The 123,892-nt window shown below is 40.2% G+C and overlaps 5 protein-coding genes across 6 annotated transcripts; 2 read left to right on the forward strand and 3 right to left on the reverse strand.

The window, feature by feature from the left end:
* Positions 1-13,791: 13,791 nt before the first annotated feature.
* zgc:63863 (uncharacterized protein LOC393372 homolog) lies at positions 13,792-27,476 on the reverse strand. Its single transcript, XM_065470747.1, has 11 exons — positions 27,455-27,476; positions 27,280-27,365; positions 26,429-26,483; positions 24,379-24,509; positions 24,174-24,254; positions 23,617-23,803; positions 23,433-23,534; positions 20,792-20,933; positions 19,843-20,027; positions 18,905-19,014; positions 13,792-17,115 (listed from the first exon to the last, which is right to left on the reverse strand). The coding sequence occupies exons 2-11, from the start codon at positions 27,347-27,349 to the stop codon at positions 16,949-16,951; spliced, it is 1,230 nt and encodes a 409-aa protein (XP_065326819.1). The 5' UTR covers positions 27,350-27,365; positions 27,455-27,476; the 3' UTR covers positions 13,792-16,948.
* A 2,523-nt stretch (positions 27,477-29,999) lies between these two features.
* On the forward strand, positions 30,000-46,078 carry dgat1a (diacylglycerol O-acyltransferase 1a). Its single transcript, XM_065470749.1, has 17 exons — positions 30,000-30,436; positions 32,165-32,252; positions 38,849-38,889; positions 39,159-39,244; positions 39,762-39,814; positions 40,196-40,301; positions 40,595-40,723; positions 41,063-41,137; positions 41,401-41,504; positions 41,839-41,877; positions 42,340-42,381; positions 42,517-42,561; positions 42,850-42,962; positions 43,210-43,275; positions 43,450-43,537; positions 43,718-43,780; positions 43,860-46,078. Exons 1-17 carry the CDS (start codon positions 30,171-30,173, stop codon positions 44,004-44,006), a joined length of 1,551 nt encoding a protein of 516 aa, XP_065326821.1. The 5' UTR covers positions 30,000-30,170; the 3' UTR covers positions 44,007-46,078.
* An 863-nt stretch (positions 46,079-46,941) lies between these two features.
* cfap20 (cilia and flagella associated protein 20) lies at positions 46,942-50,604 on the reverse strand. Its single transcript, XM_065471999.1, has 6 exons — positions 50,295-50,604; positions 49,130-49,209; positions 48,649-48,760; positions 48,366-48,554; positions 48,143-48,256; positions 46,942-48,020 (listed from the first exon to the last, which is right to left on the reverse strand). The coding sequence occupies exons 1-6, from the start codon at positions 50,376-50,378 to the stop codon at positions 48,015-48,017; spliced, it is 585 nt and encodes a 194-aa protein (XP_065328071.1). The 5' UTR covers positions 50,379-50,604; the 3' UTR covers positions 46,942-48,014.
* A 7,250-nt stretch (positions 50,605-57,854) lies between these two features.
* On the forward strand, positions 57,855-60,757 carry LOC135932689 (G-protein coupled receptor 20). Its single transcript, XM_065470274.1, has 4 exons — positions 57,855-58,001; positions 58,298-58,554; positions 59,578-59,710; positions 60,107-60,757. Exons 1-4 carry the CDS (start codon positions 57,855-57,857, stop codon positions 60,755-60,757), a joined length of 1,188 nt encoding a protein of 395 aa, XP_065326346.1.
* A 4,566-nt stretch (positions 60,758-65,323) lies between these two features.
* Positions 65,324-117,958, reverse strand: LOC135932962 (solute carrier family 45 member 4). 2 transcript variants are annotated; one of them, XM_065470750.1, is made up of 16 exons: positions 117,809-117,958; positions 116,575-116,656; positions 95,950-97,284; positions 75,097-75,285; positions 73,688-73,867; positions 73,395-73,585; positions 73,128-73,308; positions 72,281-72,742; positions 71,748-72,019; positions 71,493-71,654; positions 71,099-71,198; positions 70,908-70,988; positions 70,681-70,811; positions 70,437-70,505; positions 70,197-70,351; positions 65,324-68,704 (listed from the first exon to the last, which is right to left on the reverse strand). In XM_065470750.1, exons 3-16 carry the CDS (start codon positions 96,266-96,268, stop codon positions 68,524-68,526), a joined length of 2,673 nt encoding a protein of 890 aa, XP_065326822.1. In that variant the 5' UTR covers positions 96,269-97,284; positions 116,575-116,656; positions 117,809-117,958; the 3' UTR covers positions 65,324-68,523. The 2 variants fall into 2 exon arrangements, with proteins under 2 accessions (XP_065326822.1, XP_065326823.1); XM_065470751.1 differs by lacking the exons at positions 116,575-116,656; positions 117,809-117,958 and adding an exon at positions 102,399-102,525.
* Positions 117,959-123,892: the final 5,934 nt, after the last annotated feature.

Consider the following 123,892-nt stretch of genomic DNA (forward strand, 5'->3'; position numbering starts at 1 on the left):
CTCGCTCACACACATACACACATAACCCTACAACAGCAACTTTTCTTTTCCCACAGGAGGAATATTTAGTATCTTTCCTCTCGGTGACCAGCCCACTGCTTGTAAAAGCACCAGTCTTTGATAGATCTTATCTCAGCCCCTTCCTGTCTCGAGGTGGTGTAATGTCTTTATATCATCCGCCATTTTCTGTCTGTTTTGTTGACAGAACTGACACCAAAAACTGGAGCTTCAAATCTGCCCTTGCAGCAGTGTTTATTTGGCTTGCCCTGTTGTAGTTAAGAAGAGAGGATGAGGTTCAAAGAACCCTGGTGTCATGCAGCTACATGGCTAGTGTAGGACAGTTACTGAACCAAGAGATTAGATTTAGGACCAGGCATCGCTGCTGTCTTGGAAAACACATTATTTACTCCTGGTCGAGCTGAATGTAGTTTATAAAGTACTGCTTCGAGTAAAGTGGTGAAACTGGAAGCACTGAAGCATCCAAAGGCTTTTCTGGGCCACCTGTAACAGACTACAACCTTCTGCTTGGTGACCATGCAGTGAATAATCTTGCTTCCTGTTGATTTGTCTTTTCACCAGCCACTTTATTAGATACATCTTGCTAGTACAAGGTGGCCCCACCTTTTGCCAGCGGAACTGTCTTAATTATTCATGACATAGATTCAGCAGTTAGTGGGGTTAGGTTAATTGGTAACTCTAAATTGCCCATAGGTGTGAGTGACTGTTTGAATGGTTGTCTGTCTCTATGTGTTGGCCCTGCGACAGACTGCTGACCTGTCCAGGGTGTACCGTGCCTCTCGCCCTACGACAGCTGGGATAGGCTCCAGCCCCCCGTGACCCGAAGAAGGATAAGTGGAAGAGAAGAGATGGAATGAATGGATTCAGCAACATGCTGAAACATTATTGTCCATATTACCATAACGTGATAGCATCACACAGTTGTAGCAGATTTGTCAGCTCCACATCCAGGATGGAAATTTCCCATTCCACCACATCCCAAAGGTGCTCTATTGGATTGAGATCTGGTGACTGTGGAGGCCATTTGAATAGAGTGAACTTACTGTAATGAAAAAAAACATGTCCCAAAGACAAAAACACGTTTGAGAAGATTTAGCCTTGCGATATGATACATTTTTCTGCATGAAGCAGCCAGCAGAAGATGGGTACATTGTGGTTATAAAGCGATGGGGATGGTCAACAACAAAACTCATATAGGCTGTGGAGTTTAAATTAGTTAAAAGTCAGGTCCAATAAAAATATACATCAGAGGCCTTGAATTATTGATACCAGATGGAATGGAGTCGTGCTTTCATATTGTCCATGCCAAATTCCAACCCGACATTTCAAACGTGGCAGCAGAAATTGAGGCTCTTAAGACCAGGCAATGTCTTTCCAGTCTTCTGTTGTACAATTTTTGGTGAAATTCTTAACAAATTAGAGTGGCACCTGGTGTTTTCTGCTGCTGTAGGACATCTGTCTAACGATTCAACCTGTTGTGGATTCAGAGATGCTTTTCTGTATACCTTGTTGGAACAAGTGGTTATTAGAGTTACTGCTACTTTCCTATCAGCTCAAAGCAGTCTGGCCATTCTCCTCTGACATCTGGCATCAACAAGGCGTTTCCACCAAGAAAACTGCAAGTCACTGGATATTTTCTCTGTTTTGGACCATTCATCACGGCATCTTGTCCACGTCAACATACCAAAATGCACAGATTTTACATGTGACTGGAAGAATGGATAATTGTGTTAGCGTGCATTTGAAAGAGGTATATCTAATAAAATGCCCAGTGAGTTCAAATTTCATGGTGGCGCTTAGTCTTTAAAAACTTCACCTTGGTTTATTCATAGCTATAATAATTTTGGCCTCTGACCTTGACCTTGTGGTCAAGATCACTGAGATTCAAACTTGTCTGAGAATTTTACTCGCTGCATTTATGGGATGAATTTGAAAATCCTGTGTTGCCTCGCTCATGAATTATAATGTTCACAAGATCTTCAAAAAACTTGACCTCTGACCTTGAGGTTGAGGTCACTGGGATTCATATTCACCCAAGATTTTTAGTAGATGCACCCATGTTATGAATTTAAAAATCCTACGTCACCTTGTTCTCGAGTTATCATATTCGCAGACTTGGGTTTCCGTGCCGCCTGACTGGCCACCCACCTGCCCGCCTACCTGGCGGGGTGACAACAATATCTCATCAGCCTTTTACAGCTGAGAGGTAGAAACTAACATAATGATTTGGATGCAGTGTTTATTGTGCCTTAGGAGGTACATTGCAGTAGGCAGTACTTCCAAAAAATAACAGTGGAAAATCATATGTTCGTTCACAACACTATGTCATCTTAACACTGGCATGAATCTGATAAAGGGCTCAGTATACCCCATGTGGTTTGACATTACACATATCCATGTGTACTGTGCTGTAGGGAAGTTTGAAAGGGTCGATTTGGAGGCGCATAGCATTATTTTCTTGAGGCACCTGAATAGAAACTACTGTGAAGAGCTGGAAAAAACAAGGTAAATGCAACAGGATGGATGTAATTAAAGCGCAACTAAAACTTCTGTAGTGCTTCACTTTACACTCGATGTCACACACACGCACAAACACACACTGTGGCAGTTGCATTAGAATGAATGAGAATCTCCAAACCAATCACTTTGTAGCTTTATGGATCATCTGTCAGCCGAGCCATTAGACTGCCAACTTCTTGACATTTACCAACAAATTCATATTTCTCACACACACCCACACTTGCATGCACATACACACAGGAAAAGACGCACACTCAGTCACACAGTCGGTCCTCACTACAGTAGAAGTACACCCACTAACACCCGCACCAGCACACACTGAACGCTTGTTGACATTTGCCAGCTCTACACATTTTTTTTTCTGCCAGGCATTTTTAAATGAAGGACATGAGATAGATCCCTGTAACTTAAGACAGATTGATCCGTTCCCGCCATAAAACTTGTTTCACTGCCTCTGAAGATGCGCTTCTCTGCGGCAGGCACACTCTTGACACAGACAGATCCAATTCGAGCGTAAAATTTACTTGCTGTCTGTTGTTAGCCCCTTCTCTGCACTGTGTGAGTGTGTGTAAATTAGATTATGTGTGGTTGATATAATGGATGGGGACCGAGCACACTCAGGCCACTGAGAGCTAGTTTGAAAGATTAACAAGACATCACGACTTAGTTATGACACATCTTAAATTAGTCAGCGGAGAAAAGGGAAGAAACTTTTAACCAAATGCCAAACTGTGAAATCAGTTATCAAAGAGCAGCTGCTGTGAAACCCCATCAAACCAGCTGGAAAACAACTTTTACACACTAATTATTTTGAACCCTCGGGATGGGCACTGACAAGAACCTTGTATTTTTCACACTATTGGGAAAGCAGCACAGATATGGACTACAACCAGACTTGCCGTTAGAAGATAAGGCTGGAAATATTTTATCATTTCTGTAGTTGTCAGCAAATAAGATAAAAATAAAAATAAAAACAATTGCTAAATTGCTTGTGCTGAAAATTATTATATGCATATACAAAAATTCCATAATCCACCTAAGGGCCACGGTTGGCCAAAAACAAAAGTGAGCCACACTGTTCTACTGGCAGACCCGTTTTTTCATTACCAGGAACACACTATAGTTTATGCAGTCAATACATTATTTGCTATTTTCATAAATAGTGGGTCATATTTTCTAATGTAAATGTATTTCTGTTTGTGTGATTTTGGCTTAAACGCTACATTTCCCAGCTTTGGGGAAATTATTAAGTCTTTATCCCAAATCCAGAGACTGTCCAGGTGATTTTATCCAATTTTATCCTGTTGGAAATATACTGCTGCGTGTCCTCAGATGAACTAAAATGAGTCTGAAACTGATAATATACTTTCTCAGTACAGCAAAGATACAGCTACCATATTGTGACAGCTATTTCTTTTCCAAAATGCCAAATGGTTTCACTCCAGTTTCTTCCAACAATCCAAATATTTGTTGGTTAGGTAAAGTACTGCGGATATACTTTTATTTTCAAAGCAGTGTAATTGAAAAACACAACTTAAATGGCTCAGTCACACTAATAAATATAGGACGGCAACCTCCTTACAACTTGGAAAATTGGTTAGTGGTTACCGGGTGACTACATTAACCTTTTTTCACACAGAGGTTGAGTGTTCAACACCTAAACTCTGTGTGACCAATTTTGATCTCAAGGTGATTGCACAGGTCACCTGTTGGGAGCCAGTCTGCCTCCAAATAGTTGTGGTCTGATTCAAAGTGACTGCATGCACTCAGACAGATTGCCCGCTAATAAATGCAGATCGATTACCAACATGTTGCGATCAGTCTGCAGCAATGACTGCAAGTCATCTGGTTTTTTCAGAAGGGTACTCAACTCAGCAGGTTCCCAACTCATATCCTGATTGTATTAATTTATAAAAGTAAGGTTGCTGAGTGCCCGTGTTATTTTGTTGTTAAATCATGATCCAGACTCAACTGAACTGTTAACACTGAAGGAATTTTTAGAATTTTTGTTCCAAGTTCATAAGGCTCTACAGTACTTAATGTGATTTTTGATTTAATGAGAATTTCTGTGCATGTAGAGGGCAACAAATTTGCAAGTAATAGTCAGCAGAATTATCCAAAAGTTTCAATTTTCAACATTATGGCATAATATATATAAAATCTTTCCCTGGAGAGCTTATACTGTTTCACCCTTTGCTATGAACGGTGTGTACAGCCGTCAAATTGGAAATTTTCAAAATCTATAAAAACTGCACAAAACAAAACCCCATTACCATCATTACTGTCAAAACTTTCCAGCTTAATGAGCATGTAAATGCCAACAAACCCAGAGAGAGAAACTATCTGAGCCTGCTCAGAGAGCCACAACACTCAGTGGGATACTTCCTTATTCCTCTGGTGCCCATGGTAACAGAAGTGAGGTCAGCAGAGGTTGGGACCAATGGGAAGAAGGGACCAAGACGATGAGAGGTCATGTGTGAGCGGCACAAGGGGTCAGTCCTGAGTGTCCACACATGAGCAGATATAGACACACCAAATGCACATACAGAGTAATGAGTGTTATGTATGGACAGAGCTGTATGGACCAGGTCTGGTTTAGGCTAATGAGGCTCAGGGGTTATCATAAATGCACAGTAATATCACTCTTTGTGCTAGGATGAAAGCAATATAACACCAGCAAGTTTCACACTGGAATTTACTTTTCTAGTTTATTTATTTATTATTTTTTGTTCTACTGGACTGGCTAGATATCATTTTTATTTAGTTTTTTTGTTATGAAAAAATGTTAATTTAAGTACTTTTAAACTCAGTTTTTTTGTCAAATTGTATGTATGTTTGGTGCTTAACTTAAATTTTCCAACTCACATTAAACAGATGCACCATATGCACCATATGCTTCTAATGCGAGCATGATGAATCCTCATCACTTTGTGGTGCCTGACCCTCACCAATAAGACAACAGACTGAACTGCCATGAAATTTAATACCAACAATCATTAAATAAAGTTTTTAATTATTTTGACGATGGTGCTCTAAAATTGTGAGAATGTTAGACTTGGTGCACATCTAATCACAAACAAACTCAGTATGGCTCCCTGTATTTTATTAGCACAGTATTAGCAGATACACTATACTGCCAAAAATATTCACTCATCTACCCTCACACATGTGAACTCGAGTGCCATCCCATCCTTAATCCACAGGGATTTTTGGTCCCCACTTTGCAGCTACATTAGCTTCACTGTGTTTATGGGAATTTTTGACCATTCTTCTAGAAGTGTATTTGTGAGGTCAGACACTGATGTTGGACAAGGAGACCTGGCTCGTAGCCTTTCCTCTAATTCAACATAAAGGTGTTCTGTGAGGTAGAGGTCAAAACTGTGTGCAGGCCAGTAGATTTTTCCACACAAAACTCGCTCATCAGAGTTAGGACCCTGAAGTTATTCAAAATGTCTTGGTATGCTGAAGCATTAAGAGTTCCTTTGCCCATGCTATAATCCCCCCCCCCATCAATTTGATTCAATAAAAGGACTAGATGTTACAATCCCTGATAATGCATTGCTTCAAATGGAGAAAGTCTTGAAGGATGGCTGTTAGGAGGAAAGGCAGCCCGGAAACTTCACCAGCGGGACACATCGTAGTGTGCCTCACCTTCACAGGGTGTTTCGGTCTTTTATCCCAAGCTAATCTGCCTTTTTTTTTTTTTAACCTTCCTTGGTTAGGTTTAGGGATTAGAGATGTGATCTAGATTATCATTTTTACTCACAATGTGTCCCATATTAAAATTTGGGACACATCGTGAGTAGTGGACCTTGGATTCATCGGGTGCTTCAACCATTATCACTAGACACCCTCATCCAAGGAGGCCCTGCCAGGGTTGATCAGGCCCCGGAGTGTGTCACTGGTTTATGTTAAATTCTTATTTCTCTTCTATTTTCTTCTGTTTAGTTTTCTACAATTTATTTTCTTATATCAGTTCACTACAACTGAGAAGTAATATTTACCTCTTTAATATTCATGGACACTTGGAACAATTCTTGGATAGGTGTTTGATTTTATACATCTGTGGGCATTGAATTCAGGTGTTTGGAACACCTGAATTCAATGATTTGTATGGGTGAGTGAATATTTTTAGCAATGGTGTACCAAAGTACCTTCTTAGTGTTAAATTATGATCTGGAAATGTTTTTGCAGAAAATCATAAAGTCACACAGAATCTCACATTTTTGTGTTCATCAGCAGCTCTGTGGTGTAGTGGTTAATAGATTTACCCCAGTTGGAGACTGGAAGGAAGCACAGAATTAGCTTTAGAGGTTGCAAGCTAGCATATTCTTAGTGCCGATCCCAAGCCTGGGAAGGTTGTGTCAGGAAGGATATGTGATGTAAAGTTGGTACCAAATCAAGATGTGAGTGAGAATTCTTTCTACAGGGGCTCCTGATTTATCCAGCACACACACTGAGTCCAGCTCAGTGTGCGTGTCAAAACTGTAAACTTCCTGAGATGCTGGGTTGACAAGAAACAGGTGGACGGACACATGAAAGCATCTGGCCACAGCTGTGGAGACAAGATGCACTAGAAGAAAGTAGAATTTATTTCAAAATATGATATATAAAGGCTACACGATGTGATATACTTTCTCTCACAGTCGCTAATGTTTGCTTCAAGGTCAATGCAGTTTGAAATATTCACACACTGTTTCTTGTAGGGCCACACATCAACTACCAGTGGAGCTTTACACCATCTGTGTAGACACACACATATCTACTGTACAAGGTTGGAGCTGTAAAGTCACATCAGCATGCAGGGACATGCTGCACGTGTGTTGCCTGTAAAGCACTTTGGGACATGTTCTCTGATCCATGACAGGGTGAAGAGCTGAGAGGGAGAAAAGGGAAGAGAGAGAGCAAGAAAAACAGCTGCAGACAAAGAGATTTTGTATGTGTGAGCCAGACGGAGCCACAACGTGGTGGGGGAAAAAAACAACTTCATATGCTTTGGAGATTTCAAATAGCTCTAAATGGTATGTGATCTGGTCAAAGTGCGTCAGTGTAGTGCCACACTTAGGTTACGTTGGAGTAATGACTGCACAATAACCTGCAAAACTGAAGCTTTTATAATAGATGAACAATAGCTGTCATAAGGTCATCAGTTTGTTATAAAGTTAAAGCTTTGTAAAAAAAAACAAAAAAAAAAACAACTGTAAGCAATATTTTCTTATTAATAATGGTTCCAAGGGCTACTCTAGTGCCAAATTCCCACAGTCATAATGCAAAATTACTGGCCAATTAAAAACTACTGCAGGCGGAAGACTGTTCCCTCTCGAGGCGGATAACTTGCTTCATTAAAACATCACAATCAAGGACTCGTGCTTCGGAAATGAGGTCAAATTTCAATGATCTTTCAAGTCGGTTAAATAAAAAATAGCAATTTAAAATCAGCAACATCACATAATATGATGTCATCAGCTGTGAATCTAGCATTGAATCTAAATGGTAAATCAATATTGTAAAAGCCAGCCCTGTTTGATGAGTCAAAAAGGAGTTTAACTATTGAAAGCAAACTGTAGAAGATGTTTTGCATTAAAAGACAAAACATAGAGATAATTGCTGTTGGTCACTCTCACAACTCATCAGAATAGTATTCGGACACAGCAGGCAGCTGTTTTGAGGACTTGCTGTACACTAGTGCAAAGCATCATGCTGCAGGAAGATAAAACTAACAAGTGTCCACTTAATAAAACAAGACTTAAAGACCTGACAGGTATTTCTCTTAGAAGCTGGTGGAGGCTAAATGATAACTAAAAGGAGAGTAAACATTTGCCAGAAAACTACAACTCTTAATGAAATATTAATGTTGTTCCATATGCACTGGATTCGTGGGAAAACACTTGCTAGCACAATTAGTATAAATGCTTCAAGAAAATAGGCAGGATTTTACAGTGGCTCCTAAAAAGGAAAAATAAATTAACCTTTAATGTCATCAAAGAATGTTATGCAAATTGTAAATAATTGGTCTAAATGTAAACAGTCTAGTGTAAAATGGGCAACAACGGTCTACAAAGAATTCACCAAATCCATCTGCAATAGTAGCTAGCACCAGACCATCCACCATGGGGCCTTTCTTGGGTCCAGTGTTCACAGCTGGTGCTGTTTGCTTCCATGTTTCTGAACTATTTTTTTAAGCCATTAAGTGGCAAATGGATAGAAGACTTTTTTCATATCATATACATATGAATCCCTGAATCTCTTGGGCATGCAGTTGCCTTCAGTTTCTTAAACTGGGTCCACGCAGGGGGTGATTCACAATGATGTGGTGACCAGAGACTATAGAAATTCAGTGATATTTGGTGACGTCAAATGATCACAGGTGAAAAAAAAAACACTGCAACACAGAGTGAGCAGGTCCCAAGATAAACTGTGACGCAAGCAGTTGGTGTGAGAGCACAGGAATAACATTAGTTTACACTCTTTACAAACACGACTGCTCTCTGCCTTCCCAGACAAACCACATCTTCAAGTTTGTGGATGACACCACAGTGCTTGACCTCATCTCCACCAAGAGACGAGTCTGCTTATGGGAAAGAAGTGGATACATTGGCAGTCTGGCACTCTGACCACAACCTCTGTCTGAACATCAGCAGAACAAAAGAAAGAATTGTAGATTTCCAGAGGTCAGGTCGCCTACATTAGCAGCAAGGATGTAGAGCATGTCACCTGTTTCAAGTTCTTCAGGCTGTCCTCAAACTCTAACATAGCCTTGGACATTGGAAAAACCCAACAATATCTGTTTTACCTCAGGAAACCAATGAGAGAAAAGACTGTTGGTCAATTTCTGCAATGGAGAGTGTGCTGACATACTGTGTGGCTTCCCGGTCCTCCAGCTGAACAAAGGCAGAACAGGAAACCATCCAGAGGATCATTAAAACTGCTGGAAAGACCACTGGGACAGAACTGCCAGACATTACAATCATCTTCACCTCCTGCTGACTCTTCTCACCCTGCCCATCACCTGTTCCAACTACTTTCATCAGGCAAAAGGTTCAGGTCCATTAAAGCGAGGACTTTTAAAAGTTTTTACCCACAAGCAATCAGACTTTGTAGTAGCTGCTCGCCGCAACTCCCCCCGTATTACATTATATAACCTGAACTACTAGATCTTTTATTCACTGTTTGAACTGTGTTATTTATTAGATTTTTGTGGGGGGTTTTAATTCCTATGGAGATGGTATGTTGTCTCATTTTTCATGTGCCAATAACAATAAAACTAATTTAACTGACATATGACAAGGTCATAAATACATTAAAGTGTTGCCCGGGCAACCGGAGTCTGAAAGAGATTGGTTGCCAATCAACTGTAAAGCGATATCCACGTCCATCGCTCCCCACATCCGATTTCAAAACACCAAATTAGCAATGGCCTAAATGCTCAGCTGGATACTTCAAGCCTGGACTTCACTGTCCAGAAATGCTGGGTGGCGCTACTGTGAATATCACACTTTTACAGTCTATAATAATGTGTTAGCAAGATTAGAGACAAATTACCAACCTGTAGTGTTTTGAACTTGGTGTCTTACTGAGATATTAGTAGATCTTGTCTACCGGCCTTAGCAGAGAGAGTCACCCTTTGTGAGCGCCCATCGAGCTTTTGACTTTCAAAAAAGCCAGAATTTTGGCATCAATGCTAACTGCAAACTGCTAACTAGAATAATATGACTGACTAAAAATTAAATGTCTTCAGTCTGTCACAAATTAACCTCCCCATTTAAGTTCCCTCTGGGTAAAGACCAGAGACTTTACTGTGATACATTTCATTTAATCTGGGCTTATCTTTAAATACTGTGATCATCACAAATGCCACTTTTCTCAAGATAATACTCACTGATTTTTATGCCTTTTTTTTTAACTTAAAAAAAAAATAGACACTCAATTAAAGATTTGGCACGGTTCCAGGGTTACAAACCACAGCGACTTGATTAAAGTGTTGGTAAAACAGGCAACACTGAGCCTTTTTTTTAAATGTTTGTTTGTTTGCAAAACTAAATCCACTGAATGAATTAAAATAAAACTCGTTTTGTCATGGCTCAGTGAAAGTGGAGGTGCTGCTGCTCCTGTTATCGCCGGCGCTAAAGCCATGTGAGTGCAAATGTGTGTGTGTGTCACCAGGGAGAGGAAAAAGGAAAAAGAAAAATCAGACAAACCCCTGGAGCAGCTGTTGTCCCCAATGTGCACAATGTTTAGCACACATGCACACGCAGATACCTAGCATTTTATTTTGCTTGCACTGACACTGTCCTTACTAACCTCACAGTTCTCAAACAGAAACACATGCACACATACTGTTGCTTGGTCTTTATTTACCAATAAGATCAGATGTGAAAAGTTTCAGTGGTCCTGAGGGTGGCTGGCTATCAGCTGACACGGTGCTTCATGGAAAAATTTCTGTCTGTGTGGGCTTAGAGGTCTTGGTCATCATTTAGTGTTGAAATTAGGGCTGTAACACCTCCAGATTGCTTCGTGAATAAACTCAAACCATCCCTCTCCACATCTGCTCTCAGCCCTAATCAGATCCGCACTCACCTCCTTTCACCTCATTAGAAATCTTCAAGGGACTCCCTTTAAATACATATTTCCATGGACCTCCGCTACCTCTCTCTGTTACCTCAAACACGTCCGCCAGATGTCTTTTTCTGCAGTTTTAAATCGCTCTCTCTCCACCATCGTCTCATCCCTTGCTCCCTTTTAACCCGTGCCTTTCTGCCTCACCTCATGTTTCTGATTTTGGCCCCTACTCTTAATCCCTGGCTGTTTCCCTAGGGGGGTCAGACAGACAGATGCACAGCGTTGTCTTTTACACACACAGACTCATTTTTGACCTCATTTCTCCAAAGAGGGCAGTTTAACAGTTGCTACGAACAGACAACAGCTGTACAGTGCAAACAGAGAAAAGCAGAATAAAAGCAAGACAAGAAAATTAAGCAGCTGATTTCTCAGAAGTTATTGCCATGCATTAAAGCTGAAATCTGTTTTCATTCTTCCTATCATGGAAAACCAGGATTAAAAGCAGCCACAATCATCACATTTGGCAGGCTGTGACAAGGGAATACAAGTTATTTTTGCTCCAGGGAATGTCCAGTTGTCAACATACATTCCAGCTAGTCATCATATTTTCTATGATTATAATACAGATACAACTGGCTGCTTTGATTGACAGCTGTGGCCACACAGGCAGCTGTGCAGACAGCCAGGAGCTGTCTGCTAGACCTCACCTCCACTAATTTGAGCCACAGAACTGGACATCTGTATCATTTTTGTGCTGTTTGTGCCTTATGGTGAATTTCTAATGCACCTATCTGAGATATGATATAGTGAGCTGTGAAAACTGTGCTCCAGTTTTGGGAAATTAAATTCTAGTATTAGTCTTTTACTAGACAGCAATTAGCAGGCCTTATATTTGTGTGCTGCAATGACACAGGCTATGGCTGTAGCTTGCAAATTAAGCTTGCAGTCTCTAGCTGATATCTTAGCACTCCACCCTTCAACCCACATATTTATTTCACTTATCCAATTCAAGGTTTTCACTGCGATTGACCAGGATGAACAAGATTAGAAATGATCCGCTGTAGTGAGGCCTAAAAAGGAGAAGAATCATCATACAATTCAGGGATGCTGCTGGCTTAAAGCCTTTCCTAGCTGTCACAGGGCGAGAAGGTTGGTACACCCTGGACAAGTTGCCATCTATTGCAGAGCTAACATGGATATAGACAATCATCAACACTCTCATTGACCTACGGCCAATTTAGAATCACCAGTTAACCTAATGTGCATGTCTTTGGACTGTGGGAGGAATCCAGAGGACCCAGAGAGAACCTGCAGAATCTCAGGAAGAACAGAAGATGAACCACACAGAGAGGCTCCAGCCAGCCAGCACAACCCAGGACCTTCTCGCTGTGAAGCAATGGCGCCAACTCCACCCTCTGGTCAAAATACCATAACGTCTGGTTCTTTAAAAACATAATGGCAACACTACAAACCAGTGGGTAAATAATGTGTGTTTAAAAACAAATCATGCAATTACAGATTTGCGGAGAAATTGACACAACTGAGTACACTTAGCACATCAATTAAAAATACTAGTACAAAAATCTGAGATACAGTTTCCCCTCCCTGCAAATGTGCAAATAACACTACTCCAACAATATGTTCACAGAAATTCAGAAAGTAATTGAACTTCTTTATTTCGTTCATAACAATGTCACAATCTTAGGCAATGACCATCAGCTTTTCAGAAAGATAGTAACAATAGCAACAAAGTCCTCCTCGTTGTCTGTAAAGTCTGACAAAAGCCCGACAGAAGTTTTTTGTCACTTTCTTCCAGAGCACGAATAAACTTTCACTTTGGTGCTCTAAATATTTTATCTTTGTCATTTATTCACTGCTCTGCTCTATTTATATGTGAACCACAGATCAGTACAAAGTAAAAGTATTGTTCAAAGATAGTTTGTAACAATCATCAGAAATGTGCATTAAAATGCTCATGAACTCTATGTGTTAACATACAGCTAAAGCAGCTTTTTCAGGAAATTTGCAGACCTCGGAGAGAGAAGCGAACAGTCATAAAGTCACTGGAAGCTTAAAGGTTTTTTTTATAACAAGACACTTAATTCATAATCTGGCATGAAAAAGAGTTTCTTTAATTTTTCTGTTATTTTTCTGTTTGCCGAGGTGTTTGTTCTGCATTGATTTTCACTTGTTTTCATAATCAACATAGAAACTAATCATATCTGGCCAGATTGGTTCTTGAAATGAACCTTCAGAGGGATTTTGTTTAGCTACTACTAGGTGGAGTGAAAAACGGCTTCAAAATGCATGCAGGTCTCAGTTGTGATCTCAAGGGAAATGCAAGAAAAACAAGACACTGCAACTGAAAAGCAATAAAATAAAAGGCAAATAAATAAATAAATAAATTGTGAACTGTTCAAGAAAGCTGATCAATAAAGTAAGTGTATGCACTACATGAAATGAATTTACTGTGAGGGTTCTATTTTCTGTTTGCTTCTCTTGAAATAAAAGTATTTAATGGTGTTTATTTATGAATTTAAATGAGCCTGAAACCTCCTTCGTCTTTCTTTTGACTGATCTCACTCAGACCCAGAAACAGGCTTCAATCATTTTTTAAGGCATGTGCCAGACTGAGACTGGGCAGGTGTGTTGGTGTGGGCGTTTTTGAAGTTTAACGTGATTGCAAGGGGGGGGGGGGGGGGGGTTGGGGGAGGCAAGGAGAAAGTATCTTAGCACGCCAAAAGCCAGGGGCAAGAATTAAATCCTCATTAGGATCTGGCAGCACTACCACTCACCTTGTGTGTTCATGTGTGTATGTGTGTTTACATGGCACAAAATAGAACCACACAGTAACGTCAAACACAATCGTCAAAGTGTTTTTCTATGCATATTAAAATCAAGCAGTGCTTTATGAATAAGCAAAAACAAAAAAATATTTTCTGAATACAGCTGATTTATATAAGTCAAGTATGTGTCAAAGCATCACAGACACACAGTTACACACAACCACTTTAAAAGTACAGCCAGTGGTAACAGACATTACTGCATTTAGGTCAAGAGTAAATGTTCCTTTTGTATATTTTACTCTGAAAAGTTTAAAGTTACACTATATGGACTAAAGTATTGAACCACACGTCTAAATTTTTTAATTCAAGAAGTTTTCAGTCACATTGTGTATAACAGCGAGCACCTAGCCATCCAGACTGCCTTTGCAAACATTTGTGAAAAAATGTGCTGTTCAACAAAAGCTCACTGAATTAGATGGAGGCCTGCAATATTTCTCGATTTCCTGGCATGGTTCAGGCTTTACAGGGTTAACATCGGCAGAAAAACTGTGCACCGGGAGCTTCACCTCATGGGTTTTTAAGGATGAGCAGCTCCTGTGGGTGTAAAGTATAGCTGGCAGTCTACTTAAGTCCATATGGTGTATTTCTCTATGTGAACACTGAGAGCACTCTCATTTCTGTCCAAGCACAGTGACTTCCTATGGTGTCTCGGTGAATGCTTCTAACCTTCAATGAATTACAACTTGTAGAAACGAATTAAGCAAACAACATGTTTTGTGTGAATTCCAGAGGTGCAGGTGGGCAGATTTCAGATGGAGCCAGAAATCGATCTCGTTTCCAGTCTTCATGCTAAGCTGCCTACAGTTAGTGCAAAGAAGTATCTTCATCAAACTCTCAGCAAGGAAGCAAAATGTCAGTTCATTCCTTTCACTCCTAAACTGACTCATGATAACTGACACAAAGCAGCTTTTAAATCTAAATCACTATCACCTGCACAGATATAAACCCAAACTGCTGTAAACCACAAACCCTTATTAACCATTTAAGCCATTCCTCTTATTTGGTTATATTAAACACATATTCATACAACCCAGTCATTACTTAATATCATATCTAAATAAATAGCCAATCAGATTGTTGCTCGTAAAATAAACAATTTGACTGTTAATGAGGCACAGAGAGAAAGAAAACATTAATAGATAAAAACACAGACGACTCAAACATTTTTAAAAGAAACAAAACTGGCCTGCAACTGAAGCTAACATTTCCCATTTCTCGCTTTTTGCACAAGTGCACATTTAATGCATTTATACTGGACAATCAAATTGTTCAAATAGCTCAGGCTATTTGAACAACCAGCACAGGATTACCGACTGACTTGCAGACCCAGTCGACAGTTTGCGGGGTATTTTCTCTGATTTATTCTTATATATAATGATTAACTTATTTTCACTGTGATGAATGCTTGGGACTCAGAAGCTCTAATTTACTACAGTGAAACTGTAGACACGTGCACGGCTGACTTCACACGCAGAAGAAATCAACAGGGCAGACTGCACGGCGAGCTGTGCAAACATGTGATACATTCATATCTGATGACAGAGGAAGCAGCGGAGATAGGCTGGGTGGTTGGGGAGTGTTGTGACTTCAGCGAAGCTGAGTTAACCGAAGCTTCAGTACATGCTTGTAAAAGCTGATTAATTATTCATGATGTAAGTCTAACAGAGAGCATGCATCGCTGTTTGGAAGGAAACCCCTCACACACCCACGCGTGTACCTCAGGTGGAAGCGGCCTCTATTATTAATATTCGCTTTTCAGGTTATGAAACTCTGTGATTAGCTTTGGCATTAACAGCATCTAAGTATGTGTGATGCTATTCAGCGAGATGCAACGACTTCCACTAACACAAACAAATATATTTAAGTAAAAATCTTTGAGTTACAGAAATTGTTCAAATTGTCCACTGATTAAAGCTATACAGTCATTTTTAAGCTGCAGAAAGCTAAAGATGAAGATGATGTACTTTTGCTCTAGTGATGGCTGTTCGGGGTGGATGTCAGCACAAACCTGCTAAATATTTTAGGAATGTAAAAGTACTGGTTTCTTCCCCATATTCACTCAGCGCGGTGGGCAGCAAGCAGCAGCAAAACTGCAACTGAAAACATAAAAAACTGTTCCAATACCTCCTGCTAAATGATTCTCCAAAAAGTATCACTGCTTGCATAGAGCGACCCTTGTTACTGAGTGCAACGTTCATATTTTGATAGCGCAAAAGCTCATTTGGTGTGTCACGCTCTACTGTAAATTTAACTGGCTGCCACCTGGAGTAAAGCAATTAATACAAGGCTCACAGGCAAAATCTCCACCTCCATCGCTCCATCTTTCTCTTTCACTTCCCTTCTTTGCTAGTAACTAGAAGCTTTTAGCAGAAAACGCCGCTCTTTAATAATTTGTACTCATGTGTCACTGTGCTGGCTTTGGGCACTTTTGGCTCTCAGATATTGCTGCTGATCTAAAAAGCAAACGAAACACTTTAACAGAAATACACAAACCGGGCAGAACAAAATAAAAACAAGATATCAGCAAAATAATCAGCTGACAAGAAATAGATAGCAACAGCCTGAAACAGCAAAAATGTGTTAGTGTTTCACGTGCACGGACGGATCCTTATGTAAAGGGTGACAGGGGGACATGCATAGTCCCCTCCTATATAGGAGCAAGTCACCCAGACTGTAAAAGCCACAAAATGACAACTAACCCTTTTGCTTTGCACCCCTTTGTGACCTTCATCTCTTTGTCACCGGTTTGGCTTTCTACTTCAGTTATCCTGCTCACACACACACACACGTGTACAAGAATCCTGAGGCTGAATTATAGAAAACACACAGCATGCTTGTTCAACGTGGTTTAGTGGCAACAACCTGTTTGGCACCAATATTGTTCCTCCTCATTTTCTTCACCATCTCAAGATAAGCTTCAAGTTTTTAAAAATGTGCACCTATACTGCATGTGTCAGTGTTCTTGCTGAATAGTCTGTATTCCCACCACCACCACCACCGCCACGTCAGAACAGTTGAAGTAATGCCTCAGGTCCCCAGTCCATGGCGGTCTGAGCCACAGCGAACACGGCTGCCCCGAGTGTCGCGGACAGCCCCCACACAGCCATCTTCACCATCCTGTTTCCCCTCCTCCACAGCTGGCCTCGGTCCCCGGGCAACGCAGCTTCCAGGCCTGCGTGTCAGGAGGTTGCGAGTACAGAATAAGGAGAAGCACAAAAAGACACAGGGGTCAAAAAGATTCATAATAGTGATGGCTGAAGCAAATGAGGATTATGGTGGATTTCATAAAGGGTCAGAAAAGCCAGAAGCAGAAATAAAAACACTCCGAGCTGAGACAAGAAGGAAGCGGAATATCACACTCCGTCAAGTTTAAATAGATCTTCATGACCACTGCTAAACAAGACAAGGTGCTCACTTTAATACTATAGTTACACTAGCTTATCTTCATTACAAGTAGGGACACCTAGCCCAAGTCTAAATGTAGCAATGTAACAATGATGACTTTCCAAAAACTGCAATATTTAGGTTTTGTAAAATTTAGAAAGGAGCTGGTTCAGTCTTATGATTATTTTGGATGCTGTAGTTTGACATTTTTTACTACTATTTTAAAAATTAGGTTCACCCTTCAGCACTAACAAACAGACTACATCTTCTAAAAATGTCCATGGAGTTAAATCAACACAAATCAAAAAACACTTTAAGCGAAAATTGAATATTTTAAGCTTCGTGGAGGTTTCCTGCCAGGCTGCATTAAGAGCGCATTATTTAACATTTAAACACAGACCTCGTGTGTGGAATTTTAAACTTCTCGGTTTTGTTTCATTTTATAAAACTGTTGGGTGGTGGTAATGTCACACGTATTTAACAGGTCGTAGATCTCTCTTTAAATTGGCATGTATATAACAACCGCTGTGGGAATTCAATGTTCTGAGCGGCAAATTTAATCTAACAAAGGTAAAACAGCTTTTCTATAAATTTGCAGTGCATCCAACCACAGCTAGAGGTGGCTGTATTAAAGAGTGATTAAACACCGACATGAAGTCAGTTTTTATTGCCACCTCTGGGAGAAAGTTTCAAGTGTTTTGCATCTATAGTTACACAGCACAATCCTAAAACACTGCACCAAAATGGAAAGCCAGTGTTAATGACTTCTGACTTTTTTTTTGCCTTTTCCATCACTCCCAGTGTGTCTATCCACCATTTTTGTTGAATCCTTTGTGGCTGCAATTTGAATCAATTAAAAACGCCAAATGATCAATGAAATTAGCTAAAATTGGACTTGAGTTACAATAGTGTTGTAAAACCACTGCTTACAAGGTGAAGGACGATTTTTCATAGTTAATGAGAGGCAGAGAAGAAGAAGGTTCTATAGATCGGCCCTCTGTGTGTCCGTTATGCATTTCATCTCACTTGTAATTGAATTTTGATGAAACTATGGGGAATTGTGTAAATAAGCTTTAATATTACTCTGCTTAGTCTGAGGGGAATGCTACAACATGTTTGTGATTGCGTGTTCATCTTATACAAGCTGCTAAAAACCTACGGGAATAATGCATCTTTTTGTTCTGTTCTGACATATTCAAATTTGCACTTGATTGGTCTGATGGGGGTGCTACAGTATTTGTTTACTTGTTATTGATTGGCCCAAAGGGGGGGTGCAGAGATTGTGGGCGATGACATATTTGCTGTTGCCTTGTTTTGAAGAATTGTGTTTACACGAGGTGGAAAAAACAAATGTAACAAACTGAGGATCCAACATCCAACAAATTTTCTTCATACAGTTCAACAGTTGATATTATTATTATTATTATTATTATTATTATTATTATCATTATTATTATTATTATCATTATGCCAACTTCAAAGAATTTACTTTTACCATAACCATCTACATGTCTGTACTCTGTATGTGTGAAGACCTCCTTCAGAGTCAGTAATAAGATTACAGAGGCTATTTTTACCGTGTCTGGAGGTGGTGGAGCCCTGGGCCTTTGTGAGACGCTGGAGAACAGAGTCCGGCCTCTGGTGGAGGGTGGAGAGCTGAAATGCCTGGAAGGTGCTGATGGACCGGCTAAAGAAAGCAGAGGAAGAGAGGGAAAGTAGAGGGAGATTTAGTCAGTGATGGAGAACAGAGGCAGGTCTAAGGTGAAGCATGGATAACTGGAATGATGTGAAAAGATGGACTGATGAATAAAGTGATGGATAAAGACAGGCGAGGAAGTGAGTGGTAGACAATTTCAGAGAACTGCTAACTCAATATCTCATGTGTATAGGAAGCTCAGAGGGTAATGTATGGTGAGACATCAGTATCTTTCAGTGTGTCAGTCAAGGCCTTGTGTCACTTCATGCCCTAAACAATGACTGTATGAGCCACACTGAAGGACACTGACAGGCAGAAAGCGACTGATGGCTGAGGATACACAGTGAAAAGGAGACTGTTATCATGCCTCTAAGGCTACCCCCTAAAAAGTTTAAAAATGTGAAAAATGGTCACACAGAACCTCTCACTCACACACACACACTAAATGTCCTGTGTGTGTTAGCAGCACCACCGAGCCAGTCACGATGTGCTTATTGAGCATCAACTCTCAGTTGTTGAAGGAATGACATTACATGCTTTTTCTGCATTTATTAAATATTCAATTAAATTCTATTTTATTTACAAAGCACCAAATCACAACAACAGTTACTTCAAGGGGCTTTACCATATTGTAAGGTAGAGACTCTAAAATAATACAGAGTTTAGATGACCCCCTATGAACAAGCACTTGGCGACAGTGGGAAGGAAAAACTCCCTTTACACAGGAAGAAACCTCCTGCAGAACCTGGCTTAGGGAGGAGTGGATTGAGGGGATAGTAATGCCCAATTAACAACTTTATTAAACTGGCGTGCCCTCACCTCTTGCGAGACTGCAGTGCTGCCCGCTTGGCCAGTAATGATGGAGGGTACTTCTCGAACAGGTCCTGTGCCTGGCCAATCAGAAGCTCGTATGGGAGATCCTGGGGGATACAAGAGAGGAGGTGGTGGACCATGGCCATGTCACACTCTGTCTGCTTCACCTCCTTTTCTCTGTGCAACACAATCTGAGGAGAAGAGGAGCAAAGCACCAGTTAAAACTTTTAACCCTAAAGCAGATCACTCTGGGTAACACTTGAATACTAGACTGCATATATAGTACATTAGCTTGCGTTGTTTGTGAGGCGCAGTAAGTGCACTGCAGACAGATAAGCAGATGAAGAGTTAAAGCCCCATGCTGTGCGCTGTACTCAGCCTGGGAGGAAACATGAACTACATTCTGCTTTGTTGTTTCACACACTTCAAACAGAGCTCTCCCTCTGCCCAGCCCCTCTAAACACACTCACACATACACACACACATAAAAACATCCTCAAGTGCAAACAAGAAGCCACTAATCAAAATGCACAGACTCTACAGTTAAATAACACAAAGGAACAAAAGGACTCATGTACACTCTCGACATAACATACTTCAGCAGACAGAAACAATCCAGCTGGAAGTAACACGCATGTATGGCATGCAGCAGTTATTGTGGAGGAGCAGATGAAAAAAGTCTAAATGTTTTCCCTTTGTAATCTGTTTCCGTGTCCTTCCTACTAAAGCTCTCACATCAGTCAGCTCTCTCTGCTCATTCTTTTTCCCTTTCCTCTTTAATCCCTCCCTCTGTACCCCTCTTTCTCATCTGCTCATTAGGAAGTATCTAATTAACTAGTCTGATGACTTCACAGTACTCTGCCTCACTCTGTGTGTGTGTGTGTGTGTGTATGGCAACATGTATTCACATGTTCTGGATTACTGACAAAACAACCTCATTGGCTCTCGCCCATACCGTAGCAGCGAGGTAGATGGGCATCAGGGGATGTGAGGCCAGGAAGAAGTCGTACAGTCTCAGGGTATGCTTGAACTCTGAGAGAACATGGCCGTACCATGTGATGAGCCAGGAAAGCGCAAAGATGGTTCCAACCTCCGCTCTAAAAACAAAATGTTACCTTATTTTAACATTTCATTTGATTGTTTTTTGTAACCCTGTTTATACATATATCTACGTTCATATTCGCCCTGTTTGATCCTTTCGGAACTATTTTTTATTTATTTATTCTCGGACTTCTCTAGACTGGTTTTGTATCATTCACATTTCAAAATAATCCCCATTTATTTACACTGGGTCTTAGTGCAGCAGATGGGTGGGGCTGCTGTGCTCACACCCATAGCCTGTGCCTAGGATGACCACATTAAAGATATTTTAATACAAATCCAAGAACAGAAACATTTCTGAAACCATAACAGTATATACTGTACAGTGTTGCCTCTGTACACCACCACAGCAGATTTTGATTAAAATAGCTAATATGTGATTAATGTTCACACGTTTAGCTTTAATTCAAGAAGTCTTACAGAAAAGTATTTAATCAACTATTTAGACATTGCAGGCATTTTTAGATAGTCCATCATTTTCAGAGGCTCAAACGCAACCTGAGAAACTAACATTTTACAAACGGGGACTGAAAGAACATCATCAAATATCCCTGTACTGTTAGACCTTGATTTTATTCCACTTTCTCTGTCTTGAGAAACTCTTCAGTTGCTTTTGCAGTTTCCTTTGGACTCTGAAGTAGCATCCATATTTGGCTGAATCTGAGCAGATAATATAGTTCTGTACACTTCAGAATTTATCCTGCTACTTCTATCAGCAGTCACATCATCAATAAACACTAGTGACCTGGTTCCACTGGCATTCATACATGCCAATGTCATAACATTGCCTCCACATGTTTGACAGATGATGAGGTCTGCTTTGGATCACGGGTTGTTTCTTTCCTCCTCCATACTCTTCTATTCCATAATTCTGATATGAGTTCATCTTGGTTTCCTTTTTTCCAGAGCTCTTTTAGATGTTTTCTGGCAAAGTCTAATCTGGCCTTTCTGTTCTTAAGTGTAAGCAGTGGTTTGGACGTTTCGTTGACAATGACACACCTACCTCCTGGAGAATGTTCTTGACTTGGTTAGATATTGTGAAGGGTATTTTTTGTTTTTGTTTTTTTAAACCAAGAAGAGAATTTGTAATCATCAAGTGTCTTATCTGGTCTTCCGGGCCTTTTGGTGTTGCTAACTTGGACTATGTTTTCCTTCTTTTTAAAGATGGACCAGATTGTTTTCTTGGCCACTTCTTAAGTTTTGGAAGTCAATGATGTTCTATTATCACCCAAATTTCTATGAAATAACAAGACACATTTGAACTTTTCATTGTTTGGGAAGCCAACCCCACCCCCCAAAAGAAATTCATTTGACCACAATAAAGGTCAGACTTGTGTGTCTGACTCATGCCTTTAAGTCACATTTTAAACATATGGTCAAGTATGAAAAGTGAGAACGTACAATCACTCTTTCTTAATATATGGCTGCCTGTTTTAAGTGATCCAATGACACAGGACATGTGGATCAAAACCAGAAAAAAAGAAAACCTCTGGACCTGAGTTGGTCAAAAGCTATTTTTTCCCCCGCTCATTGCCTTTAATACATATGTCATAATCCTGAAATCCTGAACACTTGAGATATAAAATACAGAACTGAAAGAAAAGTATGTTTTCTTCAACCTCACATATATCCTGCTACTGTGCCTCAAGTAAAATAACAAATTAGAAGTTTCCGATCAATACTGGACAGGAGAACTGAGCGACAAAGAAGAATGCGTGCTAAATAAAGGGACTGACAAATGGAAAGAAGCAGGGACTGATAGATAGAGGAAAGGAGCAAAGGGCAAAGATCATGTGCGATGGGTTGGGTAGGGATTGAAAATGAAGCAGGAGAGAAAGAAAAATAAAGGTGAGCAAAAGAACAAGTACAGAATAAAAGAGGCAGAGATAAGAAGACAGACAAGGAGAAGAGGAAGCGCACAGCAGAAAGGGTGACTGAAACTTTGAAGTAGGGTGTTGTTTATCCTGCTGTCTTTCTCCAAGTGCAATGTCTTGTTTTTTGTGCTTTTTCTGTTTATGTCAGCATGTATGCGAGTAGGCAGGTAGTTTGCAAATATGGAAGTTGCCAGTACAGTATCAATTATGAACAGGCAACAAGACAGCAAAAAAAAAAACTGCAGACATGCACGCATCAAAAATACTTTAAAGGGTGATTCATTGATTTGCAAACATTCCTATCCGCAGTCCTACACACATTATCTGCAGCAGCTGGCTATTTCTTGACATCCTTTGTTGTGTGTTTTAACAAACTGCAATTTGTTCATATATCATTTTTAGGTGAATTCACTAGTGTCTCGCAAATAAAGTTAAATGCGGTGTACACCTTGGCAGGACAGACAGGCTGTTCTACCATTTGATACCTGAACTCCAACTGCTGATGCACTTTCAGTAATATTTTAATTCAATTGCAAATACACTTAGCCGTTTCTCTCCCTGTAAGCATTACAAGTAAAAACCAACACTGTGGTGCCCTCTAGTGGTCACTACTTTTTGTACCTGATCATGAAGTCATGCAGTTCCAAATCAACCTGCTCCAAAATAGGCATCAGATAGTTTAAAATGTGTTTGGTGCTGTCCATGGTAGGATCCATGAAGTCCCTGCACAGAGAGAAGACTTGCAGAAGTTGGAAAAACATTTTAACTATACATATGAGAATCAGCAGGAAATAAAATATCCAACCTGAGGTGATAATTAGACAGTGTGTCCAACAAGGCGATGGCCATTCGTTCCCCAACTACCAGCAGCAGAGTGACGGCCACATCATGGTAGCCTTGGTAGTAGTGCAGCTGAGTGTTACGCTTCAAAACCTCCAGTATGATGTCGATGAGCTGCTCCTGAAGCACTGCTCTCTCTGTGGCTGGCATACCTGCAGAAGAGCAAATGAGCAGTGCATTTATATAATCCAAAAAGTGATGCTAGAAAGGGTTTATTATTGGATTATTAGAGTTCAGAATACAGAATCCAGTGTTTTCTATGGGCCTCATTCTGCTATGTTGCAAGATTTTAAAGGCAAACGTGCTTGCTGACTCTGTAAACAAGAGTAGTGCTGTTAAATTTAAAATACAACAACACTCTCAGCTATAAATTGTGGGAACTCCTCCTGTGAAGATTAAACTTGGTTTATAAATTACTCACAAGATAACTCCATGTTGCTTTAAGGCCAGGGTTACAGTTTGACAAATGGCACATTGAGCTATGCTGCTATCTTTAGAGATAACACACACACACACACCTACCTTTCGGAAAACGCTTCATCGACCTCCTGACATCAAGGACTACTTGGTTGTAGTCTTTGTGGTCCTCCCTCACATCTCGACCTACAACAAAAGAAATGTTTCCCTTATTGTTGCTAGCATTGTTTGCACTAGGAGCACTTAATTTATTACTTATTTATGCAGTTCATCAAACACTAACCACGCATTAAATTAAGTGTATACTAACCAGGTTTATGTGGTAGATCATAGACGTTTATGTTCAGTAGTTTGGGCCATACTTTTCTCCTTAGCTCATCAGTGAGCAGTCCTCCTTTACTGACTGCCGCTCTCCTCAAGGTCTCAATGTCCACTGGATCACTGTTCATTTAAAAGCCAAAATTAGACAATTTTATATTACTTAAAGTCTGCTCATAGTATCTAAAATTTGTACCTTTGTACCAGTTAGAAACTCCTACCTCTGATTTAAATAAACTAAGAAAACAGCTAATGCATTTTTTGTAGAATTAAAAATTTAAAAATTACTATGTTCAACAGGTTTATATGTTAATTTAATTTAAATTACTTTCAGAGGCTAAAATTTAATTGGAGTCATTATAAGTAGTTTAATAAAAATAATTTTAAAAATTACTGCCTGAAGTCTAGAACACATGTGCATGACCAAATATGACTTGGTCATTGAAGAGAATTCCCCCAAAATAATAATAATTCTCTCTTGAGCTGCTTTTGCAGTATCCTTTTGGAATTTCCATCGCTGTCCAATCAGTTTTGCAGAATTTGGCTGAATCTGAGTAGAATGAACCCTGCTGCTTCAATCAAGAGTCTCATCACTATAGACTAGTGCCCCGCTTTCACTGGCAGCCATACATGCCCATACCATAACACTGTAAACACTGTGTTTGACAGATAATGTGATATCCTTTGGATCATGAGTGGTTTTCTACTTCTCCATACTTAACTCCCCATCATTCTGGCACTAGTTAATCTTATTTTCATCTTTTTACAGAACTGTTGCCACTCTTTTAGATGTTCTCTAGCAAAGTCTAATATAATTCTTGAATGAACCAATAGTTTGGACCTTATTGTAAACCCTCTGCATTTCCATTCATGAAGGTGTCTTTTGATTGAAGACCTTAAGAATGAAACACCTACTTCACAAAGAGAGTGTTCTTGATTTGGCAAGATCTTGTTTTGGCATCATCTTGCCAAGTGAATTCACTGGCTAGTGATGAACCAGATGATTTTGATCACTCCTAAAGTTTCTGTGTTCGCTCTCTGATAGGTTTATTTGGGGATTATTCAGACTAATGATGGCCTCTGTCACTTTCATCAACATCAATTTTGGACATCAAAATTAAATTCAGATGAACAGCTCCTGACTGAACACCTCGAATGAACTCCAGATATTTTATCTGTGTAATTTGTCATGAATTAATGAGGGAACAGGCTTTGCCTGGCCATGAAAGTGCTAATCAGTCAATTGTCCAATTACTTCTGAGCTGCTGAAAATGAGGGACTAGCTATAAAAACTGCTATAATTTTCAAACAGTTAATGCAATATCTTTGTGAAACCCCTTGAATTACAGCTTAAAGGCAGCACTTCAATCACATCTTGATTGTTTTATTTCAGTTTTAAATTTGAAATTCACTGGGGTGATGTACAGAGGCATCATTAGAAAAAAAATGTATCACTACCCAAAAACGTGTGGACTTAACTGTATAACACATTTTAGGACACAGTTTAAAGGTATTTTTTAAAACACTTTTTAAACTGTTCTTGAGAAATTAGTCTGGCTGCTTCTGCCTCCTCTTTATAGTAAAGTCCTTATGATTACATAATATTCCTGAACACACCAGAGTAATCACCACATGTGCAATCATGTTAGTATAAAAGTTATTGTCTGTTGATAAATTAGTGCCATCTAATTGTGAAATAGTGTATTGGATAAGCAGGTAGAGGGGATTTCTCCAGTGGAAATATGCCTTATGCCCTGGAGTTGTAGAACTATCTGAGGTATTTATTACCATAGAAAATATTGAAAAAAAAGATCCACTTTTTAGGCTTCTAAAATGATGAAGAAGATTGTCAGGATTTTCGTGTTCGCTGAAGCAACTATTTTCCTGTTTTATTTCACTCCTAGAACATAATACACAAATCTGAATGTCCCATGACTGGCAGCACATAGCTCAAGAGTGTAAAATTGCTCTTCATCTGCTTAAATTTGCATGTCCAGTTTTTGTGGAGTAAGCACACTCAAGAGACACACTGTGATATTAACCTGATCAAAGCCTGATGGATCTCAGCCAGCTTCTGCTTCCTCCCACAACCTGGCTCTGTAACAAACAGGCAGAGATGGAGGTGTAAGGAAACAAAGTAGAAGCGAGTGGTATGGATGAAACAGAGAGTTGTGCGAGAGCATCCACACAGAAAGAAGAAAGTTAGGGGGGAAGAAAAATGGATAAGGACAGAGACTTGAGGATCACGTTTAAAATCACACTATTATGGCTTTGAAGGTAAACCCACAGATTTATACTTATTTTACTAACCTGCACAGACAAAGCAGGTGTTCCTTCATTCATTTCATACTAAAAGACATTCCCTTTTTTAAAAGTCGTTTACGCAAGCAAAGCCATTAGGATCAATGATCATAAAGTTATGTAAATGCTATGCTTTAGATTGCAGCCAGTGTGAGTTAAACACAAAACAAGTGACAGCTTTGCTGGATCGCTGACCAAAAGCACCTTTTCCGTCTCCTCCCTGCCAGACTGTCAGCTGTAAATTTCCAAGCAGTCCAGTCTGCCTGACAGGCTGCCACGCAAGCAGCCTTTGGGGACATTCAGCCAAAGTTTGCTCTTACTTTGCTCTTGTAAACAAAGCAGCACAAAGCATAGACGCTGGAAGGAGGGCTTCAAGAACAGGGTTTAGTTACTGTCACTTGACTGCAGTAATAGCATTAGATTAAATTAGATTTAGCTACATAGTCTAGTCTGGTTTTGCTTGCCTGCACGTACAGATGTTATCGAAGCAGTCATCGTAATAAAACGGCATAACTTTAAAATAAGACGTCTTAAGCGACTGAATGCAGTATCTCTTCTTCAAAAACAAAGTCTGTTAGCTGTCATCGCGTACCTCTTGTGAAAGATCCATTCCCATTCACCACAACTCCGACGTTCTGTTTCTTCCTCTTGAGTCTTTTCATTCCCTCTAAAAGCAGACTACGGAATCTCCGAGTTTACACCGTGACATAGGTGACTTAAAGAATTAAAAATATGTACGTAAACAGGTGAAAAAACACTGAAAATACCTGTCCCAACGACGAAGCTTCCCTCAACAGCTGTCGCTACTCAACTCAACCGAGCCGGAGCGTTCTCCGCTACAATGCAATTGGTCAGAAATACCACGTGACGAAAAGGACGTATACTATTGGTTTTCCTTTGACTCGCACTGCAACCTGACTTGATTACAGATTTGTAGTCCATACATGTGAGCGACACAGGCAATATTGTTTTACTTTGTTTAATAAATGTGTGAGACAGAAATGTTCTTATGCAGTAACTTTTTTCTAAGGAAAAAAGTGAGTATTTGTATCATAATTGCAAATAAGTAAGAAAAAACGAACAGGACACTGTGATTGCTTTATTTTATTTTATTTTTATTTAATTATATTGACTTAGAAAATGTCTAAATATTAAAGCTGAGTAATGACAAGAAATAATATTGACATCGAACACTGGAAGCATAAGCCCTATAGACTGGAATACACTGGGAATCATAAAATATTGAATAAATGTAAATTTAAATTAAGCATCATAAAATACTAAATTTGAGTCCATAAGTTAAAGCTCCTTGAAGTATTTTGGGTTGTGGCCTCCGTCATGGTCATAGTGGCTCTTTTTTGGACAAAGAGATTAATTTCCATCTTTGACATCACCTCTCAGGTGCCTTGAAAAATCCAACCACCAAATCACCAAATCAGCAGATTTCACATACACAACCCACTGGCTGAATATATCTTCATTAATGGGAGAGGTTCCAGGGAAACGGCATGGAGTTAAAGTAATAAGGACTCCACATTTGTACCATATAAACCCACACCACCAATTTGACTTTAAAAAGTATTTATGCATTTAAAGTATTCATTTTATTACCAGAGTGTCTGAGAAAGAGGTAATAAAGAAATTATAACAATAGGTCACCTAAAGGCAAAAATGTTTTTATAATAGTTTCTGAAGTTCTATGAAAAAGTGAGTGCACCCCATGATTCAGTAGCTTATAGAACTGCCTTTGGCAGATACACTGAAGTAATTGTTTTCTGTTCGATTTCATCAGTGTCTCACATTGTTGTGGAGAAATTGTAGCTCACTCATATTTACAGTATTGCTTCAGTTCATTAAGGTTTGGAGGAATATGCTGATGCACAGCTCTCTTAAGGTCCTGTCATAGAATTTTAATCAGGTTGAGGTCTGGACTTTGACTTGATTGCAAGACCTTTGGGGTTTTTGTTTTTTGTTTTTTTCAGCCATTCTGATATAGATTTGTTCCTGTGCTTGGGATCCTTTTTTCCGTTGCATGACCCAGTTTGGCTACTGAATGGATCCCCTAACATGAAATACTTTGTTATAATGACTGCAATGTGCCCAGGTCCTGCACCTGCAAACTAAGCCCAAATCATCATGCCTCCACCACCATGCTTGACAATTCGTATGATGGGTTTATGCTGATATAGTGTGATTAGGACTCACTAGCACGGGAATTATACTTCTGCATGAGATCTGCGTCATAACTTACACCATAACCGGAACCCCATTTCAACCCTATGCCACAACCGGACATGCACCTCCAGAGAATACACCTCTGGTTGACGCATACATACAACAAAGACTCAAATTGCTTGGAAGGTTGGGATAAAGGGAGTTTCTGGTTACTTTGTAAGTTAGGATGTGGATTTCCGGCAGAAGTCTAAATCAAGCTTAAAGGTGCACTATCCATAATGGAAAACATCACCATTTTGGTGTAGTTTCTCCAGTGGACGTGGAGATGGTTGCATTGCTTTAACACAATCCTGAATACTCCAGACCAGCAAACTGCCAAAACTCTGTGCTTACACTTACCGATGATCAACTAATTAAGTGCATTTGATTGCCATCACCTGGCTGCTCCTTACTCTGTTAATTAACATGAAAGAACTAAAGGCGCGTCTAGTTTTTCACAGCACTGTATGCTGCCACAAGTACAGATACGGTAATTCTTTATACATCCGGCAATAGCTCATATTTCTGGAAGAGAATAAAAAATTGTTTATTTTAGCCCTAAACTATCCCTACAGTTTACACTTAGTTATATCAAGTAACTTTAATGCATCTGGTATTTGCTATAGTGTTTTTATCATTTTATTTTGCCTAATTATATTAGGACTTAGTATTTTTATTAGTGTGTTTATTTAGATTACATATTATCTCATTTTTAATCCTTTGTCCTATTGCATTGTATCACTGTACCATTCTCCCTATTGAAGCTATTTTGTTATATGTTGTTGTTGTGTTTAACTTAATTTTAAATTGCCTTTACAAAGGAATATCCCGACATTTGGGCGTTAGTGCAATCATACATCCTCATATCTTTGTGGGCTGTAGATACTCAGTATTGATAAAATAATATTTTCAGGTTTATTTAAGACTTTCGGTTCCTTTTATGGCCAATTGATTTAAAACTTGTCATCTAAGCAGTAATAAGTTTCAGTTTTGGGGGAACAGAGGCTTATGCCGGAAGTTGATCGGCTCGTCAGCTCGAACGGGGGATGTCAGCTGAAAATACAGAACTGGCAACCCGTCTGACAAATGCACCTTGAGCCGTCGTAATGAACCGCCCCTCTCATTACCAGCGCTCACACTGCTGGAGGAAGAGCGTCCCGCTGCTGTTTGTTCAGCTCCTGTTGTAAAGTTACTGAGGGACAAACGAGCGGCGGGCAGTTTGACCAACAATGTCGAGCAGGTAGAAACTGCGTGACTGAAGCCGCTGAAATGAGCGAAACAGCCGAGACGAGAGGGCCCGTAACCCGCCGGAGAAGGACAACCATCACCAGCACCAAGCAAACCAAGAGGCAAGACGCAGGGGAGAAACCTCCACCGTTTTCCGCTAAAGAGAAAGCCGCAGACAAGGTCCAGAAGCATGCGAGCAACAACGGCAATGTGGAGAAAGAAATGGGGAAGTCAGCGCAGCAGCAGCAGCTCACAAACAGTCCGAAGAAACAGAGGAGTGCGGTAGAAGATATCAACGACAGGCTCAGGTAACCTTTGACGTTAACGTTCCAGCATTACGTACAGACGTTAACGGTAAATTGTTAGCAGAGGGGTACATTTCATACTCCTCCCCCCCTTTTCATTCATGTGTAATTTAGCCAGAGTCGTTATTCTTCCTCCATTGTTTCCTGTAGCTTAATTGTCGTTTCATGACAGGTTAGCGGGTGCTTATTTCTTACGAAGCTGTTCTTGAGCTAGTGGGCATTTAAAAAAAAAAAAAAAAAGACTCAGTTGCAGAAATCCAAAAGTTGCACTTAATCTTAACATTTCCATAAGCTTTAAATGCCTCCTTTTGAGTTGCCTTCGTTCATCCCCCCCGTTTTTTCTGCATTTTCTACATTTCTTTAATAGCCTTGCATGAATGCAATCTGTGAGAGTCTGGCACAGGTCTGCGGAGCTTTTTTTATTTCCAGCTTTATAAACAAACTGACATAACTTTAATTGCTTGCATTTTTTATTAGCTGGAGTTTGCTCTTTTGCCAGGCCAATAATAAATAATTCAAGAAAATAGTCAGCAGATAGATGGAGAGTTTGTCTAGATTTCTCTAATTTTGATGCAATATAAAAATGAATAGTAGTAACAGACTTCTTTGGCAGGACACTCACTCACTTGTTGAACAGAGGTTAGGGTAGCTTTGAGTTTGTATACAGGGTGTGTCAGGAGAACAGGTAGGGTATGACGGACCTTGCTGCAAACAATAGCCCATGCTTCACCCTATGGGCACCACACCAGCTTCTCAGATCTGCCTACCTATTTAAAGCATGCATTTCTTTAGGTTGAAGCCATGCCTTCTTGATTACCCCATGGAATTTCCACATCCTTGTAATTGGTGTGAAGGCCAGGGTCCTAATACGACACTTTAATACCCAGTAAAAGGAAGGTGATTTTAATTTGTGATTCATTTTTATTTTAATTGGATCCCAGCCAGCTGGCGTAGGCAAGTGATGTGTTCTTGTGACACATGCTTTGGCAATAGCATGTCTACTGTTTGCATGCATTTCTGCACGTTTCTCATGCTGAGTGAGTGTCCTGGCACTATGTTAAAACCCACTTTGGTTTTTCCTCCTTTATTTTTCCATCCTCTTGCCCTCTCTACAGTTTTCCTAACTCGCTGTTATTGCTCCATCTCCTCACCTCTTAATCATTTTCCTCTGACCAGTCTTCTCCTCCTCTGTCCTCGTTCACCCTTTATCACATATGGCTGTGTAAAAGTTCCTTTATGGTTTCTTGATGAACAGCCTCAGTTTTCTAAAGCATAGATTGGGGGCAGTGCTATGTAAACCCTTTAACTGCAGTGTGTGATTCATCCACGTAAAAGCTGGTATAGAAATTAAAAAATTTCCCTCTGATCCTAACTTGAAGTTGAGATTAACTTTAATGTCAGATTATACCACATTGTTATTAAGTGTATTACCACCAGGAAAGTGGTAATCGGTCCATCAAGAAAAATAAGCTAAGTAAGGGAAGTTCAGCATAGCTGGTCCTCAACATGAAGCCACACGTGTGTCATTTTTGAAGGATTTCTCAATGTGTTAATCATGATTGACTCACTCTGAGTTATCGGTGCTTTGTAAGAGTTGTAAAATCAATCCTGTTGCCCTAACTAGATTTCACCCCTTAGCTTGTGGAGACAGTGAGACAGGAAGGAGTGCCACTCATTTGATTATAGTCTAAAATTTAACAGTGAACGTCTCGACTGTGTGTTTTTCTGCAGGTGTCACAATCTACAGGAGTCTCTCTTGAGCTCAGCCAGCGGCTACAGCAACTACAGAGGAATCCTCAACTGGTGTGTTGTCATGCTGGTGAGTTAAACCTCAGTACATGTCCACGCAGAAATGAAAATGTACACCACCATTGCTTCGAAAACTGTGCAGCATTTATAAAGTTATACCCCTCATTCACCTAAATCTTACTGGTCTGGACAAGGCTCGTGCAAGAAATCTCAAAGAATTACTCTCTAATCTCAACAGCTCATGCATGGTTATTCTTATTTTTTGCCACTTGTCTCTCTCTCTCATACTCAGCCATCCACAGTGTACAAAGTGTATAAAACTCCAAACTACTGCAGCATGTTTGAATTTCAGGAGTGCTTCTGGCAGTTGCTCTAACAACAAAAACAAAAGTTCCAGCCCACACAAAGTACACATCCCTCTGGGCTTGCTGTTAGACCTGTTGTTACAGTGACTTTCTGTGACACATTAACTTGTCGTGTTGTCTGCAGGAACGCTGATAAATCGACTTTTGTGTTATCTCTCATAACACTTGCAGATTAACCACATAAGTACTTGGTGTTTTTCCTTTTCTTTTTCTTTTTTTAAATTTTAGTTTTGCTCTGGCCTGGGTTGCCATTTCTTGTAGATATTTCTATAATTTTGATAAGAGGCGTGTTTGTAAGCTACAGTTTAATCTCAGTGAGCTTGTTTGAACTTTCTCTCTCATCAAAAGTGAACTTTGTTAGATGGGCTTATATTACGTGAGGGTTTTTAATTTGCTGCCAAATTGTTTTCTTTTTATTAGTGATTTAGGGCAGCGTGGCATCGCAGTGGTTAACACCCTCTCCTCACAGTAATAAGGTCCTGTCTTTTAAGTTTTTGAGTTTTTCATATTGGGCAAACAAATAAATGAGCATCACACAAAAAATGCAACAAAAAAACAAGAGGTCGTGGGATGAGAATCACAGTAAAATAGAAAAAAGAGGACTTCTTTCTCCTCATATGACAGTGAATCTGTTTCAGTGGTTAAATGGCACTGTTTCTCCTATCTTGTCTCTCCTATTTCATTTTGGAGTCTTATTGCTAACTGCCGGTAGGACCTTTCAGACGGTGTTTATCTTTCTTTTAATCCATCTGGGAAGGATGCAAAATAACATGAATAAATAAATTAGAACTCTGGAGATCATTCATGATACTTCTTTCCAAAAAGGTTGACTCAAAATGCTTCAGCTATAACTTTGATCTAACTGGACCCATATCTAATATTGTGGTAATTTCTTTACTGTAAGTTGTTAGTGCCAGGAGTCACAAGTTTTAATAAATTATAACATCAGCTTTTAAAAAAATCTTTCTCAAAAAAGGGAGCTAACATCCTTAACAGTTATCAATTCTATGAAAAACTCAATTTTCTAGCTGTAGCAGGGACATTTTTATTAGTAATCCATCCATCCATCCATCTTCATCCGCTTATCCGAGGCCGGGTCGCGGGGGCAGCAGCCTAAGCAGAGAAGCCCAGACCTCCCTCTCCCCAGCCACCTCCTCCAGCTTATCCGGGGGAACACCAAGGCGTTCCCAGGCCAGCCGGGAGATATAATCTCTCCAGCGTGTCCTGGGTCTGCCCCGGGGCCTCCTCCCGGTGGGACACGCCCGGAACACCTCACCCAGGAGGCGCCCAGGAGGCATCCTTGTCAGATGCCCGAACCACCTCAACTGGCTCCTTTCGATGTGGAGGAGCAGCGGCTCTACTCTGAGCCCCTCTCGGATGGCCGAACTTCTCACCCTATCTCTAAGGGAGAGGCCAGCCACCCTTCGGAGGAAGCTCATTTCTGCCGCTTGTATCCGCGATCTCGTTCTTTCGGTCACTACCCACAGCTCGTGGCCATAGGTGAGGGTAGGGACGTAGATCGACCGGTAAATTGAGAGCTTCGCTTTTACACTCAGCTCCCTCTTCACCACGACGGACCGGTGCAGCGTCCGCATCACTGCAGCCGTAGCACCAATCCGTCTGTCGATCTCCGGCTCCCTTCTCCCATCACTCGCGAACAAGACCCCGAGATACTTGAACTCCTCCACTTGGGGCAGGAACTCATCCCCGACCCGGAGTGGGCACTCCACCCTTTTCCAGCTGAGAACCATGGCCTCAGATTTGGAGGTGCTGATCCTCATTCCCGCTGCTTCACACTCGGCTGCGAACCGTTCCAGTGCGATCTGGAGGCCTTCACCCGATGAAGCCAACAGAACCACATCATCCGCAAAAAGCAGAGATGAGATTCTGAGGCCACCGAAGTGAAAGCCCTCCGCCACTTGGCTGCGCCTAGAAATCCTGTCCATAAAAATTATGAACAGAACCGGTGACAAAGGGCAGCCCTGGCGGAGCCCATCACCCACCGGAAACGAGTCCGACTTATTGCCGGCAATGCGAACCAAACTCTTGCAACGGTTGTATAGGGATCGAATGGCCCGTAGCAATGGGCCAGACACCCCATACTCCCGCAACACCTCCCACAGGACACCCCGAGGGACACGGTCGAATGCCTTCTCCAAGTCCACAAAACACATGTAGGCTGGTTGGGTAAACTCCCATGCACCCTCAAGTATCCTTGAGAGGATAAAGAGCTGGTCCAGTGTTCCAGTTTTTTTATTAGTAATGACAAAGAAATTCATTCATTCACAATAGCTCACAATGCTTGCTAGTATTGTTATTGTTAATGCTTGCTAGTTATTTGAAAATAACATTTGCTGGAGCTCCTTTTAAAATAATTGAAATGATTTGCTACAGTGTAAGCAAAGACTAACCATTGTGGGTGACATACTTTGTAGTGCTACTAGCATTAATAAGTAAATTGGCAAACCTGGCTTTCATACAGCAAGATACTTCTGTTGAAGTTAGCTGAATGCAGGCATTTTAGTTAAATATGTCATGTCCCTCTGTGTTGAGGAGACTTCAGGACTGTTAACCTCATTTAGAAACAAGAGCTTCTGCCCCAGTCCAGTGAGGGAAGTGTGGGTGTCTCTCTGTCTGTCTCAGAGACATCCTGCAGTGCCCCAGAGAATCCTGTCAGTTTTAGCCTTATAATAGGCATCTAGATTTAAAAATATCCAGTTAGCTGTAATCCACATGAAAGGGAATTTGACTCTATATGTCCTTTTTGTGTGTGTGTGTGTGTGTGTGTGTGTGTGTGTGTGCTTTGCATATCTGTGTGTAGATGTACTTGCATGATTGCTCTCTCTGCATGTATCTATGCTGATTTCTGTATGTGTGTGGGTGGTTCTATGACGGGTTTATTCCCGTTTTTGAAGGTTTAGATAGCCGTGACAGCACATCTGTAGACTTTGTGGTCACCACATAACCAACGGATGGTGTTCACTTTAGACGTTTTACAGAGGATGCTTTAGGATCAGGCTGTAAAAATGTAAAGTGGACCCCCAGAGCCTTGAATGTGTGTATATTTAGGAGTTCAGTAAGTTGTGTACTTTGTCCTTGATAACAAGGATCATCAGATAAATTCCTAAAATGTCAGCTGTAGAAGTGCATGCTTCTAGAGATGAGAATATAGATGTATTTTGTAGGGGTGCAACGATACACAAAATTCACGGTTCGGTTCGGTTCGATACTTTGGTGTCACGGTTCGATATTTTTTCGATACAAAAAAATGTTAATGCCTTTTTAATTTGTCATTTATTAAAATTATAAATATATATTTTAACTCAAAAGTACAGTTTTTAAATTTAATGTTGCTGAAACGACAAAGTAATAAAAAAATAAATATCTGATGGAGAAATCCCTCATCTTTGGAAAAGAGTTTATTACAGAGAAATGGCTCTTTCCAAAATAAAAGCTATACTATACGCTTCTTCTGGGCTATATTCTCAGCAGCATATTAAACATATCAGGTCCCCATAAGGAGAATCATGTGCTAACGGCTGTCTGAATGACTCGGGTAAAGTCTGTAGCATGCGTGCTTGTTGTTTTTGTCTGCTTCCACTTGTCTTTGCACTAGGATGATGTCGGAGTAAATGTGCAGTCATATTCATTGTGTTCCCACTAGTGCTGTCAGCGTTAATCTGAAATGACGTTAACGCCACAACACGGCAAATCGCCCCGTGCGTGGGGCTGGACAGCGTCAACACGTTAACGAGCAAACTGCACTAACGCAGTAGTTCCCACCCATGTAATTAAACACTGCGTGGCACATCCGACATACTGTTTTACTTTTGTCCATGATGCGCTTACCTTCAGGGTCATACTTCACATGAAGACCAAAATAGTTCCAAAGGCCAGATCTGAATGAGGGTGGGGGAGGTTCAATTTACCATGTTGCAACGAGCTAAGCTTCTGTCTTGCTAGCTTGCGCTGCGCTCAGTGGATCTGCGCTCGACAGTGCAGCCTAGGCGGAGTAGTCGAACGCAGATCCACTGAGCTCCCAACACAGACAGCATCGTCAGAAGAAAAGTTGATAAAATAAATTAAAAATCTTGTATTGATCGATACACATGCGTACCGAACCGAAAGCACTGTATCGAACGGTTCAATATCGATACGAGTATCGTTGCACCCCTAGTATTTTGTGCCCTCCATGATTTTTTTTTTTTTTATTTGTAAGATTTAACACAAAATAACAGGGGAAAACTAAGTTTTTAAGAAAATAGCCCAAAATACTAGTAAGAAATTCTTCTTGTGAGAGAACTCAATATTCTTGGTACTCCATCCTCTGCATTGCTGGCAGGATAAAATACTTATGTTGTGTAATTACTGAACTGGCATCATCTAGTATCCAAACCCTGGGAACAAAGTCTACATGGGATTTTGAGACTTCCAGAATACCTTTTGTTTATATTTGTCCTCAGCACCTGCATAGATTTATTATTTGTTACCATTTGTTTTGATTTGTGATCTGATGAAAGTGATTCTGAGGTTCATGAAACATTTTTTAAGCTTTGTTTTAGAATAGTCTTATTTTCTGATTGTTACCTGATGAATTATGATCCATTTATAGGGACCTCTAAGAGAAGATCACTCGTTCTGCTGCAGACCCATCTGCTTGGCAAATAGCTGCATACCAGATGTTAGTTTTAAGGTGTCCCCCCTTCTCCAAAATCAGACCTGTTCATTTTCAATTGGAAAACTTCATTAGCTGCTAACAAGGCACAGGTGATGTTAAGCAGGCTGCAACCAGTTCTCCTTCATCTTTGTTATATGGTTTAAGACACAGTATTGAGCTTGTTGGTCATAGATGTGGGAAAAGTACCTGAGACCTAGAATGTTCATTGCATTGTTCCAAGTGATTTGCAGACAAGTAAACCATGTAAATAGTTTATATGGCCACAGGCTGACAAGGTCAGTGCAACGTGACGTAAAGCCTGTTTGAAGATTTGATCTTTGTTCTCACCTGTTTTCTCAGGGCATCTTTGCCAGAGTCCAGGTTCAGCGAACATCAGTGGCTTCTTTCATTGCTAAAACTACTATCCACCAGAGGGATGTTCATTTTGCATTATAGATTGTTCAAAGAAAGTACAAGTGGATAGAAGTAATATTTTGATTTAATAGTTCTATAGTGTAGTTTGATAGTTATATATTAAAGTATGTTATGTGATGGAAAAAAATTAGTCTTATTAATAGCATTTCATTTTCCAGAACATTACAAATGATAACAAACATAACATACACTATAGTAAAGCAGCCTTTGGACATACTAACCTTTTTCCTTCACCCTTCCCAGAGCGCAGAGACTTTTGCCCCTGTACCCAGCCCTTATCATTACTTTTACCTCAGCCTCCCAAGAACCCTATGACTTATAATATCCTGTGCTGAAAACTGATGTCCCATCAGTATTTCAATGATGTGCATAGAAAGGGCAAACGGTAACAATGAAAAACACTGCAGTGGAAACAAGTAGGCCTTGTACTTGGGCAAATCTTTGTAAAATCTTCAATGTTGCAATATTCTCGACAAATGTTGCTACAATAAATGTGTGACATGCTACAGTGGCCTCCTCTGTGCTGAAGGTTACTGAGGTAAAGGTTACTGGTTTGGACTACAGACAAAACCACATTGCTGCCGGGGTTTGGCAAGCTGGTGGGGATATTCACTGCAGCATGACCCCATTAAGTGTCATACACCAAATGTCCTCATTATCTTAACTAGCTTAAGCAGCTAGTGACTAGTATAAAAATGAACTAGAACTGTACAGATCCCATACATAATGTTGCTTCTTTAAATTGTGCAAAGTCTAGTGTTATCTTAGACTCTCTGATAGCCCCGATGGCGGAGATGAAGCTGGACTCTGAACTTAAATATACAATTTAATAATAAACTTGTTTTGCTCGACACTTTCTATCAGATCACGCTTCAGCAGGGTGTCAATGTGAACAGCAGGAACATGTGGCTAAATTAAGCTGAGGATCTAATCTATTTATAACTCGGCATCTAACATTTTTATTTCTAATATCCTCCTCCTTAATGAATTCCAGCATAAGAATAAATGTGTTTTGTTGTTTTTCATCTGATTTAAATAGCAACAGTTTCAATGTGTATAAACAAACAAACAGTTACATTTGCACGTTGAAGATTCAGACAAGTATTTTTTTTTTTCAGCTTTTTAATGAAGAACAACTTAGAAATATGCTTTGAAATATTTCTATAGTACGAGTCATGTTAATATTGTGTCCTGTTGCATCTTTTTCAGGTGCTGAGTAATGCGCGACTTTTCTTAGAGAACATTATAAAGTGAGTATGCACCTATATTTATGTTGCTGTTATTGGGGGTTTTTTTTTTTAATCAGCAAGAGCTTACACATTAAGAACTGCTTCATGCTCAGAACAACTTAAACTGTTGCTGCAGTACAGATGTTTTAAGGCATGAGGTTGTTCCAGGTCTTAGGTTATGAAGCTAATTTCCTCTTGTCCCACATCAGCTGGGACAGGCTCCAGCCTTCTGCATCACTTTACAGCTATAGGAAGTCATCTCTTAAAATATATTTCTCTTCCTTTTTTAGGTATGGCATCTTGGTAGACCCTATCCAAGTAGTGTCCCTCTTCTTAAAGGACCCCTACAGCTGGCCAGCAGCATGCCTAATCATTGGTACCGAGCCTTCATTTTACTGCACACGGTTATTGAGTTACAACCATGTGTTTATTTGTGACTTTAGGATTGAGATGATAAAATTCACAAACATGGTTTGTAGTTGTATTGCTGTGTGTAGTGGTTATTAACAGCTTCTTTAAGTACAAAAGATCTAAATGGATCCAGCATAATAAAGTTTTTCAGTGGCTCAAATGTGCAGTGTTGCCACATAGAAGTGCAGTTCATGTGAGCCTCTGTGTATAATATATTTTGCTGATGATCAGATTTTATTTACTTGGATACAGTTGATTCTTGATGCAGTCTGTGTTTTACAACACAGGAAATCAGTACTAGGTTGAAAGCATTTGTATTTATAGAAAGCAGAACTTAAAAAAAAAAAAAAGGTCAGTTTTGAATGTTCTTCAAATTCTCTTTTGAAGTTCTTGACTGAAATAAATCGAGTAATGATTGATTTTGATTTTTATGACATAGCATCTCACAGAGTTTGAGTACTGTTTCTGTTTTTGTGTTTTAGTGTCCAATGTGTTCGTCTTAGCAGCCTTGTACACAGAGCGGCGTCTGGCTGTGGTAAGTCCCTACACTAATATGATGTGTTGGATTAAATTTTCATTTAACTTGTGATGCTCAGTTCTTCTTCTGGGACTCTTCGACCTCAGTAAGCTTATTTGTTGATGTGATAACACTGTTTTCTTACAGTACAAAGAAAGTGGGTCTGATTAGAAGGTTGTCATTCTGTGATCTCCCATGTGTGCTTGAAAAAGGTGCTTTTCAGTTGCCGGAATCTTCAAAGTAAATTCAACATCACAGCACCACCTCTTTTTATACCTGCTCTTAAATCCTATAAGAACACTGAAGCTGATCCAGATTAGATTGCACAGTTCCTTAAGAGAAAAAATACTGAAAGTATTAATAAAATATTGTTTACTTTTTGTCCTTTCTTCTTTCTAGGGCACAATCTCCGAAACTACAGGGCTGATTCTTCACTTGTTTAATCTGACATCCTTGTTAATCTTTCCTTCAGCCTCAATACTCACTATGACCTCCATCACACCAGGTACGTGATTTTTATTTTTTTTATGGTTTATTCTTTTTTACACAAGAGGAGTGGGTCTTCTGTTTAGAAAATTAGAACAAATGAGAGCAATAATATCAAGTACTGTAAGGTGAATATGAGTGAGCCAGTGAGTCAATCTGTACACATACCCAGCTATGCTTGGTTCATTATTTGTTTATTTATTATGTACCATGTCATCTATTGCACACTGCTAGTGACTCGTACATTGTGTGTGTGTGTGTGTGTGTGTGTGTGTGTGTCTGTGTCTGTGTCTGTGTCTGTGTCTGTGTCAGTGGGTGGTGTGCTCTCCTTAGGCACCTACACAGTGCTGTTTCTCAAGCTGTACTCCTACATGGACTCCAACAAGTGGTGCAGAGAAATCAGACAAGCCAAAGCTAAAAGAATGACACGATCATATTCATGTAAGTATATTAGCATTGGAACTGCTGGGCTGTTGAGTCATTGTGACTAAGGACAACAAAACGACTCATATCTGTGAATGAATTCAGTAGATGATTCATACCTGCAGAGATTTGTTGCACTGTTTTGCTTATACTGCCATCTAGTGGTGGCATAGTAACATGTGCAACTCTTTCATAGAATAGCTGGTGCTATTTCAATTGACCGTGGATGAAAGCTGGATCTACATCTGTAGCTATATTACTGTGGATTCATTTTAATACACCACAATAAATAAATAAATAAAATAAAAGTGAATGATGCTTGAAATTCTAATTGTTTTCTTCATCTGCCACATTCAGGTCCAATTGTGGCACAGTCCAACGGGTCAGCGGTTAACACCAATGTCTCCTACCCAGGCAACCTCACACACAGAGGTAACAGACTGCACAGTTAGTGCAGATGGACATTGCTACCAACAACACTGAGAAAGAAAATTAGTGGGTCAAAATATTTGCTGTGTAAATATTAACTTGTTAAAGTAGGGGCTGAGGAGTATCTCTTTGTATATCCAGTGAACATCGTTTCTCACAAGGTCTTATTCATTTTTTTTAAACAATTTAATATCAAAGTCAGAAAGTGTAGCATCAGGTCATTAATGTGACACTTTGATGTGACCTGTTTGCGTGTTTGTCTTTAGACATGTACTACTTCATCTTTGCACCAACTCTCTGCTACCAGCTCAACTTCCCACGGTCTCCACGGATACGCAAAAGGTTTCTGATCAGAAGACTTTTTGAAATGGTGAGAGGAAACAATCAGAAACACTGTCCCAAAATTTTAGTTAGTGACCTAATTATAATGACAGAAAATGAATCACAATCACAAACGAGGAGATGAACATGTGTGTGGTGTGAATGAGACACAGCGGGTCCAGGGATCGTAGGTTTGAGCCATTTTATTCAATATTTGTCACACCACAATACACACCAACCCCTGAGTCCCCGTGTTTTTAACTCGGCGGGCGTGATTAAGGATGCCGTCCAGGTGCGTCCGCCCTCCCTGCACGGCACCGCAGACCACGCCTCACCACAATGTGAATGTTTTGTTTAAATCTTAACGTGTTCTTTTCTTCCAGCTTTTCCTCATGCAGTTGTTGGTGGGATTAATACAGCAGGTATGTAGAATATTTACCAGACACTTAGCAAGCATGCTGATCATACACTGTATGCATGCATTAAATAACTGATCAGTCAAGTGTGATTTAAATCGGGGGTGTCGTGAAATAACAATGGTCTTTGCTCACTTTTCTGATGCTACAGTTACTTCTTTCACACACCAGCAGATTCTTACATCAAATTTACAAAGTTGGCATGCCCCGTATAGCTGTTGCCATTCTGCTTCAACTCCATTACCACATGCTGAAACCTTTGAGCCGGAAAATGCAATAAAATAACAATAAATATTTAGATTTGACTTATAGTTTGTTTTCTGTAGCTGAATATTGTTTATCTGTCATTCTCTTACATTTTTTAGTGAAAATCTGAAATTGTGATATGCCTAGTTCGAACACATTTCTTCTTTGAGTATATTGTGGAAAAGCAGCAAAAAAAAACTAACCTAAGTCTGTGTCTTCCAGTGGATGGTCCCAAGTGTTCAGAACTCAATGAAACCGTTCCAGGTGTGTGTATAAACATAGAGACACTCGCCGCTTCACTTACAATGGCTCCAGTAAAGCAAGAGTCAAAAAATATTTGCCTGAAACTGGAGCGGTCTTATAAAGAAAAAGTATCATTTTATTTGTTACTTCTTAAAGGAAATGGACTTTTCTAGGATGGTGGAGCGGCTGCTGAAACTAGCTGTGAGTATCTAGACTGCACATCAGAGACTTTATCAGTGATCTATTATTAGTATTAGTGATCTAAATTAAACACTCAAATGAATCCCTTTATTCTGGTGTTGTGTTTTGGTTTTTTTTGTTTGTTTGTTTTTTTTATTTTAACATTTTTAAAGTGAAATTTATACTGTACTGTTCTCAAAAGAGGTCTCAAGAGTTACATTTGTTAGTCAACAGTAGTTCAACCTTACCAACCTAGACACCTTTTCCTCTCTCCTTTTCTAATCCTCCCCCCTGGCTGCCTCCTCCCAGGTTCCTAACCATCTAATATGGTTAATATTCTTCTACTGGTTTTTCCATTCCTCTCTGAACTTTGTGGCAGAGCTCCTGCAGTTTGGAGACCGGGAGTTCTACAGGGACTGGTGGTGAGCCGTCAAGCATACATTTTCTGTGTGACTCCTCTCATCTTTCATTTATTTTATTTGCTTCTTCCATTTTTCTGTTACTTTAATATGTTGTTGTAGCAGTCTGTCAGATGTAGGAGAAGTGATGGTGTTTCCAAATGCAACAGATGATGTATCACATAGGTTTCAAAGAGCATTTTACTAGAAATATTCATTCAAATCGCACTGCAGTTTTGACATCAGTTCCTTAAACTGCTCTTGATTTCAGGAACTCTGAGACTGTCACATACTTCTGGGCCAACTGGAACATCCCAGTGCACAAGTGGTGCCTGAGGTGAGCAGCAAACTCTGTAATGAGAAGTCTTTTTTTATTTATTTTTTTTTTTTTTATCAGTGTTGCCACATGGTTTGATTGGTTGGCTTTATAGTCTCATTAATAGTGCATGTATAGTCACCCAGATATAAAAAGAAAGACCAGGAGTCATTTGTCTGTTTCCTTGTTTTGCAGACATTTCTATAAGCCAATGTTGAGGAAGGGGGTGAACAAATTTCTGGCTCAAACTGCTGTTTTTCTGGCTTCTGCCTTTTTCCATGAGGTAAATCAGCAACATTTAGCCTCAAACACCTTTGATGGCTGTTTTTACTTCTGTATGTGAAGCAGACTGTTTTTACTAAATGTGGCAGAAATTCAGAGGTTCCTGGTTGCTAGCTTACAGCATCACTGTTATAAATGCAACTGCTCAGTTCTAAAAAAGGGAATCTATTTCTTTCCTCAGTACCTGGTGAGTGTTCCTCTCAAGATGTTTAGACTGTGGGCATTCATGGGAATGATGGCTCAGGTAAGGCCCTATATTTATTTATTTCATTATATACTGAGGCATACACATGCATTCACCTCTGACTTTTTAAACCCTTCAGGTTCCTCTGGCTTTGTTCGTAAGTCGCTTCCTGAACGGAAACTACGGCAACGCGGCCGTGTGGATCTCACTCATCATTGGACAGCCCATCGCCGTGTTGATGTACGTCCATGACTACTATGTCATTCATTACGGGAGCACTACATAACACAGGACAAACACCCACACACCAGTCTGCGGAACACGCCAATGAGGTATTATAGAGTAGGTTCAGGGGAATCCATGGCAAGCTGATGTTTATGAAGCTGTTGAAGCATTGGCACGAAAGTTGTGACTTTATTTTTGCACATTAGAAAACCATCAGGAAATGATTTTGGATATTTAGGAGTCTTGTCTAGTCTCACACTGCACCCCTGTCAGCCTCCAACTGTGCGATCCACTGTACAAAAACAAATATATGGTGCTAGGGGTTTAATCTACCGTTCACTGGCTCAAAGGTTAGACTTCTTTGGGGGTTGGGGACTCCTCTTCTTTAATACATTCATTTTAAAAGTGGGAAGACTAATAAAAACCACACGCTCCTCCGCTCAGTAGTGAATGTTTAAGAATGCACATACCAGCAGGTGCAACAAGTGTGAACCACTGCCAACTGTGCACAAGCTACAGCCTGGATCCAGGATCCTTCTTCCAGAGAAACTATATGAAAATGGGGATTCTATATCAGGGGCTGAGGAGTATATCCAGAGGCAACACTTTTAAATGTTAAAACCAGTGAACTTCTACAAGCTAAAGCCTGACATCCTGGTCGACCACTTAAGAATCTCCAGGGCTTGACATAGACCAGACTGACTTTTGCATATATCCTTGGATGCAATATAACTTCCAGTATTACAGACGGTATATTAAAAATGACACTGAAAATGTCCGAAGGTAGAAAACTGAAGGAAACAAGGATTCCTCTCCAAAAAGACTGAGCACCAGGACGTTGATGTGGATTTATTTGTACAGTTGTATGTCAAACAAAATCAATGCAAGCTTTGAGCGGAAGAGCACGCGCTGCTGGCTTACTTGCCTTGGCTTTATCATCATCTTGTGTCTGCACTGCCTTTGATTTGTCGAGTTTATTTTATAGTTTTGCAGTATTGTATTTGCTGGATGTTTGATTGTGCCATCTTGAATTCAAATGTGGTATTTTGTGTTTAAACTAATGATTTAAGTGTTTGATTTGCCATTTGAACCAATGAATGTCTTTTGCACTTGAGATGCATGCAGTTAAGTGAAGCAATAGATTTCAATGGATGCATTATTTTAAGTTGTATCAATCACGTAAAGAAAACAAATTTGTGCTGAGATTTCTATGCTCTGTAATCTGCTTGTTGGCATTGCTGTTAAAAGGGAAAACTGAAGCTGCATTAATTTAAAGAAGGCAGTTGAAACAGCCTGATCACGTTGGATGATTTACAGTATTTGTTGAGTCCATTTCTTTGATCTAGATATTGTCAGAACATGACACTACTGCCAGTGTGGATAACATACCATAAATTGATGTAGGAAGATGTTCTTATTTTATCAGTCTTTGAGAGATAAGTGACAGCCTTTTGTTTAAAAATGGTTGCATTCTTTCCTTTTTGATCATAATTCAGGGAAAAACTGTCCTGGAGCACCAGTTATAGAACTGAGTGTTGGCATTCCTTACTGAATACTAAGTGCCTGCTGTAAAAAGGAGGGAAAAAAAAATGCTTGCATTTAAAATGAAGAAAAATGCTGTTAGATTTGATGCCAAATGTAGGAAAGGTAGTTTAACTTTTATCTATGTAGCAAGTGGGCTTCTTTGTATGGTGTGGTGATTTGTGCGGGAGCCTAAGATTAACTGCACTAAGCTCAAACTGAAATATTTTACCAAATCTCAGTTTTAAAGCTATAATTTTTGTTTTCCTGAAAACTCAAAAGTAAAGCATTCTGATCAGTTTATTAGTATTTCATTGTGCAATGATTTAAATCTTTTTGTCTGACCCACTTACATCTGCAAATGTGACCCAGTGAGATACGGTTATTGTGTGACACCACAGAGTTAACATCTGAGTAGAGTACAATCGATAGGAGGCGTCCAAGGCAATCCAAAGGTGTTGCTTCAATATTAATGTTGAGGTGTTTTTGTTTTTGTTTTTTTTTGATGCAATATGTAAAAATGAATAGATTGCTAGTTTTGCTCATGTGGACAGAAATCCAAAGTGAAGAAAAAGATAATTTTGGAAAGGCAACTGTCACTGAAAATGTGTGGTGTTTGATTTAAAAAAAAAAAAAAAAAATTTGTAATTTATCTGGTTAATGGACTTGTCTGTTTGTTTCATTAACTCTTTCCCCCATTTGGTGACCTCCCCTGAGTTTTGACACCACAGTACATATCAGTAAAGATGTGGTTTGTTGGCTATTTGAATAGCTTCCAGGTTTTTCTAAGAGTAATTAATAGGCAAAGACCACCCTCACAAACTTCTGATGCAAACCCATTTTGTTCTATAAGCAGGCCTGAAATATGGCAGAAATGAAAAGGGCTTCTAGGCCAACTTCTAGTAGGTTTTCAGTTGGTAAAGAGTTAAACAAGTAGTGTGCCACCTTAGGTTTTTGACAAATAAGAGGATTATCCTAAATCCTGTACTTAATGTTATAGCACATCAAAAGCAGTTGCGGTAATCATTCTTTATAAACTTAAAGCAAGCAGCATTGTTAGCAGAGACCCTGTGATGATGTCTTTTGATCCATCCATCCATTCTATCTGCTCAAAACTGCTCAGCTGGAAGCTCATGCTCTGAGTACAGTCTGTCGGGAAAAATACACCCTCTACACCCGCTGCTTACCTTTTTGTCCCATATTTGAAGAGGTTTGCTGCCGATGCTCTATAAGATAGACAAAACGCGCACTGGGAGGTGTTTTTAAACATCCTTGAGCTCACTCCACAGACTGAAGATGCTTAATTTGAATAAAAATCTGAGGAAATAATTGTGTGAATCTTTCTAAAAAAAATAAATAAAAAAAAATCTTCATTCTATTTTGTGTAGCCAGGGAATGGAACCAATCCATAAACAATTCGGTTGCGGTGGTAACAGAAAAGCTGAAGATTTTTTTTTTTTTTTTTTTCCCCCAAAAAACTTTATTGCAACCTGGTAATAAACAGCACAGGTAATAAATACACCTGAATAAAACACAGAAGAAACAAAATGAAGCAGAAAAAGTCTGCCTAAAGCGCTTGATAATGTTCACATTAAAGGCTTTTATCTAAGCACACATTTTGTTTTTATAGATATTTATTTTGTGAAGAAACCACTGGTAGGCATTTATTTAATACAAAATCTAAAATTATAATTATTAATATTGTAAATTAACAGGTGTGGTTATGGAATTCAGCTAGAAGTAGTTAGCCTAATCAAAATAAATGTCAGAATCATCACAGCATCTAAACATATTTCTATAATAGAGAGCCAAATCTGAGAATCCTTTTAGCAAATATACAACTACTGTCATGTAAAATAACAGGATTAAAATCAGAAGCAAGTGTCAGGATGCAGCCCACAGAATGTGTCATGAAACACTGCATCAGCCGAATTGAACATGTTTGATCTTATTTGTTTAAAGACTTTCAGAGGGAAGGATCATATATTATTCCTGTCAAGTGTTACAGCTTTAACAGAAACAACGATTTATTGAAACTAAGTCTTTCTGCTGATATTCATACCTCTAGTACAAGAAAGAAAATAAAGGGATTCTGCATTGTGTCAGAAGGAAATATAGACGAGGGCATAAGGTGGTTAACATTCAAAAATACTGTTTAGGATGCACAGGATGGTGGCAAACTGAAAAACCCCCAGAATAATGGACATGGTGGACTTTTAAAAAATACCTGTAGCCAGAAGACTTAACATCATTTAGCCTGAGTGACTTAAATAAATCAACAAACCATGCAATTTAATTGTATTTATGGGCAAATTTTAATTTTAAACAGTAAATCTCTTTCTTTTTGGTAAAGATTTACAAAATAAGCAGTGGGGCTGTAAGCTGTTTGCAATTATCTTTTTACAGCAGTGCAAGGAAACATCAGACCAGACTTGAATGTGCAGAGACTCACGAAAAAGTCAAAACTATATGTCACACTGAATCTGCATAATGTTGTCACAACTAAAACTCCAAATCACATCGGGGGGGATGCACACTGCAAGAAGCTCTACTGCTGCAAGACACAGACAGACAAGTGTTAGACTTCTACACATTTTTACAGACTGAGAGCTGAAATGGTAACTTTTTGACTGTAATACTGTATTAGCGTTCACGTATATGGAGAGATGTACTAACCTTGGCCTTCTGATTCTGGACAGGCAGGTAGAGTTTAAACTCAGCTGGAAGCTCATCCTCAGAGTAGAGTCTGTCGGAGAAATACACCCTCCTTATCCGACAGTTAGCATGAATCTGAGGGGGGAAACAGAGCAGATGTTAAAAAGAGAAAAAGGAATATTGCGCCAAATTCTTACTATAGAGAAACAGGAAAGACTCAGAGGTTCCTCATGTGTGCACTAACCTGTACACGTAGCGTCTCTGTATAATTGGTTCCATAAGCCCTCCTGGTGAAGTCGGACAGGTTGAACTGAATCTGGTTCCAGCCGTCATCGAGCCTCATGGGCATGGTGCAGATGAAGGGCTTCACCCTCGTCGTGCTCTGATAGTTACTCGCTCGAAACCGCCGGCGAACGTTTTTATCGTCCAGAACCTGAGAGGGAGATATGAGACATACGTAGCACCAGGTCTATGGTAGATTCCCAGACTGTATGTTAGCCAATCACAAAGCATTTAAATGTCTCTACCTGGACCTCAAAGGTGAAATACTTCTTGAGGTTCTTAATGATCATGACCAAAAAGGGAAGTTTGATCCCCAGGGTCTTCTTGGGATCTGCAGGGCATGTTATGTAGGTGGTGCTGTAGGGAGGACAGAGTTGATGAAGCTAGGATGGGCGAGACTTAAATAACGGATTTATTTCAGTTATTTAACAAGACAAAAATATTAAAGAAAGTAAATCTAATTACTATGCCTGGCATCTACATGATACATTAATGTACACATACTTCAAACAGAACACAAAGACATATTATACACAAAGTGAAGACAATCAATGCACCCAAGAGCTTGAAAAAAAGAATATCCTGTTAAATATGCCAGGACTGCAATAGTGTATATAATTATATAATTATGTATATTATTATAATTTTCAGTTTACATATCCTTTACATATCGTAGAACTGAAAATAAAGTTGACCTTTGATTAATAAATAAACAGACAAACTCACCTGACATTTGCTCCCTCAATCTCCAGCACATTCGAATGTATGTCATTGTCCGGGACTCTCTTTATGTGACCGTTCCTCACCTGTGAAAACCCAGAAATAGATTTGTTCCCTTATTTTCAATGGAGAAATTAGGACGTTTCCCAGAGCGTTTAGAGTGCTGTATGGCGTACCAACTGTAAACCCCCCTGAATCAGATGTGAGATATCTAAACAAAACTAATGAATGAAGAAGGCATGTCTCATATCTAAAGTCAGATTTATCAACCAGGGATTGGGACTGCCAGGACCCCCACCCCTGATCGCTGCCCAATCCGCAAAGCACTGAACCTAATACTTGCTTTTCAAGCTTTGCCGCCAGACCTCCGGGTTAGAGATCAGTTGTTGCTTCAGAGGAGTTCAAATATCTCTGGATCTTGCTTATGGGAAAGGAGAGACAGGAGACTGACAGATGGAGTGGTGTGGCGTGTGCAATGATGCAGACCGTGAAGAGAGAGCTTAGCATTAAGGGAAACAATTTACCAGTCGCTCAAAAGAATAGAATCGTGGATACAAGCAGCAGAAATATTCCCTCAGAGATAGGGTGAGGAGCTCAGACACGCTGGAGAGATTATTTCTCTTGGGTGAGCTTGGGAACGCCTCCGTGTACCCCCGGACAAGGTGATGGGGAATGCGAAGTCTGAGTCTATCTACTTAGAGTGCTTTCTTGCAACCTGGACTTGGATACGCGGCAGAAAATGAATGGATGGATGGATATCTCATATCTCAGATCATTTGTCACCACTGCATAGATGGCCATGCAGAGAGGACTGCAAAGCTCATACTTGAATATCTGACCAGTAACAACTCCTGTTTAGCACATTAGCCTGTAAAACCGTGTGAATGGTACCAATGACTCAATCAAGCGACTGTAACTTCAATTACTGATGTGTGACTCAGGTTAGCAACTTAGCACCACTGCCTCCATGGCTACCCTGTATCATGTTGCTTTTACAAGTAATCAACAAGAACTGCGCGTCGTGAATTTAAAGTGCATCTAGAAAACGTCCACAGCCATAAAACAATGCGAAGTTTAAAAGCGGCGTGAGTGCACATGATGCTAGCCAGTTTTAGCCCCGCTCGCTAAGCCAACATACAGCTCCCTGCTTCCGTTCTGAGCGGCTGCTTACCTTTTTGTCCCATATCTGAAGAGGTTTGCTGCCGATACTATATAAAATAGACAAAAAGCCGCTCTGGAATGTGTTTTTAAACATCTTCTTTGGGCTCAGCAGACAGTCAATGTGCACATACTGTAACCGCTTCTAACTAAAGCTATACGTTTGTTTACAGGTTTAATTTCCGCCTCCAACTTTTCTGGTTCCGTGTGCTAGAATATAAACCGTTCCGCTAACAGAAACTACCACGTTGTCACTCAGGAATAAAAAAGAGAAATCGGTTTCACTGAGTGGTCGAATATTCCCACACGGTGTGAAATCAGAAAGAAGGCAGCGGATGTCTCGTTTTTATTTTGGTGTTGCTGGGGAACGAAAATCATCTGACGTTGTTCATGCCGGTTAATAAATGCTGACGCTTCTCGGTCGCCGTGGTAACAGTGTAAGCTTAAAGCACAAGCGTTTAAGGTTGGTAATTTGGTTATTTTGTCTAGAAGTCGCCGAAATAACCAAAACACCTTTCACGTTTGATGATTTTTGTTTCAGTGACTGAATGCATGATATAATAAAAACTCCCTAATCATAAACTAATTCAAAATGATATCTTGAGCTGCCCGATTCTCACCGCCTGCAGCCAGATCCATATGCGCGTCTCCAAAGGATTTTAAGACTTCTATGATTTAAAAGTAAAGGTGCACTTCTCTTTAGTTTAGAGAGATGAGCTTTCACACATAGCTTCCGTAACTAAATAGGGCCGCACAGCTCTGATCCTCCATTACAGCTGTCAGGATATTACCTGTACAGTTCCCGTTGAGGGATGATGCGCATCATCATGCTGCGCAGCATTACACAGCATTATAAACAAGGCTCCCTAGATCTACTGGAGTTTCCTATGGTCTGTAGAGGTGGGAGGATCCATTCATTATATTAATAGTATCAATACCAACTAAATATTGGCATCAGAATGACACTAGCACAATGGGATTGATACTCTGCTTTAATCACCTTAAGTTCAGTATGTAGCCCAACTAATTATAAAAGTATACCTCTATGCACTATGAAAAAATGTATGAACCTTGTTGTCATATCTTTCTCTTAACTCTGTTTTATTTATAGCCTGTAGCACATTGAAACAACAAATCAAATCAAATCAAATCACTTTTATTGTCACATCACATGTGCAGGTACACTGGTACAGTACATGTGAGTGAAATTCTTGTGTGCGAGCTTCACAAGCAACAGAGTTGTGCAAAATACAATAATGTAAAACAAGCAAAATATAAAAATGGCTAATCTAAAAAGTAATAAATATATGTACAATATGTAAAGGTATATACATTACTGAATGTGTATACTAAATATGTTTTTCTACGTGTGTGTGTTTGAGTGTGTATATAGTATGTATATACATGTTTTACAAATGAAATAAAGTAAACAATAAAATAAGATATATAAAATATACAGAGGTTGGTATGTGCAAAACAGTGGTATTTATATACAGTATGGAGTGCATAATGTTGAAGCTCCAGTAGTGAAGGTGAGGTGTCTATGAAGTGTTCAGCAGTCTGATGGCTTGGTGGAAAAAGCTGTCTCTCAGTCTGCTGGTGCGGGACCGGATGCTGCAGAACCTCCTTCCTGATGGTAGTAGTCTGAACAGTTTATGGCTGGGGTGACTGGAGTCCTTGATGATCCTCTCCGCTTTCCTCAGGCACCACTTCCTGTAGATGTCTTGGAGGGAGGGAAGCTCACCTCCAATTATCCGTTCAGCACACCGCACTACTCTCTGGAGAGCTTTGCGGTTGTGAGCGGTGCTGTTGCCGTACCAGGTGGTGATGCATCCAGTGAGGATGCTCTCAATGGCACAGCGATAGAAGGTCCTGAGGATGCGGGGGCTCATGCCGAATCTTTTCAGTCTCCTGAGAAAGAAGAGGCGCTGCTGCGCCTTCTTCACTGTTTTGTTTATGTGTACTGACCACGTAAGAAGTTGACCCAAAGTGCTTTAATGACAGGTTCCAGGTCTAAGAACACCCCCCCCACACACACACACACCCCCCCTCAACTCCGCCACCTCCACCTTGGCCTCTTCTGCCACCGTCTCCAAACCATACATTACAGTAGGTCTCACTACAGTTACAAATCACACCTGAATCTTATTTTCAGCCTGCCTGCACTCTCGTGTTCAACTCTCTCATGCAGTGTCTTTTGCTTTGGATAGCTGACCCCGACTATTTAAACTCATACACCTTCACTACCTCTACTCCTTTTACCTTCAGTGTTCCCCCGTCTCCCTGTCATTCATACACGTGTATTTAGTCTTACATTTACAATGATTATTCTATTCTATTCTATTCTATTCTATTCTATTCTATTCTATTCTATTCTATTCTATTCTTGTTTTCACTGTCTTTCATTCCACTTCTCTCCAGTGCATATGCCCACCTCTCCAGGCTCTCTGCCACCTGCTAAAATCTGTAACAGGGCTATTTCAGTAGTTCTGAACAGAAGGCCTACTGAAAGCTAAAAAAAAAAAAAAAAATCCCTCTCAGCCTAACAAAATATGTTTGTTTTTCCCATGAGGTTTTAGCTCCTCTCTGCTTCTTAAATGCCTGCAGACTTACCCTTGTCTGCAAACCAAGACATCCTCTGACATTTCCAATTTTGATGAAATTGCACAGCATACTTTACAGCACCTATGTGCTGAAACTCTGTTTAAGTTTCAAAACTGCTGGAGTGCCCCTTAATTCTCTAATACATCTACCCCAAAGGTTTCTAGAAATAGATTTCCTATGCACAACTTAATTTAAGCACTCTTTCCACCCTCTAAATTCCGCCAAAGTGTCAAGCGCGACATCCTTCCTCCGTCTCCAACACTTTAAACATCTGGCAAAGATTTCAAATATTTAAACAAGCCAAGAAACTTTTAATCAAACATTAACCAGGCACTTTGTATAATGACATCACCAACATCGAAGCATAAATCAAAAGTCTCTTTTTAGCTTCATAAGAACTGACGCCTATGGCTTTTTTCACCGGTATTACTGCCACAGGGCTTTATTTGACGTTTTGATGTGAGCCACACACAACCGCAAACATATTCAATGGGACAGATGTTACAGCTGTTTATCCTCCTGTGTGTTTATTAGGTGATGCTTCTTTGTGGTGAAACAAATGTAAAGTGATCCCTTCTCTATCTTTTACTATGAAGGTGTCCTCTCCCATTTTTATAAGTGTGTGTTGGTTCACGGGTTCACAGGCTGGCAGCTTCATAAAAACATCTACAGAAACAGTTTATGCTGCGTTGTATGCTTTACGCTTTTATTTTGCTCTTTACTTCTTTAATTGAATCATGTATTTACACAGAGACAAACGTATATTTTTTCTCTCTAACGCTGTCCAAGTGGGACCACCCTGGAGACAGCTTTAAATAAACGATTTTGAAATCAAACTTGAATGAAACTGCCTTTTGTTTTTGTCCCACAGAGACAGAGCAGTCTTCCGGCCAGCTCTTTCTAATTTTTCCTCTTCCTTTTAGCCTGCCAGCCACTTACTCTTTTCTTGTTATTCCCAATCCAACTGTTATCCATCCACGTATGTGTTCCTCTTCTGCTTTTCGACACCTTGGACACTCAAGCCTTGTCTTTGCATTGCCTTTCAGATGAAATATATTAGAAGATGTCGTATTTGACGAGAGGCCGAGAAAGAAAAGAAGCTCAAACTAAAGAGGTGGAAAATGGGAGATATTATGAGACAAAACAGAAACCATAAGGTGGAGGAAGAAGGGGAATGACAAGAAAGAAAATGAAAGAAGTTAACATTTTTGATACATCTTCATTACGTTTTCTGTTATATGTGATATGAAAGAGATGAGGGAAAGAGGAGGTCCGCCTGTTGAACTTTACTTTCCATTGGAGGACTCTCTCCGCCCCAGAGCTTCACATCTGACTCTCTGGGCCTATTCTTTCCTTACCTTTTAGCAAATTACTGAAAGAACAAAGGATGCACAAAATGAAGAGGAGATAAAAGTATGAAATTAAAAGCAACTGAGGAGCTCTTAATTTATATAATCGGACAACAAGGACTTTTGCACAAGTCTACTGCATGAGGATTTGTTTTCACCACTTTTTCTCTTCTCCAGGTACGTTTAATCCATTCAGTCATCATTATTTGACTTTAATTTTATTTTGTTTTTTTCTGGTTATGGTTTTTGAACCTAACGATCAGGAGGACAATAGTCTGCATTACTTTGCCTCATTTTCTGAGCAGCAGTTTTAAGGTTCCTTGTGTACATTTGTCCTCCTGGAGATTTTCACCCTACAGTACTTTCCCTCTGGTACATGCATAATACTGTTTTGTTTTTTTGTTTTTTTCATTGGTAATTGTACACAAAAAGGAGCTTTCATTCTTTTAAGAGTGCATAATGTAAAGTTTAAAATACCCGAATTTAACTTGTGAGGGTTTAGCTGAAAAAGGCAGACCCTATAGATTTAGATATGATTTTTTATGTTCTAATCATTTCATTTAAAAGTGAATCTAAGAAGCAAATGCACATCTGCATCTGTAAAGTCTGCAGGTGCTGGGCAGCAATGATTAACACAATGTTAAAAAACATTTGCAGGCTTCAGAGTCATTCACTGGTTTATCTTTTATATAATAATTTTGTCACATATTTTACCATAACTATGAAGTTTCAAAGAAGATAGCTGCTTGGAGAGTTTTTTTTCTTTTTTAAAATCCAGGCTGACAGCCATGTTTTATCTAACTGTCTTATGATGATGAAGAGTGGAAAGACCTCTCTCAGCGGCACATGTTATCCAATGGGAGCTCATCCGTCTCTGGTTTTTATAAGGAAAGACACTTTTGGCCAAAATGAGAGGATCTGCTGAGTAAAATATGACATTATTTAAGACATTTATCTTTTATAAAATTACTTTCATTAAAGTAAAGGATGATATTTTTAATTTATGTTTTTTCTGATGTCGAACAGTCAAGACTAAATAAACACTTTTTGCAAGATTTAATTTGGGGCTTTTAGAAACGCATTAACAGGAACAGTTCAGAGTAGAAAAGAAAGTGTGATGGAGAAGATGAATGGTGGGCAGACTCAAATCCAGGCTGCTTCTTAAAGGACTTGAGTTGCTTGTATGTGATGTGCAAGCTCTGCCAGGGGAGCTCTACAGATTTGCTGAAAGAAAAATAAATCATTTTATCCCCCGTGATTCATCAGATGAAACAAGCTGAAACTAACTTTTAAGCCAACTTGGCTAAAGGTCCTGTAAGGACTCTGGATGAACTCAGAACAACTACAGAGATTGTACGACAACAAGTTTATTTCCATAGAAAATGAGTGTGATAAGTTTCAAAGCTCTGGGAAAAGTTAGTACATTCAAGTTAAGGGTGAAACAGTTTTGGCCAACTAATGAATAGCTTGTTTGGGCAGTTCTTCTTAAGCAGAACATAACAAATTCACTAATGTCGTAACGCCTTATTTATCACACTGTTTTATCTGTTCCCGCCTGGCTTTGAAATATCAACACTATTTTTGGCCAGTCTTTTTACTTCTTTAAGCCCCTTGAAAGTGAACACTCAGTCCAGCCGTTTTTTAAACAGGACGTGTCGCACTGATCACGTTTATCGGGTTAAGACAACCGTCTACATCATGTTCAACACAACACATGTCAGTGGTGTGTTAAATAGCCGCGCGCGCTGGCAGGGTTCATCTTAATGCTGTTGAAGTAACACACACGGTCGTGTACTTAACTTTGTTGAGAGTGTCACATCCTTTTAGGGAGGAGATGAAGATGGATACAGTTGCCTCTACGATACAAGAGCACATTGTTTATAGGATCAGGATTTCCAAAGTCTCTCTGTCTGGTTTCATTTCTGCAGATGTTGGCCATGTTTTCATCCCTAGAAGTCACAGCTATCTCCTTTAGTTTTTAGTGTGTGTATATGTGTGTCTTTGTGTGTGTGTGAGTTTGGAGAACTAAGCTGTTTGAAACTATTTACAATACAGTATCCAAGGCTGAGTCCAAGATAAAAGGTTAAGGCATCCGTCTTTAAATTACTGCCGGGAGGCTGTAATGAAGAAGCCCTGATATTACTGAACAATCTGAGGGGAGAAAAAAGGTTAAAAAAAAAAGTAGATAGAATGAGTCTGGACATAATCCTAAAAAGCTTTTACCCTTTAGAAAAGAAAAGAATCTGAAAGATTTATTTTCCTCACTACGTTAACAAAGTAATAAATGATTAAAAATGCCTTAAGTGCTACAGTATTTTTTAAGGTACGCATCAAGAAATACTACTTTACTTCCGCAACTGCTTTAATTCTTTGTGGCATGGATTTAGCAAGGTACTAAAAACATTATTCGCAGATTTTGGTCCACATTGACATGATAGCATCACACGGTTGCTGCAGATTTGTCAGCTGCACATCATTGTGAACATCCTGTTCCACCACATCTCAAAGGCGCTCTATTGGATTGAGATCCGGTGATAGTGGAAGACACCTGAGTACAGTGAACTCACTGTCATGTTCAAGAAACCAGTTTGAAATGGTTTGACCTTTGTTGCCTGGTTTGTTATCCTGCTAGAAGTAGCCATCAGACAATGTGTACTCTGTGGTCATAAATGGACATGGTCAGCAACAATAAACTATCATCTTTCAGTACTAAGGGGCCAAAAGTGTGCCAGGAAAATTTGTTCCACACCATTACATCATCACCACTACCACCTTTGATACAAGGCAGGAAGGATGGATCCATGCTTTCATGTTGTTTACACCAAATTCTGACCTTACCAGCAGAAACGGAGACTAATCAGACCAGACAGCATTGTACAATTTTGGTGAGAGGAGTAGCAATCAGTATGGACTTCTGCTGCTGTAGTCAATCTGTTTCAAGCTTCAGCATGTTATACATCCAAAAAAGCTCTTCTGCATGCTTTGACTTGTTCTTTTTGAGTATTTTTGAGATACTGTCTTCCTATCAGCCCAAAGTAGTCTGGTCAGTTTCCTCTGGCCTCTGACATCAGCAAGACATTTTCTTTTTTAGAACTGCCATTCACTGGGTATTTTCTCGTCTTTTGGATCATTCTGAAATGGCTGCATGGGAAAATCCCAGTAGATCAGCAGTTTCTGGAATACTCAGACTACTTCATCTGGCACCAACAGTCATACCACGTCCAGTCACTCAAATCACTTTTCTTCCCCATTCTGATGTTCAGCTTGACAGGAACAGGCTGTCCAAATGCAGAGAGTTGCTGCCACATGATTAGCTGATTAGATATATTAATGTTAATGAGCGGCTGAACAGGTGTGCCTAATGAAATGTCCAGGTGACTGTATTTCTCTTTATTTAGTCCACTTGCTTCATTATTATTGTGGGTTTTTTAACTGAAAATAACAACAAGCAGTTGTTTTATTCATCAGCTATACATTAACAGTCTGGTAACACAATCCCAGTTCCAATAACTAGCTTTCTGAAGGATTTTGCATTGTTACAATCTTTTTTTTTCTTCTTTTTTTTACATCTTCACTTCCTGATTCTCACCAGCCTACTTGTCATTCATTTTTTCCAACCAATGGAGAGCCTTCTCGCAAACATCAGCTCCAACTCCACTGCTGAGCCTCTCCTGTCACTTTTCAACTCACACCAAACTAACTGCAACACCTGGGACCAGGAATGGGGAATGTATCAAGATTTCTACACTGTCTGGGTTTTTCTGATGGTAAGATCAAATGCTGAATAAATCTTATGTTACACTCCAGTATTTGCAATTTCTGTGCAGTTACTTAAGTTGTTTTTACACTTGTTTAGGGTAAGCAGATAAAAGCAAGGACCCCGTCTAAATAAATTGAATAGATTAAATTTACCAAGAAAAGACTCAATAATAGCATAAAATCCTGCACACAGGACCCTTGCACTCCAGAATATCCCAAACCGAGAAGACACTAAGCCTTTAAATATGTAAGTAGCTCTGCATGACCAATAAACTAAGGGTCCATCCATCCCTCCCTGCTGCAGGTGTTTAACTGTCTGATGCTGGTGGTTGGTGTGGTCCTCAACAGCCTGGCTCTCTACGTTTTCTGCGGTGCCTCTGCACACTCTTCAGCCTCCGTGGTTTACACCATAAACCTGGCCGTGGCTGACCTGCTGGTGGCTCTGTCGCTGCCGGCTCGCATCGCTCTGTACCACAGTGGAGGGAGCTGTGTGGCCTGCTCATACGTCCACACCTTCAGCTACTTTGTCAATATGTACTGTAGTATCCTGTTTCTGACCAGGTGGGTTAGTCATAACCTCATTTATCACATAATGAGGAGCTGTTATGCTTTTCATTATTTTTAGTTATGTGCATTCTTTTAGTTGGATGCTCATATTCAATGTGGTAACACACACAGATAACCCTGTTGACCAAGAGTTCGGCTTCTGGCTGGTCTAATTTCTTGATTTCCAGAAGTTTTTGTGTCAAGGTGATATCAGTTTGGCATGGATTTCCTTATACCGTCATCTCAGCCTAGGACTAAGATGAAAGAAGCTTTTGTTTGTGGAAGCCAGGCAAGGGGCAGCCAATCAGAAGAAAGGCAGGGTTTTAAGGAGTGAAGCCTTAAAGAAGCCTAGTATTCAAATTTATCTAAAAATAAATTGGAATAATATGTCCCCTCTATCAATATTCACTGATGGGTCTGTCTAGCACAGGCCCACCGCTGGAACGAGATAATTCAGCTACACAGCAAAGCAAGACACAAGCAGGCGAAGTTCTTTGTGTTACTCCTTTTATTGTGGTTACATGAATATGCATAGGTTCATTAACATATGACGTCTTACATAGGTATACATGTGACCAAAGAATACCTTGTCTGTGTGTCGTGTAGGTATGTGTGTGTGTGTGTGTGTGTGTGTGTGTGTGTGTGTGTGTGTGTGTGTGTGTGTGTGTGTGTGTGTGTGTGTGTGTGTGTGTGTGTGTGGGGTCAAGATGTGACCCCGTGAAGACTCCCCAAAGCTGGTGCCAGGAGTCTAGCGGTCCATCTGAACAAAAGGCTCTTATACTTAACCAGATACAGAGTAGGAGTCCTCCTATACCATAAATCAGTAAGAGCAGATATAACCTTTCTCCTGACCTTAAGTTGTGTGTGCATGCCAGAGTGCTCTGGGAGGCACACAGAGTCTCCACAGACTGCTAAGGATCAAACCTCTATCAATCTACAACCATTTATAAAACTCTAAGCATATATGAGTAAATATTTCTAAGCATAAATGACAATCCACTACATAAACCTGACATTCACTGATGGCTTTCTATTCAGCATCTGTATCGATCGGTACCTCGCTGTCGTCCACGCATCCAGTACCCTTCATCGATGGAGGACCATAGGAGCGGCAAGGTGTGTCAGTGCCACCGTGTGGTTCATTGCAGTCGTGGTCACCTACTCTTTTCAGGTGAAGAGACACACTAAAAACACAGCACACACAGGATGAGCTCTCAGTGTATAAATCCACAAAATAAACCTAAAAAGAGAAATAAATGAATTGCAGTAACTGAGTTCATAATTTAGTCTATGAATTGGTTAATGACACGGATTTAGTTTGGGGGGGAGTGCCAATTTTAAATTATCCTGAGTATTAAAACTTATCAGTGATGACAAAACTGATGACCGTCAATTAATCAAATAATGATTTTTCATGAGGTTACAAGCAAAGTAGGAGGAGTGTTGGTTTGCAGAACAGTCGGGAGCTAAAGAAGAGGAGAGCTGACAAGCTGAGACAAGCTAAACATGCTAAAAGGCTCAATCATGATAGAATCGCTCTCCTTTTTCTTTCTCCTTCTCTCTCTAGACCACAGCTTTGGAGTTCAGTTCCTCCTGCATGGTCCTCCCTGCCCTCTTCTATCTCACCATCCTGGAGTTTCTCCTCCCCCTGCTCGCCGTGGTGGTCTTCACTCTGCGCGTCACCTGTTTTCTCTCCTCCAGCCACAGCGGGATGCCCCACCAGAGCAGGGTGAGGAGGACTCGTGCCATCAGGCTTTTGGCCACCGTCCTGGTGGTCTTCACTGTGTGTTTCACACCCTTCCACGTCCGCCAGGTGCTGGTTTACTTCCAGTTCAGAGTGGCGGGGGAGGCGCCCGGGCAAGGGGCGAGGGATGTGCTTGCCTATCACATCACCGTGACCTTGAGCAGCCTGAATAGCTGCCTGGATCCAGTGGTTTACTGCTTTGTGACGGACAGCTTCAAGAGAATGTGGAGGACCAGGAGAAGGGGAGGCAGAGAGGAGGACGGGGAGGTGGGGTTTACAAGCGGCGTCGAAGGGGAGAGGAATTCGGTGAATAAATGCTCGGGTACGGCACTGGCGATAGCTCAGAGCATAGCCACACTAACGCTCACAAGCGCACCCCTCTCTACAGCCAGCGCACACCACTCTGATTGGACAGGCGGCCATGTTTCAGAAACCAGTGATAGCACAGTTCAGAGAGACAGCTGGAGACAGTGACACATGTCCAGTTTGTTTTGCTGTGAAACCAATGAACTTACACTGCTTCAAGTTTCAAAAGCTGCTGGATTACACAGGAAAAAAAAACTTTGTATGTGGGGAGTTGATGTTTGGCTTGTGTTCCAGTGGCACCTCATCAAAGTTTGTGATGTAAAAATTCTGATTGATAACTAGGGGGGAAACCCCTTTTATTCACAAACAAGCTTTTTATTTAGTCATCATTCTCTCTGGATACTTCTTTAACACTCTTTGTAAATTCCTGCACAAAATTTGAGTTAAACAACACTATACCTGTCCCTTTATTCTCTTTCTCGCTCTTTTTTTAAACTAAAATTTTCCATTAGAAATAATAACAAAAATACAACAGTTGTATAGTAGGTAAATCCAGCAAACTACCGTGACTAAACCCTACTATTTAGAATGGAAATACTCCTTTTGTGTACTTTTGTGGACCATTTATTTGACTGCTTTAATTTTTTAGAATGTATTTGACTCTGATTCATCAATATGTCTGTGTTGAGTCACACTGAATGTTGAAAGCCTTCAAAAATGACATTTGCAACATTAAAATGAAGAATAACAAAGAGTTATGAGCAAAGAAAAGGGACTTTCAGAGGGTTGAAGTCTCGAGACACATAAATAGGATAAATGCACTCTTTGTGTGTATAAACATTTAGGGATACGCAGTGTGATGTTCTTTTAATGACTTGTTAATAATTTAAAAAATGATTAAATGGACTTATGTCAGCATCACAAAGACAGGAAATGATGAAAAACAAAAGCACTGCTTTGTTTCTAGTACATCAGGTTATTTGGCTGGATTTAAATTTAGGCTACATTTAGAGGCTGTGATCACACATCTTCCTCATAATTCAGGACTCGGTAGATGCAAGTTAAATGTTTAAGAAATGGATGCATCAATCAAACTATGTACTAACATAAAGTCACTTTATCATAAATTCATTTTCTTCTTCTTCTCCTTGTTTGTTTGTCTCAGCATTGCTTATTTTTGAGTCAGTCTCTGCTATTTTTACTGACTTGTTTATCTTGTTTAGTATATTAAATGATTTATATAAAGAAAATGCAGTGATGGTGGTACTTTTTGCAATTAAAGTGCTGTTTCTTTGGCTGTAGCTGTTGTCAATAAAAGAAATAGTCACCAGCCACTTTATTAGGTACATTTTTTAACTCCTTGTTAAACACTTGAGCCTACCTGAGTATTCTTCATGATCATCTCTATTGCTTTATGACCACAGTGTCTCCATCACCTGATTGCTGTACTCAGATGGCCTCCACAGTCATCAGGTCTCAATCTGGTAAAGCACCTCTGGGATGTGGTGGAACAGGAGATTCACATCATGGATTGCAGCCAAAAAAATCTGCAGTAACTTTGATGCTGTCGTGTCAATATGCACCAAAATCTCTGGAATGTTTGCAGCACTTGATGAATCTGTGCTACAAAGGATTAAGGCAGAAATGGGGTCCAACCTGGTACTAGGTGTACTTAATAAAATGTTTGATTTGTTCCACCAGAGGACAGCATCTCCCTGCGGTGGAAGAATGTCATCCAGAACAATCACACTGGCACCGATTAACAGTGGAGCTGTTCATGAAAAATAACATTACCCAATAACAGATTATGTTATTTCATAGCTGCTGCTGTTATCCACTGAAATATCTGCATGTTCTAAAGCAGGGTGAAAAAAATTTGTGAATTATGAATTGAATTTCTAAATTAAAAAACGATTTATGACTACTCTCCTACACAAGATTTCAATGGATTTGTGTATTAAGTGCATAAAACTCTTTGTTTAGTTTTTATTGATGATATTAGAGTCGAGCTATGAGGTGTCAGTCATAGCAGGAATGTGAGACATTAAATTGAGTGGCATTTCCCTCCATCATCCTTCCAGAGAAGCAGCAGGTCATCACAGTTCACTTTACGTAACTGCGATGACCTTGGCTTGCAACTTTATACCAATGCGCGCGCGCGCGCGCACACACACACACACACACACACTTACCATCAGCTGGCCACATGATGAGTCTGGGTTAAACACACACACCAGTTTCAGGTTCCTTCTCTGGCTTCTCTTCATGGAAACAGCCGAAGCTTTGACCCAGTGTGTGCAGTGCATGTGCGTGTGCGTTTGTGTGCGCTAGAAATCTGATTCTGCACAACAAAATGTTTTTTCCCAGTTTTCCTCTTCCTTCTCAGCAGTCTAACTGCAATGCATCATGGGAAACCATATCAGCTGCTTTGAAGATGCTGAGTAAAGATTTTTTTTGGCACATGAAAAGATGTCTTGAAACTGCAGACCAGCAGGTTGCTTCACCAACAGTCACATGCATTCCAACAAAAAACAAGCAAACAAAAACACGAGCAAGGTCACAAAAACAGAATTATTTTTATATTTGCTTTTCTGGAGTAAACCTGGTTGGTAGCTTCAATGGATCACAATTTATTTACTTTGTTTAGTATAAAAACTAAATAAATAACACTTTATATTACAGCTCACAACTAAGGGTGTAATTTCTTTGTAATTAAGTGGAATTTTAACATATTTTATTTTTGTATTTTTATTTACAACAATTAATTACTGTAATTAAATTTAAGTGGTTTCTAAGTAATTTTACACAGTGTATCAGTAATTTTGATTTGCGCCTAACTTTTAAGTAGACACAAATTATTCTGTGAGTAATTCAAGTACTTTGTGTCTCCTTTCCTGTAAAACACCCAGAAGTTAGGCGCAATTCAAAATGACTTATCCACAACTCAAATTTGTATTTGCAGGTAAATACAAATAGATTTTTAAAGTTGTAATTTTTAAAAATTAATTAATTAATTGCATTTGATTACAGGGGAATTACACCCTTAGTTCTTGTGCAGATTTCTGTTTCTGTTGAAGTGCAATTGAATTTTATCATTTCTTGAGATAAAAATACTCTAAATATCTCCTTTACAAAAAAAAGCATGATTTGGAAATGCTTGCCAAATTTTTAAAATAAAGAATGAAAATTCTCTAATTAACATGTAATTAATATTTTACAGAAATCTTACTTTCCAAGGAATAAGATGCTCTTTTACTTGCAAGAAAATGTGCATCAAGCCTGATAAAAGCAGTCTGCTTAAAGCTTAAGACTCCCTAAAGATAATAAGTGAGGTAACAATATACAGAAGGACATTAGTGCATTTTATTAACATGTTTTTTAGACACTGTTATCCCTTAATATTTCATTATTTACATGTGTGGTAAAAAATTTTTGCAATATAATACTAATAAGAGTAAACTAACAGCTACACTCAAGATCAAGACCTTTCTGAGCATCTTTCTCAACTCATTTTAAATGCACTGCAAAGCATTTTCCTTTAATTATTAAAAAACTTCTATATTTAAAATGAATTTGTTTCTCTGATTATGTCTGATTGCGTATAAAAACATGTATTTTGTGGCTATCACTGTATAGTTATGTCTTTATGAAGTGAGACACTCCCAGTTGCAGAAATTTTTTTGATCAAATGAACTTTTATTTTCATCCAGAGCAGATTTTTTTTTCTTTTTTTTTTGCCTGTATGGTGAGACCCTTCTTTATTATTGATTCTTGTCACATTTTGAATTCTGAATGAAAATGCCAAATGATGAAAAACGTCATTGGTTGTTTGCTTCTGAACAGAGTTTAAGGTGCGTTCCATACAGTGTTCATCCAGAGTCCTACATATGAAGGCTCAAGCATATTTACATAACATAGAGATATATATACAGACTTTATATAGAAAACAACACTACTAACAAAAATAATCATCTTTTTTATAGCAGCAAAAAAGAAGAAACTAAAAGAGAAATATGTATATTTACATCTTTTTTTTCCAAATAACAAGGCATATTATATATAGTACACTGCGTATATTTACTTTCCCATTCTTTAAGTATTCATCTTGATTTAATCTCTATGAAAATCAAAGTATATAGGCATCGCTCTCCTCCGTCATTAACACACAGTTTACTAAAGGCAGAGCCACACACACAAACACACAAACACGCATGCACAGAGGCTGGACTGACTGCATGGCCGTCACGCTGCTGCCAGGAAATGTGAAACAACATTCATTCAGTGATGCGGACGGTGGAGAGCAAACACTGAAAATGTACAAAGGCCAAAATGTTATGTGTGTGGCTCTGCCTAGGATTCAAATAAAACACAACACACACAGAAAAAAGTTTCTAGTTGAATTTAAACAACAGAACAGAGACAAAAAAAAAAAGACTTCAGGCATCACTGCCATCGATTCCAGAGCTAAGTGTAAACCAGGTGATTGCAGAACAGAGAACCAGGACCAAAAAGTGAACACTGAGATGACAGTTTTAACACACTGCTGTCTTTTTGCTTTGCCAGCTGTGAGAGGACCTATGCTCTCTCTCTCTCTCAAACTCTCACAGACACGCACACACACACACAAAGTCCAGTTCACCTGTAACAGCAAATAGAATAGCTTTAATTTACTCATTTGCAAACTAAATGTCCTTTATAGACAAGAAAGCTCAAAAAATAAATATCCACAGTTACTTGTTTTTTTTTTCCTCCTTTTGCAATAAAGTTCTACTTGTTTTTTTGTTTTGTTTTGTTTTTTTACTTATGTGCAAGTTCTGTGCAATGTCAGGACTCCCACCCTGGATCGTCAAACATCAAAACCAAAAACAAAACTCACATTCGTTGACTTTAAAACAAACAAACAAACAAAAAACATTAACATTTTAAGTCACTAGATGGAATCAGAGGTTAAGAACTCAATCTCCCAGCAGGCCGAGCGAAGCGGCTGAGCTGAACCGAGTCGCCGGAACATTCCAGAGTCTGTGATAAAAGGCTTGGGACATCATTGGAACAACAAACCCCCCCCCCACTTCCCCATAAAATCAAATACTTTCTCACTGCATTGGAACAGAAACACTCTAGTTGCACTTCAAGTATTCACGGCCAGGAGTCTCTAACCTACACTTGTAATGAAGGACGTCTCATCCTGTAACACATTTCTTCACTTTCCAGCTTGAAAAGTGATAAAGTGGATGTTTAAAACTCGCTCACCTGTTAGGAGTGTACTGACCCAGACCAAGCACAATGCTTCAGCTTAAAGAGTACATGTTGCGTTGAATTTTTTTTTTTTTAACACATTTAAGTTCAAACAAAAACAAAAAGACACAAACATCCAGTCATGCATTAGAAAATACATCCCTGACCTATTACGATTAAAGAAAAGAGCTCGAGTGATTTGTACAGTCATACTTTGGTGTTCTGAACATGCATATCGTTGTCGTCGCATGCAAAGCTCCATAACCCCAAAGTTTCTTTTTTAAATTATTTTTTTATGTTTATTCAGAATATTTTATTGCGCTAATGGCTCCAGAGGCCGTTTTTTAAAACATCCAATCTTATCAACGTTTTATCTTACTCTCTGATTCAATGTACCTGAAAGTATGGAAGGAATCGAATTAGTATTAGAAGAAAATGTTAAACTTTGCACATGAGTGAAAAATCACAAACACGTCCCCCCCTCCAAAAAAAGCCATCCTCTAAATTCTCTTCTAAAGTCACCCAAGTTTTAAAAAAAACAAAATAAAACACCTTTTCCACTAAATGCTTTACATACGTTCATACATACAAACAGTTCTTTCTATTTAGTCATCACCCCCACTGCAATTTACATTTTGTTTCCCTTCAAGCTGCTTGCTTCAGCTGATTGAAATGAAAGGAAACTGACCCAAAAATATGCACCACCACCAACAACCCTGCTCAGCCTGCACAAGCTCTGCACAGTACTCTGATCAACAAGGGTCCTTATTGCAACTAAAGGCCTGATTTATCGGGGCACAAACAACACAACACTTTAAAATGAGTTTTTACATGTCCAGCATAATCAGCTAAAGAAACATTCAGAAGATTAAGATCGTTTAACGTCATCGCCGCACACTCAGTCATCAAGGTCTTCGTATCTATCCTGGCTTTAAGGATTGCTAAACTCGGCAGTTTTGCTTCCTTTGCTGCGGCTACCGCAGCAGATTTAACCATTTTTCCCAAAGCCTTTTGACTGTATTGTAAAATAAATGTCACAACACTTCAATCAAAATTAGTGAAACTTTAAATTCTTGGTTTTATCTTTTGTTCTGTGAAAGTTACAGTCCTTAAAACTGCCGGTTTTGCTTTAATAAAGGATGTCCGGGTCTGCTTTGAAAAATATAGAATCTACTCTGTTCTTCTTCTTTTGGTGACGTGGAAAGACCCACAACAGGGCCATGACCTTCTCTTGAAGCTTAAGCAACAAGCCTTAAACGGTTGTCATGAATGACTACTGTCAACACAATGGAGATTTGTTTGCCTTTTTTAAACATTTCCATAAAATTCAGCATCCATAAAAAAAATTAGAACCCCAAATCCAAAAGGTAACGCTTTTCTAGCTTAACCTTGTGACATTTCTTTTCCAACAATGTGCAGTGAGAGCCAAACTTTATGCTGACAGTATCTTTTTTAAAACAAACAAACAAAAAAATAAGCGAAAAAGTAAAGAAAAGGAGAACAACTCGGTTTCCTTTTTCTCTTCCTCTCTGGTGTTTGGTTTGTCGCTCCTCAGCTAGTCTAACATGCAGCATAGGTTAGTTTGATTAGTCAAAACAAACAGAAACATCACTGTGGTTCCTCACTAAATCTTGAAAACAATATTTGATTGTAATGCCCCATATACTGCACACACTGCATCTAGGCTCTTACTTTCACACTTGTCGAATTTCACCCGGTAAACATGCATATTTTTTGACTGTCGTTTTATCGTTCAATATACATGCGACTTTATTCTCATGCTCAATATTTCTGAGCAGATCCTCTGGATTATTGTCCTCTTTGCCCCGCGTTGAAGGCTGAATTAAAGATTTTGTCAGTCCTGCCATATGAAAGAGGGCAACAGCATCAATTTTATGGTCAATAAATTCCCCAGGAACCAGGCTTCGGGCTTGCGATTTCAAAAAATGCCACTTCCAAAAGTCTTTAGAGTCTTAAAGCTAGTGTCGCTGCAATGTCCCGCAAAGCTGACTGTGTTGTTGGGGTTGTTTTGGTGTTTTAAGTCAGCAGACACACACATTCTCGTAAATCAGCGTCCACATCACGAAGCAAAAACTCAATCAACCTGACTCCACAGTGCGGAAGAACGATTTTCAGCATTTTGTAATGATTGCAGCTTCAAGGACTAATGTTCATCGATAGAGTTCATTATTAGGGTGTTCATTCGATTGTGTTGAATTAGATGAGGAAATGTGTGCGTGTGAGGGTTTGAATGAGTATGTATGTGAGTCCCCTGAAGTTTCCTGTCCAGGTGGCTGCTCAGTAGCACCTCCTAGAGGCCCTGAGAGACAGGAGACAACCTCTCCTTAAAACGACGGCCAATTAATTACTCAATCCTGGACGACCCTGATGGATCGATCAAAAGTCCGTAAGGGATAAGTGGAAGGAACTTCGTCAACAGCTGAAGCGGCACTGGGACCAGAATGACTTTTGTTGGGTAAGTTGGTCTAATGTGACGCTGGTCCCACGGTAGACTGCGATGTTTTCTTCAGTGTGACATGTGAATTTAAATTTACAAAAAAAACCCTGTTAAAGCCAGAACAAACGCCAAGAGTGGACCAAAGCAAATCCACATCAAGGCACACCTTTGAGTCTTTTCCATCAGCAATGACAAATCAAGTAGTTTCTGCAGCAAAGTGTCTGTCAGCGCAGTCAGCCAATCACAGAGCAGACTCATTTTCCACCTGACAGGAAGCAGTAGTGCTGGTGGCCTTCCCCTCCTTGTTGAGTTTCAGGAAGCTGGGTTTCTCAATCACTACGGTAACAGCCCCTTCGCCGCTATTGGGATTTTCCAGCGATGGCAAAGTCCGTTTCTCTGAAGCTTTGGCTGATTCCCCGTCCCTGCCAATTGAAATAAAATGTGTTAGGACTTCACAATGGGCTTAAAAACAGCTACAGATTAAGTAGGTCAACGTTAAGCTAACTTAAAGCGCAGGCACGAGTGCCATATTTAGGCCTTTATCTAAAGAAGTTTCTTGTATGATGTCATGCACACATTGCCTGAGAATTTGCTGCCATACTAGATGTGAGGTTGCTAGGAAGAAATGTGTTTTCCTCAACTGATGAGCAAGTGGTTGCTGTAGGTTGCTGGCTGCTGCTAGGTGAAACTGGTCCCAAAGTAGGTGCTACATCGAAAACCTCCTGCTGGCAGGCTGCAACATTTAATAGTATTTTCCATGGAGTACAGCAATCCATCTGCAAATACTCACTAACAACTCACCATGCGGTAGTAAACTTGAAAAGGTTCACTTTCAAAGTAAAAGTTGTGCATTAGCACTGCAGTCATCACATTTTCATGGAGTAGTTGGAGTCTAGTTGGAGTAGGCCTGCGTGACTGGGGCTATATTTCACAGCAACTGCCATCAACCTTGAGCAGTTTTTTCCTAGCAACCTTTGATAGCCAGATGGTTGAGGACAGGTCCCTAAGTCTAGGTGACTGGTTCCTTATGGCTACGTTCACACTGCAGGCGAAAGCGCATCAAATCCGATTTTTTTGACCCTATGCGACCCATATCCGATCATGGTATGACAGTGTGAACAGCACAAATCCGATATTTTCAAATCCGATCTGGCTCACTTTCGTATGTGGTACTGAATCCGATACATATCCGATGTTTTAGAAAGCGACTGCTGTTTGAACGGTCATGTCGCATTAAATCCGTCTTTTACGTCACTGACACAAGACAGACGGCAAATATCAGCGCCGGAGAAGCGCCCGAGATTCCTGGCCATCCAGTGTAGATGTTAGTGAAAGTGTTGGGAAGACAATGTGAGCATTTTATTTGTACTGTATAATCTGCAGATTTTAACAGAAATCTGCAACTATCCTTTGAAGCACCGCTCCTCTCTAAAACAGCAATAAGGATAATTATTAGGTTATCTACATTATTATGTAAATAACAAAATAACTTAAAGCAAAAATTGGGAAACGTAAAGTCCGAAGTCTTTATATTAAGTCTCCTTTATATTAAGGGCCATCAGTCAAACAATACTGTTTGCTCTGGGTCTAAACAGAGCGCGTTGTGTGTGACGTCTTCTTTTGCGCATGCGGGCCGCTTTGAGGGTTCACACTAGAGCGCGTTTGCTGTCGCATTTTATTTGTAGTTTGAACAAGCAGACAAAAAAATCGGATTTGATCAAAAAATCGGAATTGAGCATTAAGACCTGCAGTGTGAACGTAGCCTATGTGGTTTAACCTACATTGTCCCACTTCCAAAATGGCAAACAAGTTAATGTCACATTAGTGATCATCTGACTGCAAAACCTCAGTAGAGACCTATTTCTTAGTTTGTGTGTGCATTGCTTTAAGGCTAAGAATGTGTAGTTTTCTCACCCGTTGTTTGGAGTTGGATAAATAACCAGGAAGCAGGCAGTAAAGAATCCAAGGAGGGAGCCCCCAGAGGCCACCATGGGAATGACACGGACGCTGCCAACAGCTTCCACTACAGAACCCAGAGCTGAGGCCACCAATATCTGGCTGATGTACACCTGAAGAATCACAACACAGTTTTCTAGATACAATATATGACATGAATGTAAGTGGCAGAACTAAATAAGTTTATTCAACGCTCACCTGACAGGACAGGATGGCACAGTCAATGCCAAAGCCTCTGCGAGAGTTGCCAGGACTGTGCTGGATATACTGAAAAATGCAAAGAAAGTTATTAGTCCCAAAAGACATGATAATTATTTTCTAACAAAAAAATTAGGATCCTTTAAAATTACTAGCTATTCTTTAACTATGCATTTAATTCATATCTTTGTAGATTAATATCTATATTAGATCATTCAGCTTTTTTAATTGAATATATCTGTACCTCTTTCATTTCGTGATATTGTCCCAGTAGAGCATAAGGACAGTAGGAGATACTCATGGAGATGATGCCCATGCTGCTGATCATCACCATGGCCACGTACACATTAGGGAAAATTGCCATGACTGCAGTTCCTATGAAGGAAAACACAAAAAAGAGGGAGATTAGGGCATTACTGACTATCCAGTGTGCTTTTCTACTCTACTGTGGTCTATTACTGCAGTTCATACCTATGGAGAATCCAAGTGTACCCAGGATGTAGATAACCTTAATGCTCAAGTCAAAGTTGTCGAGATATTTTTGAAGAATAGCTAGAAAAGAGAGATTTGTTGATTGTTTACTCAAATGATTTAAAGAAAATCCACTTTCTAACCAGGAAAAATGATGAATGATGTGAGCATGTGATGTTGCGCATGGCTACCTGAACATGTAGCAGCAGTCATGGCATATATAACCAGGCCCCAGCATCCCATCTGAACTCCTTTGTGATAGTTATCCAATAAGGTCGAGTTAGAAGGAGCCTGTGAGACAGAAAACTGGGCTTAGTTACATCACTTTTTACGTAAGCTGGAGACTGTTTTGCTCTTTTTTTATCCTTCTGCAGCAAAATAAATGACAAAAATCAGAGAAATGAAAAGAAGCCTGTGCAAAGCATTTAAAAAAAAAAGAAAAGAAAAACTGAAACAAGATCGTACAATACTTCTGATAAATGTTTTTAGGGTAAATAATTAAAAAAAAACACGATATATGTTGGTAAAGTAAAATGAGGTGAATGTATGTATGTGTATCTGTGCATTTTCGACTGTTTCTCATACTTTAGGATCTCCGTGGTAGATGACTTGTCCCATGAAGTCGGTGAAGAAGACCGCCTCTGCAATGATGGAGAACCAGGTGAGCAGGTGACAGGCACAAAGCCGCAGCAGCTCCTGGGGCATCTTTAGCATGGAGAGCCACAGCAGGCGCACGGTGGTCTCAACCTGAGGGGAGAAGATAAAACATCACACATTACAGTCACCAGCGAGGACAAACATTACAGACTCATTAAGCATCACACCCCTCCATCCACACACCTCGCCCTCTTCACTCTCTGTGTCCCCGCTGGAGGAGTTGGTGTTCCCGCTGCGGTGTCTGTTCCTCTGCCTGTTCCTCCTCCTGTGCCTGGCCTCTACTTCGTACAGGTCGTTCATGCTGCGGGACGGCTTGATGAGAAAAGCTGCATTGGCTCGACGGTAGCGGTAACGATGACTACCCACGCGGCCGTAGTAAGAAAAAGTGCAGGACGGCTGGCGGTAGAAGGTGTGGCGGTGGCGTGACTGTCTCATAGGAGCTCCAGTACTGGCAGCTGGATAAAGAGAGAGCTTGTTATTGGGTTCATCTTTTAATAACTACTATAACACTGTAGGGAAATTATCCAGGTCTTTTATGCTAAAATTTAAAGAAACTGATTTAGCATTATTGTGCTATTTTTCTAAACTAAAGTTGTTTACATGAGAACAATTTCACATGACCAAATTTGACTTACTTTCCCAGTATAACTAAATATGACTGGGTTAACATATATCAACAAATAACAACATGGCTATAATAACGTAAAGATGCTGACCTTTGACCATTCCAGCACGGTGTGCCTGTCCTTTGGAGCTCAGCCTGTTAGTGCCAAGTCTGTCAGTATTAGTAACGCTGGCTAACAGCCGCCCGTTCAGCGTCCGCTGCTCGTTGAGCTGGTTGTTCAGTAGCGCCTCCTGCCCGTCGTCGTTTTCCATTTCTTGCAGGAAAGCTGAGAGGCGGGAAATCCTGGGGGTGGTAGCATTCGTTTGATTGCTGCTGTTTTGGGGGCGGAGCAAGTCTTGACTTCCCGTGCTGCTGCTGCGTCTGATGCTGGCAAATCGGGGGGGTGGGGTGCTGCGATTGGGGTTGAAGAAGGGAGCGGTCGTGGAGGGGGAGCCGTGATAGGGCGAGAGGTGATCGGCGAAGATGGAAGGCTCTATGTGGCACAAGAACATCGCATCGTGGTCGAGGTGATCGAGGGTTGCGTCTGCCATGGCGAGGACGCTGTCGCTTTTACCTGGAGAAAGAAGAGGGGGAGGTGATGCGATCAGTTTAGGTGTCAGGAATTTAGAGAAAAGCGAAAGAAACAGGGCAGAGAAAAAGGGATGAAGTTACAGCTGCCCTGTCATGACTGAAAAAAAAGAGAGAAAGAGCAATGAAGCATTTTTATAAGTGGAAATAAAAGTCTTTGTGACATATGGTCACACGGATCCTGAACTTCCTTTTGCTCTCTTTTTGCCTAGGAAACATAAAAACCAAACACCAACAAAGTATACATGTTGCTAACTTTGGGTTTATTTGGATTCCCTTGGCACAGTGACCATCTTTTTTTGATCATTTGAATTGAAAACCATTTAAAATAGATTTTGCTAATTAAAAAAAAGAGAAGTTTCTGAACTTACTTCTCACAAGCTCCACCTCTAGAAAGTCCATGTCTCCATGCTCTGACTGGTCATCTTCGTATGGGTCATAGAGGTCGTAGCTCTCTACCGTATCATCCTCACCGATCATTTCTAATTTGGCGCCGAGAAGTCCGGCCCTGCCATTGGCCGATGTTTGAAGGTGGGCAGGATCCAGACTTTCCTGTTGAGAGAGCAGTGAAAGGATGTTTTCTGTGATGTCACTGAAAAAGTCTATTTCTACTAAAACTGAACTTCACGGTTCAGTACCTGCTCGAGCCTGTCGTGTTGCGGCGAGTACTGCTGCTCCTCGATGCTTAACAGATGCAGCACGACGGAGACAGAGAAGAGGATGGCTGCAAAGAAGAAGAGGATCTGCTCCTGCGACTTGAAGACTGCTCCGAGGAATGTGTGCGTCCAGTCCAAACCTCCAAGAGCGTAGCCGACAGCGCCGCCTAGACCTGCGGACAAGAACACACACAACAAACACGCGACAGGTGAATTCTGCTCTTTCGCAGTAACGGCGGAAAATATTTTATCGCTGTGTTTATAATCAGCTGTACCTGCAGAGGCGGCGTGGATATTCAGTGCCATGTCTTGCTCCTCTGTGTCTGCCACGTCTAACAGGTATGCTCTGATTGGTCCCTCTGTGGCATCCGCACAAAAGTCCAGCACCACCACACCCAGCACAGTAAGAACAATCCCTATTGGTTGTCTCCCCTGCTCATCACCGAGTGACAGACCTGCCAGAGAAACACAGAGATGTTTTTCAGTGCTTATCTTACTTTAGGTTTAGAAATACAAAAATAAAAAGGCCAATAATTATCAAGAAGAAACGTGTAGCACAACGAAAAAAAAAAAAAAAAAATTTATGCTGATGTAACCAAGCATGGTAAGAGCTAACAGCACATTACTGAATGACAATAGCTGCACAGACATAAACAGGTCACTGCACATTTCCCATACTGTGTCGCATGTCGTGTGTGACATTGTGTACCACATGACATTTGTGACCCGGTCTGCCCCCCCCTGCACCCCGAGGGCCTGAACCTGTATAAATGTATGTGAACAACACAGTGTGCAGTGGGGTGTGTACTTTGAGTGTATTGTGTGATGTTGAGGCAGTGTGACTAAGCATGACAAACTCAAATCCATTAACGTCAGGGAAACAGAAACATTCATAGAAAGAACAGCGGCGTGTCAGTATGTGCGCTTGTGTACATGCGTGTGTTTTGTGTATTTGTGTGTATGTGTGTGTATAGGGGGTGGGGGGACAATGGAGCCACGGTACGCACTAGCAAGGCACCCAGACAGGAAGTGAACTGTGATTGGTAGAAAGGGGGAAGCAAACAGGAAGCATTTCCCTGTGAAATGCCTGCTCTTGTGTTCCCATGTCAACACACACACTCACTTACAGCTACACACACACACATTCATTCACAGGTTACTACAGCTTTCCCATGTCGTCCTGGCTCGTTCACACACATTCGCCTATACTCACATGGAAACGCACACGTTCTCTTATTTATTCACTCATTTCTCTCAGACAGAGACAGGTCACTGTTTGTTTCCCACGTTAACCCTCCCAGCACAAACACACACACACACACACCTCCCTGGTGCCCTTAATTGACCCGAGTGCCACTGCAGAAGAATAGAGGCAGAACAGAATAGATGTGAGTAAAACTGAATAGAATTTGCTGACAGAAAACTGTTCACACACCTCTTGTTCTTATTTATAACTCCTTTGGCATTTCATTTGGTTATATTTAGAGATGTGTACAGGCCCCGTACACTATTGTTCTACATTAGGCACACATTTGATTATGGGTCACACTATTATATTATGGCTAAAGGAAAATCCTGAACTCTTGACCCCTATAGTGAGGTTTGCTATAACTGCTCTGTTGTTCTCTTCTCAGCTAATGCACACAGAAAATGCCTCATTAAGAAAAAAAACCCAAAAACGTACCTATCAGTGATCCATTCAGAAACAGAGCCACTCCAATCAGTGTTCCTATACAGAGAGCCAGGATGAACGGTCTCCTCCTGCCCCATCGCAGAGTGCAGCGGTCACTGGCCGAGCCGATCAGAGGAGTGAACAAGAGGCCAAGAACTGGACTGAGGAACCACGTCAGACTGTAGTACTGCTCTGGAAGACCTGCACAGCACAGACACAGAGACAGATGAGGTGTGAGCAGAGACAGAGACAGTGAGAGCTAACAGCAGGTGCGCAACAGAGATGTGACTGTGCTTCCACCAGGGGGCGCAAGCTGCATTCAAACTGTTCGGGTTGAGAGTTATAATTTCTGATTAGTATAAATATTAAATATTTTAAATTAAATAAATATTTTATTTTTTTAATATAGCAATTAGGCAATTGCAAAATTTAAATTAGCCACAGGTGGCATAAACTGTGAGACTAATATTAATTATAACTTTATTTATATGATTAGATACCCATAAAAAGACTGTTCAGTATCATTGCATACAGACATCCTTGGCTTACAATTACTTAGAAATATAATTTCATGCATCCAACAGCAGAAACGATTCTTTCAACAAAACCAGCAATCAGCCAGCCTGCTGGTTAATGCTGCTCACCGTCATCATGATTAACATAATAATATCCTGCTTATCTGATATTAATTAACACATGTAATATTGCAATCAGATAATAGGATTTTCAGTGACTCACTATGTGACAGCAGGTCACAGTCACAGGTGAAGTGCACTGCCACATAAATTGGTTGTTTGTGCTGTTACTGCTGCTACCTAAGAGCTGACCTGAGACTGACTTTTTCAACACCTTCTGTTAAAGCCTACACGAAGATAAAGAGGAGAAAGCCACAGCAACCGGCCCCAACGGCAGGATTTATCTCAGGTCTGCTGAGCTTCTGCGTGTTAACGTTCCCCCTGGATTATCGCACAAAGGAATTCGACAGAGACTCCGGTGCTCTTCTTAATGCAGAGAAAATGAGCGAAAATTGTGTGTGGAGGCTCAGTGATCAGGTTAGTCAGGCTTTTGTCAGTAATCGACACAAAAGAAACTGCCCTGACAGTGACTCGCCTGAGTTAAACAATTCAATTATGAGCTCTCAAACGAAGGAAGGAAATCTCCTTTTTGTTGCTTCTTCTGAAAGCACAAAAGCACTTATGCATTTCTTATTAACTACTGCTTAAATAAACTCATAAACCTGAAAGCAGTAAACGGAAAGTATTACTTCTGACTAAATAGGAGGGAAGAAAGACAGGAAAACTTTTATTTTTCTATTCAACATTCATTTCCTGAATTAAATGGATTGAGCTCAGCATAACCCAGACTGTTATGTGAACGTGACCTTGTTACTGAGCGCACATTTAATTATCTTTATGCGCCGACTTTCCAGCGTCGGAAACCAGGTGAGGATTTCAAACACATCCGATGAATGATGGGGCCCCAAATTAGGATGGGCCAGTGGAAATAACTAAAAAGACACTTAGGATGCAGCAAACTAATGGAAATGCACACGAGCTTTTGATATCTCTCAATAACACCACTCAACACTGTGTAAACCCATCAAACACACCTGTCGCCAGCAAAAATAGCTCTTAACCCCTCTTAACCTGAAGTATGTACTTAATATTTTATAAACCTACCATAAATTCACTGTTGATTATCATCATCAAAGATTAAAAATACATTGAAACACATTATGACATTAGCAGAGATAAGGTTACTGCAAAGTAAAACGGATTTCTGGTCCATTTAAAAGCCACATGACATGACACAGTTCAGAAATGAACCACTTCTAGCTCCTTAACACAAATATCTAATTAGCCAATCACATGTCAGCATCTCACTGCATTTAAGTGTACAGACATGGGCAAGATGACCTGCTTCCAGCAAGATAGCACGCTAAATCACCTGAAACTGTTTTCTTGAACATGATAGATGGTTAACTACATTCAAAGAACCTCCACAGTCACCAGATATCAATGCAATAGAGCACTTTGGGATCTAGTGGAGCAGGAGAGGCACTTTGTTGAATCTGCCCCAGGAAGATATTTAAGGATGATCAGCCATCAGCCAGCCATTGGGATCCAGTGTTGGCTGTGTCCAAGCCAGCTGTTTACACCTGTATCTTATACAAACTGTTGCAAGCAAGAAGAAAATCATCGGGACTTTAGCAAAGCTGTGAGTCAAACCCAGAGGCAACAACTTCTCACTTCTAAGACAAGCTGTTTGCTTAGTCTTTGCTTCTACAAACCGTCTGACTTCCCCCCACATGCTGCCTCTGCTGATTCAGCACTTCCTCCTTGAGGGCAGGTATCAAGTAGGATTTGTCAAGATACTTGGAAAGCCTTGCGTTTGACTTTTTGAAACGTGTTCTCAATCCACGGCATTTAGTGAAACCAGTCAGACTCACTGTTTTGCTAAACAGTGACACTAGACTGGGATCAGATGGAAAAAAAGAAAGTTATCTGAGTGGAGTGATAGGATAAAAGGATATAGCTGTAAACCAGAAAACTGGCATTACTTTTATTTGCTTCTAAGTCTGTGTATTCAGTCAGATAATTTAATTTTCCTAATTTGTTTCACTGATAAACAGAAAGAAAATCAAGTTTCCTTGAGTCATCACGCCTATTTAGTTATCAATGCATTAGTGAGATAATCATGACCGGCCTCGCCCTCGGGACACGGACTTCACCGAGCTGGCGGGGGGAAGTGGAGGAGTTGGAGGCAGGCAGCCCTTTCAGCTAAGTGAAGTCAGCTGAATTGCAAATAATTAAATCACAACTTTATCGTTGTCTCACTGGCAAACTGTCGCTCGATGTGGCTCACTGAAAAATGAATGCCATTTGGCTGCCGCACAGAGACGAGGAGAGACACTGAAACACTGAAAAGGTATGAGGTCATTCTCTGAACCCTGCTTAAAAACTGGGAAATTAACTTTCAAACAAAGTATTCAAAATTGCACCACGCCTCTTTAATGTCAAAACGGGAGGGTTGACCAATTTGGGCAGAAGCCACCAGCAGTGTTGTGGATATAAACAATAAAGAGTAGCACATTGCTGTAACTAAATGGTTACAGCAATGAAACTCCTGGTCCCAAATTTAGTAGTCACATTACAGTTATCACTTTTATTTTAAGTCACTATGGCCTACAGCCAGTACTGCAGTTGGACCTTGTGTTTGCCATTTCACATTTTCGTTCTTTCTTTCTACTGTCTGGCTTTGAGGTGCACTTTATTAAAGAGTACAAAAAGAAAGATTTTGTGTATACTTTATATGCATATGTATGTGTGGGTACATGTAAAGATTACACTGCAATGACTGTTGGATAATGTAAGAAATCACTCAAAGGAGATACATAACTAAACTAATGCATTACTTCATTAAAACTATAATGCTTCATACAGTGCAATAAATACCTACCTGTGTGAAGAAGTTTCTAAAACGATCTCTTTAAGTGGTTTTAGCAAAAAGCCAAAGTTTTTTTTAATTTAGTTAATTCTGCAATAATTCACTTTAATAAGGAGAGAGACAGCAGAAATTCAGAACTGCTGATCAATACAAGCAAGATGCCAATGATAGTTAATTCCTCAGTGGGCCAACAGATGGAAGAAAGTTGGAGAGAGCAAGTGAGTTGATGGCATCAAATCTAATTGAGAGAAGATTAAGACTTATCTGAATTTTTAAATGGACTTTCGAATTTCTCAAGGAGTCCTCTTTTAAGAGATAGATGTCAATAACTGAGTGCCACCATATCTAATTATCAAGAGCAGATCTAAAACCTCCCCAGAAGTCCACGAACAGACGGTAAACACCGAAGCCACCATGTCAGGTGCAGGGTCAAGATCCTTTCACACAATCCTCATCAGTCCATAGAAGTCCAGGTGACAAATCTAATCTGACTCATTTTTTTTCACATAGCCAGTGTTGATGTCCGATGTTGATGTGTAGAAATTTCCTGGAAATTTGGAGGTTTGTGGGAATGGAGTTGTTTGCTTGCAAAACCCTGCCATCATGTGAAAAACTGTCTGCTGCAATCATGGTAATTTTCATGTTTTCACTGCTGTTGATGAATCACATGTTTCTGTTTGGCAGGAATTGTGGTCTGAAGATAGCCTTGCAGATCCGTGAAACAAACTCTGAAGCAGAAACAGCAACTTCAAGGTTAAACTGCGTTTTCTCATAGGAACACTGAGAGCTGGACGAGCAGCAGTGAGAAAAGCGAGACAGTCTCACATCCCTTTGCTTTTGATAGATTGCTGCAAATGACAAAACAGAGACTGCAATTCACACGGAGCAAATCTTTTCCATCCCTTTTCACTGCGAAGAAGCAGGAGGCAGAGGCAACTTAAGGTTGAACCAGAACAACAAGTCGGCCTACATTTACATTTGGAAACTTTTCATTAGCAGATCAAGTGAACTCCAGGTGTCGAGACTTCATCCGCTATAGCACTTAAACACATTGATCAACAACATCGGCACTCACTCACAGCGGAGGTGTCGTCATGGACTCTGGATAAAAGCCGGTTAGCTTCGATCACACCGAAACTGATATCACTGTGACACATTTCTTTACTGTAACAGCTGCTGATGTGACTCACTACATACTGCTGCTCAGGTTTTCTCAGCATGCTGCCAAAGAAAAACAACAGGCTGGACTATGCAAATATAATAACCTATAGCCATAGCCATAGCTATAGGCCATACCTATAGCCTCATAAAATGACTTATTAACTGTTACAAATAATGAAGGATATGAGTAATCAAAGGGAGAGAAAAAAAACAGCCAACAAAGACCTCGCAGAGGCCTCTTCTTAAATGCTTTTTGGAGGATTTTATTGCAATTAACTGATAAATAATCTGGTTTCCAGATGCCAAAGAAGTCTGCGCTTATGCTTTAGTGATTGACATTCTAGTATCCTTTAAATACCTTAATAATTAACCGATATTTGTGTCTGTGTGATACACCCATATCGCCTAGGCTTGCTAGCGTTACCTGATAAGCTAGTCCGTCACGCTGTTGTCTCTGACGGTGTGGAAACTGAAACTTCGATCTGTGTCCACAAACCAGTGACATCCATCTTCTATGGGCTACAGCTCTGTCTGGCTAACAACCTAAACTCTAGAGATAATCAAGCTTTAAGCTTTATCTCATGAGAGATGACGAAAAGTTGTAAATCTTCACATTTTTTAAATGGTAGGTTATTCATTTTCAGCGTATCAACAAACAGATTTATCAACAAGTACATGTCTGCCCCACTCATCCAAACAGAGAGCTCATTGAGTCTTGAGGAGCACTGAGGTCAAGTCTCTTGGTCTGTGAGGCATGTACACGTGGATATAATGTGTGTCCTTGTGCCTGCCACCTTAGATTTGTATGTTTTTCCAGAGGAAGATATAAATTCATAGCTATAAGCACTTTTAAGTGGCAGGAACATTGAGCCTTTGACCTCACTTTGACTTTACAGCTCATCATCCTGTTGTCCCATACAAATGTTCACCTCTCTCTTTCTCATGGACAGGCCATAAACTAGGCTTGACCCTTGTCACCGTGGCGACCAGGTCTTGGGAACTCTGTCGCCACGGAGACTCCATCACCTTTGCTTCCTGGCTCCTAATATGGCTGTGTCATTCACACAGTGCTTCCTGTTGTTTGGTGAGTTCACACTGAGGAACAATTTGTTTCTTTAAGTTTTTTTTCTCAGTTTTTTAATACCCTTTTCAATCTTTTGTTTCTCTCTCTCATAAACACACACACTAACACACCCAAGAACGCACGAATACCCAAGAAAATAGCACATAACATGCAAAAGCCACATACACAAGACCTGTTAAAAAGTCAAACAGTGGCACGGCAATAAAGCGGGAGACAAAGCAGCAGATAGGAATCGGTCTGTCGGTAGGTTTGTCAACATCAAAACAGGAAAACTGTTTCTAGTAAACAGTTCCCACACAAAACACCAGAAACACAGTCAACATGCAGGAAATACACACATGTCTCAGTTCCCACACATAGACACAGACTTACAGTCTCACCTATGGAAATAATAATAATAATATTAATAAAAAGGAGCTCACACAGCTGAGTTCCCACACAGTTTGAGTACAGTAAGGGCAAATACACAGTCACACAGGGAACAATACTGAGAGAATCAAGAAGCAGGAAGCATTTTAGAAAAGAGAGAACAAGAAACAAGTGCAGTAACAGACAAGGAAGGGAGGAAACGGAGAGAAAGAGGGAGTGTGAGAAAGGATTAAGATCAAAGCATTTGAAAACGGAGTTAGGATAAGGTGAGAGGAGGAGAAAAGGGAGGAAAGACGGAAGAATGAAGATAGAGGGACAGAAGAAGTTCATATTCGGGCTGTCACACGGCTGTTAAGCATCGCCAATTGATCGTGGGAAACAAAAATGTTCAATCTCCTCCATCTATCATCAAAGAGGGTTTTTTGCTGTTTTTTTAAAGCTACGCACATTTCCTGAATATACGCACACACACACACGTGCGCACGGACTAAAAACTGAGCTTAATGTGTGACTGTTGGGAACACAAATGTCCCATTCATCCCAGATTTCATGTGTGTCTTGTTGTCACTGCACTGTAAAATACACAGTAAAACTTTGTAGCTTCAATTGTTTTCAAACCACTTTTATTGTGAATAAAGCAGCTTTGAAACACTATATCAAGATATGCCTGATTGTAGTGTCAATCAAAAGGACAATGAATCTGAGGTTGAACCGAAGTTCACACTGAGTTTGTTCTATACCTGTAGATCTTCATTTAAGCAAACTACTTTCAAACTACTTGGAATAAATTACGCCCACTGTGCTTTTATGTTCTGCAAAGAAAGTCCTCAGATCACTTACAGCCTGCATGCTTCTCTCACATTTTCACAACAGTCCCCTCCTTGTTTTCTCTTGTACAGTTCATTTGAATTTGTTCCCTTTAGCTACATTTTGAGCGAAAAACCTTTCTAAAAGTTGTAAAATCTATTAGATGCTTTCTGTTGCTATAAAGGGGTTTCAAAGCAAGACGCATTTAACAAATATAATTACGACAACAGTGAGTGACACCTCTCTTTAATTATCTGCATAGCTGTCTAAACAAAATGACCAACTTAAATCAAGTTAATGCTAAAGTGTAACAAGAAGTTTACATCAAAGGCCGTTTGGCATATTAGCCGGCAGCTGGAATAATCAGAACTTAAACATGTGATGCTCAGTTCATACCACTGACAGCTGCCTGTTGTCTGTATGTGACTGATAATTAAGTGCCCGACTAAATCGCGACCGTTTTCAGTCATTTTCTATTAGATCAGGCATGTCAAAGTAATTTTACAATGTGGGGCACGTCCACCCCACTTTGATCTCCAGTGGGCCGGACCAGTAAAAACTCCTCTTTCTGTCAGTGTAAAAAAGTTTAACTACGCATTTAATCCCAGAAATATTTTAATGTATAATAAGAAGTGCAATTTCAACAATACATTGCAGTTTTTCTACATGATAAATTAATGCTTCTTTGGGCTTAAACTCAAACTTAAACTGTAAGAAGTAAATGTGTGCAGTGGGCCCATTCTGGCCCCCGGACCTCTGTTTTAGACCATCAAACAGTAAAGTTTGTCTGATAATATCACTTCTTAAATTTGTTCTAGATTGAAATGCTTGCACATGGAGGAGAGGCTAGACACGGATGGTTGCTACTGCTGGTCTAAGTCATCTAACTGTCTAATAGTAGTCTAATCCTCCAAAGTGTAACTCATATTCACCTTATTTTAAAAACAAAATAAAAAAACATAAGCAGCCAAAGAAGTTGCTCTACAGATCTGCACTTCTTTTTTGCTCCTTGCTTAAAAATGTGGTCACATAAGTGAGACAGCGAGAGTTCATTTCTGCTTTTCCTCCAAAAGTTCTTAATCAGTTATAATTAGTCTCTGTGGGGCAATCAAACACCACTGCTCTGACCCAAATGCCTCCAGATCAAAGAATGCAAATGTGCCACTTTTGAAAAGGACACAGTTGGAAGAAGACGAATTTTCCCTAAATTTGCTGATAAAATGACGCCTGTAGAGTGAAAACTGTGGACTCAGCAGCAGGTTACAGAGAAAAACTTCAGAAGAAATGTTTTGCTTCGCCCACTCTGTTGGCTAATTTATCCACTCTAGCTGTGACTATTCTGTCCACTCAAACTAAAGGGGTTTATTTCTTTACAAAAAATAACAAACAAATCATTTGACGATGATGCACGTATTGTGCAAACTAGGCTTTTATGTCAGTTTTAAAGGGCATTTCTACAACAAATGGCGTGGTACTAGTTAGGTGCAAACTACATAAGGTGTTCTGCAAAATTCCATTCATATATATATATATAAATATATATATTATTTAGGAATAAATAATAAACTACAACCAATCTAATTTTTTTTTTTTATTTTCTTAATTGTTTAGCCTGTTGAGCCAACATACTGGTACCTGGTCTCACTCCTCCTCTCTCACACCATTAACTGTAAATGATCTAGCTCCACTGGAAAACAACAAAACTTAACTCCAAACATAAAATCAAACAATCAGTCCTTTTCCTACAAAATAAACAATCTTATTCTCTCCTATTCCAGCCCTTCACTTCTACTCTCTCTCTCTTTCCGTTCCCATTCCTCCCGTTCCCATTCTCCCGTAAATTCCCCAAAAACAATCCTTTCATATCCTGCGCTGGCGTGAGAAAACCACAAGAAAAATGACAAGGGTCCAGAAAAGAGGGAGAGAAATGGTGTGAAAAGTGAGAGTAGGGTAGAGGTCATGATGGGAGAAAGTGGGCAGGAAGGAAGGAGGGCGAGAGCGAGAGAACGAGAGACAGAGAGCGCGAGGAGAGGAAAGGAGGAAGCAGGTGGTCTTAAATAAACAAAACATGCAAACTGAGTCAGGTGTAGCACTCAAAGAGGAAGGAAGAAAGAAAGGGAAGAAATGTGGTTTGTAACAGATGGGACCGTGAGGGCAGAATTAAAATTTAGACTCTTATGGTCAATATTTCATTATTGATAAGTGTTTGGCAGTGGGTTCGATTTCAGCAGGAGGGAAGAAGAGTTCTTCTTGCAGCTCATTTAAGATCTGCAAATATGTTAATTAATATCTTTGAAGTCTGGGACAGATATCTGCTGGTGTTAAAGCAAAATTTCAGGGTATATCTGTGAGGAAAACAAATCCTCATGTTGTTTTTTACCTTTTTAATTTATTCTGGAAGAGAGTGGTTTGAAGGAAGATTAAACCGAGTGATTGCTGAAGTACAAACTGAGCTTCAAAGGACATTTTATGCTCTTATTTGCTGTTGGTGTTCATGCTTTTCCTTTTAACCTGCCATTTGCCCTAACTGGAAGAGCTGGGAATGCTGATTCATGGACTCATGACCATTAGCCATCAGAAGTGCACGAGGTCACCTTTACATGTAGTTTAGCTTATTATAGATAATATTAGACCAGTAAAAGTTCGTAAGAGTAGCTACAATAATACTTGAAGGCAGGTGCAGACATTTATTTAGTTACTTATTTTTGGTTGAATGTTAAACTGCAAGAATGATTATATTAACACAAAACTTTCTGGGTTTGAACATGCACCAGTTTGCATGTTCTTCCTTTTGTATGCATAGACTGTCTGCAGGTGCTCCAGTTTCCACCCACAGTCCAAAGAAACACCTGATTAGTGTGCGAGTGGATGAATGCGACTGTGGTGGTCAGCAAGACTCTATTAACAGACAATTTCCACTATAGTTATTAACTATGAGCTGCTTCTGCCTAAATAGCTATTTTTATACCAAGTCCTTGCTCCATCTAATATAAAAGCTGACATGGCCTCATTTTTCAAAAAGGGAAGATATAGGAAAGAATTCATTTGGCAGCGATCTTTGTCTTTCTCCTCTTCTTTCACACCAACTCTCCGTGTGTCCTTCACTCTATCCATGAACAACGTCTGAGGTCTTTCTGTTTTTCTCCTGCCTTTGTCCAACGTATCCACTATCTCTCCTCTGCACATATCTTTAGGGTGGTTACTTTGTGGTCGCACCGCCTTCGTGGACAGAACAAGTATTTTACAGGGACTACAAATGATGAGCGTGCAATATAACCCAAACCACCCTGCAGATATCTGAGAAACCCCCTGATCCAAAAAACTGCAGCGATAACTGCAAAAAGAAGAAGGGGGGGGGGAGTACTGTATTGTGGCAAACTTGGCCAACATTTAATTTATGTTCACGGTGACTGGGGAGTGGATAGAAAGAAATGCCTGAGACAGACAGAGGGAGACATCAGGAGAGACAGGAATGAGTCACAGTGCTTCCCAGCAGCAAGAGATGGTGAGAGCATCAATCACACAACAGACACAAACGGATGCTAGTACCAAGGCGCGTGCACACACACACTGAAGAAAATGCAGACTCAAGTAGGCAAGCTCCACCAGCAAGGTTGTAATTAACAAAGTGCCTATTAGGGAGAAATACAGCAAACTGCTAACTCAATCAATGAAAGCAAGAAAGCAGAAAAATTGTGAGGAAAAATCTCAAAGAAATTTCTACCTGATATAGATGAGTGTGTGTATCACAGATGCACGCACGCACGCACAAATCTGTTTTATATTGACCGGAAACTGCTTTAAGAGCCGTTTATCCAGCTCATTTAACATGAAAAAGAGCAGATATTATCCTCCGCGTGAGCGAGAGTGCTAAAACACAGGGGCAAAATCCACCACCAACTGTCCTCACTACGTAAAAAGTGGCATTAAAGATGCATGAAGCTTGCATGTATATGCACACACACACGCAGCTGCTTCTAGTCAGCAGAGTTATGTAACAGCACTGCAGTAAACTAGGAGCCTCCCACTGAGACGGAGAGAGGAAGGAGAGCCAGACAGATGGAGACATTTACACCGAGCGCGAAGTTTGATGAGTGAAATCAGACTGAATGAGTGAATTTACTCTTTCAAGCTATCTGTCATTGGCACCGATATATGGCCTCGTGTGATTGACAGCAGGGAGTCAGGTCTCTGGCTGGGGCTGACCTATAACACACAGGATGCTCCAGCTGGCAACATTTGCTGTCCTTTCACTACCAAAGAAGCGATCGATGAAGCCGATCGGCAGTGATCAGTCGGTAATGTTACGTAATGACGAGTACAGTAGGTCAGCCATGTAACGAGGTGGCATTTCTGCATTTTCTTAATTCAAAACGTGACACATTGAAGCCTGAAATACAATTGTTCCCTTCGACACACAAAGGGGAATTTCAGTTTTCTGTGATGATGCAACAATCTGAAATTATTTAATTGATCTACTTTGTGTATTGGCCAGCCACCACTAATCGCATGGGACACACAACTCAGTAAAATCAAAATGCTTCAACAGTTTCAAAGCGAAGACAAACGACAAGCAGCTTCAAAGAAAGCAGAGCCAGAACCTGTTGCAAAAACTAATATGTCCCCTCTGATTTTCTCATTTTATATCTGGAAGTGTTTTGGCCTGCATTTAAAAAAAATGGCCTCTGCAATAAATATAGGTATATTTCATTGTCATGCCATGTGAAACCTAATGAGTTTTTTTCCAAGTTACAATTTGTAATGGTCACAAGTCAGACGGCTTCTTCCTTGTGACTATGCTGCAATGCATTTTGCAATACCTAAAACTTTCTGTGGTAAGAGGTGACCCTTACAAGTTCATAAAAGTTTAAAATTGCACAGTAATACATGTCATATATGTACTGACCTCATGACTGATCCAGACACAGATCTCTGTGGTATCACACAGAGATGCAATACCCGGAGGTCAAAATAATAATAAAAAAACACAAACTAATGAATAACATCTTTAAATATGTGGCATGTAATCTATGAATATTAACAGTTTTCCATAAAAATAAAGTTTAAAGGAAATTAAACTGATCCTTCTGGCAAAAAACATCATAAACAGTTTTTTTTAAGGTGGAAATCTATATTTCAGCCTGGATTTATATAATGAAAATAGCCTGAAAATATAATCCCTTATATTTTTCTGTACATGGACATGAATTATTTGCCTTTGAAGTGTATCTCCCAAAAAAAGTAGGACATTCAGCTTTCTGAGATTTGGGTTAAATTGTTAAAAAAACAAAACAAAAGAACAGCCTTAACCCAAACCATCATCCATTTCTAAACCTAACCAACAACCTAACTACCAAAAGACAAAAAATACTCTCCTTTTGTGGGATTTGAGCACTAGCTCCTTGAGTGAAAGTCCTGTGACTTTATCTGAGTAAACAACTCCACAGGACCAGTCTGTCAGTATTCATCCATCTTCCTCTCATTAATATACGGTCAAAGTCAGCGAAAGTCAGTGAGAGAGCAGATGTTTTTCTGCTCTTTTAAAATACGCACCCAATCACACACACACACACACACACACACACTCGCACATCCACCCAACTGCCCTCAGGCCAACCATTACTGATGTGTTTTGTGGCTGTTGTTGGGCCTGTGTGTGTTTGTGTGTTTCACTCTTGGTTTTATGGATTTCTGGTCACTATTACTGACTGCAGTCCAACTTGTTTTGTATAGTGTGAAATATAAAAAAGTAAAGCTGTAAAAAAAGAAAAAAAAAAGGAATGGAAACAGTGAGTTTAGTGTTAAGGCTTCTGGATAAAGTCCATAAAACTTTTTTTATTATTATTGTGAAACAAAATGTTTGTATAGTATTTGTATTATTTTTTTATTTGATGTAAATCTCCTTCCTCCTTTAGAGATTTTTAAGGTGTGGTTGGGTTTTTTTCTGTTTTCATGTGTGTTGTGATTAATTTGAGTTACAGAAAAAAAAATTTGAGCAGCTTCTTGTCACATTAGCCCCGTGTTTATACCACTGCGGTGCTCTGAGGTTAGGATAAATGATGTGCTGAGCAAGCTGCAGGTCAGCTGTTAATGCATGATGAGGTATGCATTTACATCTGGTTCATTTCCATATCGCACGAATCTTATTAAACAAAACTGCTGTGAGCTCAAAATCCAAACAAGCAAGCACCATTTGCACATCCAACAACATGTGGCAACTCCGCCAGCCTCTTTGCTGTGCTAAAAATAATTTACAGGCATTTCACAGAAATTTAATAACAAATACGTTTTTGATTTTTTTCAGCATCATTTCTCCAATACAGATGTCCCCTAAAATGAAGCACAGCTTTGTGATTTTTTTAAAATGTAATTCTTACAATGAAGTTACTTACAAGAGTAAACGATTTGTTGTGTTAAAACATAAATTTATGCTGATGTTCTCTATTTATTTTCAAAGACCACAGCTGCTGGTCAAACCTCTGCATTTAGCATACCAACAGATTATAGGTCTTAAACAATGTCTTTTTATTAAGAGTTTTTCTTTTATACATATAAACAAAAAGAGAAGAACAGGATTACAGATGATCTGTACATCCGGGGTAATTAGCCCGTACATTTAAGGCTGTGATAAAAAAGAAAAAACAAGAAAAAACAAAAAAGGGAAATAAAGAAAAAAAGAGAGAGAAATATAAACATGTGTATAATATTTCCCCAAATAACATAATCCCTGCAAAATAATCACATTCATTCCCATCCTGGTCACTGCCCTAGACCTGCACACTGTGTTCCCACACCTGACATAAGAGAGTTTGCTGAAAAATTCTTATAGATTTTGAAACGCATCAAGGAAAGGACCCCATATGCTTTGAAATTTCCCAGTAGAGTTCTGGAGTGAATGTCTTATTTTTTTCCAGTTTTAGACACGACATGAGGTCATTTAACCACTGTTTGTGAGTGGGAGGGGCAGCGTCCTGCCACCTCAGTAGGATTGCCCTCCTGGCCAACAGGCATGATAACGCCTGTCTTTTAGAGGCCGTAGAAGCACCTTATTCACACTGACGCCAAACAGAGCAAGAAGGGGGCCAGGGACCAGCGTCACACTGAAAATCCTGGACAGGGTATAAACATTTTACATTTTGAAGTACTTACAGCTGCTCTCTTGTTTCCCAAGAGGTCACCGCAGTGTATGGATCAACCTGGCAGAGATTTTTATGCCAGATGACGGCTTGTTACCCTCCTGGGGCTGGGTTTATGTTTCCTCCTCCTCCTAATTTCAAACCAACAACCTTCCGCATATTTGAACTTTAACTGTCTTTTTTTCTTATTTTGTATTTTTATTCATATTAACTGTTTGTGAGGGTTTTTTCCCACATGTTTCAGGGTGCTCTCTGTAAACAAATTCCTTAGGCCACTGATTACAACTATAATCGTCTTGATAAAACGAAAATTATTTTTAAAAACAGCTTCCCCCAATGTTTCTTTGTCCCTCATCATCACCTGAGAGCTTTGCTATTTGCTTGTCTGTAGCGAGAGAGGGGTGGGAACAATGTGCTGACACACACACACACATTCAGTTCTGCATTCCTCGCATATCGTATACTGATAGCACTCACATACCTGGCTTATCGCCTGCTGGGTGGAAAAATAGCACACCTATAATATGTCTTTGACTAAAGTATTTGCTGGCTCTGCATCTACCCTATGTCACGAATGCAAAAAACAGATAACCTGTGCTGCTGCTCTGACTACAGTTTAACCCTCTCAACGACCCCTAACGGTCCACACGCCACAGTCTGGGAACCGCTGGCATCCATGGTTCACCACTGTGCAAAGCTACTGACGTGCAAATAACTCTTTCATAAAAACCCTTTTGGTGTCTGTGTTAGTGATAACTTATTAAAATGAACAAAGTTACTGCTGTGATGAGTCCAAATGCTATAAATAAGAAGACTTCAAATAACTGAATAGACTGGTGTGTTTGTCTCTCTCTCTCTCTCTCTGTGTCTCTCTCTCTTTCCCTGTGGTGACAGGCAGAAGCGTAAAACGATTAATGAGGACTGATTGTGATTTACACACAGTGGCTCCTATTTCTCACATTTTTTTCAATCCAGATGTTTCTCTCCTACCTCCATATTCTAGCTATCTGTTGATAAACCCTCATTTCACCGATGCAGGTGTTTTAAAAACGTTTTTCTGTCACTCTGTCCTCCATCTTTTCTATCCTTTGAATGACTTGGTCAGATTATAGTGATTAGTGAGTGTGACATCAAGCCAGTCATTTATGTAACCCTGTATTACAGTGTCTGCAAGGTCATCTGCTAGATTAGACCAGTGAACATGATAGGATCACTCAGTGGATTAGGTTACCTGGCATGCAAGTATAAACAGCGTAAGATCAAGCTGATTTGTTGCAAATTAAACAGCGGGGGCAGATTTCGTATTGTGACATGACAACAGGGTACCAGCTACTATCTAGCTGCCATGAAATCGGAGCAAAAGAAAAGTTAACGCGCAGACTGGCATGTGGTAAAATTTGTGACATGAAAGGAAAAAGGTCTCAGATTGAAAATAACAGTTTGCTTGTAGCAAACTTGGCAAATCTGGCCTCAAGTAAGCCGGCGCGGCACCGTGCCACGATGCATTAGTAAAGTAAACAAGCACTCAAATGGTTTCATTATTTCATTAACTTTAACTGCCACTTTGTGGGTCATTTAGTTTGGTATGCAAATATTAAGAGGCACATCGCTTTTCAGAATTCGAGGAAATCAGATGTAGTAAAAGGTGAAGACACTAATCCAGAGAGCGCCACCTTTGGGCCGCAGAGAAGGTCGTTTCATTTTGGATTGAAGTAATCTCCTTAAGTAAAGCCTAGAAGGCCACCAAAGAAGGACAACAAAGTTGTAGAGTTGCCAGCCTGCACTCTTTTGGGTAACACAATGGTGGCATTGCTGCAAAGGTGGGCAGTCAACCATGCAAATAAACAGATTATAAATAATTACAGGTTAGAAAGAGACCTTTGAATCAGACTGTGCTACTCCTGAGATTGTTTAGCCTCATGCTCGTTTTTATTTATCAATTTTTCTATTGTATTAAGTTGATTTACTGAACCCTTTCTTCATTAGAGGATCAGCCAGTTCCTTGAAATAATTGAAACAGAAATCTACTTTTTTGTAGGAACGTGGGCAAAATAACACAAACTGCTGAAAATAACTGAAACGAGCTCATCTGCATCAAAGGAAAGTTGAGATTTCAAGAAAATATAACAATTTTTAGTAGGTGAGTGAGTGCTGGGAGTCTTTGCTGTGTGTGTGGGGGGGGGAGGTGTGTCTGTGTGCTTCTGGCTGTTTTTTCGTTTCTTTTTTTTTCTTTTTTTTTACAGTTCTGCCAAGCGAGACCTTCTTATCTCATTGTGTTTGTATTCTGAATACAATGACAATAAAGACTTTCTGTTTGATTCTATTCTATTCTATTAATCGAATTCAAAACACAGCGACTTTTGAGGTCAGTGGGTGTAACTTAATGAGCGACGTACTTGACGGGGTTCATAAAATTACATCCAGTTCTCAAAATTAAGTGAAACAATAATGGCTATGTGAGCTATAAGTGACTCTGTATGAACCAACACTAGCTTCTGCTGTATTCACATTAAATGTACTCTTTGTCATGATTCTTAAGCACTGCCTTGTATCTGTAGGTACTTTAATCTCTCACCACAATGCTTCGATGTCTGATAACGTCCCTAATCTGACGTTAGTCCAACAGCCTGCTGTTAGTATGGAGCTGCACATATATACATATATATTTGATAAAGACAAATAACGAGTATTTTGATGCTTTACTAGTTGTCTTGAGTTGCCTATGAGGTCAGTTCTGAGAAAGCTGATTATGTAATGTGACACGCTCATAACTGAAAAGATTGACACAGCACACGGTCTGGACTCATCACCCCCACCCCCCACGCTGCTCTTTTTCTTTTACCTTATCACTTTTCTTAATCCCATTTGTAGAGCTGACTCCCTTTCACTCTTATCTCTGTGTGAGCATTAGGTGGTGTTCCTGCTGAGGGTGATTTTCAACAAAGACAACAGGAAAATGTCCCTGCAGGTCAAGCAGAACAAATCAAAGGCAGTGCACTGGATGCAAAACGTCTTTTCAAAAGACCCTTCACCTCTCTGTGTGGCAGCTTAAATGACCTAAAAAATAGCCACAAACACAGAGTTTACAGAGAAATAAACAAGAACATTTCAGGGTATGTAAGATATCAATGCATATCCCAGCTGTTACAGGGTAAGATGCAGGGTACACAGAAGCAGATCCTTCAGCTATCAGACCTCTTTCTGTGGAACAAGCTCCCAGTTTGGGTTCAGTAAACAGACACCTGCTCTACTGCTAAGATTAGGTTTAAAACTTCCTCTTTTGTCTCCTCCTTTCCCCATCACCCACTAACTCGTCACAGAAGATGGCTGCCCTCTTTGAGCCCACTTGTTACTGTAAACAAAGGGAGTTTGTCATCCCCACTGTGGGGTTTTCTCTAATATTGGTGAATCTTTAACCTTACAATATATGGCAGCTTGAGATGATCATTGCTGCAAACATGTGCTATATGAATAAAATTGACCTTAAATGAATTTACTTAACTGAACGCAAGAAACAAGGACAAAAGCTGCACAGTGATCATCTTATCTCACTTATATCGACTGTTTTCAACTAGCAGCCCAGACTGTACAAGACTCAAGCCCAATTTGGTCCGATTTGATGCCTAAATTATAAATATAACTGTCTCAACAGCCCCAATATGTGCCCTTGCCTTTAGGGGAAAGGCCTGCCTCCTTGTATAAGAACAGACGAGAGCTCGGCATGCTCCCCGCACAAGCCCTTGTAAGGCAGAAGTTTCTTAGCTTTTCTCCGCGTTGTGTAAATATGGGCTCCTTGACCAAATTGTATCAGCTGCACACACACTCAGACACACACCCTCTCCCCTTCTGTGACCTCAATGTTGTGGGGTTACACATACAATGGTTTCACTCAGGCAGAGCCAACCAGCCAGCTTACTGACGATCCAGCTAATTCTAGTAGCTACAGTCAGTGCATAGAGCACTAACTACATAGAGGAGCGGGTGAGGGAGGGCGGGATATTGTTATCCCAAAACTTGGAGCTCTGCCCACAGTTAGAGGAGGGGGTTGTTTTCAGGTACTACATCTGTTTGTTTTTCCTTTAGCAGGCTAAAAACATGAATGAATGCAAACACAAGTAACCTTTGTGGCTGTGAAGGGTCGGGGGAAACGTAGTCGTACACAGACGTATAACTTCTAAACTGATCTAAAAACCAAACGCTCAAGATGGTTCTGGATGTTGTAAAATAAGAACTGAAAAGTCCTTTTCTATTTCAAAACAAAGTGGCTCACCCAAAAGCCATAATAAAACTTCCTCTTCCAGGTTTGCTTCCACCTTGTTTGTTCTGCCAGCAGTTTTCCAGCTCTGTTATAATGGTCCTGTCAACACTTTACAATGGTGTTTTATGAGGAAAAATCACTCTGGTCCACAGGGGATTTCTTTTTTTTAGCTCTACTTTGCCACTGGAAGAAAGACATGCTGACATGCCATATTAAGATCTATTAATACATCCATGAGGCTAATCAGCATGCACAGGAAATGAGAAAAACTCTCCATGGTTAACCAAAGCATACATGGAGTTCATTTCCATTTTTAGACCTGCTAAACTATCCAAAGCATGATGTATGGCAGACAAAACAGGACGGGAAGTAAAATCTTGCCAAAATGTCACACAGAGAGTACAAGATTACCACAAGCAAAGTAAATTCCAACCTGCCATTTTTTCCAAACAGCTTGTTGAAATTATTACATTATTCCCCAAATCTCTCATACTAATGAGCTCTCAGACAACTCCAATCTCTGCAGTCCCTCGCTCAGCTTGTTTTATGACTTTACAGATCTTGACTGTACAGTCTTGGTTCACTCTCATGTCTCTCATCAACCTAATTTTCAGCAGCTGTTAACATGATAGGCACGTCAGCTTCACGAGATCTTAATATCATTTGTAGTCTTTTCCAGGCTGTTCTCATTCCCGGGGCCTAAAATAAAGCAAGTCTGTGGAAGCTGCAGGCTTATGCTGTCACTTATGCGTAAAGCATCCTTTGGCAGCGACGTGTGACGCAAATGTACACGTTTTTATTTGTAACTTATTAGTAAAAATGCTTTGCATGGAGTATTTGGTAGTAATAATAACAACAAGCACTGTTTATCTGTATTGTACTGACTGGAATCTCCTTTATTCGGATGAAAGGCAACCTTCTCATTAATTATGACGAGTAAAAGGTCAAAATGAATGAAAAACACAAATACCATGACTGGATTATCTTTGCTCTCAGTGACAAATAAAGCCACTGTTCTGTCTGCTTTAGTTTTAGCAGACTAATCTGTGGGGCTTGTACCTCCCGGCAGTTTCAAAATCTACTAAGAGGAGCTCAGACATATTCTGATCTAAAAAAAAAATTAGGCTAGGGCAGCTAAATCGGGGCTAAAATTAGAACCAAAACATGCAGCGGCTCCCCCGTGTAATGTGTCCACAGGAGACATGTTTAAATGAATCCCAGAAATAGTTTTTTGTTACTTGGGATGCCTTTTCCTGCTTTAATATTATGCATCAAGAGCACACCACTCTTTTGAATTCAGCTGAAAGCCTTTAAATTTCCAACATTTGGCTGATCTCAGTGCTGGCCTTCGACACAACAAACACTTGAAGTGCATGTTTGGGATCCCGGTTCCCTGTGGCAGCTCATCCCGGGTGAGCCGGCCAGGAGTCACGGTGTCCACAGAGCGACCTCCTATTCATGTCCCCTTGGTTATGTAAGCTAGGACATCGCGCTAACGTCAGTGAAGGGGAAGGAGAAATTTGAAGAGGAAAAAAAAGAAGCAAGAGAGGGGGGATTACATGGAAACTACAAATAATGCTATGGCTGTTTCTCACATTTTTCCCCTTCCTCCACTCCTACTTTTCGCTCTTCACACCCTCTCCATCTCCTCTATAGACTCCAGTACCCTCCAGACAGAACTGGACTTGGCATATTTTCAAAAGGCTGTCAAAGATGACACTGGGTGCAAATGACAGCATGCCCACTGTGACCGGAGGTCTGGTTCCCTCTGTGTGTGCATGCTGTGAGGCAGGGTGTAAGCCGGGTAATCTCCAAGCAGATTCGAACAAGGTGAAGGGGAGATGAGATATGTGCTCTGACATTTTAGCTGCTAAGGTGTCCCCTTAAATGGCATGACAATTTAAAGATAGACAACAGCATTTCATCCATCTATCTATTCATCATCCATCCATCTGAGGGGTTGGAGCATCTGGAGCTGTCATAGGGCAAGAGGCAGGATACAACTTGGACAGGTTGTCAGTTTGGGTCAGGGCTGTCACAGAGAGACAGGCAACCATTCACACTCATAGTCACACCTACAACCGGTTTAGAATTACCAATTAACTTAATGCCCATGAACCCAGCCATGGGCAGGCCACATGACAGCCTAGTGCTGGTCACAACCCTGGTACCTTGGTTACGTCAAGCACATGTTCCAGAGCTCCACTCATTAGCTTATCCCAACGTCGATCCTTAGAAGTAAATGTTTTTCACAACACCATGAAATGTCTTCAACACACTCTGTCGCTCTACTTTATACCTCACTGATAACAGTGAGCTAGCCAGTGATAAATTCTTTCTCCCACTGAAAACGCCACGTCCAGAAGGACAGAATCAACATTTTTTGTGAGTGGCTGCTATTTATTGTGAGACCTTGCTGCTCTTTTCCTTCCTTTTTTTGTGAATTAATAATTTTGGTTGATGTAGTTTGATGTAGATCCTGAACTACAGTTTAAAAAACACATGAAATAGATATTTTTAAAAAACAGCAATTTTGCAGCTGAAGTACTTTGCAGATGTTGGCTTTCTATGTTTCATATGTAAATCATCTGGACTCTGCTCACCTATTTGCAGCAGCACAGGCGTCACCAGCGCTGTCTCCATGGCGTAGCAGAACTCCCGACCGAACATCACGGCTCCGTGCATCACCCATCGCTTTAAAGGAATCCCTTCGATCGATCCTTCGCTAGCAGATTCCTCTCCTCCTCGGCCTCCTTCTGCCGCTCCGCCTCCGCCTCCCAATCCATCCGTCTCGCCTCCTGCTCCTCCTTTCTCCTCATCCAAGCCTGATGCAGTGGAGTTTTTGCTGCTAACCCCACCCACCAGAGATCCGACCTGCATGGTGTCAGCCTCTGTGTTCTGGGGAGGCATGTTGGAGGGCATGCAAGCAACAGGAAAACAAGCGCACCCCTTCTAACAATACTACAGTACAAAAACAATACTACTCCTACTACTCCTCAATTCAAGTTACTTGTACTTTAAAACGAGTAGTGACTTTCTAGAAGTAACTTCATTACAATCTTTACAAGCTACAAAATGCAATCAGTGGTTGTAACTTGCTAGTTATACACTTGTTACATCTATTACTTAAGTGTTCAAGAAGTGCTGAATAACTGTAACAGATGCTTCCCAGCCTGCGAGGTAATAAAATGTATGTTAAACTGGGTCCTACTAAAACTATAAAGGCTAAAGACACTAAATATTTGCAGATAAACTAATCTGCTATCCCCAGATGTATCACAGATCAGAATTTTCAGAAAAAGAAGAAAAAAAAAATCAATTAGTAATCAGCTGTCCTCTAAAGTTGTCCTCCAAAAACACTGCAAATTGAAATTCCCAACCTTTTTAATCCTTGTTTAAATTGGGAGGAAGGGGAAAAATCTAATAAAATCAGCTTTCTCAAGGCCTGTAGAGAATCTCAGAAAAATAAAGGAAGCAGTTGAATTTCATGGGAAGAGTAAGCGGTACATTCCAAGAGTGGCTTTGTGCACTTGCTTCTTTTGTGTGTGCACGTCAAGATGTGAGAGAAACTGCTTGCAAAACAGCTTTATTTGGTATGAAAGTGTTTGTGTGTGTAGCTGTGTTTGTTGTGTGTGTGAGTGTGTGTGTGTGTGAGAGTGTGTGTGTGTGTGTGTGTGTTGTGGGTGTTTATGGCTTTTTTGTCATCGAGGTTTGCGCCTCTTTTTTCTTACTGTCTATTACAAGCAGTAAAAATCCATATAGAAGACCATTCAGTGAGTTCCAGAGTCATTTTCTGTATGGAGGGCTGGATGGAGGGCTGGATGACGGAGTGGGTGGGGGCGAGCAAAAGGTCGCGGGGGGAGGGGGTGGGAGGAGGAGGGAATGCGGCGACGGTAGGCGGAGCTCCTCTGAAAATCCCCATCGAATGGCTGATCAATCTGGAAGAAAAATGGCAAGAGGAGAGAAAAACAGTAATGAGCTACAGCTGCTTAAATTTTAAACATGTCCTACTGTTATCTCCTAATGAGCTCGGTAGGTGTGGGAAGGTGCGAGTGATGTGATTTTTCATGCATCAGCTGAGATTAGATGAGGGAGTGGTTTTATTCTTGAAGGTGATATGATCAGCTGCAAAAACAACAACTGAGCTTGTATAAAAGAAACTACAGCTGTTTCTTTTTTCTCTTACATGATTTATCAGCAAGTATAAAACACAGTGCAAACAGGCTTCTCATAAAATTTGGCACCGATGCATATGCAATCTACACTTACGGTCCATTTCATTAGATACACCTGTTCAACTGCTTGTTAATGCAAATATCTAATCAGCCAATCCCAGGGCAGCAACGAGGTGCATTTAGGCATATAAACATGATCAAAATGGTGTGCTAAAGTTCAAACTGAGCATCAGAATGGGGAAGAAAGGTGATTTAAGCAACTCTAAAAAGGGGCATGGTTGCTGGTGCCAGACAGGCTGGTCTGAGTTTTTCAGAAACTGCTGATCTGATGGGAGTTTCCCACACAACTACCTCTAGGGTTTACAGAGAAAGAGAGGAAATATCCAGTGAGCAGCAGTTGTTTGGGTGAAAATGCTTTGTTGAAGCCAGAAGTCAGATTGCTTTGAGCTGACAGGAAGGCAATAACTTAAAAAAAACAAAGAACACTTGTACAAGGCATGAAGAAGAGTAGAAGATCAAACGAGGTGCAACTCCTGTCAGCTAAGAACAGGTTCACATGCTCACCAAGATACTCAAATAACCTCTGGAGTGACCAGAAGGTGCAATAAAGCATCTTCTGGGATGTGGCAGAACAGAAGATTCACATCATGGATGTGCAGCCGATAAACCTGCAGCTACTGTGTGATGCTATCAAGTCAATATGGACCAAAATCTCTGAGGAATGTTTCCACCAACTTGTTGAATCTGTGCCACAAAGAATTAAAGTAGCTCTGAAGGTAGAAAGAGTCCAACCTGGTGCTACCAAGGTGGACATAATAATCTGGCCAGCGAGTATACTGGCAAAAAAACGCCAAAGTAATGACATGAAAGATTTTAACAACAACAACAAAAAAAGGGGGAAATAATAATCTTTTCAAAAACAAGTTCCTATTTACACCTTGAACAACTGTTCATATCATTAAGAAAAATGTTCCAATTTTTCAAAATCTTCATTATAAAGCCTGTGGATAAGCATCTCAAAACAAAACAGTGTTTCTGCTGCTTTTTACAATTAAAAGTTGTGAAAATACCAACAAAATAACCTTCTAATAACTCACCAATAACTCAAATCTGGACACATAAAACCAAAGTTATATACAAGGTCACAGCATAGAGAAAAGGTCTGTTTCTGTAACTTGGCAAACCAAGTCACACGTGTTTAAATTTGTAAGTGTGAGTTTTTTGGGGTTTTTTTGTAAGTATCAGCATGCTTATACCACAATTCAGGCAGACACATACGTATGTGTTCTCTCGTATGAAAAGAGTTCATTTTTAAACGGTGTAATTGGTTTGAGCACATGATTCATCCACGCAGACACTCGGACAGTCTTTGAAACTGGACGGGAAGGATGAAAGAATGCAATGTGTTTTATGAGCTAAAATGTTTTCAAGTTGAGCTACTGTTTCAAACAGAGGGCTTGTGTGTGTGGCGAGAAGAAACGACAGACATGCAGATGAAAAATAAAATCTTTAAAAAGGAGAAGGAGAAAGAGGAGTACAAGAAGGGAAGGCCTTCAGCTAATAGCGCGCTTCACGGAGAGACAGAGAAACACAGTCTGCATGGAAGTTCGATACAATTTCCCACAGAGCCGAATTCCAAAGTGTGTGTTTTTGTGCGCAGTGGCCCACTGGATTAAAACCCATGGAGACCGCACGATTCATCACACCCAACACACACTAATGCTTGCCACGTGAACAGCACACATACAAAATAACAGTGCTAAGACTCTTATCGAGCCTCTTAGCGAGAGATTGAGAAAGTAAATAAAATTAGAGTGAGGGAAGGAGAGCGGTGACGGGAGGAAGGGTGGAAGGAGGGTTTCTGACAGGTGGATGGTGGGAGGAACCAGCGATGGAGGGAGAGGGGAGAAGAGACAGATCAACAGAGTTTCTTTCTTTCCTCCACTCCTAGTGTACTCACATGTCCTCATTAAGATTCATGATGCACTCAAGATGGTCCTGAATATTTTATCGCGCACAAACAGACAGGACCCTCGTCACCTGACCTCACACACTGCAGCAGATTACATAATGGCCCCTCTTCTCTCCGGGCGTTAAAATACAAATATGCCCCAAATTTTCTTGTGAATTCTGTTCGGATTTAAGCACAACAACAGAAAGAACATCACAATCTCCATGGTCAAGACAGAGGGAACGCGATGTGCTGAAAGTCTCCATGTTGTAACATGCCAACAACAACAACACCAACAAAATGTTCCAATCTGGTTGGCCACATATCTCCAAATACTTCATGTGTGATGGTGGACATAATTTATGGTTCCCAACAGGGTGGAGACGCTGCAATTCTGGTCATGGGAAGCAATGAGTTTTTTCCCCAAATGGTACACACATTAATGTGAAGTTTAAAACTACAAGAAGAAGAAAAACACAACCGATACAGTACCAACACGATTAAATACTTATCGTGAGGATGTCAATTGGTTTCTTCATCTATGACAGGCCTTTAGGGGCTACAGCCAACCACTAAATTCAGCTCTTAATTTACTGCTTAATAATAAACTACTGAGAATTTCCTAAAGCAATTTTTCTGCTAATCGTTTAATATATTAATCAGTTTTGAAGCAGTGTAGTGAGAAGCTGTCTCATCATTTCTTCTTTGCTGCTGTTAATATTTAACATCCAAGTGTTGGCTGCTGAACAGAACGGTTATGTAACCTAAAAGAAAAAAGATAATCACATCTGTTCTGAAACACTAAATAAACAGCGAACTTGTGATGGTTTTTAAGGCCAATGTGTGTGATTCTTGCAATAAAAATCATGAAATCAAGCAACCAGCTCTGAGACTGAAGGTTTTCTACAAGCACTTGATCCCAGCAGCAGCAGTACACACAGAAACACCATCAGGGTCTCAAAATAAAAGAAATAATTTAACAGGGGTGGAAAGCACAGGTTAAAAACTATATTTCAATTATATATGACAATATAGGGGAAAGAAATTAATAATGTTTTCTTGGTGATTGCAGCAGCCTTTATGAGTGAAGAAAATGAAGGGTATTCTTTTCAAATGAGCTACAGTCACTGACAGTACTGACACTAAAGGTATCAGCAGCAGGATTATAGCAGTGACACACAATAAGTCAAATGTAAGCACAAAGGTAGCCTAGATTGTAGTTTCCAGTGATTTTTAGGCAAAAATGTGACATAACTGCATAAGTGCTTCAGTTTATTAATAACTAAAGTAACTAAACTTGCACAGTAAGTGAGTGCAACTAGCAAATTCTCTAGAAATGGTCGGTTGAGTCATTAGTTTACTTTTGGCTAAATCACCAGCTGCAAGAGCTTTGTGTTTTTAGCTTGGGTGGTGACGTTTGCTGTTCCCACCTTTTGCTGGAACAGTCATCTTGCAGACTTTGCAATGTATTAAGCTTTGTTGAAGGGTCATTGAAGCAGCTCTCTGATGTGCAGCTCTTGCCCTCAGACATGTCTGGGCTTGTCTCATTGTGCACTCTAGGCATGGAGTCTATATGACTGGCATCGGCATGTGACACCTCTAAGTCAAGTTAAAAAAAATTGCACATATACATATATATATATATATATATATATATATATATATATATATACATATATATATATATATATATATATATATATATATATATATATATATATATATATATATATATATATATATATATATATATATATATATATATATATATATATATAGCACAGCCTTAAATTTAAGGTCACGCAGCTTCAATTAGCAGATGTTTTGCCCGAAAGTATACAGCTGCAGTTTCTGGCTTCAGTAACAGCCAAGATTTTAGTGAATAGCTTTAGTGAAAACTGACGGCAGCGCTGATGCATACACACAATGATTGAATAAATAGTACCTAATCCTCGCTGCCAATTTCAAGCTTTACATCTCTGCAATTTGATTTCAGTATTATAATGACATTTATATAATGACATTTCTCTGCCTGGAAGTAAACCTATAAAGAAATGCATAAAACTAACTGGATGTGAGACGTGCCTCATTTTTGTGATACTCAAAAATAACTCAAGTGACTGGGAGAGGACACCTGCTGAGCACAAACGGCTGAATTAACCAAAGAAATGCTAAACAGCGTGAGTTGTCAGGGTGAAAACTGCCATGACACAGGAGCTGAATCAATTTGAATAATTTGGTAAACACGAGAAGCTTTTAATCCATCTCTTCTGACAGTGAAATCCCGAGTCTTAATAGCAAACCATCGCCAACACCATGGTTCAAGTCTCTTCTTCAGATCCTTTTTAGGCCTAAATTAATTTTGTGTAGGTTGTAAATATGAGGATGGGTGCCTTTAAGGACAGTAGCTTGCAATCTCCTGCTCAGGCAGCACTATTCATCCTGCATTTGTAGTCCTCAAACACACACACAGACAGCAATGCATGGTTCTAATCATCGGTCTACACACATGCAGCACCAGCTTATATAGAACTGAAACTCAGCTTTCCAGGGAGCAACCGAGTGAAATGCAAGGAAAGACTCACTCACAGACTGAAACACAACAAAGACAAATGCTTGCAATGAACCTTTAAAAATCCTACTGAAGAAGATGAGAGGAAAATAAGAGCAAAATAAGGAAAGCAAAGGAGATGCCTGTGAAGTTCAAGGTCACAGACAAATTAAGAGTCTGCTATGTCCCATGTCTCACAGAGCAACACACACACACACACACACACACACACACACACACACACACACACACACACACACACACACACACACACACACACACACAGGATTTCTGACTCTTCAGTGCACACACTAAACACGCATAACCCGAGTCTATTTTAGTGAGTGTTTATTCTTGCTCCATAGACCAGATTACCTGTGACACAAACGTGAAATCAGAGCGAGCGCTGTCTTTCTCACTTCATCCACCTTCTCCGTTCCCCTGCTCCTCTTTCTTTTTCAGTGCTGACTCATGACTCGCTTCTGCGGAGCAAGTTGACTTTGCAGACATGAAAACCATGCAAGTCTTATCAGTTATGCAAAGCCGAGAACATCTAATTTGGGCGCAGGGGTGGAGCTGGAAAGCAAGTGGCAACAACAACAGTTGGAGCCAACGGCTTCCCATAGCACACAACCCCAAACAAACAAATCCCGATTTGAACTTAACGTGAATAATTCACTGAAAATATTTCATGTTTCTTTTTTTTGTTGTTTTAACTGCTGTAAAGAGAAAATTGAGCTTACGTATATGTGATTGTTGGCTTCATTTTGTTTCAAAGGTGCAGTACTTAATTTCTTCCACAGCTCAGTGTTAGGTTTAAAACCAGTTTTAAACATTGTTCTCATGGAAAGCGAAACCAGCCTAGAAATTCTTTTAATGAGGAGCTGGCACGATAAAAAGCAACTACTTAGTAATCTGCAAGAACTGAAAACAACTAGATTCCAAATACTGTAAAATATGTTCAACTTTTGAGACAGCAACAAATATTTATTTTAATCTAGTCGGTCTTATTGTATTTCCAAATCACAAATTTAAGGATGATTGTACTCTGGTGATGGTGGGCTACCTGAAGCCGTATAATGTACAGTACATATTTAACTTTACAGAAGCTGGGACACGAGCCAGGCGTAGCCTCAACAGCAAGCTAACCTTTAGTTAATGGTGGAGGCTACTCTGCTCGAAGGCAGTGGTCCTGCTATGATCCACAGCCCACATCATCACATATGTGTGTTAGCACAACAAACGTCTTTACAGTCTCACTGTTTGTCTACGACAGTGTTGGTTGCCACCATGGATGCTGACAGAATAAGATATGATAAAGCATGAAACCTATAATCCACGCTTCATTTACTTTAATTTCAGACTGCTGTAGTAAAATGAGTACACGTTGTTTGATTTGTTTGATTACAGTGCAGCATATTGCTTCTGCCGCTCAGTCTGTTTGTCCCTCACATCCACCAACACCTTTGACAGTTGAGTGCAAACAACAATCTTGACTCGTAACCAAGACGTAACCACAGGTGTGAGATCAGGAAACATTTTCAAGGTATTCTTGGATAGTCAAAATAATTGATAACCTGTTTTATATGAAAAGTTATCTTTTTTTATATAACTTTAAATATTAAAAAGGTTTTACTGTTAATCAGACACATTATGTGAGGGACAGGCGTTGGGTTTCGGGATGTTATGATATATATTTTTCATTATTTTTCTGACAGACCAATTGAATTAATTATTATTAATTATGTGTGTTCTTTTAGAATAGAATAGAATAGAATAGAATAGAATTCAACTTTATTGTCATTGCACATGTCACAAGTACAAGGCAACGAAATTCAGTTTGCATCCATCCAGAAGTGCTTTAGCCATTTAGCCATTTTCTCAAATCATTACTGTTTCATATATGTAAACATAAGTTGTGTTGCTGCAGAGCAGTGAAGCACGTGTGCACTCTGTAAACAATGCCACGCTGACCTATATAGAGGTACATATAGATTACAAGGACGCCAGGATCAAATTCACATTCTGCAGGGGCTGCAGATGCTTTTGTGCATTGAGTAAATAAAAATAAAGAGGCAGGTATTTTATTACTCCAAGATCAGTAGCCGAATATTGTGCATTATCATGATTAAGGATTTGTGATCCAAAGAAAGGTAAAACAGATAAATTCATATCAGAGGCAGAAAGGGCAGGGAATTGTGTAATCAAATTTCACAGACTGCTGTCAGTGTCATGACCCTTGTTGTACTTCTTCCTGTCTCCTTTCTTCTGTGTCTCTTGTTTTCCTGTCCTATTGTCTCTCTGTGTGTCACTTGTAGTTGTAGCACCATTCACATTTCCTGCAGTCAATTCAATCAGCATCTAAAACCGGTGGCTCATCAGCTCATCACCAGCCATACATCTACTCAACTCTCCAGTCGCTATCTGACAGACATCACAGGAGAGACACCATTATCACGTTTATTGTGTTTGTGAGTGAGTTAAACTAATATCATTTCATTGTGCTTAGATTTCACCCCCACCTCTCCGCCTGCTCTCAAGCTTCAGCTCCTCAAGCTCACCGGCAGCAGCTCCTTTCTCCCTGCCTGCCCACTCTAGCTGTCTGCCAAGCCAGCTCACCCAGTCTCTGCCATCAGTCTGCCTGCACACTGTGCCAGCCACGCTTCACCTCTCTTCGTCACAGCCTGCCTGTTTAATCTCCAAAAAAACATTACATCTACAGCCCTTACACCTTGACTACATTTGGAATAAAGTCTCCCTCTGAGTCACGGTCAACTTGTGTCCATGTGGTATGAATGCTTTTGAGTCCAGAAATTTTAACTGTAGCTAGTCAGCTAGCCGTGTTGACAAGTTCTGTTTGTTGGCACTGGTCTGAGATTCAGTTGTGATTTATAGCAAACACACTGTGGACGAGTGGACGGCTGGCAACTTCGCTCTTTCTTTGTTTTCTTTTGTTTTGTTACAGTTAACACTTGGAAGCTTTTATTGCACTTCTTCTTAGAACAATCTAGCAAGATGTAGTCAACTGGGTTACCATTATCTTCACTTCACCTCTGTTCTGCACATCAGTAAAACAGAGAGCAGAGGAGAGGAAACAGAATAGCCACTCTCACACTGAGGTGACATTAAAGAAGAGGATATCAAACAGCATATCAAAAATGCAGATTTTTGTTTAAAATGAATTTTAAGCTAATTTAAAATACTGCTTAATGCTAAAGTCACCCAAGAGAATCAAAATTATTGTTGCAATCATGTGCCATGACCCTTTAATCTTCTTGCTTTTGAAGGCGGGGACCATGTCGTCAACCACTTACAGTCATACTGCTATCAGTCTGCAACTGAATCCAGCGAACTTGCAATTTTTTGTATTATACTGCAATTAACTGTAATAAATCTGCATAAAACTGCAAACCTGTTTGGGATTCCACATAATTTGAAAGAAATTCCTCCACAAATGTTATGCAGTTTATGCAGGACAAAGATTCGACTGCAAAATGACAGAGATACTCAGCAACCTTCCTTTTATATAGGAATATAACCTGAATAAAGCTATTGGGAAACCAGTTGACTTGCGGTCTCTATTATAAAGAGAAGGTTGAGCTCACAGACTGACTCAGATTGCCAACAAAATGCAATCAAGCTGTCTATATTTATAAATATGACAGCAATTATTTTCAAACCTTCGCCAAAGTGACTAAGAGTGACTGGACCGCAACTGTTTGGAGACAGGTTTCCTCCAACCAGGTGACCTGTGCACTTGCCTTGTGATAGGAAACGGTCACACAGAGGTTGAGGGTGTTGCACTCTCAATCTCTGGGATACCAGTTTGTCACCGCAGATACATGAAAGCGGTCAGTAAATGCAAAAAAAATGGATTTGACTCACAGATTTTTCACAAATCGCAGGGAGGTTGTTTTCCTATTTGTACTCTACTCTGACTGAGTTAAAAAACAAAACAAAAAAACTGACTCACAGTCTCTTACTCACACTGAGGATCACAGCTTATCGCTTATTAAATACTGATACTGGTTGTGTACTCAGTATTGGCGGATATCCAAAGCCAAGACGTGTATCAGCAGCAGGAGTCATGGATATTTTAGTATATTTATACATTAGCCTTTAAATTTTTTTCTGTACTAAATATCTTAGATATTCATAATACCGCACATAGTTATTATGACTGCTATGTAAACTAGGAAATTCTCAGGGCCTTTAACTGGGTAAGAGAGTTGGCTCAAGTCAAATGTTTCCAACACTGAAGAAAGTCTCAGACGAAAAAAACCTGTGTTGGTTGGCAAAGTATGTGGCTTTAAAAATGTGTGCGCGTCTGCATTTGCGTGCACTTGTGTGCGAGAGTGATGAAATGAAATACAAATATGTCGCTGGCAGATGTTTAGTGTTCTGTTTCTCCCTGAGTTATCTTCTGTTGTTGTCTACATTTCAGTTATCTACACCCTACAAGCGGCGTGTAAACACGCAGGATGCTGCGCAAACCTTTGCATGCGCAAAAAGACTTGAACAGCCTTCTTCTGTAGATGATTTTCCCATGAAAAACAACCACTGGCCAGTTTTTGGGGAGCAGATGGCAGGGATAAGAGAGCAAGAGAAACAGAGCGAGGTTGGGAGGTAGACGGAAGCTGGCTGTTAGTGTTATGGTGCAGCAGTGCTGCAGTGCAGGGAGTACGGGGGGGCACATGTGTATCAACGTGCTGTAGCCTCAATGACAAATCTCCTACTCATTACACAGCGCTTAGATCACTATACCGGGTGGCATGAATATGACATAATATAAGTGCTGTTCACTTACATGCACTCTAACACACACGCATATTAAAACACTTAGAAGAGCCTCCCACTGACTTTTTATCCCTGTGATGTCCTAGCAGCTCTAAATTAATCCCCAGTCCCAGCCTCACCTGAAACTCCCAGCTGCCTTCTCTCAAAATAGACGCCAAATGTCTGTGCTTGCTTTAACCGTCGCCACGAAATGACGAGACACCACAAAAATTGTTTCACTGCAAGTTCAGCCAAGGTTAACCTTCTAGTCACTGACAGGCTGACTAGTGACGTCAGAAAAGTCTCCCCACCACAAAACAAAATGGACTAAATCAGGGAATTTGAAAACGAGACACCACACAGTGCATTCTTGCCTAAAACTTTATTTCCTTTTGTGTGTTATTATATGATGTCTGCGCATATTATGCATCTGAGTAGCTCAAACAACTAGAATAAAATTATTCCACCCACTTGCATAAGGCAGGAGGCGTGTTCATTTGGTGTGGGAAATGATATATTAGATCTATTTACATAACTCTGGCAAAACTAATATACTAACATTAACCCAAATTCACTTGAGAGCATAATTATGAGCAGCTGAGTCTGAGAGACGATTAATCTGAGCCTCCTTGTTTTCAGTCAGAGAGCAGAACTACAGACGTGTCAACAAACCTGCGGCACAACAACCACACAGCTCGCAGTGACGTCTAAATAAAAATTTAATTTGCCCAATTCAATTAATTATAAAAGAGTTACACTGGTTATATCTGGTTTTATGGGCTGAAAATTTTCAATCATTTCTTTATTTTTTGTTTCCAAGGAGCCAGACTGTCTTGTCATTTAGTCTTTAAAGTCTTTCAAGTTGTCTTAGTCAATAGCTGTTCAGGCTCTCTGAGGCTCTTTTGATGTTTTTGCTAGGACACTGACTGCTTTTCCATCCATTTTCAGCTAAGTCCTTGGGTTAGAAGTAGAGTTCATGGTTTCAATAAACTGCTGCACCATTTCTAATTTTCCTATCAAAATACATAGGAATGAGCTCAAGGCTCATTTGTGAGTAGTTCAAGGCTTTTGCACACTACTGCATGTTGTGGCTACAACACAGCTAACAATTTAGCAGTAATCTCATTATTCCCATTATTCCAACAGATTAGCCACAACAAACAGAAAAAACAGCCGTACAGAGAGGTACACAGATAACGATGGCTTAGCTGAACAGACATCAACAAGTTCTTTCATCAGTGGCTGTTGTGTTCTTGTCCTTTTGACGAGCAAACCAGTCCGCTCACGTCACGACACATGCAAGGTCTCCTCTGGTGGTGCTGCCTTGACTCAACAGTGGCCCTGTTTTTACACCTAGTCACAGCATCAACACTGCATGCTAAATATTATGAGTAGTAGTAAATTTATTGGATCCTGAAGAAGCATCCATACATGATGAGTGTGGCATCTGTATGAATTAGCACGACTGGTGCGTCATCTGGTGACGACAAAGACACCGTGCCTGTGTCGCTGAGCTGCCAGTATCTCTGAGTAAATATCTGAGTGACAATGGGCCCAACAAGTGCATATTTATATAAGAAATTACACATTATATTTATTCATTTAATCTGATTTGTATTAATTTCTAATTAGGGTCTCTGTCAAAGCTAGGATTGTGTCAAAGGACTGGAATATTTCACATACGGTTCATTATTTAAGCTCACACTTATTTTAGATTGAACTTTGGAGAAAGGATCGTGATCATCTTTGTAGAATTAAAGAAGAAATACGGGCAACGTTAGCATTAGCAAATAAAACAGGAGAGGAAAGGAGAGATGAGACCTTGACTGTATGTTGTGTCAGCTTGCTTAGCAGCCTGTAATAGCCTGGTCATCTTAATGTTTATTTTTAGCCCTCTTAGCTAATAGGCTGGCTAGTTAGCACTCTGCCTGGCCCACCATACGAACTGCAGCCAATTCAAACACAACACAGCTAGCAAGCTTACCTTACACTTTCAAAATCAAAATAAACAACATCGCTGGCCTTAAGTTTTCCAGGTTTGAGGCTAAAGTAAAGACAGCAAGCTAGACTTGTGCTAAAATGTTACACAGCCTCTCTCCAGGTTTTTAAGAACACCAGTCTATTTTACATTTGTAATAAATTATTATTATATGGTTAAACAGGCTGAACACCGAGGCCACTCACGTGATTGCACAACTGTTGTTTTAATCTGCAAGGCCTGGTGATCTTAGCCTGTCTAGACACTGGATGTCAGCGTTGTGTCTACAGTGTGGTTAATTTCTAATCATTATTAGGATAATCTGCTGACCCAGAAATTAACAGGCCAACAAATGACCATCAAAGGCCTCTGATGTTAAAGCGGCCCTGCACATCTGAATAGTTGAAGCTGGTTACGGTGAGGTTTTGACAAGCTGCTGACAGCAGATCTGACCTACTTCTGTCCCAGAGTCAGAGTACTCGTGTGTCACCCAGACCCGATACACACACACCACTGTAGCTCAACCACCTCAAACCCTGCACACTACAGTACCCCCCACTACCCAACATTGTATTACTGCAACCCCACATGCATCCAGTTGTCTTTTTGGCCCAAAGGGGCTGCCCAAGGGGGCTGCCCCCTTTTAAAGAGACCGTGTGCATGTGTGTGTTTTGGAGTGTGCATCTTCCCACAAACACCCCCGCTGAGGTTTCTAACCACAAGGGAGCTGCAAGCGAGACAAGGCAGAAAAATAAACCCCCCAAAAACAGACCGAGGAGGTGATATCGATCTACTTTCTCTATCTGTTGCGTTTCTTCTTTCCAGCCTCCAGTGTGGCCAAGCACTGCCTGTCTCAGTACACTTTTGCCTCTCACTGACATTTGAATAAAAACATAACCCTAAAGCTGCCTCTGAGTGAGTTCAAACCTCGGTAAGAACGCACACACCACCCCTAAGCTCACCACATGAGGCTGCTGAAAGCAGTTAAACACTGGTGCGTTTGTTTTTGTCTTGTAACCAACATTATTGTTTCACATCAGCACATATGACAGCAAGTCAGAAGAATGACAAGTGCCTGCCCTGACCTGTTCAGGACTGCACTAAACCTCAAGACGACAAGTTCTGACGCCGCCCACACTTCTGATGGAATATCACACACACACACACACACACACACACACACACACACACACACACACACACGCTTAAAGCTGATAAAGGCAAACGAAAATGAACAACGCTCAACTGCTGCAACACACAACTTTACAGTAGTTGTTAACAGACAAGTTTATTCTGATTATATAAATATAATTAAACCTAATGAAACATACTACTAGATCAGTAACGTTGTAAAAACTTGTTAGTGAGGATTTATCCAGTGTGGTACTGCTTTCTTATTTCTGGGGGAAAAAACAAATAAACGAAGCAAATATAGGTCAATGGAAGTAAGTCAAGGTAGGTTTTGTTTTCTTGCCCTGCTTCTCCGCTCATATGTTGTTGTTGTTGTTCCGTCAGATAAAAAATGAGGATGGGCATTTTGTTTATCTCCAGCCATCTCACTAAACCTGCTAGCCTTAACATTCGGCAATGAAATGTGACACCAGCAAAAAAGTATGTTGTGTTTACTTTAGAAAACATACAATAGTTAACAGTCCTGGGAGTTTATGCCATCAAACAAAGAGAGGTGCTGTACAAATAACGAATGAAAGGGAAATGACAAGAATAAAAGATTCTGTACGACTTTTATCGCCGTGACGCAGTCGATATTTGTAAACTAATCCCAAGCATCCTGGTACCTTCAAAAGTTTTTATAGGACTGCCGTGGAGATAATTCACAATTTAACAATTATATTAAGGTTATGCTTTCATGTGATCCGCGTGATACTTTAAGAAGGAGAGCGGGATTCCTGCGATGTGGCAGCAAACCAAAAGCTGTCTCAGGTGTGATTACCCTTTTTTCAAACTTGATGCAGCTAACACTCTCCAACATTTGTAACGCGAATCAAAGCGCACCATGGCAACACAAACATATCTGGTTAAATACACAATATGTCTAAAATCAGGCGAGTTCACTATATCTGATAGCCTGAAAGCCAAAGTCGCAGAAGGACCTGGAGCTAACGCTAGCGCGTCTGTTGCCCATGGATATGAATGTGTACCGCAATGACTGTAGTAATGTATGTATGTCTATTTCCTCCTAGACACATCAATCAATCCTGATTAAACTTAGTACATAAACTGCCTAGGGTACCAGGATTATCAGCATCTATATAGCTTCTGTGTAGCAGCTGAGCTCAAAACAAACAGCAACGTCACGTGTATGTCATCTTTGTTTATGAACAAATATTTTTGACATCCGACTATATACGGTGATATAATGAAGATAAGCAGAATAACACGATAAATGAACAGACATGTCTGTGTATTAATACATGAGCAAAGTAAAAAAGGCCTCAGGCCTGGCAAAAACCACCAGCTGGGCAGGTTTTTGCTAGTCGGTTAAACCATAAAAGTGAACCCAACCCAATTCTAATTTACTGTAGAGTACATAAGACATACAAGTATTGACAATTTTCTGCTTTAAAATGAGTCTGGATGTGCAATGGATCGTCTAACTTTTTGCCTCCTTTTTTATTTAGGCACACTGATGTAAAAAAAATAAGTAAATAAATAAGTGATTGAGTGAGTGTGCTTCAAGTGGCAGATTTAAATTGTTTCATTATGCAAACTGTATTCAAAAGGATTAACCACCTGCCATCCTACACTGACAGCCTCGTGCTCATGACAACAACAAACTACATCATGCTGCAACCAATCTGTGGTGAATTACAAATGACTTGGGATCTAATGCGTCTAACAGCAACAGCATCCAAACCTGAGATCATTAGCAGCAAATGAGAAATGATGCAAAGGTCTGCTATATTAGCTCCTTACTTAGTTCCAGTATTTTTTTTCCATCTCCAGCACTGACAACATAATGCTCTGATCAAACTTAGTGACTCACAGGTTGCCTGGTCAAAAAAAGGCAAATAACTTTCAAATTAGAACATTTTCACAAACATCTTTATAGACACGGATATCAAATGACGAAGTGCAAGCACGCAGACTTGATTAAACCATCTGGACCGTTTCATCCACATGTGTTAAAATACTACGAGGGATGATGTTCGATCAGAGCACCGCACCTTTAGTTAAACCCGTGACACTTTGTGTAATCTCTCAGGTATAAAAAGGTTTAAAAGGACCCCAGATTGAACACTCTTTCTTCTTGTGTTGCAGGAAAATTAGCTCAAAAGTGCCCAAGTGTTTGCGTGCAACCATTAGTTTGAGTGCAGTATTACTAACGGCGTTAATGACATTACTGGCACACAGCCAGTTATCCTCTCTCCTCACCGACCCAGGATACCCGACCGGTCTGTATGAATATTCAGTGACCCTATGAGCACCTTTTAAAAGTGAAAGCTATTCACTGGGTCCTTCTTAAATATGAACATCTGTAGATTTTGAATTTTGAACAAGATATTAAAGAATCTGAGATACAGTGGCAAATATATCAATTATTCCTATCTGGTTATATTCTCTGTAATTAGGATTTTATTTTATTTTATTTTATTCGTCTTACATCAATTGACACATCTAAGAGTTTTTATGAGCTACAAAAGAGGGGAGGGAAAAGAGAAGAAGAGGACACCTGCTGCTACTGTGACTCAAATGCAGATGTAGAGTTTGTGCGTTTCAATTCTGTTGCATTAAATTTGGTAGAGTTGCAGTTGTACGTTTTCAGGAATGGCTCATTTTATTCTTTTTGGTCTTTAGAGTTTAGCAGATGTTACTGACTGAACCTGAGGCTGTTTTCTTCAAGAGGAAAAGTTAAAAAAAAAAAAAAAAAGAGAGAGAGAGAAAAGCTAAGGGATTGAGAGTGTAACTGTTGTGCTGCCTTCTCTTAGTCCCAGATGGCAATTATCCTGTTTGATAAAACACACCCCAAGAGTTAACTGCAAATGCTAGTGAGGATGAGGTGTGTGCTTCATCCACGAAGCTCTAAAGGCAGCCAAGATTTACAACCCAAAAGAAGTCCGATGTGCTGCCAGTCATTTCTGGCATCCACTCAGCTTTTTGCTAATTTAATTGGAAAGTTGAGCCTCTTTTAGCTCTCAGACATTTTCTACTCAGGATGAGTCAGTAAAGATGAGGACGGAGATTACAAAAAAACGACACAAAGATAAGAGACAAATGACTTTAGAAAGACTTTGGACAGGGAAACTTTAAATACGCCTTGAGTGCAGATTTTTCATTGAAGAACAGAGCTCACTGACGCGGTGTTAAAGTTAACCCTGGGCAGCCGAGCCCGAAAAGCTCTCAATGTGGTGAAGCCAAGTATGTTCAGACTTTGGCCTGCCCCAGAGGAAAAAGAAAATCTGATCTTTCCCATAACTTTCTGTACTTTCTGCAGTTAAACCCAGAAATTGGCCACTAAATTTCACCAGCTTCATCACTTAAAGGCTTAAAATAATCTGAATAAGAATCCAGCCAAGATAATCCAAATCTCCAGGATTTGGTTCATGTGGTGCTGGTTTTGCCGATCTGGATGCTTTTAAACCACATTTGGTGTCTGCCAGGTTTTTGACTGGCCTCTCCTGCTTTGTGGTCACATGACCATATGAACATCTTGTATGGACCACCTTATTAGTGGCTGTGGCTCAGGAGGTAGCAAGTTGATCAGAAGGTCAGCGGTCTACTCCCTGCCTCCCCTAGTTTGCACTCATGCAGTGTGTGTGAATGTTAGGTAAAGCTCTTAGGCACAGAAAAAGGTGCTTGTGTGATTGCATAAATGAGAGTTGTAGTTAGATGTATGCGTAGGTTCACAGTCATCCAGATCGTGGTGCTCTTGAGTTCCTGAAAAAGAAGCCGAATGGACTTTTTTAAGTTTATGAAGACATTTCAACTCTAATCCAAGACGCTTTTTTTGATGACCACGATGACGGCCAAAACACCTTGATCAAACATTAAACTTGCCGAGGCTTTAACCTCGTCTGCTTTTGTATGAACAACAAGGAAACTTGTAAAGCATCACCTCACACCTGACTTTCCCATGACTCTATAATGAGTTTAAAGCGCCACAAGCAGGTTGTGGAACTGGAACATCTGCTCGAGTTTAAGACGTGTCAAAATAAATACAAACAAAGGCTGAAGATGCAAATGACAGAGTGAAGAGAAAAGAAACGAGTCTGAAAAAAGAAAATAATGCATACAAGACAGAGTAGAGGAGGAGCAAGCAAAGTGGAAAGTGCAGAAGACACAAAGTCCTTAGAAGACGTTTTGTACTACTGGCAATATCTTCCCACACACACAGGTACAGAGTGTACCTAAACCTAACCCTAACCCGGTGTGTCCTCCAACTCAAAACCGGGGCTAAAAACAGTATTGACTTTGATAACAGTCCTCCAAGTTTAGAAAATCAACCAGCCATGCATTACAGATACTCTCCACACACAAAAACGTGCCGGGCTGCAGATTCCCCTCAACACACATCTGTGAGGTCACCAGCAAATCAAACCATTATATCTTCTTCGTTACAGGGGCCCACCTGAACTCTGAAGAAAACATAGTTCACTGAGGATAAAGTGACTCTAAACAATGCAGTGGCATTTATACATGCACAGCATCTTAGAAAGACTTGTTATAGACGAGTGGGGAGCGAGGTTGCTGATGGCTCAGATGCAAGCGAGATGATGAACAAATACACATAAACACACGCTTTTGCCCTGTGATCGTAAGTAGAAAAACATATTAGCTCACTCCTTTCTTTCCCCCGCTCCCCTCTCATGTTTGTGTATGAAAACCTCTCACCAGTAGGAAATGGGTTATCTACACACAGGATCAGGACTTGGATAGTGAGCCAGATCTGCTGTTTGTGTGTGAGTGTGTGTGAAATGCAAGGAGGATGAGTGAGATTCAGGCAGCCAGTATTACTTCAAACTAAATCAGCTGGTGGTTTTGGAGCAAAAAGAAGAGCTGCAGTTCATTTATACTTACTTTTAAACCACTAGGTCACTGACACGACTGTTGCAGAAAAAATTTCATTGTTTTAAAATGATGCATAACAGCACCGTAAACCCCTGTCTGTACTCAGTAATCAAACACCTTTGGAACACACTCCTTTGCTTTTAAAGAAGGGTTGTAGGCTGTTCCTTGTCTTCTCCCTGAGCCATTCAATCTGTTTCCATCTGTGCAGCTAGATATTTCGCACATACAGAAAACACGGGTATCCACATTCTGAAGTTCAACCTCATAAAAAACATACTTACTTAAATGTCATCCTATTTCTATTTAATACTACGCAGATTTAGCCCTTCCAAATTATTTCAGCCCTTAATTCAGTTGTAGCTCTGTCTGTTTGCCTTAAAGATTTTGTTTTGATATGTTGGTTTTATTGGAAAATGAGAGTTCAGGTGGAGCTGCGATCTCTCTGGAGGAGGAGAGCTTCTTGTTTTCTGCTCACATCAGAACTCGTGCTATGAAAACTAGTAAAACAACAGATCTGGAGTCACAGTGAGGGTGCGTTTAACCTTTCGACATCAGCCTCGGGACATCGGTTTGAAAAACCACACACACAGGTATGTCGGGGCTTTTTTTTGGTTTTTTTGGAAAGGGTAGTATCTGAGCCAGCTTAAAACACCTAAATAAACCATTCCAAACATGAATGCCATCTATTTATTGCAGACACTAGTGTTAACTAATGGTAGCATACTAAAACTATAGTCCTATTAGCATGTACAGACAGTCTTCTGTTCACGAGCGGTGGGCCAAGCAGATCGGTGCAACATCTACAGTAATGCGGAAAAGGTAGCTGAACGGGAAAGCCTACTGGTCGATCTACATTCCTGTCCTCACCTGTAGTCAACAATCACAAATATAAGTGTTGTCTGGGGCCTCACCCAGACTGAGCTTAGTCATTTGGAAGGGGCTCCGCCTCATCACAAAGGAACCGACTGACGTGGTTCAAGCATGTCTTAGCATCCTCCCCCAGGGCCAGAGGAGGTGGTACCTCAGCAGGGGAAGGTCTGAGCAGGTCTGGTCAGAGACAATCTCTGCAGTTATCAGAAATTACTAGAGGTCCACATAAAAAGCAGTCCCAGGAAGACTGGGACTGTCTTCCTGGGACTTCCATAAGAACTATTATGGATGTTTTGTTTATGGAAATACCCACCAACTCTACATGCAAATTACTATATCCTCCTATGTGAAGGTACAGAGGGAGGTTTTGACAGTGTTTGCTTAAGATCTGAGCAAATGTATCTTTATGTGCATTTGGGGAGTGTGTTCATGTGACTGTCTGCGCATGACCACTTGGGTCTGGCTACATTCGTGCATGAGGGGTAATAACCTGATGCTGACACAGCAGCAGTTGATAGTCAGCAAACATTTCTTCAAGAGGAAGTCGGTAGCTTTCACTTCAGCTAAACAATCTAGTCTTTAGCACACAAACTGAAACCTAAACCGCATCGAAACCAGGAGCCTGACATAGATTTTTTGAGGAAGTAACAAACATCACATGAGCGTGCGTCTGTGTGTGCACTGTCAGGTCGAGACAAACCAAAACCAAGATCGCGTCACTCGGAGTGAACCTTCGATTCGGCACAACAGAAACATATTAAACTTAAAGCACAACATCTGTTGGACATTTACGACTCTTTCTTCGGGTCTTTTATATTTTTGCGTGGACCAAACACCAAAGTGAAACACACGAGATGATCTTTAAAATGCTTTTCGTGTGCATGTGTATGCAAGACTCACCAAAAGGCCTTGAAAGCTTCATAAATGTCGTTGAGACGTCGTAGTTTGGTCCAAGCTGCAATCTTAAGCCCTGCAGTCGTACCTAAGCATGCAACATTGAAAAAGACACAAATTAATACAGATTACAGTCATCTCAGGTCAATGACACTTAAATCATGGATTATTACGGTATAACTAACATTACAAGTAATGCTTTTATCAAGGCAATTATTTCTGCATTAATCCATTTGTTGTGCTCTCTAAGGATCTAAGACCAAGACACATCCACATAAACTGCCAGTAAACACAAAAATGAGAAAGAGAAACCACAGCTGATGTGTTCAAACACATCTACAGCCAGTGACGATGAATCAGTTGTTACCGTGCAGGACACTTCTCATCCATTACACCAATTTTTCCCCGGCAAGAGCGAAACACAACAGCTCAGGGTCACGGATGGGCTGAAGCCTATCCCAGCTGTTGGGGGGGGGGGGGGATTACACCCCGGACAGGTCACGGATCTATAGCAGATTCACATTCACGGCCAATTTAGAGTCGCCAATTAACTTAACTAAGATTAATGCCTCTGGGGTGATCATCCACACTACGGCCGGCCGCTGGACTCGAACCCACGACCACTACCCCGCAGATTTATCTCTCTGTAAACCAAATATACCGGTAGATGCTTGGTTTCAGTCACCAGTGTGTTATACACTACAATAAACTACTCCTTCCTGGTAAATTTTACACACACACACACTCTCTCTCTCTCTCTCTCTCTCTCTCTCTCTCTCTCTCTCTCACACACACACACACACACACACACACACACACACACACACACACACACACACCAGTGATGGAGGAAATGAAGATTATGCTAATGCCAGTATTCTCAACATGTAAACTGTAAACAACCACCGCTGAGCTTCTTCTGCTTCATCTACTTTAAATTTAAACACCACCCACTTGCACCATTTTGTTTTACACTTTATAATAAGAGAAGCCTAATTTTTATCCTGACCTGTACCCTGCAGATTGCACCCCCCTCTAGCCTCTCTCCTGTTTTTGTTTTTGAAACAGGCCTGCAGAAAACTACAGTAAATGCCTCCTCCTCCTCCTCCTGCTCCTGTCTCTGCAGCAGCAACCTGAGATGCTGTGCATTCCGCCTGGCGGAGCCGACCAGCAGCGGCTATAAAATGTTAAAAATCCGTCCCGTCTCGTCTCTGCTGCTTCCCCCGGGCATCGCGCTCACCTCGCCGTGTCGTGTCAGCCGTTGGCTCCGTGTTTTCGTCCGCTATGTGGTCGGACAGTCGCTCGGCTCTGCAGCAGCTTTTGTTGCATAGGTTGTCCACTGCTCCCGCAACTACAGCCAGGGCTTTAAATACGCTTTTAAAGCAGTATCTGTCGGAAGAGGAGACGTAGCGCTAGCTTCCGCCGACGTCGCGGCTCATTTGCATAAAGAGGCGGAGTCTTGGCGTTGGTATACAAAGAAGCAGAGAAACTGAACTCTTAAAGGGAAATGCCGTTAAAAATAGTGGGGGAACTGCTTTAACTGCTTTATTTTTGCTTTATTTTTTATATGTCCAGTTTTAGTTAGCTTTTTCTTTCTTTCTTTTCATAACTAGTTTAAGTTTCTCGTTACACCGTCTATTATTTCTAAGGTTTTATACACCAAGGTACCATATACAACCTCAAAAGAACAACAACACATGGTATTTTGCACGTTCATTATTTATTTAATGAAAAGCTAAGCCAAAATGTAGAAGCAGTTTGCATGAAATTGAGTGCACACCATAATTCAGTAGATCGTAATACTGCCTTTAGCAGCAACAACTTGACGTAAATGGCCTGTATTTGTATAGCGCTTTACTTAGTCTGTATATGACCCTAAAGTGCTTTACACTACATTCAGTCATCCACCCATTCACACACTGGTGATGGCAAGCTACATTGTAGCCACAGCTGCCCTGGGGTGCACTGACAGAAGCGAGGCTGCCAGACCCTGGCGCCACCGGGCCCTCCAGTAGGCAACAGGTGAACTGTCTTGCCCAAGGACACAACAACCGAGACTGTCAGAGCCGGGGCTCGAACCAGCAACCTTCCAATTACAAGACGAACTGCCAACTCTTGAGCCACGATCGCCCCAAAACGTACTCGTTTTCTGTATGACTGTATGACTTTTCCAGTCTCTCGCATCATTGCGGTGGAAATTTGCCCCACTCTTCTTTAGAGCATTACTTTGAGTTCAATGAGAGATCCAGGGATTAGTTTATAAACAGTTCTTATAAAGTCCTCCACAGCTTTTCAGTCAGGCTGAGGTCTGGCTTAGACTGGTGCATTGGAACAGCTTCGATCATTGTCCTGTTGCATGCCCCAGTTTCAGTCAAGCTTTAGTTATTAGACAAACGGCCTCACATTTGACTCTAGAATACTTTGGTATAGCAGAGGAGTTCTTGATCAACTCAGCGACTGCAAGGTGTCCAGTTCTGTACACAGATCACCATCCCTCCACCACCGTGCTTAACAATTGGTTTTTGCCAATGTGCTGTGGGTGGTTTTCACCAAAATTGCTGCTGTGCACTTTGGCCAGACATCTTCACTTTGGTCTCATCTGTCCAAAGGACCTTGTTCCAGAAGTTTTCCAGAAACTTCCATGTTCCTTTCAGAGAGAAGAGGCTTTCTCCTGGCAATCCTTTTATTTTTTTTTTATACTTTATTTTTATTGAAAGTTTTATAATTTTGAAAATCTTTTCAAACAAGCCATTCTTGTTCAGTCTTTTCTCATTGTGCTGTCATAAACTTTAACTAACATGCTAATTGGGGCCTGTAGAATCTGAGATGTAGCACCTAGGTTTTTTGAAGTTTCTCTGTACAGTCTGAACTTGATGTCCACACACATACTTAGGTTTACTTAGTCATATACAGCATTTTGGCTTAGTTTTGTTAAATAAGTTATTTAATACGGTCATTATGTGTCATGCGTTTCCACAATTTTAACACCTGCTAAGAAGCACTTCAGCTTAATTATGTCCAGATACTTAAAACCTTAGAACTGAAAGAGGGTGTATTTTCTTTTGCAAGACTTTGTTTGACCCATGTTGTAGTTTGTTTGCTGATTAGATTTTTTATTCCTCTTTATTTCTGAAAAAAAGCACTTTCAGTCGACAAAACCAGCCCACAGACCTCCAGGTTTGGGTCAGTGCATAATGTATAACATCCTTGTATTAAAATCCAGTTTTATGAAGAAGAAAAAAAGAAGAAAATAAAGTGAACTGCTGGAAACCAGTTTTCCCTTATTTATTGTGCAGCCTAATAAGGAGCAGTTGGCCTCAAAACATTTCATTTGTTTTGGGTAATAAGTATGAAAAAGCTGGAACCCTGCAGTTTGTAAGTTTTAAATTTATTGTTTCAGTATTATTGCTTTTTTTTTTCTTTCCCTCTTTCATATAAAATTTCACATGCAAATGAGTGTGAGGACAAATATAGTGACAACAGCAACATAATAAAGGCAAAAGTGATGGTTAAAAAGAGTAAACAGAAATGTTAAATTTGCTCTCTCTCTTCATGGCTACAACATTAGGGGAAAACTCACACACCACAGCATCCCCTTGAAATCTGGACCTCAGATATAACAGATTATTTTTATGTCATTTCATTGATTATTGTAAGACCATCGTCTAAATTCTAGCAGTGTTAACTTTGGCTTCACTTTTTTGCTGAAAGGTCAAATTAAATAAGGTCCATATTCACACCTTTGGAAAGGTAAATAGACCTGTTGATTTGGGAGGGGAGGTTAGCAAAAGTGCTTATATATTAACATAATTTAGATACAAAATGATTGATGCCTCATTTTCTGTCAGGGACTTTTTAAACATGAAAAATCTAATCAAAAGGAAATTTCTCACAAAATCAGTAAAACTCATGAAGCTGACAAAACAATATCCATGGTTATGCGTTGCTAACTGTATCCCAGGATTTTCAGGGGACAAATTTCCTTTAAAAAGGCTCTGATACTACACTGTAATAAATGATGAACTACTGAGACATGCATTTTATTGTTGAATGCAACCTGCAACCCGCCCCCCATCCAAAAAACCACCCATTCTAATATACAGTAACATTTTCCCTCCTCAGTTTCCCTCATTTGTGCTTTTCACATTCATTCTTTCAAAAAGAAAAGACAGACACTGTGGTGCAGTGCTGTAACTCACACAGAGCCATTAGCTATATTTTATTTCTTTTCTGTTGCTGGAGATTGTTTTCCAAAAAGAAGTGTCATTATCATATTGCAAAGCTGTAAATCCATCATTTCACTTTCAGTTGTGCTTAAGTGCTGCAGACCAAGCAGATTTGAAGTTAGTTAAATTAGTCATTTGCAGTCAGCTGACTGGGGCTGCTAAAAAATAATATACAATTAAGCGGGCTGATTGAATCCTTGACATCTCATCAGTTATGAAAATTGCTGCCAGTTGAATCAATTAGTCAGCTAATCTATGGCTTGTTTACATCATTAACACCTTATAAAATGCAACATGTATATGATTGATTAAAACATAAACAGCTCTAAAAGTATCATGGTGCAATTGTAGCTTTAAAAAAGCAGCTTAAATTCTGTTTAAACTTAAGAAACCAGAGTTACTAAAACAAATACACTGTATTATTTTACAGGCGACTCCATGAGCAGAGCTCCCTTCCTCCAAAGTTTAACCCTCTGAGGTCAAGGTCGTCATCAACGACGACCCAAAAGCTGACCCCTAACCGTAACCATACTTAATTGAAGACATGCAAACATGATGCTTTTAGAAATAATGTAAATCGATTTTGACTTGTGCCAGTTACAATGACGACTTTCTTTGGGAACTTGGAAAGAAAAAGTATGAAAATATATAATCTGATAGCACAGAGCTGGGGTGTTATCACAAATGATGATTTACACCTCAGAGGGTTAAAAACAAATGGCAGAGTACAAAAACGTGAAGGAAATCTGTTCAAATACTTTCCAAATATTGATTGCTTGGCTGTAAATTTAAAAATCTATAAATATCACCTCCTGTGACTTGCGAGGCTTCACCTGTTCTTATTCTTATCAAAAATGATCTTAATCTACAGTAGTGTTAGATTAACAGAGATCTGACTGATGCCAAGGAATCATCAGGAGTGCAGCTCTAAAAATATCGTTGACGTGACATTAATTTATAATCTTCTGTCTTACCCTTGAGCAGGCCCCATATTTCTTTTATTCTTTAACAGTCTGTCAGAACCTGCACGAGCACATAGCCATAAACCATCAATTGACATTATCTGCAGTAAATCTATGTACAGTTTTCAACAACACGTCGGCAGCACAAATCACTGTTGTAGAGTCTGTTCATGTAAAAGAGATGAACTCTGAGATTTCTGAAAAGATAAGTCCCAAACTCAAATTCAGTGAAAAAATTAAACCAGTGAGTCAGTACTGTAAAGGTTTTTCCTGTGAATGCATGTTTTAAATATTGTACTCGTTGTAGTCATTATTAATAAATGTGTATAAATAGGTCCCAACAGAGGAGCTATTTACTTCTGTTTGAGTGAAGTTTGCAAAAACTAAACCGACTAGTTGTTACAGAAAACGTAAAATCACATCTCGCTTGAACTCTATGACCTGCTGTATCTCAAGACCCCATTTTTAGACTCAAAAATGCTGTTTTGCTAATCTTACTCTGACTTATGTGGCTCTGCATAAACGCTGTTTACATGTTAAAGCAATGTAAGTTGTCTGACATGAAAAAATATTGTCCCACCCTCAAAGCAGTGTTTTCTTACTGTTTTAAAGTGGACAATGGTCAGCTGGCAAAAATTTCTGCTGACCATTGAACTGTTGTCTGTTCAAACCACAGACTTGCAATCCAACGTCAACATTTTTTTGCAGCTGTCCCATATATACAGAACATGTCGTCCCCCCTGAAACCCACAGCGTGAAGACTAAACACAAGACAAGGAACTCAAGGAACGGGTTATATTCTTTACAAACAGTCACTTAATATGTTTATACTGTTAATGATTTCAATAAGCAAGGGTACTGAAAATGCCCCTTTTCCATGTACAAGGTGCCCAAGCTAAATCTAGAACCAGTTCCACGCATTCGCACTGACAAAACTACAGTTAGCACAAACGTGTTGGGCCCAGCTATGAATTGCTGACTCAGCAGTTATGTTCTTTCCACAGAAATGTGCTCAAGTTATCCTGCCTAACGCTGTGTAGCATTCAGTTTTCATTTCCTTTGAAATGCAGGCTGGTTTTCAAAAGGCACAAATGGCTCTGCATCAGCACTGCATCGATGGGGAAACAGGCCAAAGAGAGATCATATTGCCACTATATTAGCATCTCTTTATTGGCTCACTATCAAATCCAGAATTGAATTCAAAATCTTTCTCCCTATATGTAAAGCCCTGAAGACTTTAAGCTATCAAAGACCTTACACTATCATATTTGTTATATTATCATGTTATTATAGAGCACTTCGCTCTCAGACTGCATGCTGGCTTGTGTTTCAAAAAGCTTTGAAGAGCCCCTCTCCAGTAGACCCAGCTCCCAAGGTGGATTCAGGAGACAGACGCCTTGTCTTCTTTTAAAATTAGCCTTCAAAATTTCTTTAACCCGGGCTTAACCCTTGCTGCTGTAACGCTTCTATGGGCTCAGGCTGCTGGAGTACTCCCTCTTTATCACATGCGGTGCATTTGCTGTGTATGCCACATCCACATGCACGTCCACATTTTCTCTTCTTCCTGCTGCGGTTGCAGTTTACCGTTTCTCTTTCTCCCCACTCCAGTCAGCCGATGCAGGCAGCTGCTCCACCCTGAGCCTAGATCTGCCGGGGCTTTCTTCCTCTTTAAAGGGAGTTTTTTCTCCACACTGTTACCAAATGCATAGTTGTGTAGACTTTTTAATATAAAAAATAAGGTATCTTGACATTAATCGTGTGTTTTGATGCTGTATAAATTAAACTGAAAAGAAGGCAATTAAAAACAACAATGGAACATTAAGGACATGAGTCATTATGTTGAAGGGTGCTGTTTGGACAACAACTACAGAGATATTGCCTATTTTATATACAACAGAGTTAAAAGAAGATGAATAAAACATGCATGTCAGCATTAGCTGATACATTCTTAATAAAGGCATGAGGAACTTCTCTATAGCATTATAGCACAGACTACTGTGCCTTTGTACGTTAAAGTGCAGCACAAACAGTAGTTGTGTTTTCCTGAAAGTAAAAGTTTATGGATTAAAGGAAACTGATTAAAAGCTGCAGGAGGCACAGAAAACAACTTATCATGTACTGTGCTGAAGCATTAGT

The sequence above is a fragment of the Pelmatolapia mariae genome, linkage group LG22, assembly GCF_036321145.2.
Source record: "Pelmatolapia mariae isolate MD_Pm_ZW linkage group LG22, Pm_UMD_F_2, whole genome shotgun sequence".
Taxonomy (NCBI): domain Eukaryota; kingdom Metazoa; phylum Chordata; class Actinopteri; order Cichliformes; family Cichlidae; genus Pelmatolapia; species Pelmatolapia mariae.

Excerpts from the sequence above, each read along its gene's own strand:
- cfap20 (XM_065471999.1), bottom strand. The coding sequence starts at position 50,378 with ATGTTTAAAAACACATTCCAGAGCGGCTTTTTGTCTATTTTATATAGT. Across the intron at positions 48,761-49,129 it reads ATTGAGGGAGCAAATGTCAG|CACCACCTACATAACATGCC; the intron begins GTGAGTTTGTCT and ends TCCTCCCTACAG. Across the intron at positions 48,257-48,365 it reads CAGAGACGCTACGTGTACAG|ATTCATGCTAACTGTCGGAT; the intron begins GTTAGTGCACAC and ends TTCCCCCCTCAG.
- dgat1a (XM_065470749.1), top strand. The coding sequence starts at position 30,171 with ATGAGCGAAACAGCCGAGACGAGAGGGCCCGTAACCCGCCGGAGAAGG. Across the intron at positions 41,138-41,400 it reads AGGCAACCTCACACACAGAG|ACATGTACTACTTCATCTTT; the intron begins GTAACAGACTGC and ends GTTTGTCTTTAG. Across the intron at positions 42,562-42,849 it reads AGCGGCTGCTGAAACTAGCT|GTTCCTAACCATCTAATATG; the intron begins GTGAGTATCTAG and ends GCCTCCTCCCAG.
- zgc:63863 (XM_065470747.1), bottom strand. The coding sequence starts at position 27,349 with ATGAAAAGACTCAAGAGGAAGAAACAGAACGTCGGAGTTGTGGTGAAT. Across the intron at positions 23,804-24,173 it reads GATGAAGCGTTTTCCGAAAG|GTATGCCAGCCACAGAGAGA; the intron begins GTAGGTGTGTGT and ends GCTCTTCTGCAG. Across the intron at positions 23,535-23,616 it reads CTGTCTAATTATCACCTCAG|GGACTTCATGGATCCTACCA; the intron begins GTTGGATATTTT and ends CTCTCTGTGCAG.
- LOC135932689 (XM_065470274.1), top strand. The coding sequence starts at position 57,855 with ATGGAGAGCCTTCTCGCAAACATCAGCTCCAACTCCACTGCTGAGCCT. Across the intron at positions 58,555-59,577 it reads AGTATCCTGTTTCTGACCAG|CATCTGTATCGATCGGTACC; the intron begins GTGGGTTAGTCA and ends CTTTCTATTCAG. Across the intron at positions 59,711-60,106 it reads TGGTCACCTACTCTTTTCAG|ACCACAGCTTTGGAGTTCAG; the intron begins GTGAAGAGACAC and ends TTCTCTCTCTAG.
- LOC135932962 (XM_065470750.1), bottom strand. The coding sequence starts at position 96,268 with ATGCCCTCCAACATGCCTCCCCAGAACACAGAGGCTGACACCATGCAG. Across the intron at positions 73,309-73,394 it reads AACACGACAGGCTCGAGCAG|GAAAGTCTGGATCCTGCCCA; the intron begins GTACTGAACCGT and ends CTCTCTCAACAG. Across the intron at positions 70,506-70,680 it reads AATATCACGAAATGAAAGAG|TATATCCAGCACAGTCCTGG; the intron begins GTACAGATATAT and ends TGCATTTTTCAG.